The sequence below is a fragment of the Cololabis saira genome, chromosome 13 (assembly GCF_033807715.1).
Source record: "Cololabis saira isolate AMF1-May2022 chromosome 13, fColSai1.1, whole genome shotgun sequence".
Lineage (NCBI taxonomy): Eukaryota > Metazoa > Chordata > Actinopteri > Beloniformes > Belonidae > Cololabis > Cololabis saira.
In genome coordinates, this window is record NC_084599.1 from 39,703,650 (window position 1) to 39,847,828 (window position 144,179).

The following is a 144,179-nucleotide window of genomic DNA, read 5'->3' on the forward strand; positions in this document are numbered from 1 at the left end:
AGCAGCAGAGTCCTGACTGACGCTGAGCTTCACACACAGAGGAACACGATCAGCGCTATTTTATTATAAGTCTGATATATGTTGTGATATGTGATGACATTATTAAGAGTATGAATCTGGCTTCATTTCACCACCTCACAGCCTGCGTCGCCAGTTCCCCGTGTCTTAAGTAAATTCTTACGGGAGGGTCGGGTTGCCGTAGAGATACACAGATCTTTCGGTTAGTTTTTTCTTTTTAGATCCCAGCATTTGCGTAGAAGGTGGCTTGCACATCTTTCAGGCCCTTTTTTATGTGCAAGCAAGCTTTATAGAAGAGGCCCCAGATCTTTAGCTCGATGGTAGGGAGTGAACAGTTTCGTCCAGTAACAAAACAACATGAATCGTCCAGAACGGAGGATAAACAGCATAAAAGCCCAGAGGACAAGTAGCCACATTAAAAAGCTGTTGTAAGTGACTAATGAAATGTAATTTAACTTGAGTGATAGTGTGGACAGGGTCCTTGCAGACAAACTGAGCTCATTTTACCTTAGTGAGTGGTCAGAAAGTGTCATCTTCCGGAAACCCAGATCATCAGCTTATTCATTATCAATTTGTACACAGAACTTATGTACATTATGCTCTCAGAATAAACCAAGAACCTTCATGCATCTGGTCTGGGAACCTTATGCCAATCTGACTAAACTACTTGTTCATTGTCTTTCTCCCCACTGTCTGTTATCACAAGGTGCTGAGTGATCGAAGGGTAATCAGGTCATCAGTGAAAGACCAAAGTGTCCCAAACGAAGATGAACAAATCTGTTGTAGGATTTAGTCTTGAGCCTTTGAGAAAGAATCACTCAACATTCAGTGAAACAAAACCATCAGAGGAAAGATTTGGTGGAAGTGTGAACACTGTGATGGCACGACAATGAAAACCACCAAAAAACATCCAAATATCTTTATGTTATGCAGAAAAATAACTGATATGACAGTTGAATACTTGTGGTTTCAATTCCAGAGGATCTGGATGACTGTTGCTCCCAGCACCGATGATCATCGGTCAGTGTCAATGAGTCGTCTGAAAGGGTTCAACAAACTTTCCTAATCACTTCCTGCATTAAGAGTTTACCGAAATGTGTATTTCATAATTTCCACATGATAGGTTAAGTTTTTCCTTGCTTCCGAGCCCGGGTGTGATCCTGAAGGGACGAGGATGGAAACCCAGAGGAGCCCGGAGTCCCTAGGAAGAACAATCCTCCCTTCTCACCAGGGACCGGCAGCCGATTCCCACAGTCGCAGTTTTATGTTGTTGCTGACGCAACCCCTTCGCCTCCCTCCCGTCTGCCTGTTCTCACCCACTCACGAATCCTCTCCTTCTTTATTCTTTATTTCATTCATTAAAAGAAAAACAAAACAGTTCAAGATAATTACAATAAATCTCTTTCCTTGAATGAAAGGGAACAGAAAGAAGACTAAGCTGATTTTATCTGTCCCTTTTTCCTAAGAAATCAATAATACATAATAATAATAATAATAATAATAATAATAATAATAATAATAATAATAATAATAATAATAATAATAATAATAATAATAATGATAATAATAATAATAATAATAATAATAATAATAATAATAATAATAATAATAATAATAATAATAATAATTATGCAATAAAAAAACACTTTCCAATAAACGTAATAAAAAAAAACTACAATAAATTTATAAAATGAACACAAAATAGCTGTCATGGCTGGCTTTTACTGGCTTTTATTATTCTTTTAAATGTAATGTTTGATTTGCATTCTTTGGCTTCTGTATCCAGATTGTCCCATAAACTGATACCTTTTAGAAACACAACGTTCCATTCATTTTGTCCTGAATTCTTTTTTTTTTTTTAAAGATCTCTGTTTTTTTTCTGTATATTGATTAGCCAAAATTTTCTTATGAGTTTTCCACATAATCTCTCAACCTCGCCTCTCCCCGCATGACATTCTGCTGCAGAATCTGAACTCTTCACTTCACTCCTCTTTCACAATCAGATGGCGGCAGCATGACTCAGGGGAAAGAAAGTGTCTTAACCTTTGAGAAAGACTCATGAAAACCAACAAGCGGCTCTGCAGCTAAATATAACACGCCATCGTCCATATGTGTCCAGAAGCAGGGCTGGGGATCGATTCAAATGTCAAGAATCGATTCGATTCCGATTCTTAAGATTCAGAATCGATTATCAAGATTTGATTCGATTCTGATATTGATTTGGGTTAGTGTTATTAAAACCGTTTTTTGAGCTGTTGCATGAATGATATGACTGTAGTTCTGCAACATTTTAATACCAGTATTATATTGAGATTCAACAGCAAGTATTGCAGCTAATGATGCTGTAAGGACCAATCAGCTCCCAGAATGCTGATAGAACTGCTTTCAGAAACATCATGGGGCAGAATTACCAAACAGAATATCAAATCAGGGCCGCCGCAAGGGACGTGCGAACCGTGCGACCGCACGGGGCCTCGCGCCCCAAGGGGCCTCGCGCTATGGGCCGTTTTTTTTTTTTTTTTTCTTAGTTTTTTCCCTTATAAATATCAACAGTCACGTTCCATTACAGACCTAAACGTGTACTAGTCTGTGCATATCAATAAATATATGTGCAATGATGCGCGTGTCTGTTGTTCAATACAACTGATCAGACCAAGCGCAGACACAAGCTGCTCTGATCCAGACGGTGGAGTTGGAACAAACTGTCTGAAGAAAATGGAAGGCTTGTTTGATAAATTTGTTACAAAAATCACCGATCCGACCGGGTCTCAAGCAGCCGTGGGGCCCCGCGTCGAGGCAAGAGATGATGATGAGGCAGGGGAAGGTATCCAGTATTTTGCTAATTGGAGAGTTAAAATTGCGCATATAGACACCCGATCTGACCCGAAAAAACCCAAAAATTTCGCCCCCCCCAACCATTTCGCACAGGGCCTCACAAATCTCCCAGGCGGCTCTGTATCAAATATCTCACTTTGCATGTAGTGGGACATAATATATTTGTTTCATCTTTAGTAATGTAAAAGCAATTCCCAATTACGTAACAATTCTGTATTTCAAGGGACGGGTGGCAACCCTAAGTGACGTCAGCGACAGAAAGCTTCTTGGAGGTCCGGGCAACACGGAGGCACATGTCTGGCCTGTGGCCCCCCGGGGGCGACACAGGGAAGAATCTGCACACGGGGTCGTCCACTCCAGATCTGCCTCGGCTTCTGAGACCACAGAGATGGTCCGGCTACTTCCTCTGGGCTCCTCGGGGGACCTGCAGCACCTATTTTAATCTCCAGGCCGCCGAGTTCGATGCACGTGTTGGCGGCTGGCGTTCAGGCTGGAAGTCTCTTGTAAAACAAGGAGCACATGTCTGGTCTGGGACCAGAATACACCCGTGAACCTCGCGGCCCCGTATGAACCTTCCAGGGTCCTCGGATCATCTGGATCCGGTTTGTTATCAGTTCCCAGAGTCAGAACCAGACGTGAAGAAGCTGCGGTCACCTTCTATGCTCGGCACGTCTGGAACTAACTCCCAGAATGCATCAGATCAGCAGAAACACTCAGTTATTTAAGTCCAGTTTGAACTGATGCCATCTGGGAAACGATACAGACTCATGAAAACAAAACAGACTCACACAGCTTTTACCAACAGCAATAACCTGTTAACAAAAACAGGAGCTAATGTGCAATAACAAAAATGATTGTATGTTGATAAAAGTTATTGTAACGTAATTGTAACGTCCGTCCGTCCGTCCGTCCGTCCGTCCATCCATCCATCCATCCATCCATCCATCCATCCATCCATCCATCTATCTATCTATCTATCTATCCATCTATCCAGGCTGAAGACTCACCTGTTCTCAGGCGCATCTGATTAAAAAGTTGTGGAAAAACCTGTCAAACGCTCTTTAATACGTTCTTTCCAACTAGGTGAATAACTGGACTGAAACTGAGCGTCTAAGTTACCAAGAATCAGACTTAAGAAATTATCCAGATTTCAGTAGATTTAATTAAAGAGTTGCATGTAAACGAGTCAGAACCTACATGAGGCGTCTCAATGCAGAATGACGTGAAACAGAGGAAGCAGAATGATTTTAAGGCACAAAGAATGATTCATTCTTATGATTCGAGTAAACAAAAACATTTTTAAGGTTGTGTTAATCTTTTTGGGGAAGAACTACCAGTCTGTACACACAAACTTTGCTGCTCTCAGCAGTTTTGGTTTAATCAAGTGGCCAAGGCTGAATTTTCCATCACATAAATCTCCAAATCACCCTCCCAGATCTTTGTTTTGGTTTGTTTTACATTCAATACCTGATTTATTATTTGTATTTACAGATATGCTGTAAGGCCAGACGAAAACAAGAAAACAGGGAAACGTACTAGAATTAAATGTTCATCGACAGCTCTTTTCTGCCCTCAAGTGGCCGGCAGGAGAACTGCACTGTGGAAGTCAGCGCTTTTATTATTGATCACATGATCTTTATTTCCATCTTACTTGCATATTTTTTCTCAGGATAACTACTTTAAGGTAAAATGGTCAGAGTTAAAAAATTTGATGGAAGAAATGTCATAAATTTGTAAATCAGCCTTTCCCAAAACAATTTATTAAAAGGGATAACTGTTTTAAAAAAATAACAACAAACAAAAAACAACTAAATAAATGGCAAATATCACTTTTTTAACCTTTAATCATCTTGTAACAAAATAAACATTTTTAAATTTGAAAGACGGATAATGTACCGTATTTGTTATTTCATGTATGTTATATGCTACTTATGATAATGTCAGTGTGTAAATACAGAGGAAAGAAAAGTACATGACGATTTTGAAATTTGAACATTTTATGATTTATCATAAAATATGGCTTCACCTACGTGACAATGACAAACACAACATCCATAAAAATGTGTCACCCCGTGTTTTGTCACAAATGGTTGCAATTTTTCATATTTTAATAAAAACACACCAATTAAATATTCACAGTGCTGGACAGAAAAGTAAATGAACCCACGGACAGATTCATCCTTCGTCCTCAAAGTCAATACTTCCTCTTTGGAGACGTTTCTTACTTTTTGTTGTGACCCAATTAGCCACGGTGGTGAATGGAATGACAGATGAAACCTTCTTGACACGCACCTTAGGTTTGTTTGTTGTTGCTCTCTCTCGCTCTCTCTCTCGCTCTCTCTCTCTCTCTCTCTCTCTCTCTCTCTCTCTCTCTCTCTCTCTCTCTCTCTCTCTCTCTCTCTCTCTCTCTCGTGGTTTATTTACAGTTTTTTCTGAGTACATTTTTTGCAACATTGGCTATTTTTGCTAAACTGTACACACAAATGAGCAAACCTTTCACCAAATTATCAAAACTTTATAGTTCTCTTGCAAAATCAAACACAGTTTGATTAACTCTACACACCTTAGTAAAAATTGTGTTTTCATATCAGACAGTAAACACATGCCATCATTTACTAAGCACATAATGTGCCAACTACACACTGATGGTATGAATACAAAACACATCTGGCTTTTTTCTTTTTCTGTGCACAAGGTAGACTAGGTCAGTTTGAGGTCATACTTTTGTCATAGTTCTGTAAACACACAGGGATCCAAACTTCAAGTATTGGTGTTTATTCACACTCGTCAAAACAAAGACACAGCACAGAACACAAAATAATACATTCACAAAAAAAAGACAATCAGCCTACATCATGCCGTCTCTCTGGGTCCGGCCACAAAATCTCATCCACATCGCAAGTCCAAGGCACTGGGGAAAATACCTCCTTGCATGCCGTATCCAGGCCTGACATGATGCCTGCTCAATATCTCCACATGCCTCCTCCATTGCTTGTAAAAGGGCTGCGTGTTGATGGGGAAGGCGGTCGTGGACTTTCCAGCGCCAGGCAGAAAAGAACTCTTCAATCGGATTTACAGTAAGAATGGAGAGTATGGGGGAGGTTGAGTGCCATGAAGAGTGGGTGATCAGTAAACCAGTTCCGGACCAAAGCAGCCCTATGGAAACTAACATTGTCCCATATGATGACATATCAGGTCTGCTCTGGCCCTTCTTCTTCCCCCTCCTCGTCCTCCTCTTGCTGCTCCTTGTCCTCTTCCTCTAACTTCCTCTAAACCTCTCGCTTCTTCACCTCCACGTCCTCTTCCTCGGCCTCCTCTGATTCTTACTCTTCTTGCTCCTTCCATTGTACTCCACACAGACAGCTTACCTGTGGCTTATTCATAGTGCTTACGCTGATTGCAAAGTGAACTAATTCTCTAAAATTGTTTTCACATGTGAAAGTGTGCCAGACAGTTGGCAAAATAGTGTAAATAATAGCCATACATGTGTATAATTTTGCTAGGAGTGTTTTGGAAATTTGGCAATTGAGTGTAAGCAGCGAATTGTGCCTACAGTTTTGAAAAGTGTGTGTTACAAAATTACAAACTGAGTGCAAAGCAGTATTTGTGCTTTTAGTTTGGCTAACTCAGTGAGTGGTTTTGCTATGTGTGTTAATAGTTTTAGAAATTGTGCTACAAGAACATAATTAGCACCTAAGCTTTCAGAAAAAACTGTAACATTTACAGTTTTTCACAATTGTTTAAACACATTTTCTGATAGACTACCTCACTTTCTCAAAACTCTAAACAAAAATTACAAAACTCACACACAAAATGCAAAATCCTACACTTCTCTTGCAAAAGCACACTCTACCCTCAAAACAGTGTTAACTCTTCACTAAATGGTATTTCCTTCTCAAATGCCAAACACATAAATCATTTGAGTAGACATTTCTAAGCACCCACTGAACACTGATGTGCAGAATGGAAGACACTATAGTATGAATGGAAAACACTATATTTCTCAGTAGAATCATGCAGTTCAGTGTTTCACCTTCAGCTGTTGGATGTAATATATCACCATATAGTATTCTTATGTATAGGCTACTCAAATAGAAAACAACACACAATTCTTTACAGTAACAACAAATAATATTTTTACAGTACAGTATTTGGACTCAAAATGTGCAGTCCACTGGACATCACAGCAAGCTGTGGATGAAAACTTGACAGAAAATAGAAACAGAACAAAAGTATTAGGCTGCATCCTGCCTTTCATCCCTGGCTGGCCACAGGACCTCGTCCACGTCGCAGGTGATGTTCTCCCTGGCCAATCAGTGGGGTAAGAATCTCCTACAACGCCGCATGAAGCCTTGGCAGGCCTCAGCAGAGACATCGCCACATGTGTCCTCCATGGCCTGCAGCAGTGGGATCCGTGTCTGAGGATTTCTCTCGTATACCTTCCATCTCCAGGCAGAGAAAAACTCCTCAATTGGGTTGAGGAAGGGAGAGTATGGAGGGAGATATAGGACATCAACTTCTGGATGGACCCTGAACCACTCACGGACCAGAGCAGCCCGGTGGAAACTGACATTGTCCCAGATAACAACGAACCTGAACACCTCTGTGTCCTCCATCTGGTCTGGCTGGACAATGATATTGTAGAGCTGGTCCAGGAATGCTAGAAGAAGTGCAGGGTTGTAGGGGCCAAGGGTGGCATGGTGATGGAGGACGCCGTGGTGATTGATGGCAGCAGACATTGTTATGTTCCCTCCACGTTGGCCAGGGACCTCTGTGATGGCACGCTGGCCGATGATATTCCTCCCTCGGCCCCTTCTTTTTACAAGGTTGAACCCTGCTTCATCAATGAATATGAATTCAATAGCAAATTGCTGATTGCATATTGCACAACAGCCTTTGGAGTTTAGAAATGTGATTGACTGTGTGTTCTGTGTGAACAGCAAGAGAGGGAATTCAGGAAGAGTGTGCAGGATATTGGGAATTGTGTGTAGTGTTGTGAGAAATGTGTGGTATGGAATGGGAATTTGAGTCTAGAGCAGTAAATGTGCTTGGAGTTCAGCAGGATTGGTTCAGCCACCTGAAATATGAGTTTCAAGTTGTGCACATTGTGTCTGATGTTCCAATAAATGTGTTTAAACAATTGCGAAAAACTGTAATAAAGTGCGGTTTAACATGCGTGCGTGCGGTAAGGCTGCGTTCAGACTGCAGGCAAATCTGATTCATATCTGATTCCTTCTCATATCCGATTTTCAGGGCTGACTGTCCACACTGTTTTTAGCAAGTGTCCATATCGGATCTGGCTCTGTTCAGACTGCGCCACATCATTGACCCGACGTCCTAGCAAAATGAGAAACAGAGAAAAGTGTTCAGAACAAAACCACCAGCAAACTAACAAACCAACCAACAAAGCTCAGAGTTAACAAAACGAACCCGCAATGAACAACAAATGAAACTTAAACTACAAATAATAGTTTTTGACGTGACATCAGAGATTGTACATGCTCTCTGTGAAAGGATGAGTAGCTCCACAACTGGAAATGGGCGGGTGGTTTGGAGCGTCTGGGACAGTCATATCCGATCTGAGTGTTTGGAGCTGTTCAGACTGAGACGCATCTGCCCAAATGAGATAAAGATCGGATATGAAACTACCTCCCGGAGGTGGTTTCGATCTGGTTTGCAAAAATCGGATCTCATGCGGTTTGGGACTGTTCAGACTTCAAAAGAGTCATCCAGTTTCAATCTGGATGGGCTAAAAATCGGATATTTGCCTGCAGTCTGAACGCGGCCTAAGAAACGTTATTCCCCCAATTCCAAACTCCACCCTAAACCCTCAAGACTTTCAGTGACGTCAGTGTCACGTGATCAAGTGTGCGAGGGTGTGAGGGCTCCAAATGGTATAAATAGGAATGGGACAGCACTTAGCAGAAACCGGAAGCAGGGCAGATCAAAATGTTACGTACCGGTATTATAAATTTGGGAATGATCATCCGGATGTTTGAAAACAAAGTGGTAGCCTATATAAAGGAGCATAAAATTCAACAAAGAACACAATTTAAACATGCACACAGTACAATCTGTATTTCCTTGTTAACATTGTCTTTCTTTCAATCTACCCATACCAGCACATCCAGTATGCCAGGATCAATCGCCCAGTAATTTCTTTTTTGTAAGAGCGTGTAAACTGGTGGTATCCTGAGTTAAATATTACAGCTGTGTTATGACCAACTAATATTACTTTCCATTTTGAGCATGATGTCATCTCATTTTTGTAAGAGAGCGTATAAATTGATGGTAACCTGAGCATAATTCATAACAACAAAATTCCAGGTGCTTCATCGCAAGTGCTGGTCCTTATATAAAGTGCAATATAAGTAAAGAAAGAAAAAAGTATTTAACTGGAGTTTTGAAATTTCTTTTTGTGACGCACAAGACCAGACTGTTGGTTGGGGTGTAAAGGTCGTAGAGTAAAAAAGCCCATAGAGAGTTCTTGACTTGTTCTGTCTTTGAAGTTTGTTTTGAGACTTTTTTTTTTTTTTTTTAATAAAAATACTTTGTCCTGGATCGCTAGTGAACCGATCTTCACCTTTAAGGAATAATCGTATGTTTTGACTGAACCTCTGACGTCCTGCGTGAGTTAAGTTGATTAAATATAACAGATAGATGAATCCGGTCAAAACTCCCCCCGAAGCTGCAGATCTGATCCAGAGCTAACGAGAATTAGCTTGAAGTCACGGCAGTAAAAAAAGGTTTTGACCAGCTGTTTTACTTCAGGATGTTCACTTGTTTTCCTTCGGCACTTTGAGTGTTTGAAAGGTGTGACAAGATATTATAATTCGTTTGTGTTATTAATCAGTCAATCAATCAGACTTTACAACAACACAAAGGCCAAATTATCAGTTAAATCACGTCACGTGACTTGGATGAAGACCTGATTACATTTTATGTTAAAATGTTTTTTTCTATTATTTGATATAGTCTCTTAACAATTTGCTATTATTCTTTAATGTTTAGATATAAACTTTTACGCTGCTTTTTTTAATCTAAGGCCCAGAAGACGAAGCAGTTTTCCTTCCTGGATCCGTATCTGTTCATCTTCCGGTCTCCAGAAGGGTACGTGCCTTATTTCAAAAAGATATTGTTGCTACCCCTAATATTACTGTTGGAATCGTTTCACAGATCATATTGATTGGAAAAAAACTTGGATGCTTCCTAACAAGTTTTTAATCACAAATAAGGTTAAGGAGGTCTCTTACAAAATCATACATAAATACTATCCTGCTAGCCATTACATGCAGAAATTTAAAAAGGACATTAATACGAACTGTTCCTTCTGTAATTTACATCCAGAAACAGTTGTTCATTTATTCTGGCTTTGCTCTCATTCGAAAAAACTATGGGCAGATATTAGCAAATTTATTATTGACTCTTTCACTATAGATTTTAATTTACATTGGGAAAATGTTGTTTTTGGTTTACATTGTTTCTCTAAGAAAGAAGGAAAATGTTACTTTTTGACGAATCTGTTTTTATTTCTTGCTAAATTTCATATTCATAAGAGTACATTTTCAAAGAAAACCCCTTGCTTTTATGTTTTCCAGAAAGAAATGGAACTTTACTTAAAATGAATCACTAAATCAACAAATGAAAAGGCTATTAAAACCGTAGACTTGTGTAATATGTATAATCTTCTTGAATAACGAACATCACCCCTGGCACATGTTCTGTATTTTATTTGTATACTGTTCCTGTATACTATTCTGTGTTAATTCTTTTAAATAAAGTTTAAAAAAAAAAAAAAAAAAAAAAATATATATATATATCTTCCGGTCTCCAGGATGCAGGACCGGGTAATTACCAGCCCGACCACTAGATGTCGCTGTGACCTCATTATTAAAGAAACACTGGCGGCGCGAGTCATTTTTAACATTCAAACACATTTTAAATGTTATATAAGATAACTCACAGCTACTAAAATCCTGTCTACTACAAAACCTCAACTTTAGACATATATTATATACAAAAAGCCGTGCAGACGAAAAAATAAAAGGTTGGCCAATAAAGCTTGGTTTTATGTGTGTCAGTTCTGCAGAAATTGGACCAATTGAGGTTTAGATTGAGACACAGTGAATGTTTTTATGTAACAAAAATAAAATATAAGTATTTCTTCCATTGCACTCTTAACAGAGAGAACTTCAAGCCATTACATTTTCATATTAAACAGGTCAAAAAATATTTTTTCACATGAGGTTTGTGGCCAATTTAAGGTCCAGTGAGGCTGTAGATCAAATGCTTTGAGCAAAACGTTTTTCAATTCCACTGAATTCAGGCAGAGATATCAGGGAGAGAGGATAATTACAGGTATTTGACGTCTCTGCAGACTAAGAAGCAGCAGTAACAGTGAACTATGCAGTGTGAATGCTGCTGATGAATGAGTGATTATCAGCCGGTCTCTCAGCTGTGCTGGTGCTTCACACCACCATCAGGTCTGGAGCTGCAGGCAGCATGACGGTGGAGGAAAAGGTTCCACTGTTCTGTCCATCCATGCTACCCGTCCAGAACTGCTACTTTGTGGTTCTGCACAGTCCATTTTCATAGTTTGATTGCCACGCCCATAATTTCTTGCATCCCTTCAGTCCACGCCACTGTTTACGATGAGTAATATACTCAAACTCCCTAAGAAGATATATATTTATATATATACAAGCCAGCAGATATGATTTTAGATATTTTGCAGCGCAGTATCAGGCCAGCAGAGATCATTTTAGATGCTTCCCGTGCCCTGATTTCTCCTTTTCTCTCTAAAAATCTGTTTTGCGGCGCAGTATCATCAGTGTTAGCTTAACTCTGTTAATAAGCTGATAAATTGGGGGGTGTAAGTTCCTGACATTCATCCTGCAGTGGCAGTGAGGTGATTAGTATCTTACCTGAATGCATTAAGTGACGGGAGCATTATTTGATAGGATGTTACTGGACTATCAAATGATGCTACCCCTGAAATATTGATTTAAAATTGATAATATGGGATGTTGAGTATTTGATCCTTCAAAATACACTACCCATGACATGAATTACATTACACTTTGTGAACATTATATGATAAAGAGAAGAAAAAAAACAAGTATATGGCTTTATTTGATATTCATTCAGTCATTCTCCTTTATTTAACCAGTTAGGTCATTAAGAACATTCTTATTTACAATAACAGCCTGGCAAGAGACAAGGACCACTTGGGGGAAAGGAAGTGGTTTAGGGAATAAAACACAGTAAAATTGTAGCTCTACAAAGGTAGAAAAACCATTAGGTAGCATTTTTTGATAGGGTAGCAAAAATCGATAGATAGACGCTATCGGTTTATGCAGCATTTGTGTATGTAGCATTTTTTAACAGCAGAAATCAACAGAACACCAGCTCTCCTTCATCTTCAGGAGGAGGTAAGATGTGAGGAAGGGGTGTGAGGATGGAGGAGCTGGGAGAAAAACCGTTGCATCTTTTACATCCACCTTAAACACGATTCAGTACAACGTGATACGTGTCAGATTTTTTGATGATGGCACGTGCAAATCAAAGCCTTTTTTAATGTCTTTGAATCATTTTGTTGTTAAACTTCGCTATAGAAATAAACCTGTCTTGCCTTACATCTTCTTTTATAATCCTAGTTATGTCTACTCTGACCATTTTACATTGATAATATTTTCCTCACGTCTTTACTCTCACTCTGTCACCCTCCCAGATCCTTGTTTTGGTTTGTTTTACATTCAATATGTGATTTATTATTTTTATTTACAGATATGCTGTAAAGCCAGTCGAAAACAAGAAAACAGGGAAACGCACTAGGACTACAGTCCTACTGTCTACTGTCTCAGAAAATTAGAATATTGTAACAAAAAAGTCATACATTCTGGATTCATTAAAAATCAACTGAAATATTGCAAGCCTTTTATTATTTTAATATTGCTGATCATGGCTTACAGCTTAAGAAAACTCAAATATCCTATCTCAAAAAATTTGAATATTCTGGGAATCTTAATCTTAAACTGTAAGCCATAATCAGCAATCTTAAAATAATAAAAGGCTTGCAATATTTCAGTTGATTTGTTATGAATCCAGAATGTATGACATTTTTGTTTTTTTAATTGCATTACAGAAAATAAAGAACTTTATCACAATATTCTAATTTTCTGAGACAGTCCTGTAAATGTTCATCGACAGCCCTATTCTGCCCTCAAGTGGCCGGCAGGAGAACTGCACTGTGGAAGTGCACTTTTATTATTCATCACATTTTGTAGAACTGATTTATTTCCATGTTACTTGCATATTTTTTGTCAGGGTAACTACTGTAAGGTAAGATGGTCGGAGTTAGGTTCCACCTCTCCTACATCTTCAGGAGGAGGTACGATGTGAGGAAGGAGTGTGAGGATGGAGGAGCTGGAGGAAAAACCGTTGCATCTTTTACATCCTGCTTAAACACGATTCATGCAACGTGTCGGATTTTCAGATGATGGCACGTGCAAATCAAAGCCTGGTTCCCCCTCCGGAGCTCTGGCCTCTCTCTCGCCTCCCCTTCGCCTCTCCGTCGCCTCGCAGCCTCCTCCACGTGCAGGAAAACTGGCTTTGAAAACAAGACTCTGCTAAATAACACCTGTCTCCTCTTGTTTCACAACAACACTTATCCGGCGCGAGATTGCACTCCTGACTCACAACACAGCGCCCAGTTTTAGCATCTGATAACGCTGCATATTCAGACGCTGGTGTCCAAGTAGATTTATATAACTGCTCCTCTATAATTCATCAGACGGGGGTAATATCGGCCATCCTTCCCCCGCGAGGTTTCTAACGCAGTTACACAGCGTTTGTCTGTTTCTGTTATTATAAATACGTGTTAGCTGAGCCGTCACATGCCCGGCATGCAGCCGTACCTGGACGGACACGCAGCCGTTGCTGTGTGCACATCCAGATAGAAATGTCAGAGCGTTGCCATGGAGAAGGAGGCGGCAGCGCGAAGCCGGGCACATGGATCGGGCCTGTGCACCAGCTGCCGTCCTCCTATTAATGGCTCCACTCCACACTGATGACATCTGAATACACAAACGTGACATTCAGCCACTCTGAGCTCCGCCCACCATGGGGAGAAGCTCCCAACGACTCGTTACAGCGATGCATTTACATGTTAATCAGATCATAAACATTATTACCTAACGACAGGCCTGGGACGGCGCTGTGCTCTCGGCCAGTAGCTCGCTCCCTCGTCGTCTTTTATCACCTCGGGTTGATGGCTTGTGCAAACAGTGTCTGAAGCAACAATAAAGCTTTACAACTGTCCCTATTACGTTAATCCTGTCACATCTTCCTGTTTGCTCGAGGGCTCCTTGGCTCCTCGGCGCTGGGGGGGTTGTCACCTCGGGAGCTCGTTACGACGCCGTTCTGCACGACTCCATCTACATAATGGCTCATAAACGGCCGGAAGTGTGTCACTTCCCAGGATAAGGGATTACACAAGTTTGCACGGCAAGGTGCAAACCTCATGTTTACGTTGGATGGTTATTCTGTGTCACTGGGGTAAAGGAAACATTTCTATTGATCTGTGTGTGGCAACTCAATGTTGATATTTTGCAGCTTAGAAACAAGTTGAAGTTTTTATTCAAGGAGGACAACGGCTTTTTGTTTCCACGTTTTATTTTTCAAATAACTTATTAGATTGTCTTTTATGTGTTTGTGTGTAAAAAAGGAAACAATATATAAACATGAAAGTAATTAAATTATACATTTTTTTATCAATGTTAGATAAAAATACAACTCTTACACAGGTAAATAAATACAAATAAATACAAACTCGTCTTTGACAGAGGAACATTGCACATTACAACTTAAAAACGGCAGAAAACGTTTGCCCGGCGGCAAATGAAAGTGCTTTTCCCCACTTCTCCTTTCCTCGTTTTTTAAGTGTCACTGGTGTTGAACTTCCTCTGGACTTTGACCTCCCGACTCCACCAGCCCCTCCACGTTCCTCTTCTCCTTCCATCTCCAGTCCTCCGCCCTGCTGGGAGGACCGGTCCGACGGCGATCCGGCCCGACGGCGATCCGCCCCGACGGCGATCCGCCCCGACGGCGATCCGCCCCGGACCTCGCGGCGTAGGCACCAGCTTCCCAATGCAGCACCATCAGCCACGCTTTTTCTTGCATTCCGACATCCCCGAGTCAAACGAGTCCCGTTCACGCGTTCTTGTCCTGCTGGGCCGGCTTGCTGGGCCTCCTGCCCGACTTGGCCTGGCACACCAGGTCTCGGTACGCGGCCGAGCGGAGGAAGCGAGGGTAGCAGTCTTTGGCCATCAGCAGGTAGACCTTGTGCTGCGCCGGGTCGAAGCACGAGGGGGTGGGGACCTCCATGTTGGCCCTGGTGATATCCCGGGTCTCATGATCGATGTTTATCTGCAGAAAACAACCACAGGGCACCGGTGAGTATGAGGAAAGGCCGTTGCTATGATGAGATGACGAGGCTGCTGGCGATGCCTCCTTACCTCCCGGGGGGCTTCAGCACCGATGAATTCATCGTAGATTTTCCGGGCTTTGGCGGGTAGTTTGGCAGAACTCTTGCATCTCTTGTAATCCTCACAAGCAAAGTAGAAAGCAATGTTCTCCTCGCTGAACTCGGACACAAGGAAGGCGTTGAAGGCGCACAGGCCATCTGCACGGGGGAGAAACCAATCAGCATTAGTAAGTACTGGGCTCACGGAGGCTGCGGACGCATGTGGGTCTAAAAAACACCTGGAAGTTTCCTTACATTTGCTGGACAGCAGTCTTTCGAAGGACTCTTTCCACCGGAGGCATTCCTCCACGGTCGGCCTGAAAACAGAAGAGGCAGTTAGAGCCGATTCACATGCAGGAGACGAAGGGGGTACAACCACAGCGGCTCGCTTGATCTGATACTCACTTGTTTTTCCCGATGCTGCAGCAGGATAGAGTCCAGTTGGGTTTTTGCAAAATGCTTCCCAGCCTTGCTTTCAGCTCCTTGGCCCTGAGGGGAAAAAGGATGAGACAAAAAGCTTAGATGGTGCACATATTTCCCAAAAGTCTAGTAGATAATAAAACCCCATGTGGTTTCAATTCAGTATTTACTATAAATGACACTATTTTGAAGCGTTCTACATGGATCCAAAGCTGGACGTACCTTTCCAAGCAGCATGAGGGCAGTGATGCGAGTCCCTTACACATAGTGTGTCCGGGGTTGGTTTGCTGCTGGAGTATCCGTTCAGGTGGCAGCTCAGTCTGGAGTGAGAGCGTCTGTGCCTGAGCAGAGCCGGAGCAGGGGTTTTATTTCCCTGCTGCCGCCTCCCCCCTCCGACGTGTCATCAGCACCGCCGGCCAATCACAGAGAGGCTGTGGGAGGATGCAGAAGGACGAGGCTGGGAAATTACTGTCAGCAGATGAAAGCATCTGATAGCAGATGCAAAGCTTTTTCAGCCGATTCCTGGAAAAACTCTCCACCGTGAGTCTTTCAGTGTTTGTTCCCACAAGAAAAAAGTCTCTTGTGTGTAAACATGCTTCTGCAAATCTTCTTTTATATAATACTTAGCTCTAAAAAGGGTTTAATCCCCCCCAGTGCTGTTACACCACTATCAAATCAGCTGTTTTTTTTAAAAATAATTCATACAATAACTGAATCTTTAGTGGCAGGTTTGTCTCCGGATGTCCATTCGGTTGAAATTTCTTCTGCTGGAAAACTCTATGCTCACAAATACAAGTCCGACAAATGGCTGACAGCATCTCCCACATCTGCAGTCGGATGCAGACCTCCCTAAACTGCAGCTAGAACAGAAACACGGGTCCTGAGAGGATGTTGTTACAGTTGGGAGCGCCGTCTATTGATGGGAAAAGAAAGAAAAATCAATAAAATCAAACCACTTAGGGCTTCAACAACATCCAGACTGTTCCAGTTAGATAAACACCTGCAGCAACCGAAACGTGCACGAATCAAAAATGACTGAGAGGGAGTTGTTTTTTTTGTTTTTTTTCTGTGCTGCTGAATAGACATGAACCGTAGCGTTTTATAGGTTATAAACCGAGTCGTGCTGGAAGTTCAGACTACATGTATAAACATGGACGAGGAGGAAACCGGAGAACCACAGACATTCAGCTGCTCATCAGGTCACTTAATTACACATGAGGAGCAAGTAGCGCTGGCCTGGCGTCACGTGGCTCGTCCTACGGCTTACAGTCCTTTACTCCAGGGGTGTCAAACTCATTTTGCTTGGCGGGGCCGGATTTGACCAATTTTTTTTCTCGCGGGCCGCACGCTCAAAATAACAAAAACAGTGCGATTTTTTTTTTTTTCTAATTCTTTTTTTTTTACTATTGTTATCTAATCCAATATCGGTTTAGTTAATTTTAAAGGAAATATGCACTTTGTTTACACTCTTATTATGTAAAATATATTTCTTCAGGATCTTTTCTTGAAATTTCTCTTTTTTTTTCAAATTATGTAAGATACTTTTAATATCATTTTACAAAGATAAACAGAAACAAGTATGTTTTTTTTTATCTTTCGCTTTTTTATAGGAAATTTAATTAAAAGCAAAATCTTTCTTATTACATCCGAGAGTGTTTCTTTGTGATTTAGAGATTTTTCCAGTAGAATTAAGTGTATTTATTTTAAAAAATTGGCGCAGATATTTACGCCAGTGTGCCGAAAAAGTCAGCACTTCTTTTTTAACTGTTTTACTTTGTCATTATCCTCGTATTCAAAACTGAAATTCTCAGAATAAATATCTTTTTTAGCAGTGATATTTTTCGGCAAATGCATTCTAGAAAACTAAAACAATGTCGAAAACTGCTCTCTTTGTGGAATAACAAGGGATTTGTAGAAGAAATATATTATGGGATATGCTGCGATTCATGGCAATTATTTCTGCCTTCCTTTTTAGTAAATTTACATTTCTGGTTTTTGCATTGGAAACTTCTCGCGGGCCGCATGAAAATCTCTCTCGGGCACATTTGACACCCCTGCTTTACTCTGAAACGCAAGCACATGCTCTTTCTGGGCTCTGATAAAGGTATTCACCCCCAGGAGTGATGGGAAGGACGAGGGATTCTCCCCGTTTCATGGTGTTATTGACAGCAGGCAGCATTTATCTGCAGCTGCTGCACTGAGTGCAGGGAGGGAGACCGTGTTCCAGATGGTGGCCTGCAAGTCGCTTATCTTGGATTTGCTTGTCATATAATTCAGATCAAAGGGACATGAGTGAATCTAAGGCCACACATGACTGAATAATGCTAGTGGGGCGGCACTCAAACAAGTTTACAGTGGCCCTTACCGGGCAGCGCCGTTCCTTCCCATAACTGACGAAGGTGGTGGCCCAAATCTCACCTAACCCTGACCCTACCCCTGATCCCAACTCTAAATCTAACCCTAACCCTAACCCTCACCTACCCCTGATCCTACCCCTGATCCTAACCATGATCTGAACCCTAACCCCACCCTAACCCTAACCCTAACTAACTCTCACCTGACTCTCACCTAACCCAGATCCTAACCCTAAATCTAACCCTAACCCCACCCTAACCCTAACTCTCACACAGAGCCGCCTGGGAGATTTGCGAGACCCTGTGCGAAATGGCTAGGGGGGGCCCTAATTTTTGGGGTTTTTTGGGTCGGGTCGGGTGTCTATATGCGCAATTTTAACTCTCCAATTAGCAAAATACTGGATACCTTCCCCTGCCTCATCATCATCTCTTGCCTCGACGCGGGGCCCCACGGCTGCTTGAGACCCGGTCAGATCAGTGATTTTTGTAACAAATTTATCAAACGAGCCTTTCAGAGAGGCATTAAACTCTTCCATTTTCTTTAGTTTTTTTCTTTTTTCATCCCCAAATGGAAATTTCCTGAATCTGTCTTGTTCTCTCGACATTGTGTGACAGTTTGTTCCAACTCCACCGTCTGGATCAGAGCAGCTTGTGTCTGCGCTTGGTCTGATCAGTTGTATTGAACAACAGACAAGCGCATCATTGCACATATATTTATTGATATGCACAGACTAGTACACATTTAGGTCTGTAATGGAATGTGACTGTTGATATTTATAAGGGAAAAAATGAAAAAAAAAATGAAAAAAAAAAAAATATATTTTTTTTTTCAAAAACGGCCCATAGCGCGAGGCCTCGTGCGGTCGCACGGTTCTCACACCCCTTGCGGCGGCCCTGCTCTCACATAACCCTGATCCTAACCCTAAATCTAACCCTAACCCTAACTCTCACCTAACCCTGATCCTAACCCTGATCCTAACCCTAAATTGACTTTAAGTCAATACTAGTTCCTGTTTTCACGTGGAGAAATAAACCCATGACATTGGTGATCCCACAAACGGAGCCGTCCAGTGATCAGAACGAGTCACGGTTAGATGATGTTATTTAATTTAGAATTAATTATTCAGAATTAAATAATTCAGAATTAAACTATTTTCCTTTGAGTTTACATGGAAATAGTAATTCCGAATTGAGGTTTACATGGAAAACACGTTTGATCGGCTTCATCCAATTCCTCTTAAGGTCTGTGGGTTGGGAAGGTTCTGATTGGATTGGGGGGTAGACGTCTTTACGTAAAGACGTCTACCGGAAGTTACGTCTACCGGAAGAAAAACAAACTTAGCCGCTAAAACTTTGAAAAACTCACAATTTTTATGTTTCCTGTTTCCATCTGTTCTTTTAATTATCTCCAGGTCCTCCAAGCTATTTATTAAATAAATGGTCTCTGCTCTTGACCACCGTTTGCTGCATGCTGCATCTTGAAACTTTGTTTTCAAAAACCAGCCCAGCGCGGAATATAAGCGTCATGGAGACAGACGGGCGAGGGAACGAGCAGAAAGAAAGACCGGAATTAATTTAAAGAGGAATGAGTGTTTACATGATTGCAGAATTATTCTATTCGGATTTAAAATCAGAATAAACCAGCCACTTACTTCGGAATTAAGTTTAATTCGGAATGGACATTTTCATTCGGAATTTACGACAGAGTATTAGGGCCAAACTAAGACAAAAAAAAAGGAAATTACAAGAATAAAGTCACAATAATATGAGAATAAAGTCGTAAAATTACGAGAATAAAGTGAATAAATTGCGAGAATAAATTTGTAATATTACGAGAATAAAGTCGTAATATTACGAGAATAAAGTCGTGATATTACGAGAATAAAGTCGTAATATTTTGAGAATAAAGATGCTCAATATTCCTAATTTTAACACAGGGAGAAGATGCTCTTCCTGTTAGAGTTGTCATAAATTATATTCTCATAATATTACGACTTTATTCTCGTAATATTACAACTTTATTCTTGTAATATTATGACTTTATTCTATTACGACTTTATTCTCGCAATATTATGACTTTATTTTCGTAATCTTACGACTTTATTCTCATTATATTATGACTTTATTCTCGTAATTTCGAAAAAAAAATGTATCTTAGTTTGGCCCTAATACTCGCCGTAGGAATTAGGTGTTTCCATGGTAAGTTTTAATCATTTTAAACCGGATTTAAATTTAATTCTCAATTAAAGAGGAATTAAACTCACTCATTGATAATGTTGTTTCTGAGTGTATCCTGCATTAACTTCTGCAGATCTGAACCTGACACACATAAATCAGGCCTTGGAGGGACAAAAAAATCTAATAAAGACATTTCAGAGCTGATTCTCGCATCAGAACCCTTGAAGGCTTCCAATCACCGTCTCTCCTCCGTTACACTGGGGACATTGTGATGCTGCTTATGTAAAGTTGTGACCACGGGCTTTTCAAGGAGCTGATGAGTAAAGGAGCCGTTGGACCCACGTGAAAAGAGAAATGGACTAGGATTTCTGCCGGCCCCTCGTTTGTTTCCAGACGTAGCTGTTATTTATTAAGGTATGGTTAGAGAAAAAAACCTGCCATGTGGAGCATTTGCCCTCCACCGGTGGAAAATGTGTGTTCGCTGGCGTCATCAAACACTTTCTTTTGTAGAAATGTTTTTTTTTTATTTGGAATATCACAGTGTTTTCTTGGAGTTCATTCTGCCACAGGGCTCCAAATTATTCACGCTTTAGTTTTAGCTCACTTCTCCTCAACTGCTGTGGATCCTCCTCTTTCCGGCTCGAGCAAACGTAACAACACACTAGCACCACTGGGCCGTCAATTCATCTAATTCTTGAGGACAAAATACAGAATCATCTGGTCTCTTCCTGGTAAATTCAAAATTGGTATATACCTGGTATTTTTTAATCTTTTAATTTAAATTCTGAACATTTTTTGGGGACTATTTCAAGAAACATGGAGGTAGAAATAAAAAAATATATACATTCTTGGAAATATATCATATTTTTAACATGTTATAATGCGTTTTTCTTGAGTTTATACAATCCCCCCGCCTCCGATTTCCAACAAAATGAATGACTGTTTTAATCATGGATGTATTATAAAACTGGATGGGACGTCAAAAATGGCCGCCCATTCATTTCAATGCATTCTGCTCAGCCAGCGCATAAGCCGAAAAAATCTCTGACTTCCGGGTTTACTTCCGCATACACGGGCCCATAGAGCATGCGCAGTTGAGTCACCTCCCATGATGCTCTGGGGCCTCCCATCATGCCCCGGGGCAATGACGCGAATATTAATATAATATGTATTAATATAATATATTAATTAATGTATATTATTACATGTATAGTATTACATATATTATTAATGTATTAATATAATATAATTACATAATATATATTAATATAAAACATCCGTGGAATGCACGGACACGGCTGTGACGTCAGCCGTGACGTCACGCCCAGAAAGAGACTTTTCTTTGACTTTTCTGGCCGTTATAAAACATTTTTGACGGATATAAAGTCCATGACTTAAAAATATAGAATACAAAGATTAGTAATTGCCGGTGATTACAGCTGGAGGTGTCCTGTGAACAGTTTTAGAGGCTTCTCTTTTACTATTGCGGTCTATGGGAAAAAAGCTTTCTGGGCCCCATGGGATTTTTTGTTGCAGTACCGCGGCTGGCCACTGGGAGAAATCGGCGTGCCTTCTGAGTGCCAGACCCGGGGGCTGGTTTTAATGCACGTTGTATAAACTCCAGCTTTTCCTGACCAGACTGAACTGGTTTTCCTGCCGGCTGTATTTATGTGTTTCTGTAGTAAAACAACTGTGCAACATTAACTTTAGACAACCGGATTATGTAATTGTAGAGTTGAAAGAGGAGATCCAGATCGGATGTTGAACCCAAATCTATGTGACACTGATAGCTGATCATTCAACTGGAACCAAAAGAAAAAAGATTGATCTACTGTCGCTTTTGTTCGACTCTAATATACAATAATGCACTTTACATGTAATATAATCTCCCCTGGATCTCCTCATACCAGTTAATTTCATATTTATTGATTGCTGATAGTTCTTCTAATGCTTGTTATGTTCTTGCCTCTCATATAAGGCTTTTACTTTCTTTATGAGTCAACGCCTGATTTATTAACTCTGATACAAAATGCTGAAAATGTCATCTCAGTGCTTATTTAAATATATTTCTTTTAAAAACCTTGATTTTGCAAGATGTTCGTATAGTTTGGATCATAGAGACCAGCTAAGCTGCAACAAGCTGCACCGTGACATCATTCTCCACATTATTATTATTAATAATAATATTAATAATATTAATAATACAAATAAAATAAATATTATTATTATTATTATTATTATTATTATTATTATTATTATTATTATTATTATTAATAATAATAATAATAATAATGCTTGAGAAGGAAACATTAAAGTTGTCATTCACCACATTAGTATTATTATAAATAATATTAATACAAATAAAATAATAATAATAATAATTATTATTATTATTTATAATAATAATAATAATAATAATAATAATAATAATAATAATAATAATAATAATAATAATAATAATATAATTTTCTGAAAGAAAAATTCATTTAATAAATCATATTTTCATGGCCAACAGCGCTGATACAGTTTTTTAAAATGTTTACCGGTCAGATATGTTTATTATAACTACGTCAGATCCAAGTACTGGAAATTTCCACTGAATTGAAGACGGTCAATGAAGCAGGGCCCTGTCGTGCAGTCTTGCTGATGGTTGCTAGGCAGCTCCATCTCTCTTCTGCCCAGAGATCCTTTTCAAAAACCATCAACCCATTTCCTGCAATGTTGCATCAATAGAAATACAATTAAATAGTCACTCTCTTCTACAAGCTATTAAAGTTCCCTACATCCACTGGGCTGATGCGAACGGGCCGCCTTGCAAGGAATCTAATCATAAGGGAAAATACTTTGTACATTTCTTAAAACCGGAAATATATTTAATATGTTTATTCTTGTGTGCACGTGGGTAATGTTTTTGTTAAGAGGTATCCACGGTGTCTTCACATGTTATTTGGTTGCAGTTGGGCTGCTTGTATCTGCTTGTATTTTCTTCCCTTGAGTTAATCAGCTAAGTGTCTTGGGAACCATAAGGTGTTTTGTAATTTAGTTTTAATCACGTGGTTCTGGTGCAACTATGACACCGTAGGGAAGGAAAACATGTCTAAGAGGATTTCACCATAGATTTTAACAGTAAAGGTAAAACAAGAGGTAAAGAACCATGTATTTCATCATGTATTCAAGTTTAGTTTATGTCTTTTTAATTATTGTGGACTGTTTCTTTTTATCATTCTTTATTCTTCTATTTTATTACTTGTATTTTGCACCATGGGTCAGAGAGGACTGTTATTTAATTGTGCTGTATGTTGAACATAAAGCACATCTGACAATAAAGCTTTGAAACTTGAAACTTGTGTTCTCAAAGCAAGAAAAAACTTTTTTTTTTAAGAAAAAACTTTGATTTAGGTAAATAGCTGGACATTGTGCATGATGTGCACATTAAATGTAATAACCAGGACAGTGCAATAACTTTGTGCAATATTACGCAACACTTTTTCTATCCTTATTATTCTTTTTATGGCACTTTCTATTTTATTTTTATTTATTTATTTTATTTTTATTTTTCTATTTTTGTTTTGATCTTTTATTTTGATCTTTATTTTTAATTTTCTTATCTTTTTATCTTTATAAGGGTGTTTGGCTTTTGGGGGGGTTGATTTGTTAATGACAGTGTTGTGTTTGTGAGATGGAGATGTCAGTTTCCTCCCAAAGAGATAATGTCGTCTGAATCTGAATGAATCTGAAAGTAACTTTGGTTCTCAGGAATATAGACAGACGATATATCAGATAGGTACAGTAGGGGATTGTGGGAGGAGAGGGGAGGCACTCCAGTGAATGAAACAATAATGTCATGCTGTAAAGGGAATTTAAATAAAACATAGGTTGTCACAAACCCATTTAATGCTCATAAGAAAATAAGGCCATATGATGAATACCCCTTCAGGAAGAAGGAAGGAAGGAAGGAAGGAAGGAAGGAAGGAAGGAAGGAAGGAAGGAAGGAAGGAAGGAAGGAAGGAAGGAAGGAAGGAAGGAAGGAAGGAAGGAAGGAAGGAAGGAAGGAAGGAAGGAAGGAAGAAAGAAAGAAAGAAAGAAAGAAAGAAAGAAAGAAAGAAAGAAAGAAAGAAAGAAAGAAAGAAAAGAAAGAAAGAAAGAAAGAAAGAAGAAAGGAGGGAGGGAGGGAAGGAAGGAAGGAAGGAAGGAAGGAAGGAAGGAAGGAAGGAAGGAAGGAAGGAAGGAAGGAAGGAAGGACGGACGGACGGACGGACGGACGGACGGACGGAAGGAAGGAAGGAAGGAAGGAAGGAAGGAAGGAAGGAAGGAAGGAAGGAAGGAAGGAAGGAAGGAAGGAAGGAAGGAAGGAAGGAAGGAAGGAAAGAAGGAAGGAAGGGAGGGAGGAAAGAAAGAAGGAAGGAAGGGAAAAAAGAAGGAAGGAAGGAAGGAAGGACGGACGGACGGAAGGAAGGAAGGAAGGAAGGAAGGAAGGAAGGAAGGAAGGAAGGAAGGAAGGAAAGAAGGAAGGAAAGAAAGAAGGAAGGAAGGGAAAAAAGAAGGAAGGAAGGAAGGAAGGAAGGATTAAGGAAGGAAAGTAGGAAGAAGGGAGGAAAGAAGGAAGGAAGGGAGAAAAGAAGGAAGGAAAGAAGGGAGGAATTGAGAAAAGAAAGAAGGGAGGAAAGAGGAAAGGAAGAAGGAAGGAGAGAGCAGCAGGAAAGAAGGACAGGAGAATTAGGTCATTTTGACCCAAAGACAGTACAAGGGTTAAGTATGGGCTTGGTGCTTAATGTCACACGGTCATTTCAGAGGTCTACTTATACTTTGTTAAATTTTCTGAGGAATATACTGGTGACACAATCTCTGAAACAACTGTATGACAGATTATACTATCATTTTATCACCATGGTTACAGGTCAAGAACTTCACCAGAAAGGAGGTTCCTACTACCAAGGGTGGGAACAGGTTTGATACAGAGAACTTTGGTTGACTGGAACTCTATACCATATTACTCATGTAGGTAGCCAAGATTGGTTTAAGATTTAGTCGAAACAATATCTTTTAAAATGTAATGAATTCCATCCATTATCTATACCCGCTTTATCCTTTGCAGGGTCACGGGGGTCTGCTGGAGCCTATCCCAGCTCATTTCAGGAGAGAGGCAGGAGTTAACCCTGGACAGGTCACCAGTCCATCGCAGGGCCATATATACAGACAAACAACCAGACACACTCACACTCACACACAGGCAATTTAGAATCACCAATTAACCTAATATGCATGTTTTTGGACCGGAGTACCTGGAGGAAACCCACGCAAGCACGGGGAGAACATGCAAACTCCACACAGAAAGGTCCTGCTGGGCCTGGGAGTCGAACCGGGAACCTTCTTGCTGTGAGGCAACAGTGCTAACCACCAAGCCACCGTGCTGCAATTTAATGAATTATGATTTAACATTTGGAAAGGAATAGAATTAAGTTTGAATAGAATTACAGGTAGTGTAAACCAGAGACGTTCAATAAACGAGACAGCCCACTACGGTTCGGTTTCCTGTATCTGTGTCACGTGACTGCCACGCCCCTTTAGGAGACAGGAAGTAGGTCCTGAGTCTATTGAGTCCTATGGGAAAAGTGAACGTGAGCACAGATTATTACCAATTCCTTCGCCCCATAGTAACCTAAGTAAATATGGGACACATTTTTCAAAAGCCACAAACCTTCTGAACATTCTGACACCAAAATGGCAATTTTCAGACCGACAGATTAGGAGAAAATTAGCTTTGTTTGAGACCTGTCTCTGTCTGAGCAACACACTCTCGCAAGATTTGGCTCTCATCGTTTTCCCATCGGATAAAATGAAGTTTAAAACTAAAAGAAAACTTGCATCTTTACTTAATAATACTGTTATTTTTATTATTTAAGTCTTTTTGGAAGAAAGTTGTACTGTATCTAGTGTTGTATGTTCCAAAACGATGTGGAGAGAGGGGCGACCACGCCCACTTAGGAGACAGGAAGTGAGGTCAGAGGGGCGACCCCGCCCACTTAGGCGACAGGAAGTGAGGTCAGAGGGGCGACCACGCCCACTTAGGAGACAGGAAGTGGATACCATTTCATACCATTGGCAGTAACGGTAATGCGTATAGAGTATCTTTGGTGTAAACCCTATCACAATAAAGGTGAAAAGTGTTCAAGAATTTTAAGATAAGGTCATTTCAGGCAGGTATTGTTTATGAAGGTGTTTTATTTGATTTCATTTCTATGTATTTATGTCTGAGAATGATGGTGATTTAGTTTTATCCTCTGAGTTGTTTGTTACTAAGGGAGTTCTGCCTATTATTGTTTGGTTTGTCATGTATAATGTATGTCTGTTATGTATTAAGTGTTAATTTGTGTGTTGTGTGTATGTCGGACCCCAGGAAGAATAGCTAACGCTGTTGCTAATGCTAATGGAGATCCTAAATAAAACAAACAAACAACATTGTCACTCAAGGACAGAAACATCTTAACAGTGTGGTGAAAATCTGTTCCAAGGTTATTGGACTCAAGCAGAGAGACCTTGGCTCCCTATGGGAACAACAGGTTTTGAGGAAGACTCTTCCAGTTCCAGTATCCAGTATTCTGGAACTTCTGGGCACGTCGTTATGCCCAACCTGTGTGTAAGGGTAATCGCTTTTCCAAGTCTTTTATCCCCTCTGCTGTCTGGCTATTAAATTTAAATTTATCCTTATGAAATTGTTTGGTATGTGCATCTAGGTACTGTGTACCTTCTAGGAATGATATCATCCAGTGTTTGTATAGACTGTTTTTAATTAATTTATTGGTATCAGCACTTTTTTAATGCAACAAATTGCAGGTTTTTTTGCAGACAGCTGCCAACTTTCTCTGTGTGTTTCTATTGAATGTGTTATGTGTGTGTTATGTGTGTGTTATGTATGTACGTTTATGTATGTGTTTGGGCGCGAGATGCTGAATCAATTGCCCTTCAAGGGATAAATAATGTTGTCTTGAATCTTGAATCTTGAAACTTCAATAATTGTACAATGTCCCTTTTGGACGTTTTGGTCCCGATCAAAGGCCATGAAGGAAGAACACTGCCTGCGATCCACGTGGACGCTCCCGTTGTCCCGAGGCCAGACGCACTAATGAGGTTGAGTCAGCCTGACGTGGTGTGAATGGCCTCGGCTGGGAGACAGATCGCTGCCCGGGGATTACCTAACCTGGACAGATTTATGGGGCTGCTGGGGACCATTTAATTGTGCCACTTGCCTCTATGAGGGAACAATGGTTTGCCTGACAAGCCTGGGGGAACCCGGCCCCCATCACTCACCGTGATGTCGCCACTTGTCCATCAGTCCCAATGAGGGGAAAAAGCAAAAGAGAAAAGAGCTGATATTGTTGTTGTTATCTGTCCGTGTGGTCGACTGAAGACCGCATCAGTCAGTAATACCCAGTACTCGAGTTGTAAAAAAAAAATCAGAGGGGATGGTGGATTTTATCATATGGGGACAGATAATTTGTGCTGATTAAAAATAATATAATATATTACAAATAATAGCAGTGACCAAAACAGCTGCAGAAATACTGCAGGAATGACATAGCAGCAGTTAAATGCAGCCTTCTGTAAGCTTTAAATATCCACTGGGCTTACATCAAATACATCAAAACACAACAATAAAAAACACTTTTCTGAACTTATCAATATGACTCTGTCCTTCACAGGATAAGTAACATGGATCACTGCAAAAACTCACAATCTTAACAAGAATATTTGTCTTATTTCTAGTTAAAATGTCTCATTTTAGTAAAAAAATCTCATTACACTTAAAACAAGACTCATCACTGGAAAAAACAACAATTTTCACCTGTTTCAAGTAGATTTTCACTTAAAATAAGTAGAAAATTCTGCCAGTGGAACAAGATTTTTTTGCTTGTAATGAGAAGATAAATCTTGTCCCACTGGCAGATTTTCCTACTTATTTCAAGTGAAAATTTACTTGAAACAGGTGAAAATTGTCAAATAAGTTATTTTCCTCGTGTTATTTTTCTAGTGATGACTCTAAATGTTGAAATAGCAGTAAAACCACATTCATTGATGAAATGACATAAGGGATGGAAAGGGGGGATGGAAGTTTTACAGGGGGGATGATTTGGACCGTTTTTATTTCAGGGGGGGATGCCATCCCCCCTCACCCCCCTCAACTCCAGTACTGGTAATACACACGTGAAACACTGATATATCTGAAAATACTGATAAAAGTGGCAGTGAGAAAACATCAACACCAACCATTTACCATCGTAGTAACCAATCTTACAAATTAGACATGAGAACAAGCTGTGAAAAGGTGGTTTTAGCATTTGATTTCTCAGAAATGCTCACAGTCAATAGTATTCCCGATTAAGATCTGAGCAACAGAGGTTTTTAAGTGCGGTTATTCATCGTCTCATGATGCCCTCAGACCATTTTCAATATCTTGTTATTTGTTTTTCTTTGAATCTTTGATTCTTTTTCACTCATACAGTGTTTTTCTCGTGTAATTGGCTTGAGAAGAAATCGTGATTCAAAGTTCCTAGTGTTCCTGGTGTTTTTTTGTCCGTGCTTTGATGTTTATTAGTTAAATAGGTGCAAACATCGGATGGAACACAGTGTAAGGTCATCAAGATAACTCGGAGAAGGAAACAGAGCCCCCTTTGTTAATGGCACGGCTTGAAATCAAACTTTTGAATCGCAGGCATTGATACTCTATTGGTGAGCAATAAAATGGCATTATCTGTGATTATTAACACAGTCATGTCGTGAGGAGTCTCCAGGTCATTTACTCTCTCAGAATAGTCCAATGATACTTATGTGTAAAGGCAGATTTGCATTTTAATGATTTATTTTATTTAAAAACCCCAAACAAACAAAAAAAACAACTACTAAATGTGTCCATCTTACACAACAGAAATATACCACAAACCATTTATAACATAGAATATAGTAAATTTTGCCTTGAGCCTGAATTCATGGGAGAAAGCTTTCATAAAAGTTTCACAGATTTCTGAGACGTTGTTAGACACATTTACCTGTTTTAACACTTGTGCTGTCTTCAGGTCAAAGAAGGAGGAAGGGAAGAAGGGAGGAAAGAAGGAAGGAAGAAAAGAAGGAAGGAAGGGAGAAAAGAACGAAGGAAAGAAGGGAGGAGAGAAGGAAGGGAAAAAAGAAGGAAGGAAGGAATGAAGGAAGGGAGAAAAGAAGGAAGGAAGTAAAGAAGGGAGGAAAGAAGGAAGGAAGGGAAAAAAGAAGGAAGGGAGGGAGAAAATAACGAAGGACAGAAGGGAGGAGAGAAGGAAGGAAGGAAGGAAGGAATGAAGGAAGGAAGGGAGAAAAGAAGGAAGGAAGGAAGGAAGGAAGGAAGGGAGAAAAGAAGGAAGGAAAGAAGGGAGGAAAGATGGAAGGAAGGAAGGAAGGAAGGAAGGGAAAAAAGAAGGAAGGAAAGAAGGGAGGAAAGGAAAAAAGAAGGAAGGAAGGAAGGAAGGGAGGAAAGAAGGAAGGAAGGGAAAAAAGGAAGGAAGGAAGGAAGGAAGGGAGGAAAGAAGGAAGGAAGGAAGGGAAAAAAGGAAGGAAGGAATGAAGGAAGGGAAAAAAGAATGAAGGAAGGAAAGGAGAAAACAAGGAAAGAATGTATGAGAGGAGAAAAGAAGGAAGGAAGGGAGGAAAGAAGGAAGGAAGGAGAGAGCAGGAGGAAAGAAGGACAGGAGAATTAGGTCATTTTGACCCGAAGACAGTACAAGGGTTAAAAGGTGAAACAGTCCAGTTTTGCTTGTCTGTATTTTATAGCTTAAACTTAATTTTTCTTTATCAGTCATTGTTCATTTGTTCTTGCAGTTTGCATTTTTTATGGGCACTAAATTATGTCAGTGAAGGCTTTAAAAACGAATTAGGCGTTCAGAAAAATGTATGTGTCGTTCTTACCAACAAACTCAAATGACTTTAAACACAATCCGCTGTGAGCTGGGAATGAGCTGCTTCTTATCTGAGGGTATCTATGGGTCACCAGTGGAGGTGGAACTGAGTCGGGGATGGAGCACAGCGTTTTCAATCCCCTGTCACATTTTGATGACTTCACCAGCTTATGCCAATTTATAAAAACTTTGGTGAATATGCTGGCATACGTGAAATAAATGATGGGTAGTGTGCTGCCTCTAAGGCATTCTTTTGTTTCTTATTTATTTGTCTCTTAAATAATTAGTTGGTATTCATTACAGTTGGAAAAGATGTATTAATCTGCTATAAGTTTAACTTGTTTAAAAGAACGATTTATTTTGATATTTGGTCACTGATGACATCACGTCCTGTTAGGCACTTCCTGTTCTTGAGAAAATGGTGGCAGACATGTGGTGCATGCTCTGAATATAATCTGCGTCCATCTGCTAGGAAACATCATAGAGGCAATGCCGTAAGTTCCTATATTTAATGTTTAGGATGTTAAAAAATATAAATAGTAATGCTTTGTTAAAAAATTACATTTGATAAACGGTTAAAAAAGGAAGTTTTATTTACATTTATTTACATGTTAAAAAATATTTTAATTTCTACTTAAAGTGCATAGAGTGACGTAAATTCATGTTTAAATTCATGTACAATGCAATATTTCTTTAAAAAGACGGAATATTTTGTATTGTTTTATTCACAGTTTTCACCACGATGTTAATGAAGAAGTGTGACAGTAAACGCTCAACCTTAGTACGACTGTCTTCATTAGCGATGGTTTAACTTGGTGTTTAGTCGGAGTTTCAACACACTGAACGAGAACACTACAGGTAGCCTTAGCATCAGTTAAGAGCACGATGAAGCATGCTGGAATCGGTCACATTATGGAAAATGTGTTGGGAATTGAGGTTGGAGTGGGACCCAGATGTAGGAGAGCAGGAGGCAGGAGTTCCAAAAAGCAGTGATTTTTTTAATCAAACAAAAAGCGCTGCTTAGCAAAAACCAAGAACATGAATCAAAACTACGAAAAACCTGACGTGGAAAACACCGAGGGAGGAAACAGTACAGACCAGCATGGAGCAAGGGAAAGACAAGACCAGATATATACAAGGGTTAATGAGACACGGGTGCAGACAATCAGGGCCGATGGGAAACAGGAAAGTCAAACTAGAACTGAAACACAAAGACACGGGCTTCAAAATAAAACAGGAAACTACCAAAACCATAACAACATGTGGCTCATTAGTCCAGCAGTCACCGGCCATAAATTAGTAAATTCCTCATACATATTACTTGTAAATTACTCATAAGTCAAAATACATTGAGATAATGTCTAGAGTACCCAAGACTTATTTCTAACCTATGAGTAACACACTTGAACCTATGTGTAACTTATTTCAAACTTATCTTCAATGCATATTGGCATATGTAGAGGTATATGACATGTACTGGACGACCACAGAACCTACCGAACGTGTTTCAGTCTTACAGCTAAAAATAGGAGGAACCCATAATAATAACATAACAATAATCACAAGACTCAGGTCCAGCTGAAAAATGGATCCATCAAGGCTGACATGAGAATAAAACACTAGCTTTCCTCCGACATCAGCTTGACTTCATCAATCTGGCACTAAACCAACGGAAACCGTGGATTGGGGGGGCGTAGACTGTTTGGCATGTAAGACCAGCCTAGGGTGGAACTCTGTAACGAGGACCATGCATCGTTAACCAGCTTCCTGTGTATGCCGCCAGCGATGTTCGATGAGCTGCTAGCCAGAGTGTCTCAAAGGGTAACTAAAGGAATCCGCTTAAGCTTTTCACGAAGCTGGCCATGGCTTTGGGCCAGTCCCAATCCCCCCCTAGTCCTACTTTTCAGCCCTACCCCTAAATTTTGCGCGTTCCCGTGAGGGTAGTGGTGTCCCAATTCCTCTTTGCATGTAGGGCTAGTGGACATAACGAGGGCTAGTGTGTATGAATCTAACCCTTCAGAGCGAGGGATTTCAGATGCTGACTTCGCGACTGAGGGCCAGAAAGATTTCCCAGAATGCTTTACGTCATCATTTGCAGACTTGAATCAAACAAAAAAACATGGCAAAAACATTTCAAATTTTTAGTGAATAAAATCAATATTTTGAGTTAGTTTCTGCATAAAAATGCGTTTTGATTACATTTCTAGCGAGAAATATATATTTTACTTTCATAATATTCACTCAGTGGATGTACATAATCACTCGCTTGCCCGTTGTTGCAAAGATCTCGCCAGAAGAAAGGCTGATTTATGGTTCCGCGTTACACCAACGCAGAGCTTATGGCGTAGGTTACGCGGCGACGCGCGCCGTACACCGTACCCTACGCCATAGGCTCTGCGTCGATTTAACGCGGAACCATAAATCAGCTCCCGAGCCGGCAGGCAGTTCTCATCCCGAAAACGTCGGAGCAAATTTCTTAACAGGCGTTATTTGGATAAACTGAGCCCAGGTTGGGGATCTTAACGGTTACTTTTACGCCTGAAAAAATATTAAAACTTAATAAAGTGGCATATTAACAGCGCTACAGCGGATATTAAAACAGCTTTTAGCTCTCGGCTTCCTGATATGGTGTGACGTATGTGCAAACGTAACTACGCAGTCGCTTACGTACCCGAACATAAACCACGCAGTGACGCAACACGCAAAATTTAGTGGTGGTGCTGAAAGTAGGGGTAGTGGGTGTATTGGGACAGGGCCCTGGGAAGATTACAAGTGCCCTAAAATTTGTGGCTTCTTTTTTAGGGGTAGTGGTAGTGAGGGAGGACTAGTGGTAGAAAGTAGGGGGTGTATTGGGATTGGCCGTTTGCATCACTTTGGATGTGGGAAGAAGGATGCCTCGGTAAAGTTTGGATGGAAGGATGGGCTAAAGATGTTACCCTAGGTTTCCCTGAGCCTCTTCCCAGAGGCAACCAGGATGTCCCCAACTTCGTCATCGTGACGATGCCTTCGTCTAGATTTCCCCCCTCATCTGCAATCATGAGCAGTGGGTATTGATTGAAATCAAAGGAGGCCAAGGCTCCCCCTGAGGGATGGGGTCAAAGGAAAGCCATTGCTTTTTCACACTGAAAGAAGCCAGTTCAGATAGTTTGAGCATTTGGATACCTCTCAGCAGCCTCTCAGGGGAAGTGCTTTGGTCATGCGCCATCACAAGGAGGCCTTTCAGGCACTAACCCAGGACTCAGTGGAGAGATAAAGGGCTGGGGAAAAGCATTTGTGCCCTGACAGATCTCTTCTGTTTTTGCTTTTTTGTCACATTTACATATCTCAGATCATCAAACAAACCTTGACATTAGACAAATATAGTCTGAATATACAGGATATAAAAAATATTCAGTTTTTCAAAAATGTTTTTAATAATAAAAGAACAAAGGTATCCAAACCAACCTGGCCCTGTTTAATAAAGTATTTGAGAGCCATTTGCCACAAATGGAGAGGCTGGCCTACCAAAATTAGGCAAGGCAAGGCAAGTTTATTTGTATAGCACAATTCAATACAAGGTAATTCAAAATGTTTTACATCAACATTAAAAGCGGCAAGACACAATTAAACAGTAAATAACAAATAAAATGAAATAAAATTATAAGAAAAGAGGTAAAATAATAAAAAGCACAAGTTGTTATAAAGTAAAGGCAGTAGAGTACAGCAGGTACATCTCATTCTTACAATGGCAAGAATGAGTTTCTATACGGTCAAAACGTACAAAGACCGGGTCAAATACAGTATAACAAAGGTAATTTGTAACAATCCATACCGTGAATCAGACCAATTTGACAATTCTATGCCACAATGCCTGTTTCCAGGTCTTATTTCACACATTTCTTAATGAATTACTCCAAAAGCGCATTGATGACTCCTTCAGGAGGTCACAAAAGAAGGCAGAACAACATCTAAAGCACTGCAGGCCTCACTGGCCTCAGTTAGGGTCAATGTTCATGATTTAGACTGGGCATAAATGGCATCCATGGCCAAGACCAAAACCACTGCTGGCCAAGAAGAACACAAACGTCCATGTCATATTTGCCAAAAAAACTCGACTTGATAATCCCCAAGATTTTGGAAAAATATTCTGTGAATGGACAGGAAAACCTTACAGCGCGTTTCTGAAGAAGATCATAGCGACTGTCCCACATGGTGGTGGTACTGTGATGGTCTGGCGGTGCTTCGTCGCTTCAGGACCTGGACCACGTGCCGTAAATGGAACCATGAAACCATGAAATCCACCTCTGAAGGGTTAAAAACCTTTAAACTAAATGAGATGGTGAGGCATGACCTCAAACAGGCTGTTCATACTCTCAAAACCTCCAATGTTGCTGAATTAACGCAATTGTGCAAAGAAGATTGGGACAATATTCCTTCACAGCGATGTGAAAGACTCATTGCCAGTTATCGCAAATGCTTGATTGGATTGATCGGCACCAGTTGGGGCTGGTTTAGTTTGGATCAGTGTCTGAAAATAAATAGATGGATGGACGACACTAAAATGAATTCTAGTTACATAAATAAGTCTGTGACTTTAGTGCTTGGTGTGATGAATAAAAATGCCCCAATTAATATCCATCACTATTAAAACAATGATATGTGTCTCAGTTTACCTTTAACTCAGGTTACCCTTTCAGGTGATATTCTTTAATCCTTATCCTCCTGTCTTCGGGTCAAAATGACATAATTCTCCTTCCTTCTTCCCTTCCTCTTTTCTCCCTTCCTTCCTTCCTTCCTTTCTTCCTTCCTTCCTTCCTTCCTTCCTTCCTTCCTTCCTTCCTTCCTTCCTTCCTTCCTTCCTTCCTTCCTTCCTTCCTTCCTTCCTCTTTTCTCCCTTCCTTCCTTCCTTCCTTCCTTCCTTCCTTCCTTCCTTCCTTCCTTCCTTCGTCCTACTCTCCTTCCTTCTTCCCTTCCTCTTTTCTCCCTTCCTTCCTTCCTTCCTTCCTTCCTTCCTTCCTTCCTTCCTTCCTTCCTTCCTTCCTTCCTTCCTTCCTCTTTTCTCCCTTCCTTCCTTCCTTCCTTCCTTCCGTCCTTCCTTCCTTCCTTCCTTCCTTCCTTCCTTCCTTCCTTCCTTCCTTCCTTCCTTCCTTCCTTCCTCTTTTCTCCCTTCCTTCCTTCCTTCCTTCCTTCCTTCCTTCCTTCCTTCCTCTTTTCTCCCTTCCTTCCTTCCTTCCTTCCGTCCTTCCTTCCTTCCTTCCTTCCTTCCTTCCTTCCTTCCTTCCTTCCTTCCTTCCTTCCTCTTTTCTCCCTTCCTTCCTTCCTTCTTTCCTCCTACTCTCATCTTCCTTCTTCCCTTCTTTCTTTTCTCCCTTTCTTCCTTCCTTCCTTCCTTCCTTCCTTCCTTCCTTCCTTCCTTCCTTCCTTCCTTCCTTCCTTCCTTCCTTCCTTCTTTCTTTTCTCCCTTCCTTCCTTCCTTCCTTCCTTCCTTCCTTCCTTCCTTCCTTTCATTCTTCCTTCCTTCCTTCCTTCCTTCCTTCCTTCCTTCCTTCCTTCCTTCCTTCCTTCCTTCCTTCCTTCCTTCCTTCCTTCCTTCCTTCCTTCCTTCCTTCCTTCCTTCCTTCCTTCCTTCCTTCCTTCCTTCCTTCCTTCCTTCCTTCCTTCCTTCCTTCCTTCCTTCTTTCCTCCCTTCTTCTCTTCCTCCTTCCTTGACCTGAAGACAGCACAAGGGTTAAAAGGGTTCAGTAAAAAGATGTTTAATGTTTATTTATAGTCATTAATTTTTAAAATAAATGAATAAATATAAAAGTACACATTGAATACAGACTGCAAGATCTCTTTAATTTCTTTGCTCAAACTTCAAAATGGCACTGCGCAACAAGCAGCTTTTATCTCGTATGTGTCAAATGAGAACACCAAGCCCCCCCTAAACCCCCCGATCCCGATAAACCAGCACTGACATTTACCTGTTTGAATGAATTTCCGACAAAAAGGTCATGTCCTGCTCCCGGCTGGTTTTATCACTTCTGGGACAGAATTACAGCCGGGGCCAGCCCAGGACACTCGCAGCTCCTAGACCGCATATCGTTTGCCGGCTTGTTTAGTTCCCGCTACCTGAAATTGGAGCTCCATTATCTACACAGGATGTCCATCTCAAGCCTCTCAGTCTCGCTTTGACTCGGCCGCCTGTGACAAAGAGCTCATCTTCAACTCAGCATGCTCTTTTCAGGCTTCACCTCCACACAGGTCGTACGGCGGGGATGAGGGGGCAGGATGGAGATAATGGCCTCCTCAGGGGAGGCTGTTATTATGCTGTCTTTCCATCTAATGTTGCCGAGGAGAAAATGACAAAGCAGATGATGTCCCTGATTCCCTCCTTTCACCGCCGTGCTGGAAACAGGGGACCCGGGGACACGAGTTAACAAGCAGTTGATCCTAGATAACCAAATTACTGTTTCAACTGAGGACAACTTATTTGCCACCTTGTTCTTCTGATGTTAAGAGCTAAACAGAAAGACTTCCGATGAGGTTGGTGTTGGAGGCCATTTCAGGCAACTGAAATAAATGAACAGACAACTTAAATAAATGCTGACGTGATTTCTACTGAATCACAGTAAAGTTAGTTTTTTTTTTTTAATTAGATAGTACAGGTTAACTGCTTGGCATCTCTGCCTGCCGCACCTCCTCCGGTGCACTTTGAGGTCAGCTGCAGGGTCTTCAGCTGGTGCCACCCTTCACTGATGTTTCGCCCCCTAGCCAGGACACCTCCCGGTGGGGGGGCAGTGGCTTTGTGGGGACGTCTCCCCACGCCACTCCCTGCAACTGACCTCACTGGGGTGTTGAGCCCCAACTGCTGTCCCTCCTCCGTAACCACATCCAGAAACTTGCTTTCTCTGCCTCCTCTGCCAATTCCTTGATGGCCTTCTTCAGGCTGTGACCGGTCATTCCCACAGCACGAAGGAGCCGGATCGCAGACCCCCCCACAAAGCCCCTGCATCCGACTTCCACCGGGTGAATAGTCGCGGACCAGCCTCCTCCTCTGCACTCCTCCGCCAGATCGCTGTACTTCGACCGCTTGAACTCATGTGCTAATGGTATCGCCTCCTCCCAGGGCACATTCAATTCAATGATTAGGACTTTGTTGGCAGCTGTGGACCACATCACAGCGTCCGGCCTTAGCGTTGTCTGTGTGATCTCAGTTGGAAAGACCAGCCGCTTGTCCAGGTCGATGCGCATTTCCCATCTCTTTCCAGGGGTAAGCAGACGTCCCGATCTTCCGGTCACTGTCTTCTGTCCTACCTCTCCTGGTTTGATGAAGGCAATGTTTTGCCGATGGGGATCGGAGGAGTTGTTTGCCCCGACTCTGTATCTCTCCAACTGCTCTGCCAACTTCCGCAGCACCTGATTGTGCATATATGGGGGTGATCGGTGGCGGGGGCGATGGAATCCGCCGCTCTGAAATCAGAGAAACACAAGAAAACACACAACGGGCTCACAAGCCTTTGGAATCTGCAAGATAGAAAACAAACAAACTGGAACTGGAACAGGCAGAGACACAAACAGCAACCAGTCCAGGTCTCTAAAACTAAATCAGGACTAGGCTACTGAAATGTGGTGTTGTGCGAGCCCGGTGCATCTTTACATGACCAGTGAAGAGAGAGACTTATGATTATTTGCGGGAATTTTGCACATTGTCTCCCAAAGAGTCCAACGGTAAAAATCTAACCTTTCTGTGCAAATTATGTCCACCTGAGAAAACCAGTCTGAGCGTCTGCCTTGTCAACTTCACACTTGAAACGTCATGTGGAGTTAAATCATCCGTCCAGTGTGAGGAAATATCTGCAAGTCCTTGACAATCAAACAAAGTGATCAGGAAAGAGCAAGAAGATCCAACAGCCCCAAACGACCCCAGTCCCACTGCTGCACCTTCAGGGGGAGGATTTACCTGCAACAGGTAGAAACACTGATAACGGACTACATTGTTGGATATTTACAGCCTCTGAGTAAAGTTGAAAAGCCACTAGGACAATACATGATTGTAAACAGTGAACAGTTTTAAGATAAGGGGGCGTTTCATTCCTACTTCTCACCTAAAAATATTGAAATTAACTGAATTTGAACTAGTTCAAAGTGAAAATGGTGAACTATGAATGTGAACTGTTCATTTTTAAACTATGTGAACTGAACTTTGAAGTAGTTCATGAGAAGTAGGAACTTGCACAACACTGCTGAGATTATCTGTCCCCCAAAACTGTGGGGTGTGAGCAGGTGTGTATGTCCAAACGTACATTTTGATTTAGATTAAAATAGCTTTAAATCCGGTTTGGTTTCCGTGCTTGCTTTTACTGTGTGGGTTAGGGGCTAGTTTTTATTCTGGTGATAAGTGCACGGATGCTCCGATAGCATCTTCCAGACCATAGCAGCCGAAACAGTCTATGACCAGGGTGGAGGAGTCTTTAAGCATTCCTCTCCATTTTCCTGAAGCATCTCGTACCAAAGATGCTCCGCTGAGAGAGGGGAGCTTAAAGCCGGTGATGTCCTCAGCTGTCCTCTCTGGGGAGATTTCCTGTTAGCATTGTATGTTCCGCTAACATTAGAAGGTTGGAGGGAGCATTTTTATTCACAAGATGGTGCAACTTTTTTCGTTTTTTTCATTGTGTAACTTTATACAACCGAACAATCTGGTTTGTGTTTGTAAGAAATCATGGCTTGCTTTTAATTAACCCCCCTCACAACATCCAGCACGTGTTGGAGTGCATAACTCTGACACAACAGAGAGCGTATTTCATGTCGTAACAGATGACTCAGAGCAAGCTACACATTTCATCCAGAAGTCTTGAGCATTGGCAGAATGTTTCATTCCTTATGCCTCTGCATTAAATAGTTATTGACATCAAGAACTGGGGGAACCCGTAAATCATCAATCAGGATTGCAAGGAGTTTGACAAACTAGGATGGGAACTTTTCACTTTCCTGACAGGTTTATTGGAGAAACTTTGTTTGTGAATGTGTTTTCAATGTTCCTCCGTCTCACTTCAACAGAGATGTATATTTATGAATGTGTTTTCAATGTTCCTCCTTCTTACTTACATAGATGTATATTTATGAGTTTTTATTCATGACGACTGTGAAGCTGAGAAAGGAAAACGTGAAAAATAGTCTCTTGTGCGCAAGCTCAGGCAAAGACAATGACTACGTTTCCATGCAGTCAATAACCCTTTTCTAACCGGAATATTAGCAATAACACGGTTTTGCACGGTCATGTAAACACCAATAACCCCTTTGAATAACCGGAATTTGCTCATATTCTGTTTTTTAAAAACCCGAACATGACCTCTGCGTTCCTCCTTTTCTAACCCGAATATTTGGTCATTGTAGCAAGGCTAGTGCTACGGGGGTCACCCGACAGGACAGAGGACACAGGGTTTAGTGCAGGAACTCTTTATTCTCTTCTTTCACCCAAGACACACGTGCCGTCACCTTCAGCAGCTTCCTCCCAGCAGACCTCTTGCTGGTGTCCAGCTGCTCCTTATGAAGGCAGGCAGGGTGGAGAGGCCGATTGGGCACAGGTGTGCCCAATCAGCTGAGTGGCTGCTCCTCCACCCTGCCACAGTCATGTAAACGCCTAACGGGATTTCCCCATCAAAAGGAACAGGAATTTGTTTTCTGCGCATGTTCTTTTCGCAAGGAACCTTGGTCTTTCGAGTCCAGGAAGTTCTTATAAACACGGAGAAATGCAAGACCAGGAGGAGACTAATCACTTCATAAATGTAATGAAGGATATGAACATTCTGGCATTTGTAGACGGTAGAAAGTACCGGGATAGCGAGAATTACAAAAAGTTGAGCGAAGCTGGATTTGTACGAATGCCAGGCCAGATCAAGCTCCGCTGGAAGACGCTGAAAAAGGCGAACTACAGGACCAAGAAACAAAACGACTTCTACTGGGCTGTTGATTATCCACCGTGCTGCTGTTATTGCTGTTGTTTTGGATTATGGATACAGGAAGAAGAAGCGGAAATGACGGGAATTGCGTCATGACGTTCTCCGCGCGTCGCTGGTTTGATCTAGTTATCCCAAGTGATTAATTACCATGTATACAGGGATAACCCTGTTTGCTCACGCATGGAAACGGAATATTCCCAATGTTTCAGTAACTGGAATATTGACCTTAACCCCAATTTTGACTGCATGTAAACGTAGTCATTGATCTTCCACTGGACTGGCTGTTAAACTTGCTCTGATTTTCTGATCACTTCCACAATAGAGACACATCAGGCCGACAGCAAGAACACCGAGTTGTTTCATAACTCGCTCCATGTTAACCAAACAATTAGTCTTTTGTGCAGTTTTCCAGTAGCCCCGGACATTAAGGTGGATGTGTTCAAAAACCAAATAGAGACAAGTGCTAATGAAGTTTTCCTGTGGCCATTTAGAGCCTACGAGGATCAGCTGTTGGAGAAGACGAGGTAAAATGGGACAAAGGTAGAAGAAAGAAGAAAAACATCCCCATCTCAGGCCAATGCCACAGGAAATGAAAGTAACGTTTCCCGGTACCACATTAGCTTGTTTGTTTGTGTTTCTGAAGGTCTCCCGGAGCGATGACTCAGCGTCAGCTTCAGAGCGGAAATGGAGAGTTGGGAGTCGATGAAGATGAATTACTTGGAAATTCTTGCCATTGAGTGTAGACCCCCCCCTTTTCCCCCAAGAGATGGGACTTTTCTGAGTTTTAAACATTTCATCCCACTTTTTTCTCATCAGTCTCGATTTTGCTTGCCTGTTTTTTTTTATTTTATAAATAATGAATCATGTTCAGCTATATCATTCTTGCATGAATCTTGATCTCCGTAGTGATGGTGGCACGTGTCGTTCTAACGTTTGAACTGCATCGTAACCCCAAGTTCTGGAAGACTGTAGATCACGTGTATAACTTGTTCAGTGTTTCACAGTATTTTAGTACAAATAAACAAATCTTCTCTGGACCCCCCCGCCACCCGACATCAGGAATGTTGACTGTTTTCAGTTTATAAGCCAGATCTCCAAACTTACTTGTTCAGACAGGGATATGAATTATGACATCTGTCTTTTATATTCTGCAGCAAACTCTGTTTTCTGTTGTTTTAATTGTTGTACAGGGACCTTGAGTGCCATGAAAGACGCCTTACAAGTAAAATGTATTATTATTAGTAGGCCTATTATTAGGGCCCGAGCACTTACAGTGCGAAGACCCGATTGTATCTGTAGGAATTTTTCTTTCTTTTTCTTTCTTTTTATTTTTCCGACGAAAGGAGGGCCTTTTTTCCCCCTAAACGTGCCCCAAAAAAATCACCAAATTTAGCACACAAGCCAGGCTTGGCGAAAAATTTGATATTTAATGGTTTGCATTAATGGCCGTGGCAAAATGGCTCAACAGCGCCCCCTAGAAAACTTTGTGCCTCAAGCCCCACAATACGGTTTGATGTACATGCACGGAAATCGCTACACACCTGTATCATGTCGCAACTTAAAGAAAAGTCTCTTGGCGCCATGGTCGAAACCAAACAGGAAGTCGTCCATTTGGATTTAATCGTGTAATTTTGGTGCAATTTATGCCATTACTTCGCCCGAACCGTAGCGTGCACCCAGGTGTGTTATACATCAAAATGTGCGTCTCCATCCTGCAACGACACGCATTACTTTTCTCAGTCAAAAGCATTACCGTGGCGACGCTAGACGCCAAAATGCACGCCCCCCCTTCATCTGATTGGTTGATATCTGATAGTTCCTACATTGAGACTGACTAGAGAATTAAAAAGGGATCTAGACGGGCGATAAGGAACGACCAGATCTACCAGGAGCTCTGTCACTTCATAGCTGCTCACGGCTACAGTACTTTTCAGCAGCGCTGAGACAAACTAAAAACATTAAAAAGCCACTTGAAGTTTCTCTCACTCTCATTTTTTAACTTGATATGGAACACAAGCCACAGACCCAGCAGCACATCTATCATCTCCTCCAGGTTCTACATCTTTAGTGTTGTTGTCTTCAATCAAATACGTCACAGCAGCTTCGCTCCAACCTCCTACTTCTGCTCCAGGTGCTGGATTGTTATGGAAAAGAAACCAGGCCGAGCTGAGTTTTTTCCTGAAATGGTAAAAATGACTGTCCAGTGGAAAGTCCAGTTGTCTAGTCCTCGTTCTTTTGTGAATAAAATATAGATTTATGAGAAGACTTGGCAGATTTTGTAGTTTGAAACTAATCCGCCCAAGTAGAACTACAAAATAACTTCCATCCATCCATTTTCTGTACCTGCTTAATACTAGACAGGGTCACATATTGACATATTGGGATTTGTGACTGGATTAGTGACGGGGCAGTGGAACATGAGTGATGCTGTAATGTCTGTCTCTGTGGGAATGGCACCGTGCTGGAGGAAGCCTCAGGTTCTCGTCTGCTGGTGGTCCTGTGGGAGGAGAGGAACATCCTGCTGCAGGGAGGCAGATGCTGCAGTGTCTGTTAAACAACAACCGCTGGAGTGCCCCCCCCCCCCCCCCTCTGCAGGGCTGCCATCTATTATTACCCACAAAGTGCAAATCAAGGTCAAAATACAATCTGTCCACAGATCCAAAGTGAAAACGTGTAACTTGTTTTTCTCCCAGTTCTTTAACTCTGTACAGCGTTTCTCATCCAGTTTACAGCCTGAGATTGAATGTCCTTCTTTCTCTGCTGAGTTAAAAAGATTTAACCCTTGTACTGTCTATGGGTCAAAATTACCTAATTCTCCTGTTCCTTCTTTCCTCCTGCTCTCTCCTTCCTTCCTTCCTTCCTTCCTTCCTTCCTTCCTTCCTTCCTTCCTTCCTTCCTTCCTTCCTTCCTTCCTTCCTTCCTTCCTTCCTTCCTTCCTTCCTTCCTTCCTTCCTTCCTTCCTCTTTTCTCCCTTGATTCCTTCTTTACTCCCTTCTTTCCTTCCTTCTTTTTTCCTTCTTTTTTCCCTTCTTTCTTCTTTCCTCCTGCTCTCTTCCCTTCCTCTTTTCTCCCTTCCTTCCTTCCTTCCTTCCTTCCTTCCTTCCTTCCTTCCTTCCTTCTTTCCTCCTGCTCTCTCCTTCCTTCTTGCCTTCCTCTTTTCTCCCTTCCTTCCTTCCTTCCTTCCTTCCTTCCTTCCTTCCTTCCTTCCTTCCTTCCTTCCTTCCTTCCTTCCTTCCTTCCTTCCTTCCTTCCTTCCTTCCTTCCTTCCTTCCTTCCTTCCTTCCTTGACCTGAACACAGCACAAGAGTTAAGGGTTTTCTTGCTTGGCTTTAAGGTTTTTCTCCTGCAAGGGGGAGTTTTTAACTGCTATTGTTTATGTATTGCGCAGGGGTGTCATTGTTCTGGGTCTCTTGTATTGTAATAGATGCTATTCAAATGAAAATGAATCGAAAAATGTTATTGAATTATAGAATGTGGACTATAATGTGTGAGGAGCAGTTATGTCGTTATCTTATTTCTCAGTCCTGAATAAAATATAATCAAGGCGTGTTTCAAAGCAACATCATCTCCAGCACTTAACAGAGACACAAACTTGTTGATGGTCCTTTAACATCAGAGCATGCTCTGGAGAATAACTGGTAATAATTAACTGGAGGCCAGATAACTGTTTATTCTGCTGTACTCCAGTCGGAGGACTTGCGAAATGTCCCTGACAACAACAGCACTGATATTCGACTCTCATCAACATCACACATTAACGTTCCTGCTGCGTTGGAGTCACAACAAGCAAGCAGAAATGTCGATATCAGTGAGCAGCAGGTATTGTTGTTCCACACTGGGACAGCTCCTGAAAAATACCTGCTGGAGTTGTTGGCAGGGAGACCATGTTATACACACACAAATACACACTATAAAACAATCTCTCTCTCTCTCTCTCTCTCTCCCTCTCTATCTATCTATATTAGGGCTGGGACTTTATCGTGTTAATTATGATTAATTAATTACAGAAAAATAACGCGACAAAGAAAAATAACGCATTTAATTGCAATTTATTTTTACACTCCAAACAGTGTGGAACGTTTCTCATTGCACGAGTTCGAGTTCCCGGTATAAGTTATATATATATAACTTTATATATATATATATATATATATATATATATATATATATATATATATATATATATATATATATATAGTACAGACCAAAAGTTTGGACACACCTTCTCATTCAAACAAATGGGCAAATGTGTCCAAACTTTTGGTCTGTACTGTGTATATATATATATATACACATATATGTATCCATACACCATGTGTGTGTATATATATGTGAGAAAGTGAGCAACCCCTCCCCTTCTCACCGGACTTTTTTTTTAATGTGTGTGGCAGGGTGGAGGATTGGGCGTGGTCTGCGGGGGAGCAGCACACAGGTGTGCCTGGTTCTGTTGATTGTGGCACACCTGTGTCCAATCAACCTCTCCACCCTGCCTGGGTTTATAAACAGCAGCTGTATACCAGAAAGGGGTCTGCTGAATGGAGATAGCTTGCATAGAGGCTATGCCCCATTGTGCCATTTTTCTGAATACTGTTTTTGCCTTTGCCTGTATGTTTTTGTGCTTTTTGGCACACAATAAAAAGCCTTATTTTTTGGCATTCTACGCTCTGCGAGGTTTTTTTTACACCTCATCACCCAGGTCCAGTTTTGCCTTGTCCCCTTGTACGTGGGGAGGCCGCTCTGGTTCCTCACTATATATATATATATATATATGTATATATATATATATATATATATATATATATATATATATATATATATACACAGATTGGACCACAACACTAAAGCTAAAATTGTCAAGTGAGTCACAACTGTAACAGGGCCTTACAATGAATGAATGAACAAACAAATGAATGCTTTTCCTAGTAGTGATGCGTCATCCAATCACCCTTATGAACAAACCACCTCTGTTCACACAGACTCTGTGATATAAATAAAATGTTATATATAAACAACGCATCTAGTACTTTGGGGAAAATGGAATTCAGATAAATGAACACCTCAATTCATAGTAACAGTACACTATAGAGATTACAGTTGCGCTTTTTCCTTCAAATAGAAATACTGGTGATGACGCAAGCAAGACTTAATATTAAGTGAGAGCAGCAAAATGTGTTTGTCTTTTGTTATGTTTGGAGTTGGACTTGGAGTTGAACCCTCATTTTTAAAACTCCCCCAGAACGTCTCATTCTCCATATATTGTGCTTCATTCTCCCCTCTGAGGGTGGATGAAGTCCAGGGCTGTCGTGGTTAGTACGGTCTTGTTTATGTTCACTTCTGTGAGAGTGCTGAGGTCTTCCAGCCACGTCCCTGATGTTCCCACAGCTAGACGTAAAAACAGAGGGGATCAAGCTTTTTCAGCCACGCTTCCTGTTCTCTGCAATAGATCACTTCTACAAATACGAACTTCAAAAAACTTTTGCCACATTCAGACTCGTCTCTTCTCAGTGGCGTTGGTCTTGGAGATTGGATGAGAAGTTTAGTTATCCAGGAGGGACTTTGGAGAATAGTTGCTGATCCTCCACATTTAGATGAGTCACTTGAGGTGGTTCAGGCTCCTGGTTAGGATGTCTCCTGGTTCCAGGAAGGTTCAACTGGGAGGAACCCTCAGAGTACCGTATTTTCGCGACCATTCGGCGCGCCGTGTGGAAAGGCGCATCCTCGTTTTTTGTGTCATTTTTGGATTTAAAGGAGCTTGAGGCCGGATTGTGGCAGGATTTATGAAAAAAATCTGTATACATTTTAAGTTTTCTAGTAATAATGTCAGATGAAGCGTTCCAAACACAAAAGAATGAGCCCTCTAGTGTATCTCTCCTTTGCCTTGAACAGACTGTTGCTGCAAAATGTGCTGCAATTCGGTCCCGAATTTCCCGCGCTGGGCTGCGGATGTGACGTCACATGACGCTGCATGTGCGTTCTCCCCGTTCTCCCCTGCCGGCTTCACTGTTGGCTGCAGTACCCCCAACGGCCGTCGTGGTGAAGGGTGGCGCTAGAGAGTCTCATTTCTTAAAAGGAGCCTCAAGCTCCTTTAAAACACACATACGGCGCACCGACCGAAAAGGCACTGTCTACACACATGGAGCGCCGCCTTACAACACACACAAATAGAGTGAAAAAAAAAAATTAAAAATAAAGCGGGAACAAAACTTAGTTTGATTGTACTTTATTTGAGTTATTACATTAATCAAACCCATCAAAATCTTCATCCTCCGTTTCTGCATACTTCCCCCTTTAACGCTCTCATGGTGGTCTCAATTACGTCCGCCTTATGGATCTGCGTTAAGTCGACGCAGCCCTACGCCGTAGGCTCTGCGTCGGTGTAACGCGGAACCATAAATCAGCCTTTACAATAACACAATGGGCGCATTGCGTCATTGGGCACGCGGCACATTTAAAAAAAAATTAAAGACGTTTATATGCGCCTAATGGTCGCAAAAATACGGTAGACCCAGGATAAGCTGGAGTTATCAAATTTCTAGACTAGCTTGGGACCACTTTGATATCCTTCCAGAGGAGCAGTATGAGGTGGCTGGGGAAGGTGAGGTGTTGGACCCCTTCCTTAGGCTGCTGCCGCAGAAGCCCAAACCTGTCCAGATTGGTAACTCTGAATTTCAGAGGGACTTTTATGGCGCTTTTCCACTAGTACCTACTCAGTCCGACTTGACTCGCCTTGCCTTGGTTTTGCACTATTCCACTAGGGGTCGAGGCGGTCGAAGCGTGCCGAGTAGATATTTTTCTGTAACTACACTGCCGAGGTTCTAAGCGGCTGAGTCGGGCTGTGATGTCATCACACTACAGGCCACCGATTGCTCGGGGGGTTGGGAGTCAGACGTGGACAGGATGTCAGGATGTGACATCAGCGAAAGAGCGACTCTGACGGCGGCTTCTTGTTCATTGGAACAAGAGAAACTCAGTGCCAGTATGGCACCGAGGGACTGCTTGGACACCACAGACTGGGATATTTTGTGTGAGCCCCACGGGGAGGACATTGACAGCCTAACAACCTGCATCACGGACTTTATTAACTTCTGTGTGGAGAACACTGTTCCAACCAAGAAGGTACGGTGTTTCTCCAACAACAAACCCTGGGTGACCCCGGAGCTGAAGACCCTGCTTAACGAGAAGAAGAGGATCTTCAGGTCCGGGGACAAGAATGAACTGAGGAGGGTTCAGAGGGAGTTGAGGAGAGGAATCAGGAGGGGCAAGGACAACTAGAGGAAGAAGCCGGAGGAGTGCCTCAGTGGGAGCAACGCCAGGGAGGTCTGGAGAAACCTAAAAACCATCTCGGGCCTCTCCGGGGGCAGTGGGGAGGGGGCTGCGTCTGGGGACCAAGTCTGGGCAAATGGAGCTGAATCTTTTCTTCAACAGATTCAACAACAACATGCCGGTAAGGAACGACCAGATCTACCAGGAGCTCTGTCACTTCATAGCTACTCGCGGCTACCAACGGACTTTTCAGCAGCGCAGAGACAAACAAACAAACAAAAAAAACCATAGTTGCTTGAAATTTCTCTCTCTCATTTTTAACTTGGTATCGAACACAAGTCACAGATCCAGCAGCACATCTATCATCTCCTCCAGGTTCTACATCTTTAGTTTTGTTGTCTTCTTCGTTTAGATCACACAATCAAATACGTCACAGCAGCTTCCCCCCACCCCCCTACCTCTACTCCATCTGAATTGTTATGTAAAAGAAACCAGGCCGAGTTGAGATGAGTAGAGCCGAGTAGGTGCTAGTGTAATAGCGCCATTAGAGTCAAGGCTTTTTGCTACAGGTGTGAGTGTGTTTGTTGGTTGTGTTGTTTCCATGTGGCCTGGTCACTGGCAACCTTTGTGTTTGCAGCAAGATGTTGTACATCTTCCATAAGTCTGTCGTGGAGAGATCATTCACATCTGCAGCCAGAGCGGCATCAGAGCCAGTGACTTTTCAAATCAATTTTATTTATATAGCCCAGAACATGATCCCCGAGCAATAGTGGGAGAAAAACCTTAAGCTAAACAGTGGCAAGGAACCTGGACCAGGACCTGGACCATAAGAGAGCAGGAAAACAGAGTTCAGACGGAGAGTGGACTGGAACGAAGAACATCACTGGGTTTGAGGGTGACGGACAGACAGACCACTGGGAGCCTGGAGAGAGCTGATGATCTGAATCAGTTCTTCAATAGATTCAACACTTCGTCAGTAATCACCCCAACACCTTCAGACCCCCACACATCCACAGGAGCCACTCAACCCCTCACTCTCCTGTACAGTACTGATCTTCCTTCAGGACTCCAACATGCACCGCCACTCCTCCCTCTCCACTGAAGACGTCTGTTCCCACCCCCCCATCAAATTATTCTACAGTATTTGCATTTCATAACCACAATGTGTGTAAAATTATGAACAATGTATATGGTCACCATGGGTGACAGTTAACTGTTAACTTCCATTTATAATACATACATACATACATACATACATACATACATACATACATACATACATACATACATACATACATACATACATACATACATACATACATACATACATACATACATACATACATACATACATACATACATACACACACATCAGTGATGGTAAGAACAACAGTACCATAGGGTAATGGACAATAGGTACCAACTTAATGAGGAACAACAAGTACACATCAACATTTCAAGACCAAAGTTGATTTAACATCGTGTTACCACCCACTCTCTTTATACTTTGACCAGACCATATGTTTATATAGCAATTTAAATCTGTGGATATTTTGGCATTGCTTGTATTGCATATCCAGACTGTTCCAAAGTCTCACACCACATACAGCTTGCTGTATTGCTCATCAGCTCCATTTAGGAGTTGAAGACGCCGTCATCTACCTGCTGCAAGGAGCTCATTTGCACCTGGATGGTGGAGGAGCCACTTTGAGAATCACACTCTTTGATTTCTCCAGTGCTTTTAACACCCTTCAGCCGCTGCTGCTGGGTGAGAGGCTGTGGGTGATGGGTGTCAACGACCCAATGATCTCCTGGACTACCGGACACGCAGGCCACAGTCCGTCCGTCTGGTGTCTGGCTGATGTGGTGGTTAGTGATACAGGAGCTCCAAAGGGGAGGGGAGTACAGGGCCCTGGTAGACTGCTTTGTGGATTGGACTGAACTGAACCACCTGAGGTTGAACGTCAGCAAGACCAGAGAGGTGTTGATTGACTTCAGGAGCCAGAAGATGCGTGCAGATGCAGCACCGCTACAGATTAAGGGGGAGGAGGTGGTGGAGGACTATAGGTACCTGGGTGTCGTGATAGACACCAGACTGGACTGGAAAGCTAAAACTGTGTCTGTGCACAGGAAAGGAATGAGCAGACTCCTTCCTGAGGAAGCTCAGATCGTTCAATATAATAAGATGTTGGAGATCTTTCATTGAAATTCATCTTAACCTTCATTCAATTACACACTCTAATTTTACTAATACCTTTAACCCTTGTACTGTCTTTGGGTCAAAACGACCTAATTCTCCTGTCCCTTCTTTCCTCCTGCTCTCTCCTTTCTTCTTCCTTCCTGTTTCCTTCCTTCCTTCCTTCCTTCCTTCCTTCCTTCCTTCCTTCCTTCCTTCCTTCCTTCCTTCCTTCCTTCCTTCCTTCCTTCCTTCCTTCCTTCCTTCCTTCCTTCCATCCTTCCTTCCTTCCTTCTTCCTTCTTTACTCCTTTCCTTCTTTCTTTCTTTCTTTCCTTCCTTCCTTCCTTCCTTCCTTCCTTCCTTCCTTCCTTCCTTCCTTCCTTCCTTCCTTCCTTCCTTCCTTCCTTCTTTTCTCCCCTCGTACATTCGTTCCTTCTTTTCCCCCTTCCTTCCTTCCTTCCTTCCTTCCTTCCTTCCTTCCTTCCTTCCTTCCTTCCTTCCTTCCTTCCTTCCTTCCTTCCTTCTTTTCTCCCCTCGTACATTCGTTCCTTCTTATCTCCTTTCCTTCCTTCCTTCTTTTTTCCCTTCCTTCCTTCTTTTCTTCCTTCCTCCCTTCTTTCCTCCTTCCTTCTTTCCTCCCTTCCTTATTTTCTTTATTCCTTCCTTCCTTCTTTCCTCCCTTCTTCTCTTCCTCCTTCCTTGACCCGAAGACAGCACAAGGGTTAAGAAAGTAGAAGCAGATTTACGTACATGGTCTAACTCCCCACTCTCACTCCAAGCACGTGTCTCTATTATTAAGATAGACATTTTGCCTCACATTAACTTTCTTTCTTCCATGATTCCCCTACCCCCTCCACAAAAGTACTGAGAAAATATCCACTCCAGTATCTCAAAATTCATTTGGAAAGGGAAGCAACCCAGAGTAAAACCAGCCACTCTCCAGCGTGACAAAACTGCAGCAGGTCTATCGTTTCCTAACTTCAAACTTTATGCATTAGCTTTTATTTTAAGACCTCTTTCTGGTTGGTTTGACCCACACATACAGGTGTCTTGGAGGCCCATAGAAGAACATTTAGTCTACCCTTATAGACTTCAGGATGTAGATGTTTAGGATGGACTGCTGGAAAAGCTGGCAGGGTTGAAATATCAAAGATCGTCAAAACTGCATGTCCATCACTGCAAATAAGTTTCTTTACCTTTTTGACATGTTATCACTTATGAACCTGTGGACTGTCTAATAAAACTAATGGATTCTAGTATGTGGTATATTTTGTTCGTCTCCACACAGCCTTTCTTGTTTTTCTCAGAGCATAATCAACTGTTCCTTCGTTATTCCATCATCATGTGCTGCACGGCAGGCACGGGGATTACTATTGATTAAGAGAGCAGAGAAATACAGTGAGAGAGTGGCAGAGATATTGAAAAGAGACAGAGGGAATACAAAACAAAAAAAGGAACACAATTTAATATCGACGGAGATTCAACAAGTTTAGTTTAAATTCATTCATATTAATTCACGTGTGATTGTTGTATTAAATTATCTTTTTTCCACCGTGATGTAAAGTAGTATATGTACCAGTATACTCTTTAATTTCCCCATCGTGTAAAATACTATTTACAACAGTCAGCAGTTCTTCCTCTTGTACAGTTAAATGTACAGTTTTGTAAATGTAATTTAATGTTTTGTTGCATCTGCATGTGTCTGTATTAAATTACAGTTTTGTGTTTATAACGGCCTTGTTTGAATAAATATATGAATAATATTTGGCTATCGTTGTGATTGATTAAGCATCAGGTTCATTTCAGTGATGCTGATATACGGTGTAATCTGATTACTATAATGGTAAATAATGTAATTTCAATCTTTAATATTTAAAATTCAGGTTTCATCTCCAAATTCAGTCCAATTTAAATCAGTAACATTTACTATTCATGACTTTTCTGAGGTGGAGGGGGGTGTTGTGAATAGAATCAATATTTTGAGTTAGTTTCTGCATTAAATGTGTTTTAATTACATTTCTAGCGAGAAATATATATTTTACTTTCATAATATTCACTCAGTGAATGTACATAATCACTCGCTTGCCCGTGGTTGCGAAGTCTTTTCAGATCTCGCCAGAAAAAAGGCTGATTTATGGTTCCGCGTTACACCAACGCAGAGCCTACGGCGTAGGTTACGCGGCGACGCGCACCGTACGGTGTACCCTATGCCGTAGGCTCTGCGTCGATTTAACGCGGAACCATAAATCAGCTCCTGAGCCGGCGGTGCTTCTCATCCCCGAAAACATCGGAGAAAATTTCTTAACAGGCGTTATTTGGATAAACTGAGCCCAGGTTGGGGATCTTAACGGTTACTTTTACGCCTGAAAAAATATTAAAACTTAATAAAGTGGCATATTAACAGCGCTGCAGCTGAAATTAAAACAGCTTTTATCTCTGGGCTTCCTGATATGGTGTGACGTTTGTGCAAACGTAACTACGCAGTCGCTTACGTACCCGAACGTAAACCACACAGTGACGTAGCATGTGGTGTCCCAATCCCAAAATATCATCTACAGACATGGATCTTTTTAAAAATGATAAGCAAGTTTGTCACCTTGAGTGGTGCTGATATCTGGTCTGGCCCATGGACTAGACCAGGGGTCGGCAACCCGCGGCTCTAGAGCCGCATGCAGCTCTTTAGCGCCGCCCTAGTGGCTCCTGGAGCTTTTTCAAAAACGTTTGACCTTTTTTTTCTTCTTTTTTTGACTTTTTTATCGACATTTCGACTTTTTTCTCGAGATTTTACTTCGAAATTTATCTCGACATTTCGACTTTTTTCTCAAAATTTTGACTTTTTTCTTGACCTTTTGGCTTTTTTCTCGACATTTCGACTTTTTTCTCGACATTTCGACTTTTTTCTCAAAATTTTGACTTTTTTCTTGACCTTTTGACTTTTTTCTCGACATTTCGACTTTTTTCTAAAAATTTTGACTTTTTTCTCGAGATTGTACTTCAACATTAATCTCGACATTTCAACTTTTTTCTCAAAATTTTGACTTTTTTCCTGACCTTTTGACTTTTTTCTCGACATTTCGACTTTTTTCTCAAGATTTTACTTCAACATTAATCTCGACATATCGACTTTTTTCTCAAAATTTTGACTTTTTTCTCAAGATTTTACTTCAACATTAATCTCGACATTTCGACTTTTTTCTCAAAATTTTGACTTTTTTCTCGACATTTCGATTTTTTTTTCGACATTTCGACATTTTTGTCAAGATTGTACTTCAACATTAATCTTGACATTTTTACTTTTTTCTCGACCTTTCGACTTTTCTCAACATTTCCACTTTTTTTTTTTCATTATGCACTTCGAGAAAAAAGTGGAAATGTTGAGAAAAAAGTCAAAATGTTGAGATCTTCCCCCAGTTATAACTAATATAGAAACATGCAGCATGTGTTGTCTTCATTCTAAGGCTTATACAAGACTTTTCATTTTTTGCGGCTCCAGACATATTTGTTATTTGTGTTTTTGGTCCAATATGGCTCTTTCAACATTTTGGGTTTCCGACCCCTGGACTATACGGTAGGTTTCTTTCTGATCTGGGTCTGGTCTGAACTGGTCCTGGTCTGGGTTTAGACGGTCATTGTGCTCATTCCGGGCTGATTCCCTGCACCTTTCCTGCGGGATGTGTGTCGGCGGCTTTTTGCGTCTGCTGGCCCAGATTCACGTGTGTTGTGGCTGCTGAGCGCGACGCTGCCCCAGATTCCCAGTTTCCCTCTGCTCTTTGTTCCCGGAGCGGCCACCGCATCGACACGCGTGAACTTAATGGATGTGTAATGGCACAGCGGGGGACTCGAGCGAGCGCTGCTTCTCTCCAGAGCAGAGCCCCTGCCGAGTAAAAATAGCTGTGAACGTTCTGTTTTCAGGCCCCCGTTTTATTTAAGTAAGTGAAAAGCCACCGAGCAGGAAATGACGTGTGACTCATTGCCTTAAAAAACTTCAGGAGATGGATGTGAGGGAATGTAGTTTCTGCTTCGTTGGGGGAACTTCTGCACAGTTTAGGACACTTAGCCTACATTTCTGTGTTGTAACCAGAATAATTGTATTTTCATTTAATTTTTCCAGGAATCTGCTTGAGCAGTATGAGAAAAAGTCACACACACGGGTAAAATAGAGATGCAGAATCATATTTATTCACAAAATATATATATGGGGAAGGTTACATTCATATGCAACACTAACATACCACATATGACAATATGTTATGTTCAGAATACTGTATATTGCACACAAAGAAAGGTGTTTCAATCAGCTACCTTAGGAGTGCAGATACTGAAGAAAACACGACTGTGTTTTTACAGCAATGTAATAAATAATGTGCTGCACAAGTCTGAGTGCCGACTGTCAGTCAGCGTATTTCTGCAGAACATACTCTAAAAATACGTGCACTTTTAAATTCTGAACAGATTCTGTGGAGGTGGGGGTGGAGTGTCTCTTTCCATGCCCTACTTACAGCTTTATTTGGGACAGATATTTCTTATCAAAAGGTCAATAACGTTCTTTCTGCTGGGAAAAAAAAACAAAAGGTGAATTAGTTTTGAAATCCTCCGGCCTCACGATGGAGCCGTGACCATTGATAGGATTTAAGTGGGATCAGATGATGGAGGAATTTTTTTCAAATGTTTCTTTTGGCAAAAAAATAATAAATATTTATATTTAATGAAGTTTTAAAGAGCTTGGTTGAAATAAAATGTAATAATGATGAATGTGTGCAGTGCATAACTCCTACGGATTTAACTATGAAAGCGAATCTCCAATGTTTATTGAAGCCATAATAAAAATAAGAAATAAAAAAATCTTTCCCAATACTTTATTGAATGGAATTAGTGTCACAATTAAAACACAGAGGATTTTGTAACATCGAAACTAACTGCTATTTAATTTGGCACAACTTCAGTGGTCGCTGAGGTTTTGTGTCATCATAAAACACAAAAAAACAACTCAAAGAAGGTAAGAGAGCGCCAGGCTTGACTAATAAGATAAAGATGATTGTTTCAATGCACGTTTTTTTAAATAAATAAAATACAAAACACAAAATATATGTAGTCAAGAAAAAAATATATAATTAAGAGAAAAAGAAGAGACAAATTAACTGTACAGGACTGTCTCAGAAAATTAGAATATTGTGATAAAGTCCTTTATTTTCTTTAATGCAAAAATGTCATACATTCTGGATTCATTACAAATCAACTGAAATATTGCAATCCTTTTATTATTTTAATATTGCTTAATATTTAATATTTAATATTGCTTTTAATATTATTAATCTTAAACTGTAAGCCATAATCAGCAATATTAAAATAATAAAAGGCTTGTAATATTTCAGTTGATTTGTAATGAATCCAGAATGTATGACATTTTTGTTTTTTTTTTAAATTGCATTACAGAAAATAAAAAACTTTATCACAATATTCTAATTTTCTGAGACAGTCCTGTACTGTATGTCCACTCCAGTTACAAGTTGGTGAAAATATTGTGCAGAAACAAACATTCTTCCCATCACAGTTTTGATGCCGTGACTGTTTTGTTTTGTGGTCTGATTTAAAGATCCTCACTGTCTTTTATACTGAGCTCGTTCCCCGATCATCATCTAATCAATCGCATGTGCAAACAGCTCCGTGTGACTCATGGTTTCCTGTTGTTCGCTCAGCCCTGGTCGTCATAGCAACAACGTCTTAGAAAAAAGGAGGTAGAGAGGTGGAAGTTCACCTTCGACGTGTGTGTGAGTTTCAGGGAGGAATATATAATAATATAACAACAAAAGTTATTGCCGCGAAACCCCCAAGGTCATTAATTCAACATTTTACTTTTTGGGTTTGATAAGGTAAATTATAATTATTTGCTTTAAATGTATCACATTCTTCCCAACTTTTGCTTTACTGAATGAAAAAGTTGGTTTACACTGAAAAGTGCGGTCAGCATGCAGAACCCAGATCACAGGTGAATTACTGATAAACCAGAACGTTAAGTGCATAGTGTATCATTCATTTTGGGGCCTTTTTTTTCCTTCACTGCAGTATAAAATGTGTAGCTAGGAACCCAAAACGTTTTTAACGTTTTTTCAAAAAGTTTTTAAAATTCCTAAAATGCCCTAAATACCATGATAAATGTGGTTAAGTCCTGTGATCGTCATTTTCAGAAGCATAACATTTTGCATTCAGATAAGTAAATAGTGCCTATAGTTGACTACAGGTAGCTGCACAAACGCCTCCCCACTGAGACAGAGCCTATTATTGTAATACGTAATACATTACTGTCATTTTAACCCAAACTACAGTATAACTTTTCAAAAGATGTTCATAGATTTGTTGTGTACCTACTTAAAAGACAAAAAAACAACAAGAAAACATGTAAGTGCTATTTTACCCACCACTGGCAGGTGCAACTCAGTAAATATTAAAATGTCAAATTAGTAATAAAAAATAAATCCATGGTGATAGCTGTTTAGTACAGAAGAGTATTATGATGGGGAAGATTTTTTTTATTGTGCACTTTGAGAAAAAAGTCGAAATGTCGAGAAAAAAGTTGAAATGTCGAGATGCATTTTGAAATACAATTTCAAGAATAAAGTCGAAATTTCGTGAAAAAAAAATCAAAATTTTGCCTTTTTTCTCAACATTTCAACTTTGTTCACGAAATTTTGACTCAACATTTCGACTTTTTTTCTCGACATTGACTTTTTTCTTGAAATTGTACTTCAACTTTAATCTCGACATTTTGACTTTTTTCTCAACATTTCAACTTTGTTCATGAAATTTTGACTCAACATTTCGACTTTTTTTTTTAAAATTGTACTTGAACATTAATCTCGACATTTCGACTTTTTTCCTCGACATTTCAACTTTTTTCTTGAAATCGTACTTCAACATTAATCTCGACATTTTGACTTTTTTCTCGACATTTCGACTTTTTTCTTGAAATTGTACTTCAACATTAATCTCGACATTTCAACTTTTTTCTCGACATTTCAACTTTTTTCTCGAAGTGCATAATAAAAAAAAAATATACATTTTTTCTCCTGCCTGGCCCTAATACTCTTCCGTAGTTTAGCCATCGTTACAGAGTCTTATAGCCTCTAAATGTGATGCATGTCCAAACAGTTAGCGTGTAAACCAGAGAAACACATCCTACACAGTGAGACTGCATGCACGGAGCTGGTGTAGACGAAGGAAACAGTCGAGCTGATCACCTCATCCTTGCTGATTCACAGTACTAAGGGATTATGTCGAAGGGTCGGTGACTGGTCTACAGTAGGTCCGGAGTTCTGTCCATTCCTGTCCCCTGCCGTGTCAGACGGACCTGCGCTGGCCTTGTGCGTGAGCCCGGTTCACCATGTCCTGGTACATCTTGGACCTGAGGAATCGTGGGTAGGAGTCTTTCTCCATGAGGCTGTAGATTTTACCCTGGACCTCGTTGAGGCTGGTTGGGGTGGCGTCGGCCAGGATCTGTTTGGTCTTCTCCCTGGTGCGGTAGTCGATGTTAACCTGTCACAGCCAAGAGGGACAAAACAACTTTTTATACAAGTTCATCTGGTAATTAGGGCCCGAGTACACTTACAGTTTTCCGACGAAATGAGGGCCTTTTTGCCCCCCTAAACGTGCCCCAAAAGTCACCAAATTTTTCACGCAAGCCAGACCTGGTAATAAATTTGATATTTAATGGTTTGCATTAATGGGCGTGGTCTAATGGCTCAACAGCGCCCCCTGTCGTGCCTCAAGCCTCACAATACGGTTTGACGTACATGCACGAAAATCAGTACACACCTGTATCATGTCGCAACTTAAAGAAAAGTCTCTTGGCGCCATGGCAGAAACCCAACAGGAAGTCGGCCATTTTAAATTAATCGTGTAATTTTGCCGCAATTTATGCCATTTCTTCGGCCGTTTCTTCGCCCGAACCGTAATGTGCACCCAGGTGTGTTATACATCAAAATGTAATGATGCCATTACTTTTCTCAGTCAAAAGTGTTACCGTGGCGACGCTAGATGCCAAAAAGCATGCCCCCCCCCTTCGTCTGATTGGTCCATATCTGATAGTTCCTACTTTCTGCCATGACTTTTGAATGGTTTGATATAGAGAGTCGTGGGTGGTGTCATCTGCTAAATGTCCAGACCTGAAGAATCTACATGCAAGTCATACAAGCTTCCACTGTAGCCTGAACGTGCACAAGGGTGGAGGGCCCGTTAATCGCTGCTTGCAGCTTTAATTGGTATTTAAAATGGTACATGTCAGGCCTTACAACATACTGTTTACAATGGCGATTACTACGGCTGTGGACATGGACCAAGGCTCTGTTGCAGGACAAGGACGAAGACACTCTGGCACAAGACAAGGGGAACACAGACTATTTAAACACATGGAGGGAAACAGGGGACACAGGTGGAAACACTTAGGGCAATCAGACTGAGACACAACTATGTAACTGTCCCTGCTGGACAGGTTTTTTTTTTAATGTTTTGTATGTATTTTGTTCTATGTAATTGGTTTGTTTTTGTATGGACCACGAGTCTGCAATAAACTTCTACTACTATGAAGGAAGCAGCTTGATGAGCATGAAATCCTAGCAGCGCACAAACCTCTCTCGGTGACTGAACCTCGATGAACTCCTTGTATATCTTGTTGGCTCTTGAAAGCAGCTTGGTTGAACCCTTGATCTTTTTGTACTCCTCGCAGGCCATCCAAAACTCAATATTCTCATCACTGAACTCTGACTTGAGAAATGTCCTGAATGCAGCCAGACCATCTGCAAAGAGGAAACAAATCACACAGTTCATTAAAGGAAAACGAGAATCTAAAGAAAACCCAGCGGAAGCACCTCGGTAGAGTAAGATAGTTTGATTAAGTAGGAGGTGATTCTGTGCTTTTTGCTCTTAAGTGGAAAGGCAGGAAATGGTCTCATGATCAGACAACAAGCAAATCAGAAATGTCTTTTCTCATTTTCTCCATCCGTCCAGATATGTTGTCAATTAGTGTGCTTGCAATTGATGTCAACAGAGAAAGGGCATGTTTTTTCTACGAGCCAGTGTCATGTTGACACCGGGGTGTCACGTTATCCCCACCTCCCTTGTTTTTAGCTGTTTTCCTCACTAATCTGGAGGCTCCAGGGCTCATGCAGAAACATCCAGTCATGTGGACTGAAGAAACACACACACACACACACACACACACACACACACACACACACACACACACACACACACACACACACACACACACACACACACACACACACACACACACACACAGAAAACACCACGAAATAAGTGGCAGATAAAAGCAGTTTTAATTGGTGTTTAGCAACTTTAGCTCATTACTTAACCCTTGTACTGTCTTCGGGTCAAAATGACCCAATTCTCCTGTTCCGTCTTTACTTCCTCCTGCTCTCTCTTTCCTTCTCCCTTCCTCTTTACTCCCTTCGTCTTTCCTTCCTTCCTTCCTTCCTTCCTTCCTTCCTTCCTTCCTTCCTTCCTTCCTTCCTTCCTTCCTTCCTCCTTCTCTCTCCTTCCTTCTTCCCTTCCTCTTTTCTCTCTTCCTTCCTTCCTCCCTTCCTTCCCCCTTTCCTCCTGCTCTCTCCTTCCTTCTTCCCTTCCTCTTTCCTTCCTTCCTTCCTTCCTTCCTTCCTTCCTTCCTTCCTTCCTTCCTTCCTTCCTTCCTTCCTTCCTTCCTTCCTTCCTTCCTTCCTTCCTGCTCTCTCCTTCCTTCCTTCCTTCCTTCCTTCCTTCATTCCTTCCTTCCTTCCTTCCTTCCTTCCTTCCTTCCTTCCTTCCTTCCTTCCTTCCTTCCTTCCTTCCTCCCTCCTTTCCTCCTGCTCTCTCCTTCCCTTCCTCTTTTCTCTCTTCCTTCCTTCTTTCCTTGTTTTCTCCCTTCCTTCCTTCCTTCCTTCCTTCCTTCCTTCCTTCCTTCCTTCCTTCCTTCCTTCCTTCCTCCTGCTCTCTCCTTCCTTCTTCCCTTCCCCTTTCCTTCCTTCCTTCCTTCCTTCCTTCCTTCCTTCCTTCCTTCCTTCCTTCCTTCCTTCCTTCCTTCCTTCCTTCCTTCCTTCCTTCCTTCCTTCCTTCCTTCCTTCCTTCCTTCCTTCCTTCCTTCCTTCCTGAAGACAGCACAAGGGTTAAAGGGGACCTATTATGGAATCTAATGCCTATTTTAAACAGGCCTTGAATGTCTTAAAAACAAGCTTTTGATTGTTTTTGCTAAATAAATTAGAAATTCAGCCTCTGAGCCATGTCTTTATCTTCCCATTCTCTAACCTCATTATCTATGCAGGATTCTGAGTGGGCGGGGCTATGATAATGAGGCTCTGTGCTGATTGGCTGCCTGAATGACGCGATACACCGCTACGGAAAAATGGAGGAAGCTCCGGCCGGCGGAGTTAGTTGTGGGTGTGGTTTCACGGTTCGGAGGCCAATCTATGTAAATCGCATTTTCGTTACGTAAGGACGTTAGCAGAATCTTATTGGCTCGTAGATCCACATCACACTGGACGGCTCATCCGGGCGGCTGTACAGACACTGCAGAATTTGGTTGCTTTCCTCCTTCTCTGAGTTGGCAGACTGAGGGGAGACCACTTTATATATGTTAAAGCAAGAAAAAACCTGGTTTTCATAATAGGTCCCCTTTAACCCTGCTGCTGTCTTTGGGTCAAAATGACCTAATTCTCCTATCCTTCTACCCTTCCTCTTTTCTTCCTTCCTTCTTCCCTTCCTTCCTTCCTCCTGCTCTATCCTTCCTCTTTTATCCCTTCCTTCCTTCCTTCTTCCCTTCCTTCCTTCCTCCTGCTCTCTCCTTCCTCTTTTATCCCTTCCTTCCTTCCTTCCTTCCTTCCTTCCTTCCTTCCTTCCTTCCTTCCTTCCTTCCTTCCTTCCTTCCTTCCTTCCTTCCTTCCTTCCTTCCTTCCTTCCTTCCTTCCTTCCTTCCTTCCTTCCTTCCTTCCTTCCCTCTTCTCTTCCTCCTCCCTTGACCCGAAGACAGCACACGGGTTAATGAATAAAACATGTATAAGAAGGACTAAAAGACCTGATGAAAATGTACCAAACCCATCCCTTTCCCAGCATCCTCCCAGTGCCACCAGACAACAGAAGATGCAGCGAATCCTAATGTTTGGATGGTCAAATATCTTCAGACCATCGTTTCTAATTTTGGCGCCATGCATGCGCTGCATTTTAATAACTTCCTTCCTTCCTTCCTTCCTTCCTTCCTTCCTTCCTTCCTTCCTTCCTTCCTTCCTTCCTTCCTTCCTTCCTTCTTCCCTTCCTCTTTTCTGCCTCCCTTCCCTTCCTTCCTTCCTTCCTTCCTTCCTTCCTTCTTTCCTCCTGCTCTCTCCTTCCTTCTTCCCTTCCTCTTTTCTCCCTTCCTTCCTTCTTTCCTTGTTTTCTCCCTTCCTTCCTTCTTTCCTTGTTTTCTCCCTTCTTTCCTTCCTTGATTCCCTTCCTTCCTTCCTTCCTTCCTTCCTTCCTTCCTTCCTTCCTTCCTTCCTTCCTTCCTTCCTTCCTTCCTTCCTTCCGCTCTCTCCTTCCTTCTTCCCTTCCTCTTTTCTGCCTCCCTTCCCTTCCTTCCTTCCTTCCTTCCTTCCTTCTTTCCTCCTGCTCTCTCCTTCCTTCTTCCCTTCCTCTTTTCTCCCTTCCTTCCTTCTTTCCTTGTTTTCTCCCTTCCTTCCTTCTTTCCTTGTTTTCTCCCTTCTTTCCTTCCTTGATTCCCTTCCTTCCTTCCTTCCTTCCTTCCTTCCTTCCTTCCTTCCTTCCTTCTTCCCTTCCTCTTTTCTCCCTTCCTTCCTTGGTTTCTCCTTTCTTTCCTTCCTTCCTCTCTTCTCCTTTCCTGCCTTCCTTCTTTTTTCCCTTCCTTCCTTCTTCCCTTCCTCTTTTCTCCCTTCCTTCCTTCCTTCCTTCCTTCCTTCCTTCCTTCCTTCCTTCCTTCCTTCCTTCCTTCCTTCCTTCCTTCCTTCCTTCCTTCCTTCCTTCCTTCCTTCCTTCTCTCCCATCCTCCCTTCATTCCTTCCTTTCATTCTTCCTTCCTTCTTTCCTCCCCTCTTCTCTTCCTCCTTCCTTGACCCGAAGACAGCACAAGGGTTAATGAATAAAACATGTATAAGAAAGACTAAAAGACCTGATGAAAATGTACCAAACCCATCCCTTTCCCAGCATCCTCCCAGTGCCACCAGACAACAGAAGATGCAGCGAATCCTAATGTTTGGATGTTCAAATATCTTCAGACCATCGTTTCTAATTTTGCCTCCATGCATGCGCTGCATTTTAATAACGCTAAATGTGAGATTGGAGCGCTTTAGAAAGGAGTGTCGGCCTGAAAGCCGGGGACGGCCAGAGATAAACAGGAGAGGTATTAAAGGCCAGTCAGGCAAAGGTTCAGATGAGGAAAACAAAACATAAAAAAAGACTCCAGCTTACCGCTGCTGTATCAGAACAATTGGCAGCAGCTTGGAGCTATAAAGAGAGCGCGGGACAGCTGGAGGTAAGACAGCGGCGTGGCACTACAGATACAGGAGTTACCATGTGGTCGAGTGGAAGCAGCCGATGGTAAGATTGAAACTGTGACCCAGATGCAATAGGATTAAAAAGCACCAAGAGGCAGAGTGTTTTTCCAATCAGCAGACATGTAAGAGCCAGCAGTGTGTGCAGGTTAGGCTGCCGGAAATCAGATGACACTCAATTGCTGTCAGGTGTAATACACTGCCCGTCCTCTTCAATCAAATTAAGTCTTGTGCGAATGCATTATTCTCCCGAGGGAACGTTCTGTTCTGTGCCGCTATTGTCTCGCCGTTAGACTTATGTAATGAATATCTGTGTGTGTTGATCTATCCCTATTAATCCTCATCCCACAATCCTATCACTTCCAGACGCCCCCTGAGCACAGTGGGGGGGTGGGATCATCACTGTATTTCCTAAAGTGGATCTCTTTTGAACACCGTTTTGATAATGTAACATGATTTTTGATCAGGTTTTTTTTCTGCTTCACCATTTAATTCCATCTCTACAATCACAGCTGTTACCCGTTTTCCACCAAATCGGTTCCAGGGCTGGTTCTGGTTCTGGGCCAGTGCTGAGTTTGGAACCGGGCTTTCTGTTTCCACTGACAAAGAACTGGCTCCGGGCCAGAAGAACCAGTTCCAAGGTGGAACCAACTCTTTGCTGGGCCAAAAGAAAGAGCCGCTTACAAAAGCGGAGGGAGGGGAGTTATTAAGACCAACGGCAACAGCAAGACTGGGAGACGGAGACATTTTCAAATAAGAATTAATCTGGATGCAGCAAAGCATCATGGGTCTGAGGAGGGAGACCTGTCTTTTAGAGATGTGTCCACGGAGGAGCTACGTGGACCAAGTCCTGTTAGAGCAAATACCTGGTTGTTCACCCGGTTCAAATGCTATCAGTCCACTGAACAGGAATGTATCATGTGTAATCAGAGCCTTGAATGGTGTGAGCAGATGGGATACTGTCTACCTGGTAGATTTTCGTCATTATTCTTTGGGTTGATAATGGCTTTCTCTTCGGGTTTAGGTTAAGGTTAGGTTTAGGCCCAATCTCAATACTCCCCCTACTTTTCTTCACTCGCCCTTCTTTTCTCCACTCGCACTTCTTTTCTTCCCTACCCCCTAAAAAAGAAGGGGGAGATTTTAGGGCACTTGAGATCTAGGGCACTTGGCCCAGGTGCCTGTCCCATTTCTCCCCCTACCCCTCGTTTTCATCCCTAACCTGAACAGGAAGCAAAGAGCCAAAAGCTGTTTTAATTTCAGCTGTAGCGCTGTTAATATGACACTTTATTAAGTTTTAATATTTTTTCAGGCATAAAGGTAACCTTAAGATCCCCTACCTGGGCTCAGTTTATCCAAATAACGCCTGTTAAGAGATTTGACCCGATGTTTTCGGAGATGAGAAGAGCCGCCGCCCCCGGGGAGCAGCCTCAGCTCACAGCCCGAGAAGAGACGTGTCCGCCGGGTCAAGCTGCTGTGTCGTCCCGGGAGAGAAACCTGCAGCTCTGTTGAGAATTACGCCGGCTGAAATAAATCATTTAGGAAGATGTTGGTTTAATAGATGAAATCTAACAGTTGTAGCTACGCCCGTTAAGAAATTTGCTCCGAAATTTAGAGATTTCTGTCTGCCGGCTCCGGAGTTTAGGTCCGCGTTAAATAGACGCAGCCTATGGCGTAGCTTACGTAACCTACGGCGTCGCTTACGTAGGTTACGTAACCATATTCCGGCGCGATCTTAGCGAACAACGGACAAAAAAGGGATTATGTACATTCACTGAGTGAATATTATGAAAGTAAAATATTGGTTTGCGCCGAGAAATGTAATCAAAATGCATTTTTATGCAGAAACTAACTCAAAATATTGATTTTTTTCCCCAAAAAATAAGAAATGTCCGCCATTTTTTTTTTTTTGATTCAGTCCGCAAATGACGACGAAAAGCATTCTGGCAAATTTTCATACCCCCTCGCTCGCCAAGTGAGCATCTGCAAACCCTCGATTTGAAGGGGCTATTCTCAGCCCCTAGCCCTCGTTATGCCCCCTCCCCCTAGGTGAAAAGAGGAATTGGGACACCACTACCTTCACGGGAACGCGCAAAAGTTAGGGTTAGGGAAGAAAACGAGGGCGAGGGGGAGTATTGGGACGCAGCCTTAGGGTGAAGGTTAGGGTTAGAATTTGGGGTTCAGGTTAAGGTTAAGTTTGAATGGTGACAAAACATCTAATGTTTAAGTTTTGTTTTCAATAGCAGTAGCTGGGTTAAAATACATAGAGAAAGCCATTATCAACCCAAAGAATAATGACAAAAATCTAGCGGGTAGACAGTAGCCCATCTACTCACACCATTCAAGGCTCTGATCACACATGATAAATTCCTATTCAGTGGACTGATAGCATTTGAAGCCGCTGTTGTTGTTGCTTCAACTTTCTCTCAAACACGTAACTGACGTTTGCAGCAACATAATGACGTTGCTCCCCTTAACACCCGAGCTGTGGAAAAGCAAACTGTTTCTCAGTTGAAGTTGAACGAGTTGTGAACCAGAACCAGCTCTGGAACCGGTTTGGTGGGAAAGGGGTACGTGTGAGATACGATACGCTTGAGGCTGCTGGAGTTACAGGGCCTGGACTGGGGTTGGACCTGGTGAGATAACCTCATCCAGACATGAAGCAGCCACATTAAGTTACTGTCGTATTGAACGGGAAGCAGCGCACGTTTGAAAGATGCTTAACTGACACATTACCTGAGAAAAAAACCCTACATGAAGTGTTTGTTCTGCCCGAGGCTGCGGTGCCATGCAACCGCGGGTCCTGGCAAAGCTCCACTCGTTTCCATTTACTTCAGATGAAGCTTCATTAGCAACATCAGGATGGATGGACACGGCCGTCCAGAGTGAAAGCTAGGGAACGCTAGCAGGAGATAATCCAAGCTAGAATGGGTAACTAATGTCTAACACTTGCTAATTCCCCCCCATTTATGGATCAGCCGGGGTCGAGTGGGGTCGGTCCAGGAAACACGTCATCGCTCAAACCGATTCCTCAGAAAACCTGCTGGTGACGCAACAGAGGGTTGTTTTTTATCTTATTTTATACAGCCTGCAAGCAATCCCTTCCTGTTTTCACTGCTTTATCAAGATGACCAGGAACAGTCTCGTTAGACACTGACAGACGCACGTTAATATGTTTATAACACAACATACGGATGTTTTATCTTTATTTTATATCTTTAAAATTCAGGGCCGCATGAAGGAATAAGAGCAGAGAAAAGGAAACTTTTGAATAACTTGTCTGCAGATCCCTCTTAAGTCTCTCAGACTTTAAGCAAACTATTAACATAAAATAATTCAAATTGTTAGTAAAGAAACATCTCGAATAGATACATATAAAACGTATTTAATTATTATATAAATTAATAAATATATATATATAAATGATGTAGATAGCATTAAATAAATAAATGTACATAGTATATGGGTATGTGTACATATATACAGGACTGTCTCAGAAAATTAGAATATTGTGATAAAGTCCTTTATTTTCTGTAATGCAAAAATGTCATACATTCTGGATTCATTACAAATCAACTGAAACATTGCAAGCCTTTTATTATTTTAATATTGCTGATCATGGCTTACAGTTTAAGAAAACTCAAATATCCTATCTCAAAAAATTGGAATATTCTGGGAATCTTAATCTTAAACTGTAAGCCATAATCAGCAATATTAAAATAATAAAAGGCTTGCAATATTTCAGTTGATTTGTAATGAATCCAGAATGTATGATATTTTTGTTTTTTTATTTGCATTACAGAAAATAAAGAACTTTATCACAATATTCTAATTTTCTGAGACAGTCCTGTGTGTGTATATATATATATATATATATATATATATATATATATATATATATATATATATATATATATATATATATATATATATATAATAAGATAATATTTATAAAAAAGTTATTTGTGCAAACTATGATAACTATACATTGTTTGAATTTCTTGATGTTTCTTGATTGTTTTTATTTATATCTTAATGTTAAACGGAATAACTTTATTTTTTCTTTATTTTCTGTTTTTCCTCTCTTTTTTTAATATGCTACCTCTTTAGGTTTGCTTTTAATTTTTCTTGTAATGTACTGTGTATTATGTGCCAGGAAGAATAGCTGCAGTTTTGCTGCAGCTAATGGGGATCCAAATAAAACCATAGAACTATGCAGACTTGAAAACGTGTTTGTTTTGCTAATTTGTGAAACATAAATAGCTTTCAGTTAAACGTAACTTTAAAAATAACATTCAATTCAAATCTTTTTTCATTGGCAGCAGCACAGTTGTTCTGTGTGGTTTACACACACGAGGAAGTGACTTGCAGACCGGTTTATTATTAGCTCCCGACTGTATCTGTGACCGGGGGGGCAAGTCAACATGTGTCTTTTACAATTTACCAAATGATGTCACACTTGTGAAGGAAAACACTGCAGCCCTGACCCCCCCTCCGCCCCCAACACACACAAACACTGAGTCAAACCGCCCATTACACGGCGTGTAGAAGGCTAAAAAGGCAGGAAAACGTTACATTTTAATCAAACTAAAGTCCGAGTGGATGTGCTCTGAATCCACTCGTCAGCTTATCACGTCTGAGCTCTCAGACGCTCCATCACACCGTACGTTGGCGGTTTGGAAACGAGCACATGACCCATTTGGACGTTGAGTGGATGAGTCTGTCACATCGTGTGTTCGGTCTGAGGGGAAGGTCAGACACGAGTACGTGACGCATTATCTGGGAAGGAGCCTTCGCAAAAACAGGAATCAGACCCTTACATAATACGGGCTTGAAAAAGGGGGACAAAGGACCCGACTGGTGAAAGAGGACAAATAAGAGCCATGGAGAAAGTTTTGGGATATGGGAAGCTAGAAAGCAGAACTGGGTCATAATTGCCAGACCGGTCTTCAGTTCACAGATGCAGTTTCTTCTCCTAAAACCCTGAAGATCTTCCTTTCGGGCCTCGTTTACCTTTATTTTGATCAACTGCTTTCATGTTGGAGATACCTTAGTTTTCATTCGCGCTGCTCAGTTAGTGGAAAACTCAAAACAGGAATAACTGCAGGAAAACTTCCTGTTACTTCCTGTCCAGACTTCACTTTGTTGTCGCCGTCTCTGATGTTTTTACCAACTTCTTGTGTTTAGTAAACCTCTAGCTAGTGTTGGTAAATCTCTAGTTAGTGTAAACTCTAGTGTGTTAGAGTCAGTAGTCATAGTTGCAGCTATAGAACAAGACTATAACAGTTAGTGTCAAATATAGCTTTGTGGTAGATATGCTGCTATAGACCTATGCTGCAGGGGGGCACCGACATGATCCGCTGGGCGGTGCTTCTCACCCTTCTTCTCCTCTCCTCTTCCCTTCCTCTCTTCTCCATTTCCATTTTGATTTATTATAAATATCTCATAGCTATCGATTTTTGTCCATCGTTCCTGTAGTTTCTTGTCCCGGTCCCCCTTTTTTCTCTTTTGTGCATGTTTGCAGGCCGGAGCCTCGGGAGCTGCGTTCTGGCCTGTGTTCCCGGTCCCCCCCCCCCATCCCTGGTCATCCCGTTGCTGCTTCCACCTGCCTACGTGGATGTCTGCTGTGTGCAGCTGACGCCCCCCCCCCCCCATCTGATCATACCGCTGCTGCTTCCACATGCCTGCTGTGTGCTGTTGCCGTCCCTGACCCACCAGTCTGGCCTTCGGCAGGAGGGTCCCCCCTTATGAGCCTGGTCCTGGTCCAGGTTTCTTCCCTCCTAAAGGGGAGTTTTTCTTGCCACTGTTTGGCTTAAGGCTTTTCTCCCACTAGGGGAGTTTTTACCTGCCATTGTTTATATAATAATTGCTCGGGGGTTTATGTTTATGTTTATGTTTATTTAAGCGTTTAAGCGTCTAGAGATAACATCTGTTGTATTAGACGCTATATAAATAAAATTGAATTGAACTTCTTTAACGTAAAACATTTCAATACACACCTCAACCAGCTCCAAAAGATGGAGGGAATTTGGTTGGAAAAATGTAATATGTTTTTTTATTACTCCAAAAATTGAAAAATAAACAACTGGGTGAGCAGCAATATTGCTGGACACAGTTTGGGCAATCGAGTGCCAAGTACTTTCACATTTTCTGGTCGTGTAAGAAAATACAAGCATTTTAGGATCCTGGGAGTCATGGAGAAAGTTTTGGGATATGTGATTCCTAAAGATCCCCGAGTTATTTACTTAGGACTGATACCAGAGGATGGAATAAATAAAGAGGATGTATACATTTTTTTACAAGAAATTGGCTGAAGATGGACTCACTTGGACTGAGCCAATGGTTGGACGTTGTAGAAGAAATACAATCAATGGAACAAATTACCGACAGCCTACGACTTAAAAAAAAAATAATATATATATTGTGGCGGACACAATAACGGACCTCGCACCCATCAGGACTGTATGGAAGGGGGCGTGGTCACAAGCATTTATTTGGTTGCTTAGCAACGTGTGTTAGTTTACAGTTGTCAACTGACAGTTCTTTTGGTCAGTTGGATTCCGCTGTCACGGAATAAAGACGTGTTTTACCAACCTCTGGAGTCGAGCCTCATCCTGCCACATTGGTGACCCCTTGTTTGAACATGTTTGAAGAAACAGAAGACATCTCGTCTTCATCTCATCAGCCTCCGCAGCCCGCAGGTTCCGCTGCGGTTTTGAGGCTGCCTGAGTTTTGGCAGGAGGACCCCGGCTCGTGGTTCCAGCATATCGAGGCGCTTTTCCGGCTACGGGGAATCACTGACGATGATTCCCGGTATCATCTGGTCGTCGTCGCCCTGGGCCAACAGTCCACTCGGCGGGCTCTTCAGCTGCTCCGTGCGCCTCCGCAACGGGACAAGTACGCCGCGCTGAAGCAGCTGCTGCTCCGGAGGTTCAGCCTCTCCGCCTCGGAGAGAGCGGACAGACTCCTCTCCCTGCCGGGCTTGGGTGACGGGTCGGCGGTGGAGCTGATGGACCAGATGTTTCTACTGCTGGGCCAGGACGATGGTGGATTTCTTTTTCCACATCTTTTCCTGCGCCAACTGCCGCCGCCCGTCCGCGCCGCGCTGGCGAACTCCAGCTGCCTTGTAACGGGCGACTACCGCGGCTTGGCTGAGGAAGCGGATCGGGTCCTGATCGCTTCCCGGAGTCTGACCGTTAACCACGTCGCAACAACCGCCCAGCGATCGACGTCGGAGGACGCGGACCCAGCGGTGGTGGCTGCCGTGAAGACCCAGAGACGACGCGGGACAGATCTCTGTTTCTTCCACCGACGGTTCGGCGCCAAGGCGAGACGCTGCGTCCCTCCGTGTCAGTTGGAGCCACCGGGAAACCGGCGCTCAGTGGCAGCGATCGGCGGTCAGGAGCTGCTGTTCATGGCAGACTCTGCATCAGGGAAACGTTTCCTGGTGGATTCAGGCTCCCAGCTGAGCCTCCTCCCGCCAACCGCCACGGACCGGTCGACCGGAGGTAACGGACCGCCGTTAAGCGCCGCCAACGGCTCCTCCATCACCACTTTCGGGACCTGGACAGTGACTGTTTGTTTCAACGGACGCCGGTTTGAGAGTGACTTTGTCATCGCCAGTGTTGCTGTTCCTATCATCGGTGCTGATTTTCTGTGTGCTAACGGTTTGCTGGTGGACGTTGCAAACCGCAGATTGATAGATGCAGTGACTTTTATGACTTTCCCGTGTGAGACTGGGGGATCTGGACCGCTAGCACACGCTAGTTTTTTAGCAGCAGGTAACGTGTTCCAACGTCTGCTGGCAGAATTCCCGCGGCTGATCAAACCTGTCTTTTCCACCGCGACAACCAGGCACGGCGTCGAGCATTACGTCACCACCACGGGGCCCCCGGTTTTTGCGCGTGCTCGTCGGTTAGACACACAGAAATTAGCCATTGCTAAAGAGGAGTTTGCCTCTATGGAGCGTTTAGGCATAGTTAGACGCTCCAAGAGCCCCTGGGCCTCACCGCTCCACATGGTGCCCAAGGCAGACGGTTCGTGGCGCCCGTGTGGGGATTTTCGCCGTCTTAACAACGTCACGGTGCACGACCGCTATCCAGTCCCGCACATTCAGGATTTTTCCGCGCATTTAGCAGGGACAACCATCTTTTCTAAGGTGGATTTAGTACGCGGTTACCACCAGGTTCCCATGAGAGCAGAGGATGTGCCTAAGACCGCTGTAATTACCCCGTTTGGGCTTTTTGAATTTCTGCGCATGCCCTTTGGCCTGAAGGGGGCAGCGCAGACCTTTCAGAGGTTGATGGACTCTGTGTTACGAGACCTCACGTTCGTGTTCATTTACCTCGATGACATTTTGGTGGCCAGTTCCTCAACAGAAGAGCATTTGGCACACCTCAAACTGGTCTTCCAGAGGCTAGATGAACACGGCCTTATTGTCAACCCGGCTAAGTGCCAGTTCGGCCTGCCGGTTATTGATTTTTTAGGGCACCGGATTTCAGCTCAGGGTGCAGTTCCACTGCCGTCTAAGGTTCAAGCGGTGGCAGAGTTTCCCCGCCCGGCCTCGGTTAAGGCGCTGCAGGAGTTTTTGGGTATGATTAATTTTTATAACCGTTTCCTCCCTCGCGCCGCCCACCTCCTGCAGCCGCTTTATGGAGCCTTGCAAAAAAAGAAAGGCTGTGACCCAGTGGACTGGACACCTGACCGCATCAGTGCCTTTGAGGATGCTAAGTCTGCCCTGGCCAATGCAGTACTTTTAGCTCACCCATCACCTTCGGCCCCCATTTCTTTGACAACCGACGCTTCGGACATAGCAGTAGGGGGAGTCGTAGAGCAGCGGGTGGCAGGAGTTTGGCAACCTCTTGCATTTTTCAGCCGCAAACTACATGACAGTGAGCGAAAGTATAGTGTTTTTGACCGTGAGTTGTTGGCGCTGTACCTCGCCACCCGTCATTTTCGTTTTTTTCTAGAAGGCCGTTCATTCACGGCATATGTAGACCATAAGCCGTTGATATTTGCAATGTCTAAAGTGACAGAGCCGTGGTCCGCTCGCCAGCAGCGCCATCTAGCGTCCATCTCAGAGTTTACCACGGACATTCGGCATGTCGCGGGTAAAACAAACCTTGTGGCCGATTGCCTGTCACGCGCGCTGGTGTGCCCTGTAAACCTGGGAGTTGATTTTTCTGCTATGGCTGCTGACCAGGCTGATGACCAGGACATTGCGACTCTTAGGTCTGCTGGTACCGGTCTCAGACTAGAGAACTTGGCGGTGGAGGTCGGAGGTCCAGCTCTTCTCTGCGACATCTCCACTGGTCGGCCCCGTCCGGTGGTCCCAGTTTCCTGGCGCCGGCGGGTTTTCGATTCCGTACACTCCCTCTCACACCCTGGCATCCGGGCGTCAGTGAAACTGGTTGGGGCCAAGTTTGTCTGGCCCGGCCTCCGCAGGGAGGTTAAGGAGTGGGCAGCTGCATGTGTAGCATGCCAGCGGGCTAAAGTTCACCAGCACACAAAGGCGCCCCTGGAACCGTTCCCCATTCCAGCCAGGCGGTTTGACCATGTCCACATCGACCTGGTGGGCCCTCTTCCTCCATCGCAGGGTTACACGCACCTCCTCACCATGGTGGACCGTACCACCAGGTGGCCCGAGGCAGTGCCCCTGTCCTCTACAGGGTCAAAAGATGTGGCGCGTGCTTTCCTGGGTGCCTGGGTCTCACGTTTTGGTGTCCCGTCTGACATCACGTCTGACAGAGGCCCCCAGTTCATTTCAGAACTTTGGTCGTCGTTGGCAGAAGCTTTGGGAGTGCAGGTACACCGTACTACTGCATACCACCCACAAGCTAATGGCCTTTGTGAACGTTTTCACAGGTCCCTCAAAGCAGCACTGCGTGCTGCGCTCTCGGATGGTAACTGGGTGGACCGCTTATCGTGGGTCATGCTCGGTTTGCGCACGGCCCCGAAGGAAGATTTAAATGCGTCGCCCGCAGAGCTCGTGTTCGGTCAGCCACTCCGTGTGCCAGGAGAATTTTTGCCTGAAAGCTCGGCTCCGCAAATTCACCCAGCAAGCGGTCCCTTCGCATCAAATCGTTTTTTGACCCCGGGGCCCATTCACCACTGTTTTCCGCGGACATTCATTCCATCGGAGCTCAAGTCGGCTCAGTTTGTCTTCGTGCGGCATGATGCTCATCGCTCTCCTCTACGGCCTCCATACGACGGCCCCTTTAGAGTCCTCGAGAGAGGCCCTAAGGTTTTTTTGTTAGACCTAGGAGGCCGCAAAGAGCACGTGGCACTAGATAGGCTTAAACCCGCACACACTGTAGCGGATGAAGCTGTGGTCCCGGCCCAGGTCCCCCGTCGTGGACGCCCTCCACTGAGACCTCCTGTCGATGCTGCAAAGGATGGACGTTCTAATTTACCACCGAAGACTGTTATTTTTTCTCCGCAGCATCCTGCTCACACTGATGCTCCTGTGGTGGTACAGGAAGGACTGGTGCTCCTGTGGTGGTACAGGAAGGACTGATGCTCCTGTGGTGGTACAGGAAGGACGGCGCAGCCGTTATGGTCGGCTGATTAAGCCACCAGTGAGGGACTGATGGGCCCTTCCAAGGACAACCTTCTGGGTGTTCTGGGGGGGGCTGTGTGGCGGACACAATAACGGACCTCGCACCCATCAGGACTGTATGGAAGGGGGCGTGGTCACAAGCATTTATTTGGTTGCTTAGCAACGTGTGTTAGTTTACAGTTGTCAACTGACAGTTCTTTTGGTCAGTTGGATTCCGCTGTCACGGAATAAAGACGTGTTTTACCAACCTCTGGAGTCGAGCCTCATCCTGCCACAATATATATATTTTTTTTTTAATAATTATATATATATATATATATATATATATATATATATATATATATATATATATGTATTTTATAATAAAAATGCATATATAAATATATGCCTTAGGTTCTTACCAACATGGTATTAACCATTTATATATATGCAGACGAAAAAAATAAAAAATAAATAAATAAAACAGAGATGTAATTAGCAAGATGGACAAAATGGCATTATTATATAAGACAGTAGTGTCTCCCCCCTGGTTTTCTTGTATACCTGTTCTTGTTGTTGTTTTTCTATTATGTCCGAAAAATAGAAGAATAAAGTTTAAAATAAAAAGAAAGGACTAATAAAACTATAAAAAGGACTTACATTTGTGAGACAGAAGGTGATCAAAAGACTGGGACCATCGGACGACTTCATCCGTTGATAATCTGGTGGAGAGAGCAGAGAGGGAACCGCTTCATTACCACGTTAACCGGCCACAGATTTCATGCATTTTTAACACAAGATGGTCCTGGATGCATTATTGAAGGGCTGTGGTTAACGCTCACAGCGGCTCTTCCCTGGGCTGGGAAGTACAGAAATATCCAGTTGCACTTTAAAAACTCATGACAGAAGGGAGGAAAGGGCGGCTGGCCTTCCCGTAACTCCATGAGATGTGAGAAAGATAGTGGTGCGGCTCGAAATCTGGGATTAAATAATATTATTCACTTCGGCGGTGGATCGTAGTTCAGGAAATGGTGGAGTAGGACCCAGATGCAGGAGACCAGGAGGCAGGAGTTCCCAAAAAACATGGATTTATTGTACTTAAATCAAAGAAAAGCGCTGCTTAGCAGGATTACAAAAACACCAGAACATGAACATTAGAAAAACCAAAAACCAGACCTAAAACACGGAGGAACAAAAAGTACGGACTGCCAGGGAGCAGGGGAAAAACAAGACCAGATATATACAAGTTAACGAGACACAGGTGCAGACAATCAGGGCCATAGACGTAGACGCCCCATCGAGCGCTGAGCCATACGTCAACGTCGGCGCCATATTGGATGTTCAAGACTGCGCTGTAAACTAATACAAGTAAATGGACTTATTTTCATAAAGCGCCTTTCTACAATGAAATTTACGTTTTACGTCTCATTTATTCATTCACACACGCACTAATATACTTGAGAAACAGTTAGGCACCAAATATAATATATTTATTTTCTCAGACGGCAAAAATAAGAACTTTATTGATCCCACATAGGAGTAATTCATGTTATATCAGCTATAGAGAACAAGGTAGTGCCGAAAAACAATATATATCCCCCCTCACAAAAATAAGAAAAATATATTTTCTCATCAACAAACCATATTTTACATAAACATATTTAAAATTTTTGAAATAACAAAATAACATATTTGAACCATTTTTCAGATTTTTTCAGTTCTTTTATTGTCTGAAAATGGTGCAAATATGTTATTTTGTTATTTGAAAAATGTAAAATATGTTTTGTTGATGAGAAAATATGTTTCTCTATTTTTCTTATTTTTGTGAGGAGAGATATATATTGTTTTTCGGCACTACCTTGTTCTCTATAGCTGATACAACATGAATTACTCCTATGTGGGATCAATAAAGTTCTTATTTTTGCCATCTTAGAAAATTAAATATATTATATTTGGTGCCTAACTGTTTCCCAAGTATATTAGTGCGTGTGTGAATGAATAAATGAAATGTAAAAACGTAAATTTCTTTGTAGAAAGGCGCTTTATTAAAATAATTCCATTTACTTGTATTAATTTACAGCGCAGTCTTGCCACATCCAATATGGCGGCGACGTTGACGTATCGCAGCAGCGGTCAAAACCACTCGATGCGGCGTCTACGTATGTCTATGATCAGGACAGATGGGAAACAGGGCAGTCAAGACGTAACTGAAACACAAAGACACGGGTTTAAAAATAAAACAGGAACTGACAAAACCGTGACAGTAGTGGTTCTTTAAACCTTTCCTTCTTCTTCTGGGCTCATTTTTTGAACATGAACTGAAATGTTTTTCCACATTTCGCATCACTTTCATTCGTTCATTTCCAACCGAGCTCATGTTGTCGGAGGTTTCTCCTGGTTAGTAGTCCATCCTCTGCAAACACGCTGAGGATGTGCAGTTGCAGTTTAATCTTATAGGTTCCTCAGGCCGATTTTGATCGATCGCCACCATATGAATTCTGAATTCAGACTTGGTATGAATTGCTTTATAAATGGATTCCAGTGAAGTGGACTGCATTGAACCTTCTGTGGAAAGTGCTTTGACTAGGGCTGGGGATCGATTCAAATGTCAAGAATCAATTCGATTCCGATTCTTAAGATTCAGAATCGATTATCAAGATTTGTTCCGATCCGATTTTATTCCGATATTGATTTGGGTTAGTGTTATTAAAACAGTTTTTTCAGCTGTTGCATGAATTATATGACTGTAGTTATGCAAAATAGTACTACTAGTATTATATTGAGATTCAACAGCAAGTATTGCAGCTAATGATGCTGTAAGGACCAATCAGCTCCCAGAATGCTGATAGAACTGCTTTCAGAAACATCGTGGGGCAGAATTACCAAACAGATCCAGGGAGGAAACAGAGACGCATGAAATCGGTTTTAATTTCTCCCACATTCCGTTTAAATTAAAAAAAAAAAAAAAAAAAATTTGGTTTTTAATTTTTGAGAATTTGGTTTTTAGCATTTTATGCAAATGTAACCCCAATACTGTATGTAAAGTAATGAATTATAGACAATTTATGCAATTATAAGTGAAAAATTTAATGTTTTCATACTTTTAAACATATTTAAAGGCAAAAACATGGCACTAGTTATTCCCGTGTCCAACAAAACATTCCTTTTTTTGGCATAAACAAAAAAATAACCAAAAGTTGTAATGTAATGATGAAAAGAAATCGATCTTTAGACATTCAAATCGATTTTTAGGAATTAATATGAGAATCGATTTAGAATCGGAAAATCGTTTTTTTTTCAACACAGGCCTAGCTTTGAGATCTCTTTTGTTGTGAATTTCCATTATACAAATAAACTAGTATTTCACTACTATACTTTCATATTTTCTGACTTCTATACAAAGTTGTGATAAATTGTCATCTTTGACATGACTGAAGGCAGAAACACCAAGATTAACGTTGTAGTATTCCTATGAACGTAACACTTGACCTTCAGCGTGCTGAACACTTGTTTCTGGAGAGTTTTTTCTAATGTTACCTCTCTGTGATGTCATAGAGGGCAGGATTTCTTTGTAAGGTCACCTTCTGCAGGTAATAAACATCTACAAGAGCATCAACTTCTGCAGCAGTCGCCTTAAAAGTCAGATTTTAGGATGGCAAATCAAGGACTGAGGAAGTTTTCCATCGGTACTTCACATCCATGATGCCTCCAAAGAAATGTGGTTTTAGTTGTGGAGGAAAGTCGGCAGTCACAGAAGATAAAAGGTTTGTTTTTGTACAGAAGCTTGTTGTCTTGCAAAACCTCATTGGAAGACCGTTTGATGACTTAGGCCCAGTATGAAACTGCGTCTGCAGAAAGACTAAAAACTGAAAGTTGATGCAAGAAGCTCGTACGACAAGTAAAACCATGTGTGTTGTTGGCAGCCAGCTCATGTTAGTGCGGACGTGCGGCGCAGCAGTTTAGATGCTGGGTTTCACATGTTTATCCTCCGACTCACAGTCTGAATGAGTTATTAAGATTTCTGGAGTTATGTTGGGTACATATGGAGCCAAATCAAGGCCAAACGTTTTGCTAATTAGGGCCCGAGCACTGACAGTGCGAAGGCCTTATTGTTTCTGTAGGAATTTTTCTCGTTTTTTTCTCGTTTTTTTTTTTTCCTTCTTCCGACGAAATGAGGGCCTTTTTTCCCCCTAAACGTGCCCCAAAAGTCACCAAAGTTTGCACGCAAGCCAGGCCTGGCGAAAAATTAGATTTTTAATGGTTTGCATTAATGGGCGTCGCCTAATGGCTCAACAGCGCCCCCTAGAAAACTTTGTGCCTCAAGCCCCACAATACGGTTTGACGTACATGCACGAAAATCGGTACACACCTGTATCATGTCGCAACTTAAAGAAAAGTCTCTTGGCGCCATGGCCCAAACCAAACAGGAAGTCGGCCATTTTGAATTAATTGTGTAATTTTGGCACAATTTATGCCACTTCTTCGGCCGTTAATGCGGCCCGAACCTTAACGTGCACCCAGGTGTGTTATACATCAAAATATGCGTCTCCATCCTGCGACGACGCACATTACTTTTCTCTTTCAAAAGCATTACCGTGGCGACGATAGACGCCAAAAAGCGCGACCCCCATCATCTGATTTGATTATATTTTCTGCCATAACTTTTGAATGGTTTGACATAAAGAGTCGTGGGTGGTGTCATCGGACTCGGTTTTGAGTAGGGGCAGTTGCTAAATATTCATTGAAAGATTTTTCTGAAAGTTTGTTAATCTGTTGTCTGCTTCCATGGTCTTAATCATTGTGGGTTACAATCTAACTACAACAAAAAGTTCTTCCATCTAGTTTTACAAGTGTAGGCTATTTGTAATGACAGGGAAGAACATAAAATAAGTTTATAGTGGGTGTGTGAATGATCAATAATCAGTATTATTGGCAGTAATAGAGGGCCCTGAAAACATCATTCCAGTGTGTGTAAAGTGTTGTAGGATGGGTTTGCAGACTCACTTCAGACACCGGGCTGTGGTCTCGTGAACCGGAGGCAGAAACTCGGAGAAGTCGTTGTAGGAGTCGGACTTCTTGGACAGGCAGCCGAGTCTGGTCTTCATGGCGTCTGCCGAGGAAACACAGCGTTAGCATCCTCCCGTCACACTGATGCTCATGGAGCAAACTTAACGCAGACACAAAAACACCTCCCAAATATACAGAAAATGGAATGATTCCACCTAGGAAGTCATGTCCCAGTGAAAAGACGTTTTAGATTTTTTTGATTTTACTCTTTATTTCATTCGTTAAAAGAAAAACAAAACAGTTCAATATAATTACAATGAATCTCTTTCCTTGAATGAAAGGGAACAGAAAGAAGACTAAGCTTATTTTATCCGTCCCTTTTTCCTAAGAAATCAAATTTCAATGAATGTAATAATAATAAAACTAAAACAAATTACAAATTGCACAATTAAAAAAAAACACTTTCCAATAAACGTAATTTTAAAGAAAAAACAAACAAACAAAAAAACAAAACCAGAACTACAACAAAGTTATAAAATAACACAAAATAGCTGTTGTCAAACACAGAAATTTCAACAGTTTTAACTGAAGGAATAATGGATTTGAAGGATGACTATATTGTTTTCTACTAATTATTCTGTTGCAGGGTGGAGGAGCAGCTACTCAGCTGATTGGGCACACCTGTGCCCAATCAGCCTCTCCATCCTGCCTGCCTTCATAAAGAGCAGCTGCACACCAGCAAGGGGCTGCTGGGAGGAAGCTGCCGAAGGTGCTGGCACGTGTGTCTTGGGCATGGATGTATTATAGAAACTGGATCGGAGACTAAAAATGGCCGCCCATTCATTTCAATGCATTCTGCTCAGCCAGCGCATAAGCCGAAAAAATCTCTGACTTCCGGGTTTACTTCCGCATACAGCGGCCCATAGAGCATGCGCAGTTGAGTCACCTCCCATGATGCTCTGGGGCCTCCCATCATGCCCCGGGGGAATGCCGCGAATATTAATATAATATGTATTAATATAATACATAAATTAATGTATATTATTACATGTATAGCATTACATATATTATTAATGTATTAATATAATATAATTACATAATATATATTAATATAAACATCCGTGGAATGCACGGACACGGCTGTGACGTCATCCGTGACGTCACGCCCAGAAAGAGACTTTTCTTTGACTTTTCTGGCCGTTATAAAACATTTTTGACGGATATAAAGTCCATGACTTAAAAATATAGAATACAAAGATTAGTAATTGCCGGTGATTACAGCTGGAGGTGTCCTGTGAACAGTTTTAGAGGCTTATCTTTTACTATTGCGGTCTATGGGAAAAAAGCTTTCTGGGCCGCATGGGATTTTCTGTTGCAGTACCGCGGCTGGACACTGGAAAAAATCGGCGCGCCTTCTGACTGCCAGACCCGGGGGCTGGTCTTGGGTGAAAGAAGAGTAATTAAAGGAGTTCCTGCACTAAACCCTGTGTCCTCTGTCCTGTCGGGTGACCCCCGTAGCACTAGCCTTGCTACATATTCTTATGGCCTTTTTTTGTAAAATGAGTATATTTTTGCAAGCATTTCCCCAAACTTCAATGCAGTAGGTCAGATATGGCACAATCATAGTGTTATATAAAATATACAATGCTGTTTATCTCGTCACAAAGCACCTCGTCGCATCGTCTGTGTGTTCGTTGCATTTTCAAGGATTACAGGGGATCAGCATAGTCTTAAATTAGTAAAACTGTCAGAACATTTGATAGTTATCGTATCTGGAAGACAACCCTCTGTCATTTCCCCGAGGATCAAGGAACACAAATACCATCGTAGACGACTCCCACAACAACAGGCGCTGTGGAGATTAGGAGCGCACCTCACAATCTGTTTAAATGCAATGGTCTTATATATTCTTACTGGTTAAAATAAAACAGCTTGCAATAAACACAAACATTTACAAAAATCCAGAGCCTTCTATGTAAAAAAGGGAAAAAAGTATTGCATTGTGATGTTTAAGCAAAAATCATAAGATTACAGACACCAATAATAATAATAAAATGCAGCCTTTGATAATAGTTTAGCCTACAGAAATACCTAACTTTTATTGTCTATTCATAACCAAAACATGGATCAGCTGATGTCAGGGAAATGGATCATTATGAATCGTTCAGATTTTGATGTAATTATTAACACGTTTGTCACTTTTCAATGAACTGCAAAGAGTCCTACATTTACTTTGACTCCATTAACTGTTCTTGTTAATCTAGAATTATAGACGTACCAAGAGCAGATTCTAATTTTCTTTGCGGGTTAGTCTAGCTACCACGTGTTGGATCGCATGTGGGCGGGTTTAACACGACGACGGCCGAGTGGCGACACAATCTGGATGGCTGCAGCTGATAGCTGCATCGGCAGTAAAAGATTTGGACTTTATCTTTGAATATTGAGCTAAAGATAGGACTCAAATCACTCCTTTGGTAGGGTTATGGTTTGCTCTTCAGCCGACCAACGGCATGCAAAGGCAGTTCGATAAGCGACCGCTGGATGGGAGACCTTATGGATCGTTTCTAGATGTGGGTCTGGTCTATCAGGCATTGTTTTTGTATTAAATACGGTATCTAAAGATTTAATGCACTGACAGAAAACCATCTTTCACCACAGTTTTTGTGCTGACACGTTTACACATAGCCGGGTATTTACAAAAACGGATATTTCCCCTTCTACGTTTTGAAAAATACCATAATTTACACGAACCCGCATAAATAGCTGTTAAGGTGCTATGAGCAGCCAAACCTACAGGGGGCAGTGTAAGGCCCAATCCCAATTCTCCTTCACTCGCCCTTCTTTTCTCCACTCGCACTTCTTTTCTTCCCTAAGCCCTAAAAAAGAAGGGGGAGATTTTAGGGCACTTGAGATCTAGGGCACTTGGCCCAGGTGCCTGTCCCAATTCTCCCCCTACCCCTCGTTTTCATCCCTAACCTGATCAGGAAGCAGAGAGCCAAAAGCTGTTTTAATTTCAGCTGTAGCGCTGTTAATATGGACCTTTATTAAGTTTTAATATTTTTTCAGGTATAATGGTAACCTTAAGATCCCCAACCGGGGCTCAGTTTATCCAAATAACGCCTGTTAAGAAATTTGACCCGATGTTTTCGGAGATGAGAAGAGCCGCCGGCCCCGGGGAGCAGCCTCAGCTCACAGCCCGAGAAGAGACGTTTCCGCCGGGTCAGGCTGCTCCGTCAGCCCCGGGAGAGACATTCTCTCCCGGGACGCAGCTCTGTTGAGAATCACGCCGGCTGAAATAAATCATTTAGGAATATGTTGGTTTAATAGATGAAATCTAACAGTTGTAGCTACGCCTGTTAAGAAATTTGCTCCGAAATTTAGAGATTTCTGTCTGCCGGGTCCGGAGCTTATGGGTCCGCGTTAAATCGACGCAGAGCCTACGGCGTAGGTTGCGTAACCTCCGCCGTAGGCTCTGCGTTGGTGTAACGCGGAACCATAAATCCCTTTATTCTGGCGTGATCTTCCGCAACTTTATCTGAAAGTGTGTAAATTACCCAGATAACAGCTGGATTACTTTGTGGTTTCTGAAGACTATTATATCAGAAACATCCAAAACAAATCTGACGAGTCACAGGATTATTTCTCTCTATTTCTCTGAGACCAGTCTGCCTGTTTGCCTTCGGTCGGCGAGTCAAATCGACGCAGAGCCTCTTTTTTTCATACCCCCTCGCTCGCCAAGTCAGCATCTGAAATCCCTCGATTTGAAGGGGCTATTCTCAGCCCCTAGCCCTCGTTATGCCCCCTCCCCCTAGGTGAAAAGAGGAATTGGGACACCACTACCTTCACGGGAACGCGCAAAAGTTAGGGTTAGGGAAGAAAAGGAGGGCGAGGGGGAGTATTGGGACGCACCCCAAGTTTGCATTTCTAGCCCATTTGGTTCAAAAGTTATCACCAAGCTATGTTTTGATAAGTGGCCAATATTAAGGCGGCCATATTGGATTTCCAGCAAAAAATTGGCCAGGTAGTCCATATAGGTTGTGTTCCTACTGGGTCATAGATACTATTTCTGGTGGACTACCTTTTATAGCAGGGCAAATGCAGCACACTAGGAAAACAGGGGACTTGCCCCCCGGGTACAAGGTGGGGCGGATGCTGGGCTTTTAACCAAGAACTCTGAGGTCATTTCTGAGAATATTATTGTTCTCAGTCTCTCTCTTTATTATTCTTCCTTGGGGAGCAAAAGCAATATGTGTGAAAATGAGTGTAAGTACACCCCTGAGAATTAAGAGAGTAAGCAAGTGCTTCTGAACAAGTCGTGATCTGATCAGCAAAGAGCTTTTAAGTTTGCTCGTCTGGAGGATTCAGGTGTGAATTAATATAATATAAAGGAATAAGCATCATTAAAGAATGTGAAAGACTGTTGGTGAGCATACAACAGTTGGCAATCTTCCCAGGGGAGAATGTTCCAGCAAGCTCACTCCGATGTTCATGACAGGACTATGAGGGGAAAAAAACCAACAAAAGACATCGTGAACAAACTTCTGGACAGGTGAGACCAAAGAGCAGGTGTTTTCCCATGATGCAAAGCACCGTATATCAGCAGAAACACCTCATGTCCCCTCACCTGAGGTGTTTGGCCATGTCCACAGCAGTCAAGGACCATGAACTCCTGTGTAAACTATCAAATCGTCACATGTGAGGCAGTCTGTCCCAAACGGAAGAGTATTAGGGCAGGAGAAAAAATATGTGACAGGGGAAGATTTTCTTTTTATTGTGCACTTCGAGAAAAAAGTCAAAATGTTGAGAAAAAAGTTGAAATGTCGAGATTAATGTTGAAATACAATTTCATTAATGAAGTTGAACTTTCTTTATTCACGAAAGTTTGACTTTTTTTGCAAAATTTTTTGACTTTTTCTCAAAATTGTACTTCAACATTAATCTCGACATTTCAACTTTTTTCTCAAAATTTCAACTTTTTTCTTGAAATTGTAATTTAACATTAATCTTGACATTTCAACTTTTTTCTCGACATTTCCACTTCTTTCTCGAAATGCATGAAAACAAAATCTTCCTCCTCTAAAATACTATTTTTATTTTTCTCCTGCCTGGCCCTAATACTCTTCCGTAGTCCCACGATGATGATTATCCCAAATAAATCAGCAAACTACAGCAACATGACGAGTTCAGACATTAACCAGGCTGCGGTGGAAAGTTAAGAAAGTTGTAAATGAACAAATGCATCGTTTTACATAAAGGATGCACTAAAACTCCTCCACAAGAATCCAAGAGGCTGATGAACGCCGTCCAGGAAACAACTACTTCCATCATGAGATCTTGATCTGCGATACAGAGTCTATTCTATTTTATTTTGTACTATTTTATATTATACTTATTCTACTTTTTTTACATAAAATTTTGAAGAAAACACCACTCCGGGCTGCTTTAATTTCGTTGTATGTCTCGTACAATGACAATTAAAAGTCTGAAGTCTTGATATTTCCTTTGTCCTTTGGTAATAGCTTTTGATCATTAAATGATATCATGAGTTTGTATTTAAATCATTTTAAAACATGTTCAGAATGTTCATTTTCCATAAGTACAGGACTGTCTCAGAAAATTAGAATATTGTGATAAAGTCCTTTATTTTCTGTAATGCAAAAATGTCATACATTCTGGATTCATTACAAATCAACTGAAATATTGCAAGCCTTTTATTATTTTAATATTGCTGATCATGGCTTACAGCTTAAGAAAACTCAAATATCCTATCTCAAAAAATTTGAATATTCTGGGAATCTTAATCTTAAACTGTAAGCCATTAAAGTCGAAATTTTGTGAATAGTTGAAATTTTGTGAATAAAGTCGACATTTTCGAGAATAAAGTTGAAATACATTTTGACTTTTTTCTCGAAATTGTACTTCAACATTAATCTCGACATTTTGACTTTTTTCTCCACATTTCTACTTTTTTCTCGACATTTGACTTTTTTCTTGACATTGTACTTCAACATTAATCTCAAAATTTCGACTTTTTTCTCAAAGTGCATAATGAAAAAAAATCTTCCTCCGCTAAAATATTATTTTTATTTTTCTCCTGCCTTGCCCTGATACTCTTCCGTACTCATGGCTTACAGCTTAAGAAAACTCAAATATCCTATGTCAAAAAATGTGAATATTCTGGGAATCTTAATCTTAAACTGTAAACCATAATCAGTAATATTAAAATAATAAAAGGCTTGAAATATTTCAGTTGATTTGTAATGAATCCAGAATGTATGATATTTTTGTTTTTTTAATTGCATTACAGAAAATAAAGAACTTTATCACAATATTCTAATTTTGTAAGAAAGTCCTGTATGTCTCTGTATTCACTCCTTTATTCATCTAATTCTGTTGTTTGAGTCACATAAAAGATAAACACTTCTCCTCTCTTCTCTTTCTTGGATGTAAGATGTAAGAGAGGTTTGTTTTGACGCTTGAGCCTTGAATTGGGAACATTGCTTCAAATATACGGTTCATTAAGCAGCTGAAAGCCATTTACTGGCATTAATGGGCTTCATCCAGCGCATGAATTCCAAGGCTTTATGAAATGTCACTTCATGTTCTCCATTTACCCGTGATGGGATGTTGTGATGTTCCTACCTGCATCTGTATTTCAGGTGTTGCCTATTAATGAGAATCATTCGTCAGGCTGCTCTGCTTCGAGAGCCGAGGGTAAGTTAATGTGGTGGATAACAGCTCCACGGAGCAGAACGTGCTGCTAGAAAGCAGAAAACATCCTGGAAGTCACATCCAGTACTGGGTTTCTACCACACCCAGGAAATAAAAACCTGTAGATGACGCAGCCTCCTCCCCCAGAAACAAGCACCGTACGTATTAGACAGAAACAAAGGGGCACTTTTTTATTTCTTTGATTAGAGGTGAATCTACTTTTCATGGATTCTTGGAGAGGGGAGGGGAGTTGTCAAGTTGCAGAATCCTTTACTGACGTTTGATTGTTGTTTGTGTCTAAATTGCTGAGCAGTTTTTCAGATTCAGAAAAAAACCCGTCATCAATTTAGATACTCAGCTAAGGCCATGCAGGACAAAAAATATTTGAGAGAGGATTAATTTTTTTTTATTGTGCACTTTGAGAAAAAAGTCGAAATGTCGAGATTAATGTTGAAATACAATTTCATGAATGAAGTCGAACTTTCTTTATTCACGAAATTTTGACTTTTTTTGCAAATTCTTTTGACTTTTTTCTCAAAATTGTACTTCAACATTAATCTCGACATTTCAACTTTTTTCTCAAAATGTCAACTTTTTTCTTGAAATTGTAATTTAACATTAATCTCGACAATTTGATTTTTTTCTCGACATTTCCACATTTTTCTCGAAATGCATAATGAAAACAAAATCTTCCTCCTCTAAAATACTATTTTTATTTTTCTCCTGCCTGGCCCTAATACTCTTCTGTAGTTCCACGATGATGATTACTCCAAATAAATCAGTAAACTACAGCAACACGACGAGTTCAGACATTAACCAGGCTGCGGTGGAAAGTTAAGAAAGTTGTAAATGAACAAATGCGAAAGTCGAAATTTCGTGAATAAAGTTGAAATTGTGTGAATAAAGTCGACATTTCCGAGAATAAAGTTGAAATACATTTCGACTTTTTTCTCGAAATTGTACTTCAACATTAATCTCGACTTTTCAACTTTTTTTCTCAACATTTTGACTTTTTTCTCGAAATAGTACTTCAACATTAATCTCGAAATTTTGACTTTTTTCTCGACATTTGACTTTTTTCTCGACATACGATTTTTTTCTCGAAATTGTACTTCAACATTAATCTTAACATTTTGACTTTTTTTTCAACATTCTGACTTTTTTCTCGACATTTCGACTTTTTTCTCAAAGTGCATAATGAAAAAAAATCTTCCTCCTCTAAAATATTATTTTTATTTTTATCCTGTCTGGCCCTAATACTGTTCCGTACTCAGCAGCTTATAATGTCATGCAAACTTTTGGTTGGCAGCTTCCACCAATTTTTTTTTTCTTTTCCAAGATAAAACCTAAAAAAAATAAGCTAATATGCCATTGAGGCTTGTAGTTATTTTTCCTCATAATCTCATTCTCTTTTTTAAACTTTCTCTTGTCTGCTTTTATTGATTGTTGATTTTCTTAGCAGTAATCTAATCTGGTGTTTTCTTCATCCCGGTTTCAGGAAACTACGTTTGCTGGCCTGTAGCTTCGGTCCAATGTGCAAAAACAGAAAATTGTGATTATAGTTAAGATATATGCTTTGGTTATTTATTTAAGCACCTTTGGGGGTTTACATTCTAGTCACCTCATCACAACGTTTACGTCATGCGGCATAAATCCATTTCAAACTTGTTTCCAGGGTGACAAATGCTGCACATTGTAATGACTAATTTAATCATAATATTTTATTTATTCAAACATTAGCATATTATGTTGAGCTTTAACATATTTGCATGTGAGACAAGGTTGAATATTTAGTTTGCTGAATAAAAAGAAAAAAAAAAAAAACTAAAACCGATGCTGATTCATGGCGTCAGGCGAGAAACCTCCCGAGCCATTTTGCATAAATGTAATTTACGTTTAAGATGCTTAATACCTTTTTGTAAGATTCCTTTGGCTTAATATTTGTTCTAACCAATGACTAGTGACAAAGCAGAATATTGCATTTCTATTGGCTGCTTTATGTAGAATAAATATAAGGTAACTCAGTGAAAGTTTAGAAGTCACTGGAGCAACACAGACTGTACATGTACATGCATCAATAACCCTTTTCTAACCGGAATATTAGCAATAACCCGGTTGCACACGGCCATGTAAACACCAATAACCCCTTTGAATAACCGGAATTTGATCATGTTCCGGTTTTTAAAAACCCGAATATGACCCGCATGTTCTTTTCACAAGGAATCCTGGTCTTTTGAGTCCAGGAAGTTCTTATAAACACGGAGAAACCAAGACCAGGAGGAGACTAATCACTTCATAAATGTAATGAAGGATATGAACATTTCTGCATTTGTAGACGGTAGAAAGTACCGGATAGAAGATTTACAAGAAGGTGAGAGAAAAGTTGTGCAAAGGAAAGAAGAAAGGAAGGAAGGAAGGAAGGAAAGAAGGGAGGAAGGATGGAAGGAAGAAAGGAAGGAAGGAAAGAAGGAAGGAAGGGAGAAAAGAAGGAATGGAGGGAGGAAATAAGGGAGGAAGGGAGGAAATAAGGAAGGAAGGGAGAAAAGAAGGAAATAAGGAAGGGAGAAAAGAAGGAATGAAGGAAGGGAGAAAAGAAGGAAGGAAGGAAGGGAGAAAATAAGGAAGGAAGGAAGGAAGGGAGAAAAGAAGGAAGGAAGGAAGGAAGGGAGAAAAGAAGGAAGGAAGGAAGGAAGGGAGAAAATAAGGAAGGAAGGAAGGGAGAAAAGAAGGAAGGAAGGAAAGAAATGAAGAAAGAAGGAAGGAAGGGAGAAAGGAAGGAAGGAAAGAAGTGAGGAAAGAAGGAAGGAAGGGAGAAAGGAAGGAAGGAAGGAAGGGAGAAAATAAGGAAGGAAGGAAGGAAGGAAGGGAGAAAAGAAGGGAGGAAGGGAGGAAGGAAGGAAGGAAGGAAGGAAGGAAGGAAGGAAGGAAGGAAAGAAGTGAGGAAAGAAGGAAGGAAGGAAGGAAGGAAGGAAGGAAGGAAAGAAGGAAAGAAGGGAAAAAAGAAGGAAGGAAGGAAAGAAGTGAGGAAAGAAGGAAGGAAGGGAGAAAGGAAGGAATGGAGAAAAGAAGGGAGGAAGGAAGGAAGGAAGGAAGGAAGGAAGGAAGGAAGGAAGGAAGGAAGGAAGGAAGGAAGGAAGGAAGGAAGGAAGGAAGGAAGGAAGGAAGGAAGGAAGGAAGGAAGGAAGGAAGGAAGGAAGGAAGGAAGGAAGGAAGAAAAGAGGAAGGGAGAAGGAAGGGGAGAGCAGCAGGAAAGAAGGAACAGAGAATTAGGTCGTTTTGACCCAAAGACAGTACAACGGTTAAAGTCAAGACATCTGATCCCAAATACTCAGCAGCAATAAAACATCCAACCAGCCCAGGTATATTATAATAGTCATATCTGGTAACCAGGATGTGCCGTCCTGAGCAGACGACTTCATCAGTAAGATGGATGGAAACCGAGGCGGACGCATCCAAGCCTTTTACACTGAACTGTGTCGAATTGTCATTAAAAAAACATCTTTGCTTCCTGTCCCTGTCTCTTCTTCTTCCTCGTCTCTCCTCCGTTTCCAGCTCTGGAGACCTACATTCTGGGTCTGCAGTTTGTCGCAGACACGTGCTGCTGAGCTATTTATAAACAATCCCTGACAAATCCGTGTAGTCAGGAGGAAGTGGTGCATGTTCTGTTCAGCCATGCAGCGAGGCCGACTCCTGGAGGGGAGAGGCTAAAAACAGCAGCAGCACTCTCACGTCTCTTATACACACAAGTCGGCCTCATGCCTCTAGAGATGGAGGCAACACCCCCACGACCTCCAGGATCTGAAATCCCTGCAAGGCTGGCTAAATTAAGAAGCTAAAATCCAGACCATGCAAGTTGTGATACTGTGTGCGTGTGCATTAATGTCTTTGATGTTATCTAACTTGGTGCAATGCAGATTTTTCAGATCCCTCTCCATGCCCTCATTTCTGAATGCTGACAAGAGAGATCCCCTGCAGCTCCACACAGTCCGTATCATCAGAAAGTATCCGGCGTAACTTCTGTATCAATCAATAACGGAGGGATCTGCAAATTTGCAACAATTTTCTCAAAAAGCATTGCAAAAGAATTGTTTTTAAAACATTAAAGATACATAAACCCACTTTGCTTGCTGGCCTAACAACCGCAAAAAAGATAATTGCAGTAAGATGGAAACCACCACACACGCTTCACTTCTCCCACTTGACTTTTCTTGATATCATCTATCTGGAAATATCTACAGCCTGAACCCATAATGCAAAACAACAAAACATTTTATTTTGGTATATGGCAGCAGATCAAATGACAGCCAAACTTGAAAGATGTATATTAAATTGATATAGACTACCTTGTTGCAGCTATCCTTGTCCAGTTTTTGATATTATTAGGGCAGTGCAAAGGCCCTATTGTATCTGTAGGAAGTTTTCTGGTTTTTATCCTCGTTTTTGTTTTTCTCGTTCTCGTTTTTCTTCTCTCAAAATGAGGGCCTTTTTGACCCCCTAAACGTGCCCCAAAAAGTCACCAAATTTTGCACGCAAGCCAGGCCTGGGGAAAAATTTGATATTTAATGGTTTGCATTAAAGGGGCGTGGCAAAATGGCTCAACAGCACCCACAATACGGTTTGACGTACATGCACGAAAATCGGTACACACCTGTATCATGTCGCATGTATCAAGGGCATGTACATGCCCTTGTTGTTCCTCCTTTTTTGCCACTAAGATGTTTTACGTGTAAATGTTAAGTGTTTGTTGATGTGTCATGTTACTGTTGTTTTTGAATTATGAGACAAAAGACAAATCTCCACTTGTGGACAAATACATTAACTAACTAACTAACTAATACGGCCCGAACCGTAACGTGCACCCAGGTGTGTTATACATCAAAATGTGTGTCTCGATCCTGCGACTACACGCATTACTTTTCTCAGTCAAAAAAGTTACCGTGGCGATGCTAGACGCCAAAAAGCGCGCCCCCCCTTCATCTGATTGGTTCATATTTGATAGTTCGTACTTTCTGCCATAACTTTTGAATGGTTTGATATAAAGAGTCGTGGGTGGGTGGTCCTTGAACATAATTGGTGCAAATTAGCCCCTCCCCTTCACGAAAATCGGTACACACCTGTATCATGGCGCAACTTAAAGAAAAGTCTCTTGGCGCCATGGCCTAAACCCAACAGGAAGTCGGCCATTTTGAAGTAATCTTGCAATTTTGGCGCAATTTATGCAATTTCTTCGGCAGTTTCTTCGGCCGAACCATAACGTGCACCCAGGTGTGTTATACATCAAAATGTGGGTCCTCATCCTGCGACGATGGGCATTACTTTTCTCAGTCAAAAGTGTTACCGTGGCGACGCTAGACGCCAAAAAGCACGCCCCCCCTTCATCTGATTGGTCAATATGTGATAGTCCCTATTTTCTGGCTTAACTTTTGAATGGTTTGATACAGAGAGTCGTGGGTGGTTTCATCCGCTAAATGTCCAGGCCTGAAGAATCTACATGCAAGTCATACAAGCTTCCACTGCAGCCTGAACGTGCACAAAGGTGCGAGGGCCCGTTCATCGCTGCTTACAGCTTTGTTTTCATCAAATGCTTAGGTCCGAGGGGTGGGTTTGGAAGGGAGTGAAAATATGTTCATAATGTTTGTTTGACATCATTGTGGATGCCACCGTTTATAATTAAAAAAAAAAAGAAATATAAATAAAAACATTTAATCACAAAAAAAAAGATACATAAACCCGATGCCTGGATCTGCTGAGGAAGACCCAGCATGCATCGATGCACAGGTGCATGTTTTCTGCTGGCATAAAAACAGCAGAGCGTGCGTCACTGTCAGTCTTAGCATCTTAAGTGCAGACAGCATTGCTGCCCTGGTTCCTCTTCGATGTCAGCAAAAATAGCAATGAGAAAAAAAACCTTATTGTTGCCCGATTATAAGAGACTACATTTTTATTTAGAGTCATAGAATAGAACTAGAAAATTTCAGGAAATTTTGATATGGGCATGCCCTACCGCCCATTCGTCCCCTCTCGCTGCTTTGGTTTGGGGCTGTAGTGTTTGTGTTCGGGGTGGTTCTATGTCAGTTTGAGGTGTTTATGGTTGTATTGCATTCATTCCTGTGCTCCCTGCAGGGGGTAGTGGTTTAAGGTTGTTAATAAACCACACAACCTCTGCTTCAGGGTTGTGTGGTTTTTAATAATGGGACTTATTAATAATGGCCAAGAAGTAGTTAAGGGTGGTTAATAAACCGTTAAAAGTTGTTGATAAACCTTTGGGGATGGGGCCATTTGGCAGGCATTTGGACTTAAAATTGATGTAAATCACAGCTTCATGAAATTTGAATATGTTGTAGTCCACAGTGAGTTTTGAAACATTTGAATCATGTCCCTACGGTAACCTGTTGGCTAGTGTCCAAAGTCAAATGGACATTTTTTTTTTTTTTATTGAAAGTTTAATATCTCAAAAACTGTAATAATTGGCAATAATGAGGTTGAAAGATGTTTTGGTCCGAAGCGAACCGAGTCCGAGTGAACCGAGGGAACATTTGAATGATGTCTCTACGATAAAGTTCGGCCGACCAATAAGCGTCCGAATTTTCACCTTTTTTTCCGCTTCTTGACATCTAGCGTTGCCACGGTAACGCTTTTGACTGAGAAAAGTATTGCTACTTCAAGGCACGATGGATCCACATGTGTTGATATATGCCATGCATGGGTGCACGTTCCGGTTCAGGCTACGTTAACGGATAGGTTTTTTTTTCACCATGGTAAAAAACCCCATCCGAATGAATGGGGCCATTTGGCCTGGATTTTGACATAACATTTCCTTAAATAACAGCTTCATGAAATTTTAATCTGTTGAAATGAAATTTCCCAGAATGCTTTTTGTCGTCATTTGCGGACTGAATCAAAAAAACAAAAACATGGCGGACAGTTCTTATTTTTTAGTGAATAAAATCAATATTTTGAGTTAGTTTCTGCATAAAAATTAGTTTTGATTACATTTCTAGCGAGAAATATATATTTTACTTTCATAATATTCACTCAGTGAATGTACATAATCACTCGCTTGCCTGTTGTTGTGAAGTCTTTTTCAAACCTCGCCAGAATAAAGGCTGATTTATGGTTCCGCGTTACACCAACGCAGAGCCTACGTTCCGCTTGGGTACGCCATACGCCGTACCCTACATCGTACCCTACGCCGTAGGCTCTGCGTCGATTTAACGCGGAACCATAAATCAGCTCCCAAGCCGGCAGGCAGAAATCCCAAAATTTTCGAAGCAAATTTCTTAACAGGCGTAGCTACAACTGTTAGATTTCATCTATTAAACCAACATTTATCTTCCTAAATGATTTATTTCAGCCAGCGATACTTCTCCACAGAGCTGCAGCTTTCTCCCTGGGACGACGGCGCAGGTTGACCTGGCGATCACGTCTGTACTCCGGCTGCTGCTGCTCCCTGGACCGGCGGCTCTTATCATCGGCGAAAACATAAGATCAAATTTCTTAACAGGCGTTATTTGGATAAACTGAGCCCAGATTGGGGATCTTAACGGTTACTTTTACGCCTGAAAAAATATTAAAACTTAATAAAGTGGCATATTAACAGCGCTATTTTTTAAATATGACCAGGGGCCACATAAAAGCTCCTGGCGGGCCGCAAGTGGCCCGTGGGCCGCCAGTTGAATATCCCTGCCCTACGCACAGCGCGTGTTCTGACTAAGCGCTCCACAAGCACCGCTACTGATTAATGTACTCTGGGAACCCGGGACGGAGCCGCCAGCCTCCCAGCCGGAGGACACTGCTTCACCCACCAAGAGACAGCCCAGTCCTCCTCACATCCAGTCATTAATTAAAGACTCATTGAGCCTGTTAATTAACTCATCGCCTCGGCACCAGTCACTCCTCCCTCCAAATCATATGAGAGAAAGACGTAATTAGCTCCTTTTATCTCTGTGTGTGATTTTGCCTGTGACAGTTCATTCCTTCGTTTGGTCCATTTGTTCCCCAGAAAAAGGGACGTCAGAAATGATTTAATAATATGATTTAATGTACAACTATTTCCTAAAAGTTGTGTGAAATAAGACCTGGAAACAGGCCTTGTAGCATAGAATTGTCAAATTGGTTTAATTCACCATACGAATTGGTACAGATTACTTTTGTAATACTGTATTTGACCCGGTCTTTGAACGTTTTGACCGTATAGAAACGTAATTCTTGCTACCCTTACTTTTTAACAACTTGTGCTTTTTATTATTTTACCTCTTTTCTTATCATTAGGGCCCGAGCACTTACAGTGCGAAGGCCAATAGGTATCTGTAGGAAATGTTTTTGTTTTTCTCGTTTTTCTTCCGAAGAAATTAGGGCCTTTTTTCCCCCTAAACGTGCCCCAAAATTCAACAAATTTTGCATGCAAGCCAGGCCTGGCGATAAAATGATATTTAATGGTTTGCATTAATGGGCGTGGCCTAATGGCTCAACAGCGCCCCCTAGAAAACTTTGTGCCTCAAGCCCCACAATACGGTTTGACGTACATGAACGAAAACCGGTACACACCTGTATCATGTCGCAACTTAAAGAAAAGTCTTTTGGAGCCATGGCTGAAACTGAACAGGAAGTCAGCCATTTTGAATTAATCGTGTAATTTTGGCGCAATTTATGCCTTTTCTTTGGCCGTTTCTTCGCCCGAACCGTAACGTGCACCCAGGTGTGTTATACAGCAAAGTGTGCGTCTCCATCCTGCGACAATGGACATTACTATTCTCAGTCAAAAAAATTACCATGGCGATGATAGACGCCAAAAAGTGCGCCCACCCTTCATCTGATTGGTCCATATTTGATAGTTCCTATTTTCTGCCATAACTTTTGAATGGTTTGACATACAGAGTCGTGGGTGGTGTCATCTGACTTAGTTTTGAGTCCTTGACTTTTATTGGTGAAAATTGCACGCGTGAGGGCATGGTCATCGCTGCTTGCAGCTTTAATTTTATTTGTTATTTACTGTTTAATTGTGTCTTGCCGCTTTTAATGTTGATGTAAAGCATTTTGAATTACCTTGTGTTGAATTGTGCTATACAAATAAACTTGCCTTGCCTTGCCTAAAAGGAAATGAAATCTAAAGATTTTCTACACAACAATTTCTATTTGAGACTGTTGTTGCCAAAGTGCACAGATTGAAAAAAAGGACCACATCAACAGTTTTATGAGTGCAGTGGACATAGAAATATTGTCATTATAATAATATAATAATATTAAGCAGCAGCTCCATAAAAGTGCACAAATGGCTATGTAAAAAGAAAATGCCCCCTGCAGGTTTCGAGCACTTCCGGTTGTAGTGACCGGTTATGAAGCGTTTTTCTGTTGAAGATGGTTTTATTGTTTTATATCGTTTTGTGCTTTGCATCGTTTCTCTATTTGCAGCGCGTTTGATGATGCTGCATTTGTCTTTGTTTTTTGCAGCAGGTTTTTTCATTTGCACCACGTTCCTCTTTTTGTACCTCGTTTTTAGTTTGTGAATTTGAATCGTTTCTGTACTTGAAGCCGTTTTCCTTAACTGAGACGCATTAGGCCGTTGCAGTGCGTTTGGCCCTTGTCGGCCACCGTAATTACAAATAATAAGTCCACTGTTGTGAAAAAAAATAAATTCTACTGTAAAATGTCAGCTACCAGTCCAGTGACTCAAAATGGCTGATGTTTTTAGTTTAGTTACTTCCTGGCAGTCTCTCTGTTGATGGATTTCTGTTGTTTTCAGGCTGAGTACGATGGGGTGACTCAGATGAAGTGTTTTCAAGGGTGACTCCAACTTTAGCAAGTCAGCACATGCTCCTCCCCTCCTTGCTGCCAACAGACCGGAGAGCTGAGTCACAAGATCAAGAATGTGGCCTTGGACGTGTGTGCTTGTTTAACGCTTGTTCGCGTTATGCCAGCGGAAGCCTGACCGCCCACAACAGCATGTTTCACGCCATCTGATCTGGTGCCACACTTGGCAACGAGAAGAGGAACCTAAAATAAAACCCGGTTACGGCGTTGGAACAGGGCGACCCCGCCGCAGATTCTGTCCCCGAGCGGCTGCCAGTCGCCGCCGAGATCCAAGAACACTTTCAGTCGTAAACACGCCAGATCTTCTCACTTCTGTCTGTTTTGTAAAAACACGAATGTAAACCGAGATAAGGCCTCGTGTTTTATTGGTTACTCACAAGTACGTGCACAAGTGAACATATAGACCTAACAACATACAGTATCTTTAGAAAACACTTTCTTTCAAAATCAAACATTTCTTTTAATATTAAAGCTAATTTTACATCTTATCTCATGCAGATTGTGTTTTTACTACAATTTTTTTAATCACGATTAATCGCATGTTGTCCATAGTTAACTCGCGATTAATTGCATGTTAATCGCACATTTATTCACACATTTTTTTCTGTTCTAAATTACCTTAAGGTATTTTTTAATGTTTTTAATACTGTTAACAACATGAGAAAGGGCAAATATACTAGCTGTATGCCAATGTTTATTCAATTTTCCACAAGCTCCAAAAGCTTTTGACCTGAATTCCTTCATAAATACAAACACAATGTAGTCCCAACTTTACACTTGTAAAGACTAACTTAAGATTCCTTGTTTTTTTTAAGCAGCTCAAAGTAAAACAATGAACCATATGCATCACAAAGATTGTACAAGAAGTGCATTGGTCAGTTACATTTTCCATGTAATTATGTCTAACCTCATATGGAGGAAAATAAAAGGCTCGAAAAATATCCCCTTCTCCTAAGTGGGATCAAAACAGGGGGTTACAAAAAGTAAATCACAAACAAATAAAGTGCACATGTAACAGCAGGGAGTGTAACTGCTTTTGACGAGGGGGGGTTTTACGCAACATAATTAGTATCAAACACCAAAAGAATAGTGTTTTTTATGATTCGCAAACATAATTAGGTTGAAGTTGTATAGATAGTGATGGGAGTATGTGGTTTAAAAAAAAAACATGTGTCTTTAGTGTATCCCTGAAGTAATTTCAGGGACTTTATTCAAAGTTAGAAGACAAAAATAGAATAAAAGCAAGCTCATGGTGGTCCGCCGGCTTTATTTTATCACATAATCTTAATCTCTTTTGTTAAGCTTCTCTTCCAGCAGCCACCGCTGTCCCACGGTGGTTTTACAACATTCAACAGCCTAGTTGCTTTAGCCCAGGGCTCGGCAACCCGCGGCTCTAGAGCCGCATGCGGCTCTTTAGCGCCGCCCTAGTGGCTCCTGGAGCTTTTTCAAAAATGTTTGACCTTTTTTTTCTTCCTTTTTTTCCTCTTTTTTTCCTTTTTTTCTCTTTTTTCTCTTTTGTTTCTTCTTTTTTCTTTTTTCTTCTATTTTCTCTTTTGTTTCTTCTTTTTCTTTTTTCTTCTTTTTTCCTTTTTTTCTCTTTTTTGTTCCTTTTTCGACATCCTTTCGACATCCTTTTTCTCAACATTTCAACTTTTTTCTCAACATTTTGACTTTTTTCTCAACATTTCGACTTTTTTCCTCGACATTTTGCCGTTCACCCTTTGCCTTCATTCTAAGGCTTGTACAAGACTTTTCATTTTTTGCGGCTCCAGACATATTTGTGTTTTGTGTTTTTGGTCCAATATGGCTCTTTCAACATTTTGTATTGCCGACCCCTGCTTTAGCCTAATGTCCAGGACGACATGGCGATGTACAGTAGCTGCATGTTTCTGTTATGTCGTCTATTCTTCTGAGCTTTAACGCCTTTGGATGTGATAATTCACTGGGTCAAATGTCTGTTACCGTCCCAGAGTGACGACAAAATTAAGACCAAAGTATTTTATGACCTGAAGAAAAAATGAAAGGGTTGAAAAAGGGATCACCGTGAGATGAGAGCGATCTGCAAAGTTAATTGAAAGGACATTTCACCCCTTTTCTGGCCCGTGTATCTTATCATTAAGAGTTTTATTTATTTTCCGTTGACTTTTATTGAAATGGACACCGATACTTTTTAGTTTCATAGCTCAGGGATCGCTCACATCCCTTCACAGCACAAGCTTTCCATGAAAAAAGAACAACTTAAACATAAAAATGACCTAAATAGAGTCTTTTCTGACATCAGATCATGTTTCCCCCTGGTGAGTATTTTCCTGGTCACCAGATCGATGGTTTTTGCCGTTGACGGTAAACAGAGTTGCTACATGGTGAAACATTTACATGTAAAACTGTTTTGACATTGGTGGGGAATGCTTTATCATCCATCACCGTCTTCTGTTTCTGTGGCTGGCTGTGATCTTAGTCCTCGTGGACAGAATCTGTCTCAGGTCCCAATGAAGATACATTAGATTTATTGAAGAGGTTCCCAAACTTCCTGTTTTTATTGAAATGTATTAACGAAGTTTCAAAATAGATCAAAAACTGACACCAGCGCACTCCTCTAAACACAGTCCACACACAAAGGGCGGTGTGTGTTCATGGATACATCTGCTTCTCTTGATTCTCTCTAGATTTATTGAGGGTTTATAGTATTGTTATTTTCATAATTATTCACTTTATATTAAAAACATTCACATTTGGAGAAAAGTCGCGCAGCGACCGACCTGTAGATTTTGTTTAGACAAAGTTATTCACGTAAAACCTTTAACCGTCCGGGAGACCGATTCAGTGATTGTAGTTTAAATAACAACAAACCACATTTACAATGTCATATTGTCCAAGTGTTCAAGTTTTTATTTATTAGCAACACTATTATTTGCTGTCAGGTGTACGGAAGAGTATTAGGGCCAGGCAGGAGAAAAATAAAAATAATATTTTAAAAGAGGAAGATTTTTTTTCATTATGCACTTCGAGAAAAAAGTCAAAATGTCGAGAAAAAAGTCGAAATGTTGAGATTAATGTTGAAGTACAATTTCGAGAAAAAAGTCAAAATGTTGAGAAAAAAAGTCAAAATGTCGAGAAAAAAGTCAAAATGTTGAGAAAAAAGTTGAAATGTCGAGAAAAAAGTCGAAATGTCGAGAAAAAATTTGAAATGTCGAGATTAATGTTGAAGTACAATTTCGAGAAAAAAGTCGAAATGTTGAGAAAAAAGTCAAAATGTCGAGAAAAAAAGTCAAAATGTCGAGAAAAAAGTCAAAATGTTGAGAAAAAAGTTGAAATGTCAAGAAAAAAGTCAAAATTTCATGAATAAAGTTGAAATGTTGAGAAAAAAGGCGAAATTTCGACTTTATTCACAAAATTTCGACTTTTTTCTCGAAATTGTATTTCAACATTATCCTTGACATTTCGACTTTTTTCTCGACATTTTGACTTTTTTCTCGTAGTGCACGATAAAAAAAAATCTTCCCCTCTCAAATATTTTTTCTCCTGCATGGAAAAGGTGTAATATTCATCATTGATGTCAATATATATATTTAAAAAAATGCATCTCTGTTCAAAATTATTTAAAACAAAGAAGCCCCATCAAAAACCCTGTCCATTATGTTAGCAATGTCCAAACGTTAATTCATTAATTCATTAATTCATTAATTCATTAATTCATTAATTCCTTCATTCATTCATTCGTCCATTCATTTATTCATACAGACTGTGCCCCTCCTGCTTTGGGAACCACTGGATTAGTAAAAAATAAAATAAAATAAAACGAGTTTCTTTTGCAGCATGAACCCGCCGTATATACTGTATACAGACGGTTGTAGAAAAGAAAAGCAAAAGGAACAAATAAAACGACAGCAATGTGGACCAAACCGAACCTCCACTCTTCTTTTAGTTGATAACCTGTGTGATGATGAGACAGTATGTGATTACCATGAATTTATTCTGGATGGGTTTAGCTGTTTTTCTCAATTTGACAGTTCAGTTGATATTTTTAGGAACTTGTTTTTCCACTTCCTTTTCATGATTGCTCTACGCCACTAATAACTCACCAGTTATGCCATCATTTGGACAAAAAAGTCATTCTAAAAATGAACAAAAGTAATGACTTTGGAAACAGATAATTGAAAACCTCTTCTTCTCCAGAGCTCTGCCGGAGCTTAGAAAGTGGCCGATGGCGAACCCGCCGTCCACTGCTCAGTCCTGAGGGTTTCTGCGAGGAAACCTGAGCTCATTACACACGTCAGGAGTCAACGTGGGGATAAAACCCTGCAGGGGCTTTTCACCACACAACCCTCAGACTATTTTACTCAGAAAAAGTCATAATAATATCGCTCTCCTGCTATGCAGACCGGCGCCTATGTATTTATTGTAAAGCAGCACAATCCCCATCCGGTTCACAAGACCAGCTGCTTGTGAGTTAATCCCCAAAACAACACAAATGGACTGTGGCAAGGCTTTTTAAGAGCTCGTACGTTACATGTCACCGGAGCCTTGTGAGTCACCTGAAATTACATCGTACTCTCTTTCATCACTAACTGGCACATTTTCCTGAGATCATCATGAAATCTATGGTAAAAAATACCAAAGATGTGGTACAACAGCTCATACAGCCAGGTTTGACATCCTCTATAGGTGTGTGTGTGTGTGCGTGTGAGTGTGCGTGTGCGTGTGTGTGTGTGTGTGTGTGTGTGTGTGCGTGTGTGATGGTGCCCTGATGGAGGACCAAGTGAAAGAGGATAGGACACTTGGGGCCAATCCCAATACACCCCCTACTTTCTACCACTACCCCTAAAATTCAAGCCACACATTTTAGGGCACTTGTAATCTTCCCAGGGCCCAGTCCCAATACTCCCACTACCCCTACTTTTCAGCACCACCCCTAAATTTTGCTTGCTACGTCACTGCGTGGTTTACGTTCGGGTACGTAAGCGACTGCGTAGTTACGTTTGCACAAACGTCACACCATATCAGGAAGCCCAGAGCTAAAAGTTGTTTTAATTTCAGCTGTAGCACTGTTAATATGCCACTTTATTAAGTTTTAATATTTTTTCAGGCGTAAAAGTAACCGTTAAGATCCCCAACCTGGGCTTAGTTTATCCAAATAACGCCTGTTAAGAAATTTGCTGCGAAGATTTCGGCGATGAGAAGAGCCGCTGGTCCGGGGCGCAGCAGCCGGAGTTCAGACGTGATTGCTGGGTCGACCTGCGCTATTGTCCCGGGGAGAAACCTGCAGCTCTGTGGAGAATTACCGCTGGCTGAAATAAATCATTTAGGAAGATAAATGTTGGTTTAATAGATGAAATCTAACAGTTGTAGCTACGCCTGTTAAGAAATTTGCTCCGAAAATGTCGGAATGAGAACAGCCTGCCGGCTCGGGAGCTGATTTATGGTTCCGCGTTAAATCGATGCAGAGCCTACGGCGTAGGGTACGGCGTACGGCGCGCGTCGCCACGTAACCTACGCCGTAGGCTCTGCGTTGGTGTAACGCGGAACCATAAATCAGCCTTTATTTTGGGGAGGTTTGAAAAAGACTTTGCAATAACGAGCAAACGAGTGATTATGTACATTCACTGAGTGAATATTATGAAAGTAAAATATATATTTCTTGCTAGAAATGTAATCAAAATGCATTTTTATGCAGAAACTAACTCAAAATATTGATTTTATTCACTAAAAAATAAGAAATGTCCGGCATGTTTTTTTTTTTTGATTCAGTCCGCAAATGACGACGAAAAGCATTCTGGGAAATTTTTCTGGTCCTCGGTCATCTAGTGTGCATCTGAAAACCCTTGCTGTGATGGGCTAGATTCATACTCTCTACCCCTAGATATGTGCACTACCCCTATATGCAAAGAGGAATTGGGACACCACTACCCTCACGGGAACGCGCAAAATTTAGGGGTTGGGCTGAAAAGTAGGAGTAGTGGGGGGATTGGGACTGGGCCTTGGACTTTCCGCCCTGCAACATCTACGACGGGAGTGTGGTTGGCAGTGCCCGACGCCCGCTGATCGTGGGTAATCTGAATCCAGGAAATGTGGTGAGACATGTCGGCCATCAAGGTCTCCTATTGTAGTGGACGAGGCCCAACTTATTTATAAACCGCTAGTAAAGTTGCTCCGACAACAACGTGAGCTATTCCAGAAGGAATCTGAGAGCGATTATGTGTAAACATTTCTCTCGCGCCATCAAACGCTCTCGTTGGCTCGTGTCCATTGCTCTGGATACGTCCCCTTGTTCGGTGGAAGGAAGGACGTATTTGTGCATCAATACCTTCAACAGTTTAGGAGGGTAAGTAGATAGATAGATAGATAGATGAAAGCATATATCTTTCATCTATCTATATATCTATCTATCCATCCATATTATTATACAATGGATAGGTAGATCGATTCTTCCATCCATCCATCCATCCATCCATCCATCCATCCATCCATCCATCCATCCATCCATCCATCCATCCATCCATCCATCCATCCATCCATCTATCATCTTATTTCATCTGAAGGAACCTAAAAAATGGTCGATTTTGGCTTTGTGACCTTTTCTTTTCTCCTTTCTTGTTTCCAAATGAAGACGAGTTTTCTATTTGTTACTGCATTAGTTAATTCATGGTGGATTAACGTGATCAGTTTTTCCTAGAGTTGGTCTAAATACAGCTCTTTTTGACGAAGCATGACACATTGACACATTGATGTCTTATGACAGTCAATAAAGGGGTGGCTGCAGCTGGTGGATCTTAATCCATCCATATTTATTTTACAACCAAACGGCTACTCAGTCGGTTCCAAATATCCAAATCACATCTAAGTCACATTAGTCCCGACCCAATGTGCTCTGAGCGGCCGACTATTAAAAGCACATGTACGTTCACCGTGATGAAGGGCAAATCACTTACTTGAATTAGCTGCTGGAGAACATTTTGCTCCGTGATAAAATTAGACCCTGCCATTTACTGTCAGCCCAATCAGAAGGTGATGCAACACGACTGGACAGAGTGGGCTTTATTAGACGAGCTCTCGGGGTAGAAAGACGGTGGCCATTCTTTCATTTCAATTTTGAACTTTGACATTTTCAGCATTAAACAGAATAGCTTTTTTTTCTATTGCTCTGTCTGCCAGACACATTTGAATTGAAAGGAAGGGTTAAATTGAGAAATCCTGGAGGTAACTAATAGACTGATCCTTTCTGTGAACCATCCATTTTCATAAATATACAATGTGTGTGTGTGCTATTTGCAACTTGGAGTGCTGGGAGCGACCAACTGCGATTGCCGCTCGCTGCTAATCCCGCCTTAGTTATTTATGTAATCAGTTTGTTCCAGGGATTTGTTCTGAATTGCAGAGAGTGGCTCCACTTCCAGGGCTGTTTCTGCTGAAAGCCTCGCTCTTCAGCGGGATTTACCGGGCCCAGTTTACGGTGACCTTTTAGATGGAGCGAGTGCTATCGTTCCTCATTTACTGGCCGTGCCGCTGATCTGAATGCTACGGAAGAGTATTAGGGCCATGCAGGAGAAAAAATATTTGAGAGGGGAAGATTTCTTTTTATTGTGCATTTCGAGAAAAAAGTCGATATGTTGAGATTAAAGCAGCACAACGTAACTTTCAGCTTTTCTGAGTTTGGCGTCATCTTTTGGACAAAAGCGGTAGTGCTTTACCAGAAAGAACACTACGTTTCCCATGAGCACCAGCGCGTACTGCCGGAAAACTCCTGTCCCGTCGCTGCATTTGTTTTGAGAGAAGACGGGACGCTTTTCTGTTTCACCAAGTGAACAGACGGAACGCAAAAAAAAAGATGTTAAACTGCTGGAAAGGAACTGGAATTTAACTGGAAAATAATGATTATTAACGGTCTGGATCCATATGAAATCCCTACTAAAGAATGGGGCTCCTCGTCGGAGCTGCACTCTTTAGAAGGATTTACTGCCGCAGTTCTGCAGAACCACCGTCTTCAGCTACCTTGTTTAGGAGTGTTTGGCAGCTGCTTTGGTAAATGTTTGACTCGCCATGTGTTTCAATAAATTAGTATAATAGTACAACATACAGTACATGTTTTGTATTACTCTTACTTTTCTTTTCTGCTATATTATGTTGAAGAGGCTCCGAGGCGTGAGCAATATTTTTTTTTCCTCGTGAGATTATTTTTTTCCTCTGCAGCTACAAATCAAATAGTTAATATTTTTTCCTCAACAAAATTAATCGCACCGCAGAGAGCTGGCCAGCAACTGCGTTTAGCTGGAGAAGTGGAGAATAAAACCAGTTTAAATGATCCGACCCCGGTCTGTGTGAGTGTTTGTTTGTTTGTGGTTTAATAAACACGTGTTTTGATCCGACCCGGTCTGTGTGAGTGTCTGTTTACTGAGGAACGTTATGTTTGGTCGTTACAGCCGCGATCCAACCGAGCCGACGACTCTTTCACTCTTTTACTTTGTTATCAGATACTTGGCCTGCGTGATTCTGCCTCCGAGCAGGAAAGCGGTGAAAAGTTAAACCATTAACGATCTTTTCCCCACGTCTGTTGTGTGGAGCTGCTGCAGCTACAACACAGCAACGGGTTACCAGCTCCTGCTGAGCTCTGAGCTCCACGCCCCGCCCATTTTCGTCTCGACTACAAATCGGGAAGGAGGGGGAAGTGACGTATGCCGTAAAGCAGTCAAAGCCGTAAAAATGTGTAGTTTTTTAGTGTGGAAGGGTTCCTACCATGCTCCTCAAAGTTACATAGTGCCAGTGAAGGAGATACAGACCCCTCAGACCATGACAGAGGTTCATTAAACCTGTTGGAAGTTGATGTACCATCACAATGACTCTGGAAATATGATATTAAGGTGGAAAAGTTACATAGTGCCGCTTTAAGTTGAAATACAATTTCACGAATAAAGTCGAAATTTCGTGAATGAAGTCTAAATTTCTTCTTTTTTCTCAACATTTCAACTTTAATAAACACAATTTTCACTTTTTTCTCAACATTTCGACTTTTTTCTCGAAATTGTACTTCACCCTTGTGCTGTCTTTGGGTCAAAATGACCCAATTCTTCTATCCTTCTTTCCTCCTGCCATGCTCTCTCCTTCCTTTCCTCTTTTCCTCCTTTTTACCCTCCTTTACTCCTTTTTCTTCCTACCTCCCTTCCGTCATTCGTTCCTTTATTACCTTCTTTGCTTTTCCTTCCTTCTTTCCTTATTTTATCCATTCCTTCCTTCTTCCCTCCCTTCTTTACTCCCTTTCGTACTTCCTTCCTTTTTTCTCCTTTCTTCCTTACTTCCTCCTTTCCTTCATTCCTTCTTTTCTCCCTTCACCCTCCCTTGACCCAAAGACAGCAGAAAGGTTCAACATTATTCTCGATATTTCAACTTTTTTCTCAACATTTCAACTTTTTTCTCGAAATTGTACTTCAACATTATTCTCGACATTTCGATTTTTTTCTCGATATTTCCACTTTTTTCTCGAAGTGCATAATGAAAAAAAAATCTTCCGCCTCTAAAATATTATTTTTATTTTTCTCCTGCCTGGCCCTAATACTCTTCTGTACAATGGGAACCAAAATCACTGATTTCTGACTTCCTTGTGTCCAGGTCCCTATTGTTGCATTTAACTATAGTTTTCCCCCTCCTACACATCTATAGCCATTTATATAAACTTAAGACAAAGTTCTCTCTACGATATTATTTTGGGTGTGAACAGTTCTCATGTAATTCACTTTTGTCGAACACAGAGCCGAAGGATAATGTCACTGATTATGTGCAGGGATCCAGAATTGCATTATCTTGATTATAATGTGGTTGCATGGAGGCAACATTTGGGGAATCAATTACTTTTACATTATTATACAACCATGGTGCATTAGCAAATACATTTTACATTTTAATACTGCCAGGATTATGATCTCTTTCCATTTTTACACTTCTGTTAATTGGGAGGTAAATAAGGATACCTGGATCTGGATTCTGCTTAATGCACATTAAATGCACCCTAGAAAATACTGAACATCCGTAGAACACTATTGGTTGGGGCTTTCTTCAGTTAAATATTCACATGTTTTTATCAGTATTTTTTTGCATTTGGGGAGGAGAACTAAACTTTTATTTACCCGTATGTAAGGTAAACGTAACAGCTATGACCAGAAGCATCTCAGTTTAGAATAAAGATTGAAAGTAATCTTGAAATCACCAACCAGGTCCCATTTAAAAACCACCTCCAAGCTAAAGCGCGACTAACGCTGACTGTTACGTTTTTACAAAAAAGGTATCACCACAAAACCTGAACATCCGTCCATCCAGCAATCCATCCTCTACATATGTTTCCAAGGCGGGGTCACATGGGTCGGTTGGAGTCTACCCCACATCTCTTGGGGTGAAAAGGTGGGGGTTCACCCTGGACAGCTTGCCAGGCCACGTATAGACGCAACCAGTACTGGAGTTGAGGGGGGATGAGGGTGGATGGCATCCCCCCTGAAATAAATACGGTCCAAATCATCCCCCCTGTAAAACTGCCACCCCCCCTTTCCATCCCTTATGTCATTTAATCAATGAATGTGGTTTTACTGTGATGAAGCATTGTGACAGCTTGGCCCCCCTGCAGGGGCAGGTTGCCCCAGTCCTACCTCCTGCAGGGCTTTGAACTGGACTCAACACCTTTTAAGTAGCTTCGACTTCCTATCACACCTTGGAAGTTGCCTCAAACAGACTTGGAACACTAGAGCACCCCATGTGGTGATTTACGTCTGTGGCCTATTGTCTCAAACAAGTTCCTGCGTCTTGCATCCCTGCTGAGACAGGCACCGGGGGAGTGGATTCGACTTCCAGCCGCTACAGAGACAAAACCATATATGGATTCCTGATCCCTCAGGGGTGGTCCCAAAGCTTAAGGGTCACACCTCCAACTGGCTCTCACTGGGCTGGTTTATTCCTCTCATTGTTGATTGAACTTTTGTATAAAAACCCTGTAGCCAAATCAATCTGGGTCGGCATATCAACCAGACTTTGGTCTGTGTAGATCTGCCCACCGCCGGCTTGCTGAATAAAACTCACTAAACCACAAAGCGGACTTCTGAACTGGTTTGATAAATTCCTCAACAACTGCTATTTCAACATTTAGAGTCAACACCAGAAAAATAACACCAGAAAAATAACTTATTTGACAATTTTCACCTGTTTCAAGTACATTTTTACTTGAAATAAGTAGGAAAATCTGCCAGTTGGACAAGATTTATCTTCTTATTACAAGCAAAAAAATATTGTTCCACTGGCAGATTTGTCTGCTAATTTTAAGTGAAAATCTACTTGAAACAGGTGAAAATTGTTGTTTTTTCCAGTGATGAGTCTTGTTTTAAGTGTAATGACATTTTTTTTACTAAAATGAGACATTTTAACTAGAAATAAGACAAATATTCCTGTTAAGATTTTGAGTTTTTGCAGTGATCCATTTTACTTATCCTGTGAAGGACAGAGGCATATTGATAAGTTCAGAAAAGTGTTTTTTATTGTTGTGTTTTGATGTATTTGATGTAAGCCCAGTGGATATTTAAAGCTTACAGAAGGCTGCATTTAACTGCTGCTATGTCATTCCTGCAGTATTTCTGCAGGTGTTTTGGTCAGTGCTATTATTTGTAATATATTATATTATTTGTAATCAGCACAAATTATCTGTCCCCATATGATAAAATCCACAATCCCCCCTGATTTTTTTTACAACTCGAGTACTGGACGCAACCACAGGCACTGCTTTACAAACACCAGGAAACTGGACCACATTACACCGGTCATGAATTCGCTACACTGGCTTCCAGAGTTTCAAATCTTCCTGCTGGTCTACAAAGACCTGAATGGTCTTGGACCAAAACACCTGCTTGATATGTTAGTTCCTATGAAGCTCCCAGACCCCTGAGGTTCATCTGGATCTGGTTTGTTGTGTGTCCCAAGAACCAGAACCAAGCAAGGTGAGGCAGCGTTCAGTTATTCTGCTCCTCACCGGTGGAACAAACTTCCTGTAGATCTGAGGTCTGCTCCAACTGTAGATCCTTTAAATCAGGCCAAAAAACATTACTGTTTAATTAAATAATTACCTGCTGGACTCTACTGCCCTTACTGCCTAACAACTTGTGCTTTTTATTATTTTACCTCTTTTCCTATCATTTTATTTCCTTTTATTTGTAATTTACTGTTTAATTGTGTCTTGCCGCTTTTAATGTTGATGTAAAGCACTTTGAATTACCTTGTGTTGAATTGTGCTCTACAAATAAACTTGCCTTGCCTTGCTTTGCCTAGGCAGCTCATAATCACTGATGTTTTTGGACTGTGCAAGAAAGCCGGAGAGAGAGAGAGAGCCAAAGAAAAACAGGCAAGAGGAAAAACTGCTGGACAGAAAGACCCCCACCAGGGGTGAATCCAGAAACCCCAAGCCCAAGCCCCAAACCATGCTGGTTTCAAAATGTCTTATGAGTTTGTTTTAAAGTGGAAATGAAGCAGTCAGTCAAGTATACATTATTTGCTAAATGGATATCCACTCTATTCACCAATTATGTAATAAACATGAAAAACGTAATACAATAAAAAATAAAAAGAACTCCCGTTATAGCTTTCATAGCACGGACGCCGCCATCTTGGCCGTGACGTCACGGGGTTGGTTGGTACTTGCTCTGAGTATAACTGGTGCTCTACAGACCGCCCTGTACACACTGACATCAGTCATCAGTCCGCCGCAAGGAAAGAGCAGTGAGACGCACCAAAGAGGCAGGGAAGAGACAGGTAATAGCCCCTAACGCAAAGGCAGTATTCACAAACATCAGTCACAGAAACCTAGCTGTTTGACATCATCATCACTGAAATAAAGTTTCACATCTCCCGCATTGAACACATCTTTCATTCCAAACAACAGCACTCATAACACCTGTCGCTGACAGCACAGACACTCCCCCTAGATCTCCATATCATCTCTGCAGCAGTCAGCAGAAGAGTTTAGCTATACAATATAGCAGCCAAAAAGACAGTCAGAAATTAAAAATGAACCACCTCTATTATAAACATCCGGGCTACAAAGCAATTCAGCCAAAACCTACGTTTTTCCACACCATACTGCTTCGTAAACAAGGGAATTACGCCAAAATAAAAAAAACTAAGTCTTGTGTCCCCTTTTGCCTATTAAAAAGGCTACCTCTGGTTGCTAACTTCACTTATTTGTGATGAATCATTATTGCACACGATGATGAAAATGTCCGCTTTTTCCAATAAAGATTATTTACTTACAGATCGTGTTTTCCAATACAACGAAATGCATCCAACTGCCTCTGGGTTTTACGTCCATTTTCCACTCAAACAACAATAAAAAAAACGTGGCTTTTATACTCCACAGCACGGTCAAAAAAGTTCACCTCTGCTCTGCAGCAACACCTGCGTCCATCAACATGGTGTGCAATCATCACCGTGATCAAATTAATTTACTTTTCCAGTACTCCAGTACTCAGTACTTGTCCAGGGCCCGCACGCGCAGGACCTGGGGACGTGCGGGCTTGGACTTTTTTTTTTTTTTTTTGTGTTTACATCAATGTTATGGGCTGGTTATAAAGATATATCTAGTTTAAATAACATTTTTAATTTATAGATGATCTCGGATGATGGCGGTGTAGTGCGCATGTGTAACCCATATTTGCGTAGAGGAAGAGTTGGCGAGTGAGGAGAGGAAAGGAGTTAAGGCTGATTTATGGTTCCGCGTTACACCAACGCAGATTACACCGTAGGGTACGCGGCGACGCACACCGTACGGCGCGCGTCGCCGCGTACCCTACGGCGTCGATTTAACGCGGAACCATAAATCAGGCTTGAGAGTTGAACTGTTGTCAGGAATTAATTAATGACTTTGCCCAGCGGAAGGCCCGGAAAGTCAAACTGTAATTGTAAGTAATGACCCATTATTATTAATATTTGTTATAGTGATAGTCTATCACTAATTTGTTTGTGTTTATGCGAGTTTATGATGTTTTTATTCGTGGTGTTCCGCCGTGCCACCAAATTTCAATCTGCGCGCTGTGTGGGTTTATTCTCAGCTGTTGGCACTGCCGGTGTTCTGTCGCACACCGGCGCACTGTGTGCGTTATGCTGTTGGTTATAATGTGCTATATATGGGATTTTTTTTTAAACATATCTATCTGCGCTGTGCTTGTGTTAAGGGTTAAAGCTGTCAGTAGTGCCCGTTGTCATTTGAATGGTGATGCATCTGCTGTGAGATTGCGTCAATCACAGCGTGTCTGTTTTACATTGTGATGGGCAGGCTCGGTTTAATGATCTTGCATCGGGGCTCGGTGATGAGTTGTTTCGCCACTGGCCATAGGGTTGCTGACCTCCACAGTCCTCTCAATCTCGTCCTCATCCATGATCTTTCGCAAAAACCACTTGCTGTCCTGTCTTGTCAATAGAGCGTTCAAAGCACCAACCAACCCCGTGACGTAAGCACCGACGTCACTTCAAGATGGCGGCTCGCTAGCCAGAGAACTAGATAGAAACTACGAAAATAAATGTGTTATTTCTATGGGTTTCACAATTTATAAAAATCAGATTTTAGACAAAGTCGTTTTTTTAATATATTTGACCACTACCAGTGCCAAAACATGCACGTTTCATTTCCACTTTAATTGTTCTGAAGTTTGCTCACATAGTCTGGCTGATCATGGGATGTGTTTGTTTGAGGCATCTGTTGAGACTTCCTTCATGTCGAAGGTCTCCCATGTTTTAACAGATGGATACAAAGTAGTTTATGCTCCATGTGAGCATCTGCCAAACCAAAATCACTTATCGTTAGAGCCCAACAAGTTTAACAAGTCACTTGTTAACTGTGAGATGCTCTTCTGCATACCTCGGTTGTAACGAATGGATATTATGGTCATGCCAAGTAGTGGCATGACCACATTGCAATTGTCCAAAACGGCCCAAAGGGCAATGTTGCTAGCATTTTGCTAGAAAGCTAAAGTCGTAAAAAGCAGCAGCAGCGGCTGTACAGCATGACCCCGTTCTGATATGGAAGAAAAAAATCCCCCAAAAATAAAACACGCCCGAGAAAACCGGCCCGATTGGCACTAAAGGACCGTACAACCTCATTAAGCCAACTTTTTGGTTTTTGCGATTTTTAATTTTCAATAAAAAAAAAAATTCGGACGCTTGTTGCTACACAACAGGTTATCATACAGACATCGTACAAATGTTCCCCGACTCGGCACGCTGTGGACTTCAACATATTTAAATCTCATGAAGCTGTTATTTAAGGAAATTTTATGTCAAAATCCAGGCCAAATGGCCCCATTCATTCAGATGGGGCTTTTTACCATGGTGAAAAAAAACCCTATTTGTTAATGTAGCCTGAACCGGAACGTGCACCCATGCATGGCATACATCAACACATGTGGATCCATCGTGCCTTTTCTCAGTCAAAAGCGTTACCGTGGCAACGCTAGATGCCAAGAAGCGGAAAAGAAGGTGAAAATTCGGATGCTTATTGGTCGGCCGAACTTTATCGTAGAGACATCATTCAAATGTTCCCAGACTTGGTTGGCTTCTAACCAAAAGGTCTTTCAACCTCATTATTACAGTTTTTTAGATATTAAACTTTCAATTGAAAAGAAAATGTCCATTTGACTTTGGATGCTTGGTTATTGTTGGGACATGACTCAAATGTTTCAAAACGTGCCTCGCTGCGGACTACATCATATTCAAATTTGATGAAGCTGTGATTTACATACATTTTAAGTAAAAATGCCTGCCAAATGGTTTGTTAACAACCCTAAACTTCTTCTTGGCCATTATTAATCACCCTAAACCACACAACCCCGAAGCGTGATGTGTAGTTTATTAACAACCCTAAACAACACCCCCTGCGAGGAGCACAGGAATGAATGCAATACAACCATAAACAACTCAAACTGACATAGAACCACCCCGAACACAACCACTACAGCCCCAAACCAAAGCAGCAAGAGGGGTCGAATGGGCAGTAGGGCATGCCCATATCAAAATTTCCTGAATGTTTTAGTTTGAGTTACTGTTGCCTTTTTATCAGCTCCAACCAGTCTGGTGGTTCTTATTTTGCAAACCATAAAAAACCTTAAAAACACAAAAAGAGAAGCAAACTTGGGTCTATTTTGTGTTTAATCAACGCCACGCCACCATATACACTCACCAGCCACTTTATTAGGTACACCAGTCCAACTGCTTGTTAACACAGATTTCGAATCAGTCAATCACACGGCAGCAACTCAATGCACGTAGGCATGTAGACATGGTCAAGATGATTGGTAGAAAGTTGATTTAAGAGACTTTGAACGTGGCATGGTTGTTGGTTCCGGACGGGCTGGCCTGAGTATTTCAGGAACTGCTGATCTACTGGGATTTTCACGCACAACCATCTCTAGGGTTTACAGAGAACGGTCCGAAAAAGAGAAGATATCCAGTGAGCGGCAGTTCTATGGACCTCTTGTTGATTCCAGAGGTCAGAGGAGAATGGCCAGACTGGTTGGAGCTGATAGAAAGGCAACAGTAACTCAAATAACCACCCGTTACAACCGAGGTCTGCAGAAGAGCATCTCTGAACGCACAACACGTGGAACCTAGAGGCGGATGGGATACAGCGGCAGAAGACCACACCGGGTCACTCCTGTCAGCTAAGAAGAGGTAACTGAGGCTACAATTCACACAGGCTCACCAGAACTGGACAACAGAAGAATGAAAAACGTTGGTCTGATGAGTCTCTGCTGCGACATTCGGATGGTGGGGTCAGAATTTGGCATCAACAACATGAAAGCATGGATCCATCCTGCCTTGTATCAACGGTTCAGGCGCGTGGTGGTGGTGTAGTGGTGTGGGGGATATTTTCCTGGCACACTTTGGGCCCATTAGTACCAATTGAGCATTGTGTCAGCACCACAGCCTATCTGAGTATTGTTGCCATCCCTTTATGACCACCACATATTCTGATGCTACTTCCAGCAGGATAACATGTCATAAAAATGATCTCAGACTGGTTTCTTGAACATGAGTCCACTACTCAAATGGCCTCCACAGTCCCCAGATCTCAGTCCAAATAGAGCACCTTTGGGATGTTGTGGAACGGGAGCTTCATTGATGTGCAGCAGACAAATCTGCAGCAACTGCGTGATGCCATCATGTCAATATGGACCGAACTCTCTGAGGAATGTTTCCAGAACCTTGTTGAATCTATACCACGAAGGATTAAGGTGGTTCTGAAGGCTAAAGGGGGTCCAACCCGGTACTAGCAAGATGTAGTTCCTCAGTTAAATTGACAATAATGTCCCCACTTCAGGTAAACTGTCTCCAACAAAACAAATAAACTATTTTTATATTTTTTTTGCGTATAGATTCATCACATGAACGCTTTCTTTTTTTTTGCAGGTATTCTTACTAATTTGAGTTTACTTGAAGACTGTGATGAACAAAGGAGTTGGGGAAGGGGTTGTTAATGCTGGTGTATCATATTCAAACTGAGAACAATGCATTTGTTCTGGAAGTACCATCATCATCTCAGCTTTTCTTGTCAACAAAACGACAGAAACTGTTGGGTGCTCAGCACGCCCTAGACACAGTTAGCAGAATTATGCAGTAAGATGATTGTTCACAGTCTGATATCTATTCTTGAAGTTGTTATGCTGCAATCAAGTGCAAGTTAGGGGTTTTACCGGCTTCTGACAGCCATGCTTCGCTCGTAGGAAGGTAACGCTTGTTTGGCTGGCATCACCACGACTGAGGAGAAACAGCACATGAGGTGAGTAAATATCTGCTCGTTGCTGTTAATTATCAGCAATAAATCCATAATGTACATTTGGTCCATACTTTCTAATCCCTTTACAGCTTCTATCCAGTTACTGAGCGCTATGAACGCATGTGTTGTCATGGCAACCGAAAGAGTCTCCATGAAAAAGTTCCCAAGCGTGTGTCCTGCAGGACTTGTTCAACGCTGAGGTCAGTTAAAAACGTCCCTCGAAGTCCTGTGTCTTGTTAGCTGCTATATAGAGCTATACTTTATTATAAGTATCTCAACACTGTTTTCCATTGTTCATGTAGTTTGTTGGGCTGGTCTGCCCCCCTCTCTTTTCTCTTCTGTACACATCTGCAGGCCAGAGCTTCAGGAGCTGCATGCTGACCTGCAGCCCCCCGATCATCCCACTGCTTGTTCCACCTGTCTGTATGGATGTCTGTTCAATACCTGGTGACATCCTGGCCTGCCCCCCTCTCTGACCACCTCAGTGTCTGCTGTCTACATCTGCTTATATAGTCCTCCCTGTAGTGCACCAGTTAGCCACTGTGTCTGTTTTCTCTTTTCCTGCTCTACCCAGCTGGTCTCCAGCAGGATGGTCCCCCCTTATGATCCAGGTCCAGGTTTCTTCCCTCCCACTAGGGGAGTTTTTACCTGCCATTGTTTATGTTTATGTAATAATTGCTTCGGGGTCAACTAGAGACAAATTGTGTTGTAAAAGACGCTATATAAATAAAATTGATTTGAAAAGTCACTGGCTCTGATGCCGCTCCGCCAACAGATGGCTGCAGATGTGATTGATCTCCCCACGACAGACTTATGGAAGATATACAACATCTTGCTGCAAACACAAAGGTTGCCATTGACAGGGGCACATGGAAACAACACAACCAACAAACACACTCACACCTGTAGCAAGCCGTTGACTTTAAAAGTCCGTCTGAAATTCAGAGTCACCAATCCGGGCGCGTTTGGGCTTCTGTGGCAGCAGCCTAAGGAAGGGGTCCAACACCTCACCTTCCCCAGCCACCTCGTCCTGCTCCTCTGGAAGGATATCAAAGTGATCCCAAGCTAGTCTAGAAATGTGATAACTCCAGCTTATCATAGGTCTATCCTGAGGGCTCCTCCCAGTTGAACCTTCCTGGAACCAGGGGACATCCTAACCAGGAGCCTGAACCACCTCAAATGAATCATCTAAATGTGGAGGTGTCACGGAGTGGTAAGATGAGGACCCAGATGCAGGAGAGCGAGAGGCAGGAGATCAACAAAAAGGGTTTATTTTACAAAAAACAAAAACCAAAAGTGCTGCTTGGCAGGATCAAAAGTAACACAAAACAGGGATCCAAAAAACTTGAGCAAGGGAAAGACAAGACCAGATATACACAAGGGGGTAGACAAGCAGGGCAAAACAGAAACACAAACTGGGGGAAATGTCAACCACTGACAGGAGGATCAGCAACTATTCTCCAAAGTCCCTCCTGGATAACTAAATTTCCAAGACCAACGCCACTGAGAAGAGACGAGTCTGAATGTCGGAAAAAGTTTTTGAAGTTTATATTTGTAGAAGTGATCTATTGCAGAAAACAGGAAGCGTGACTGAAAAAGCTGTTGTAATAGACGCTATATAAATAAAATTGAATTGAATTGAATTAGCTTAAATGTAGATACTGACAGTGAGATCTTTGTGTGGCTGCGATGACACATTAGGGGTGGGGATAAGATAAGAGAAAAGTCAGGTCTATGTGCGGCGACCCGGTGGTTTTTTTCACACATCATGCGTGGGCTAACGTGTCTGCTGGGACTGTTGTTCGGGCATTTGCAAAAGCCGGTATATCCGAGGGCACGCACGGCGCGGAAAGTGACTCTGACAGCGAGGAAATTGGGACTGGCACAGCTGAATTAGCGGACCTCTTTAATGCAGAAACAGAGGATGAAGACTTTGAAGGGTTTGATTAATGTAAAAAACTGAAATAAAATACAATCAAACTAAGTTTTGCTCCCGCTCTATTTATAAATAAGCACACTTGTGTGCTTGTGTGTGTGTTTTGCGGCGTGTGTGTGTGTTTTTTGCGGCGCGCGTGTGTGCGCGCTCCGTGTCTGTAGACGGCGCCTTTTGGGACGGTGCGCCGTATGTGTGTTTTAAATCCAAAAATTACACACAAAACTGAGGGTGCGGCTTTCCACACGGTGCGCCGAATGGCCGTGAAAATACGGTATTTCAGATGCGTGCTACATCAAACTTTGTTGCTCTTTTAAAGTGATCCGCATATAAACGCATTACCTCAGGGGTACGCCGTGAACAAGGATGCAGTAGCAAGGAGCTGTACGATCTCCTTTTAAAGTTTTCCTGCAGTGGTATCAGACGAATTCATAAACGAATGAGAGTGAGAAGAAACATGAGGAAAAGGAGAGTAACAGTTTTAACACTCACACTTTAACACTGTTGAATGGCTTCAACATCTGTACAGACGTGTGGATGAGGAACCGTGACATCACTGAAGCACATTTCATTGAGCCAATGCAGAATTGTGACGATTTCGCCTTCGGGTATTGATAAAGTATTTTTAACTGAATTTGAATCAATTATATAACAGTGACATCAAAGACGGATGAGACGCGACCCGACAGTTGAGATAACATCCGATACCTGATTTAGCACCGCAGGTCTGATGTGGAAAAGTAAATAAACATTCAGATTTTGTGTCATTTGAGTGGTTCAGACGGATAAAAGAAAATCAGATTCGGGCAAAAACACATAAAAATAAAAAAAATGTACTTGTGCCGCCTTTGCCTTCAGGGGCTATCGGAGCCTAATTTGGGCGTTACGTAGACTCTCTTTGCTGTGACCTCTGCTGTAGCTTTAGGAGTTATAGTCGTCCTCGATGACGAGTGACATGGTGCCGTAAGCATCATGTAGCTCTTCCAAGAAATAAACAACCGAGTCAGAGTCCAAAGTGACTTTGGCTGTTTTGGGCCGACATGGGGGCCATGAGACTGAAACAGGTCGACGGCTCTTCCTCAAATAATAATAAGGCCTTTTGTGACGGATAATGATGATGGATGCCAGGAGCTTGGCTAGTTTCTCTTTCTGCAACCTCCATCTTGCACCATATTTACTATAAAAACCCGCAGATATCAGCGGCAACCTGTCACAAGACAAACCTCTGATACCTGAAGTCATGTCTGAGAGGGTTTTTCTAGGAAGTTTTAACCAACAACTTCATGGAACAACAGTCGGGTCAAACCTGTAGGACGACTGCTGATCATTTACAGGAGCCGGTAACTTGTCCAGTTGGGTCTTTTTGGTACATCATGTGAATTAAGATGCGAAAAGGTGTCCAGGTCACAATTTTGCAGAATCGCCAGAAAAAAATAGTTCGTATTTGGTATTCTCAGTTCCAGTTTGCACAATTACACTGGCGATGGAAATGCACCTGATGTCAGCGAAGGGTAAGGACAGGAAGTAGGTAGGTAGTAGTAGGCGGAATAAAGACTGGCGTGTCGAGGGAAGGGTTTGAAGGCACCTCACCCTGAGGTGGCACAAAGCCTTACTCCATATTTAATTTCCTTATAGTGACATTTATGGATGGAAAACCCTCCAGAGCCAACAGCACCGAGGGAGGGAAGGTGGGAGGGTGTGAACAGATACTCAGTGGTGCTCCCAGGAAATGCTAGTGAAAGCATGCGTGAATAAACACACAAATAATCACTTTGACATGCAGTGTAAAGCCCTAAAATTAGAGGAATCACAGGTAATTAGCGAACACGCCCCAGCTAAGCCTTTTTGGTACGTTACTGTATAGTTTGGAACAGAAATAGTTTATTTTATACATGGGACATCGAAATAATTCAATCAACTAAGCCCTTTTTCTCCTGATTTTACACAGCATGCATTCAAATCTGTCAATAATAATAATAAATCAGCCCTTTGAATCATTATAAAATTAAAGTAGAGCTCAGTGTCCACAGCAGAATTACATAACATCCAGTAAAGAAATATGGACCCTTTACCTTGAGTGTGATGTGTGAGAGATCAGGAGGACTCCCGTCTTGTTTACGCTCTGCCTGAACGTGAACGCAGCCTCCGTCTATCAATGCTGTGTATTTGGATAAAATTGCACAGCTAAAGGACTGATATCTTGTGTTTCTGAAGCCAGTGAGTGGGAGCTACACGCGGCACTCTCATTGGTGTGAATTTGTTGGGGGGGGGGGGCAGTGGAGATGGATGGAAGCAGAGGTGGGGGTGGAATGGGAGGGATGCGGGAGGGGTGGGGGGCTTTGTTTGCACGGGGAAATCTCCAAGGACAACCCTGAGAGCATCTGTGAGGAGGAGAAGTGCTGCTCAGTGATGCTGCAGCTGAAGAGGTGGAGGACGGATGAGTCTCAGGGAAGAGACGCTGCACACGTCCAGCTCCGGGTCGCCGTGCCGACGCCAGATGTCTTAATCAATACAGGACTTTGACACGCTCATCTAATGACACATTTCTCTTCAATTAACCCTTGTACTGTCTTTGGGTCAAAATGACGTAATTCTTCTGTTCCTTCTTTCCTCCTGCTCTCTCCTTCCTTCTCCCTTCCTCTGTCCTTCCTTCCTTCCTTCCTTCCTTCCTTCCTTCCTTCCTTCCTTCCTTCCTTCCTTCCTTCCTTCCTTCCTTCCTTCCTTCCTTCCTTCCTTCCTTCCTTCCTTCCTTCCTTCCTTCCTTCCTTCCTTCCTTCCTTCCTTCTTCCCTTCCTCTTTTCTCATCAATAACTTGACAGATTTGACAGAATAAAACAAAGGTTACATTTATAATATGCACCTAGAACTCAAACTGATATATATTGTACAGTAATAAATAAAGAAATGAGAGGATTTAAAAAAGAAGTGCAAAGATATTGTTTAAATGGTGTATGTATATGTGTGTGTATGTATGTATATATGTATAGGTATGTGTATGATTATATATATATATATATATATATATATATATATATATATATATATATATATATAAATACATACATACTGTTATTTTATTTATACTCGGGCATATACTCTAATTATTATATAATACAATTTTTTTTTTGTATTACACTGACGATTTACACATTTACTTTGGGTTATTTGTGTTGTGGAAATTGAAAGGACCAATAAACTAAACCAAACTAAATTAAGGTTTATAGGGTCTTGTGATGGTGCTTTAAAAGAGAAATGCCTGTATTCTTTTAACGACTGACACATTTCCTGGACAAATCAGATTTAAATGTGTTCCTTCTACTTCTGCAGGCTGACTGTGGCGACGCCACGCTGCCGAGGGTTTGGGCTCCTCCATGTTGCAGGATCTGCCCCAGCTATTTGGGCCGTACGGCAACATCTCAGGAGGATTGTCGGACGTGTTCAGATTTCTAGAAAAACCTTTCCTTTCAATCATCGCAGTTTGCAGATGCCGTGTTACGCAACGCTTCTTTGCACAGAGGCGCAGTGCATGCATGCAAAATCAGAGCAGGATGGAACATGATTTGGTCGTCAACAGCAACCACATTATCTCACATCTTTCATCTGACTTAATGTTCAAAGCGTTATTGCATATGCAGAAAGAGAACAATCAGATTTCCATCTGTATTGTTTGTCTATGGGAGACTGCATATACGGCAAACCTCAGAACGCCGAGTACAGGAGAAAAAGAAGCATTTATCTGCAGAGGAGGATGTGATCTACAGTACAAGGATCTGCGGGAGGGAAGGAGGCGGTCTGGCAGAACACAGATCATCTCTGCCAATGAACTGATAACCAAATGTTACATGAAATCAGACAATCCTGCAGAAGCACTGCCCACACGCTGGTTCACAGTCGAGTTCACATCGTCTTCCTCCACACTTTCAGACATCCACACACACTTGCAGAGTTAAAAAGAAAACGGTCCGGTTAAAGGGACCAGCATTAAGCAGCTTTAGCTGTTTACAATTACCGAGGAAAGTGTGTCGAAGGTAACAATAAAATCATGTTTAGCCGTGAACGCTGGAAATTTTACGTTACATATGTTCTTGGATGTTGGCATATATGAGGATTGTTGAAACTCAAACAGCTTTTTGAGCCGACTGCAAAGATTACAGTCCAGCAGAGCTTGAAGTATGAACTGTTAATAAAGTCCAACATTTCCTAAAGAGAAACCCATCCATCCATCCATGCTCCATCGCTTATCCGTTCCCGGGTCGCGGAGGCAGCAGTCTCAGCAGAGATGCTCAGACTTCCTTCACCCCAGACACTTCCTCCAGCTCTTCCGAAGGGAGTCTGAAACGTTCCCAGGCCAGCAGAGAAACATAGTCTCTCCGGCGTGTTCTGGGTCTTCCCCGGGGTCTCCTCCCGATGGGACATGCCGGCCGCTTGTATCCGCGATCTTGTCCTTTCGGTCACTACCCAAAGTTCATGACCATAGGTGAGGGTAGGGGCGTAGATTGACCGGTAAATCGAGAGCTTCGCCTTTCGGCTCAGCTCCCTCTTTACCACGACGGTCCGGTACATCGACCACATAACTGCGGACGCTGCACCGATCCGTCTGTCAATCTCACGCTCCATTGTTCCCTCACTCGTGAACAAGATCCCGAGATACTTGAACTCCTCCACCTGAGGCAGGACTTCTCCACCCACCCGGAGAAGGCACGCCACCCTTTCCCGATGGAGAACCATGGCCTCGGTCTTGGAGGTGCTGATTCTCATCCCTGCCGCGTCGCACTCGGCCTCAAACCGCCCCAGCACATGCTGGAGGTCCCGGTCTGATGAAGCCAACAGGACAACATCATCTGCAAAAAGCAGAGATGAAATCCTGAGGTTCCCAAACCGGATCCCCTCCGGCCCCTGGCTGCGCCTAGAAATCCTGTCCATAAAAATGATGAACAGGACCGGTGACAAAGGGCAGCCCTGCCGGAGTCCAACATGCACCGGGAACAAGTCTGACTTACTGCCGGCAATGCGAACCAGACTCCTGCTCTGATCATATAGAGACCGGACAGCCCTTAATAGAGGGCCCCGGACTCCATACTCACTGAGTGCCCCCCACAGAATGGCACGAGGGACACGGTCAAATGCCTTCTCCAGATCCACAAAACACATGTAGACTGTTTGGGCAAATTCCCATGAACCCTCGAGCACCCTGCGGAGGGTGTAGAGCTGGTCCAGTGTTCCACGACCGGGACGAAAACCGCATTGTTCCTCCTGAATCCGAGGTTCAACTATCGGCCGTAATCTCCTCTCCACTACCCTGGCGTAGACTTTCCCAGGAGGCTGAGAAGTGTGATCCCCCTGTAGTTGGAACACACTCTCCGGTCCCCCTTTTTAAACAGAGGGACCACCACCCCGGTTTGCCACTCCAGCGGCACTGTCCCCTTCCTCCATGCAATGTTGCAGAGGCGTGTCAACCAATACAGCCCACCGTCCGACAATGTCCCCAGTCGAGGTCAACAGCTCCCCACCTGCACCGTAAACGGTGCCGGCAGAGTACTGCTTCCCCTTTCTGAGGCGCCGAATGGAAAAATATGAAAATTCTCCAAAAGAGAAACCATTTATATAAAACCCCGATTCATTAAAGCTTCAATTTCTGATTTGAAAATCTTATATCCGACATTTATTCACAATAGAACATAGAAAACATATCGAAGTTTGAGAAAAAGATGAGTTCATTTTGATTGTGATGACGGCAACACGTCTCAAGAAAGTTTGGAGACGGGCGACAAAAGGCTGGACGACCAGGATGTGCTTAAGAGACACAGGGAGCAGCACTTTGGGACTAATTAGGTTAATTGGCAATCGTTCAGAAACGTGAAGGGCAACTCAGAGCAGCCGTGAGGCAGGAGCGAGGAAACATGGAGGTTCAACAACCTGTGAAAAACTAATATCGATTAAGTCATGATGGAAAAACAGCTGCGGGTCACTCGCTTTTTCTGGAGGGACTCATTTTTTAATTATTCAGTGTCAAAAGTAAAAAAGAAAGTTCCAACCGAACCAAGCGGTCGACGGCTGCCGACCCGAACTGAGCGGCCAAAACTGAGGTTGGGAACGATGGGATCATAATTGTTTGAGATGAAGAGGAGAAAAAGATTTATGTTGAAAGAAAGGAAACAAAGTCATCTCAGCTCTTTATTTCTCAAATGTTCTAATCAGTTCATAGACTCATTCATATGGAGGATTTTTTGTGCCAAAATTAAATAAATAAATACATCATTAATTAATTAAAATGGGAATGAAATATATCAGTAATGAATTAAATGGGTCATTAATTAATTAAAATTAGAATGAAATATGTCATTAATTAATTAAAATACAATTCTTTTTAAGTAAAAATATATATTTATTATTTCAGCATTTAATTAATTAATGACATTTTATTAATGATTTCGTGTTGCGTGTGAATCATGAAATGTAAAACTGCATTTAATTAATTAATGACACATTTAATTAATGATTTTGTGTTGCTGAATCAGTTTTACATTTCATGATTCAGCAACACGAAATCATTAATTAAATGTCTCATTAATTAATCAATTAATTAAATGCTGAAATAATATATATTTTTACTTAAAATGAATTGTATTTTAATTAATTAATGACATATTTCATTCTAATTGTAATTAATTAATGACACATTTAATTAATTAATGATATATTTCATTCCCATTTTAATTAATTAATGATGTATTTATTTATTTAATTTTGGCACAAAAAAATCCTCCATACATTCATAGACTCCAAAAATATTTTTTAAGAATTGTTACTAACTCTCCACATAATTATTTTGAGTTTAATTCTTATTATTATTCATACTCCACTAGAGGAGAAGGAAAGATTTGCATATCCTCTTCTGTAGAACCGCACAGTTGCTACATTTTCATTTATGTATCAAGGGCTACGTTCACACTGCAGTTCCCAAGTGACCCAAATCCGATTTTTTGCTCATTTGTGACTCAGATCCGATTTGTTTATGACAGTGTGAACAGTCCAAGTCACATGGAATCTGATCTTTTCAAATCAGATTCAGGTCGCTTCCATATGTGGTTCTAAATCGGATACAGGTCTGATGTTTTGCAATGCGACCTCAGTGTGAACAGGCAGGTCGGAATTAATGCGACTTTGACGTCACACGCAGAGCCCCGAGCGGCGGGGGAGACACGGGAGACGGCGGGGGTCCCTCCGGGCCGCCTCCGCCTCTCCTCCTCCCCTCCTCCGCCTCTCCTCCTCCCCTCCCCGCGCTCACCTCTTTTTCACCTACGACCTCAGATCAGACGAGACAACCCGCTGAATTTAAGGATATTACTAAATAAAGAAGCTAAGGATTCAAATCAGCGAAGCGGTCGTGGTCGCATAACCTGCCCGTTTTACAACGAGCTGGACCGTGTGTTAGGTGATAAACCCAGCTGAACGCCGGAGAGCAGAGCTGACACTCCGGGGAGCGGAGCTAGAGCCCTGCTATAGCGGGACTGTTTTCTTCATCCCGCCCCCGCCCGCTCCCGCTGCATTTCTGACCATTACCCGCACCCGCAACGTGTGTGTTCCACTCCCGCCCGCGCCCGCAGTGTTTACATCCACTCCCGCAAAACTCTGAGAATTCATGCCCGCATAATGATAGAGATGCAAGAGAAACGTCCTTGACAAATCTATCTGATTTAATGTTAACATGATAATTGTGGAGCTTGATGGATAATTTGCAGTTCACAGGCACCTGTTGGATGTAAATCCATCATTGTCATCATCACACGCCTCTGCGCATGCGGGTCAGTTTTGGGCCGCGATGCGTTCACACTCGAGGCGGATATAGGACACATTTTAAAAGATAATGTGAACAGCCACACAAAAAAATCGGATATGGGAAAAAATCGGAATTGAGCATTAAGGACTGCAGTGTGAACGTAGCCAAGGTGTTGTGCTGTGGAACAGTTTAAAACATCTAAGTGAAACATGCTCAACAGTATCTGCATTCAAAAGAAATCTGAAAAAAGTTGATAGATTTTTAATATATCTATATATTTCTAAGCTATTTAATTGCATTCTGAAGTATCGTATAACTGAGTTATCAGTTATACTGTAGAGGCCTATGATTTGTGCTTATATGGTTTTGTGAATTATTGTTTTTTTTATTTTTTCTTGTTTTAAGGAGGTGGGAGTCGCTTATAAGCCCTTCGGGTTTTTATGACCTCTCCTGCACATCTTTTCTTAACTTTATTTTCCTCTGTGTAATGTTCCTTATTACGAGTGCAAACAATAAAACAAACAAACAGTTTGTGTAATGTTCACATATCATGAATCCTGGGCTGTTTTTGGATCCATCCTCATTGCTCCTGCCACTTTTCCATCATTTTTTCCTTGTTTAAAAATACTTATTTTTTCTGTCCATTTTAATTTAATTTCCATTATATTATGAGGACTGCTGCATCTCTGTTGGGAGTTGTGCCGGCGGGAGCGCTGGTTATGTATGAAAGGGCTTAATCATGGAATGAGGTGCAGCTGGTGTTCCGACCTGCAACCTGAAACCATCACCCAGCTTGTTCTCTGGCTCCTTCAACATTCAGACAGGTCTGTGTCATCACGCTGGATCCAGGGTCGGCTGGAAGAGTTAGGGCCAGTCCCAATACTCCCCTTAACCCTACTTTTCATCCCTACGCGTTCCCGTGAGGGTAGTGGTGTCCCAATTCCTCTTTGCATGTAGGGGCATAACAAGGGTTAGTGTGTATGAATCTAGCCCTTCACAGTGAGGGATTTCAGATACTGACTCACCGACCGAGGGCCAGTAAAATTTCCCAGAATGCTTTACGTCATCATTTGCAGACTGAATCAAACAAAAAAACATGGCGGACATTTCTAATTTTTAGTGAATAAAATCAATATTTAGAGTTAGTTTCTGCATAAAAATGCATTTTGATTACATTTCTAGCGAGAAATATATATTTTACTTTCATAATATTCACTCAGTGAATGTACATAATCACTCGCTTGCTCGTTTTTCAGATCTCGCCAGAATAAAGGCTGATTTATGGTTATGCGTTACACCAACGCAGAACCTACGGCGTAGGTTACGTGTGCCGTAGGGTGCGCGTCGCCGCGTAACCTACGCCGTAGGCTCTGTGTCAATTTAACGCGGTACCATAAATCGCCAGCGGCTCTTCTCATCCCAAAAACATCGGGTCAAATTTCTTAACAGGCGTTATTTGGATAAACTGAGCCCAGGTTGGGGATCTTAACGGTTACTTTTACGCCTGAAAAAATATTAAAACTTAATAAAGTGGCATATTAACAGCGCTACAGCTGAAATTAAAACAGCTTTTATCTCTGGGCTTCCTGATATGGTGTGACGTATGTGCAAACGTAACTACACAGTCGCTTACGTACCCGAACGTAAACCACGCAGTGACGTAGCAAGTGGTGTCCCAATCCCTAGGGAAGATTACAAGGGCCCTACGCCTGTGGCTTAATTTTTAGGGCTAGTGGTAGAAAGTAGGGGGGGGATTGGGATTGGCCCTTAATCTGAGAGATTTCAAAGTTCAAGTTTGCGGGACTCTAAAAGATAAAGAAATGTGCCTAAAACAACTCTGCTGGAAACGGTTTTGGAGCTTTGAGACGTTTAAAAATGCACCAGACCGGCTGTTTCCAGATGACCTGACATTTTGTTAAAATGGCAGCTCAGAAAAATGATTTAAAACTTTGAACCAGGCCACCAGACTTCCTGTGTAGATGATCATGTTTTGGAGAAAACACCACAAACCAACCTTGGAAAGTTACAAACAAACATCGGTTGTTAGGAGAGTTGTGTTCCTGGTAATGTTTTATATTCATATTTTTGAATGTGTGAACCTATATATCTGCATTTATGAAAGATATGTGATGGGGACAATACAATGCCTTTAATAACTCAGGTAAACGAGTAAACAGAGAGCTTAAGCAACTTTGCTTTTCTGTGAATGTTTGTGTTTTATATTAAATTGTTCTTTTATTTTAATCAATAAATTAAATAAAGAAAAAATTAAATGTGCCCCCTTCTAGTGGACGGACTTCTGACTGAATATATTGTGATTTTAATGTGAAATGAAGATCAACAAGGAAAAAAAAACCAACCACATCTCCACCTGTGCATCGCTAAACTACATAATGTCAGGGTTTGACACTTCCCCCCAGTTTGTAACTTTCAGTTTCTGTCTTGCCCCGCCTGTGTCCCATCTGCCCTGATTGTGTCTGCACCTGTGTCTCGTCATGTCTCGTTATCCCTTCAGTATATCTTGTCTTGTCATTCCTTGGTTCCCTGTCGGTCCGTACTGTTTCCACCTCCATGTCTCCTCGTAGTTTTTTGATCCCTGTTAGTTTTGTGTTTTTTCATCCTGCTCTGCAGCGCCTTGTTTTCCCCTTTTTGTGGAATAAATCCTTTTGTTTTGAGAACTCCTGCCTCCAGCCTCCCTCTGTCTCCTGCACTTGGGTCCTTAAAAAACCAAACCATGACAGAACGGACCGACCATATGGACCCAGCGGGAGACTACCTTACCCTTATGGAGTTTCTGCGCCAGGAGGAGTATTGGGACCCCTTTTGGGGAACACGCCTGGCTCTGGGTGGGCCCAGGAGCCTGCAGGCCCAGGGGAAGCGACGGCGTCAGCGCCAGCCCCAGCCCCAGCCTGTTCCGGTGGGGGCCCTGGACGCACCTCTTCCTGTTCCCGAGGTGGTCCTGGACGTATCCCAGGCTGTTTCCCCCTTCTGGGGAACACGCCTGGCTCGAGGCGGGCCCGGGGGTTCTCAGCCCCAGGGGAAGCGACGGCGTCAGCGCCAGCCCCAGCCTGTTCCTGCCCCAGCGGTGGTCCTGGACGCATCGCCCCCTGTTCCTGCTCCAGCGGTGGTCCCGGACGCCTCAGCTCCGGTGATGGTTTCGGACACCCCTCAGCCAGCTCTGAGGATCCGTGCCCCCCCTCAGCCGGCTCCGAGGACCCGTGTTCCCCCCCAGCCCGCCCTGGATGTGGACTGTGGGGACATCTGGGATCTGTCCCTTGAGGGGGGGCCAGCGCCCCGGACCCGGGTACCCCCGCAGCCGGCACCTCGGACCCGGGTCCCCACTCGGGCAGCTCCTCTGCCCCCCGACGCCGGCTCCCCGCATCCTGTCTGCTCCTGTTCCGGCTCCCCGCATCCTGTCTGCCCCTGTTCCGGCTCCCCGCCTCCTGTCAGCCCCGACTCCAGATCCTGAGGCGGTCCCGCAGCCCTCTGTTCCTGAGGCGGTCCCACAGCCCTCTGTTCCTGAGGCGGTCCCGCAGCCCTCTGTTCCTGAGGCGGTCCCGCAGCCCCGTCAGGTTCCAGAGCCCCGTCGGGTTCCCGAGTCCCGTCAGGTTCCCGAGCCCCGTCAGGTTCCCGAGCCCCGTCAGGTTCCCGAGCCCCGTCAGGTTCCCGAGCCCCGTCAGGTTCCCGAGTCCCGTCAGGTTCCCGAGTCCCGTCCAGTTCCCGAGTCCCGTCCAGTCTCAGAGCCCCGCCAGGAATCCCCGTCACGCTCCCCGCCAAGACCCAGGCCTAGGCCTCGGGGACGCCCCCCCGAGCTCTCTCGCTGGTCTGCTCGGTCCCGAGGGCGGCTCCCGGAGCTTTGGCCGTGTGTGGCCTGGGCCCTCCTCCAGGCCCCCTCCGCCCACCCTGGGTTAGGACTCTGGGGACTTCTGGGATCTGTCCCTTGAGGGGGGGGTACTGTCAGGGTTTGACACTTCCCCCCAGTTTTTGACTTTCAGTTTCTGTCTTGCCCCGCCTGTGTCCCATCTGCCCTGATTGTGTCTGCACCTGTGTCTCGTCATGTCTCGTCATCCCTTCAGTATATCTTGTCTGGTCATTCCTTGGTTCCCTGTCGGTCCGTACTGTTTCCACCTCCATGTCTCCTCGTAGTTTTTTGATCCCTGTTAGTTTTGTGTTTTTTCATCCTGCTCTGCCGCGCCTTGTTTTCCCCTTTTTGTGGAATAAATCCTTTTGTTTTGAGAACTCCTGCCTCCAGCCTCCCTCTGTCTCCTGCACTTGGGTCCTAGAAAAACCGTACCATGACACATAAATCACTAATCTATCGCTGACAAGATCACGTCATTGATCCGTCACCATCAAACAAACCTTTAAAATCCTCTGTTCTGTCAAAAAAAAGCAGAAAAACTCGTTGGAGTCGGGATCAGGAAGCGTTTTCCTGAATGTGACGTCAAGGCGAGCGTGGGCCGCCGGCGGAAACCTGTCCAGACTGGATAAAAACATCGGAACCAGTCACGTGACGTGGGGGAAACGCTTTAGAGCAGCGTTTCAAACTGTCTGCACTTCACAGGTGTGACTCAGATTTAAAATGTCACATCTCTGCTTTTCATATTTCACGTAAGATTGTGTGATTTAGCTTTAGTTTGTCCACTTTTCCCTTCTTGGTTTATGCTGTTCTCCACCGACGCCGACCACACCCTGCAAACCTCCCCCCGATCGCCTCGATTGTTCTGCAGCTTTATCAGATTCTCCAGTGGTGCGAGGTGTGCCGAGCGTGATAGCATCTTCATAAGAATGTTTGAACTTTATCCAGCATGTTGAATATTTACGATTAGAACCTTGATGACAAACACTCAGACACACAGCGTCTCCACCGAAGGCGTGACGTCTTCACCGAGCCGCGACCCGACGCCTAGCGAGAATTACCTCCGTCATCTCTGAGTCAGCTGCTTTAACGGCAATGAAATCTCAGTCCTCAATCTCAAATCGTTTGCACATACGTCACACCATATCAGGAAGCCGAGAGCTAAAAGCTCTTTTAATTTCAGCTGTAGCGCTGTTAATATGCCACTTTATTAAGTTTTAATATTTTTTCAGGCGTAAAAGTAACCGTTAAGATCCCCAACCTGGGCTCAGTTTATCCAAATAACGCCTGTTAAGACATTTGCTCCGATGTTTTCGGGATGAGAAGAACCGCCGGCTCGGGAGCTGATTTATGGTTCCACGTTAAATCGATGCAGAGCCTACGGCGTAGGGCGCTCGTCGCCGCGTAACCTACGCCGTAGCCTCTGCGTTGGTGTAACACAGAACCATAAATCAGCCTTTATTCTGGCGAGGTTTGAAAAAAACTTCGCAACAACGGGCAAGCGAGTGATTATGTACATTCACTGAGTGAATATTATGAAAGTAAAATATATATTTCTTGCTAGAAATGTAATCAAAACGAATTTTTATGCAGAAACTAACTTAAAATATAGATTTTATTCACAAAAAAATAAGAAATGTCCGCCATGTTTTTTTTTTGATTCAGTCTGCAAATGACGACGAAAAGCATTCTCGGAAATTTTTCTAGCCCTCGATCAGCTAGTCAGCATCTGAAAACCCTCGCTCTGAAGGGTTAGATTGATACACACTAGCCCTCGTTTTCCCCACTCCCCCTAGATGAAAAGAGAATTGGGACACCACTACCCTCACGGGAACGCACAAAATTTAGGGGTAGGGATGAAAAGTAGGGGAAGTGGGTGTATTGGGACTGGGCTTTTGATTAGGTAATTTTTCCAACGAGACCAGTATACTACTCTCCTTTCTCTAACAAATATGCAAGACTCCATCATTTAATCTGCCCCCCCGCAGTCCCCCAGGTCACAGAACCTGTCCCGGACCTTTCCGTTGACAGACCATGAAATAAACTCGAGATTGAGGCGCATTTAAAGATTATTTGATATGCTGTAACGAAACCGTGCAGCAATCATCCGCGGACAGGAAGTTGTTGGTTTGATCCCTGGCTTCACTGGTCCAGATTGGTGTGTGCAGCTTTATAGGCTAAATGCACTTTGAGTAGTCCGATACCCTGATAAGTGTTGTAGTCCATGTGCAATTCTGGCAGTTTATCTGCTGGAAAGATAAGGATGATGCCTGAAACCGAATGTCAGATCAGGCTTATCCATGAAATCAATACACATTTCAGTCATGATTACACTGTATTATTCATGTATTTTGTCTCCAAGTGTCAGTTGAATATTTTGGCTGCTTGTGGTCTATTTTTGGTATCCTGATTTCGCTACATCTGACTGTTCCCAGGGCTTTTTTTGGGACTTTCACTGCAAAACAAATGAAAATCCCATCTGTAAAGAGCACTCTGTCAGAACATAACATGGAACTACTTTACCTTTTCCTGTGTCAGGGAATCACAGCTCTGCATGTCCGATTGAAAGTGACATCAGGGCACGCAGTCTGGCTTTCTAGTTATATCTATTTGGAAGAAGTAGGCCAGAAAAACAACACATCCGTTCCAGTTCAGCTGACTCAAATCAGCCTTTGAGTTGGCTGGTTGTGTAAAAACAAATGCTCCTATTCTGCCCTCTAGTGGTATTTTAATGAATTGCATTTATACTTTTCAAATCAAAACATGTATTTCCTGTTAAATAAGTTGAACGGTATTGATGACCAGTACTGGAGTTGAGGGGGGATGAGGGGGGGGGTGGCATCCCCTCCTGAAATAAAAACGGTCCAAATCATCCCCCCTGTAAAACTGCCATCCCCCCTTTCCATCCCTTATGTCATTTCATCAATGAATGTGGTTTTACTGCTATTTCAACATTTAGAGTCATCACCAGAAAAATAAGACCAGAAAAATAACTTATTTGACCATTTTCACCTGTTTCAAGTAAATTTTCACTGAAATTTAAAGATTTATCTTCTCATTACAAGCAAAAAAATCTTGTTCCACTGGCAGATTTTTCTACTTATTTTAAGTGAAAATCTACTTGAAACAGGTGGAAATTGTTGTTTTTTCCAGTGATGAGTCTTGTTTTAAGTGTAATGAGATTTTTTTTTACTAAAATGAGACATTTTAACTAGAAATAAGACAAATATTCTTGTTAAAATTTTGAATTTTGCAGTGATCCATTTTACTTATCCTGTGAAGGACAGAGTCATATTGATAAGTTCAGAAAAGTGTTTTTTATTGTTGTGTTTTGATGTATTTGATGTAAGCCCAGTGGATATTTAAAGCTTACAGAAGGCTGCATTTAACTGCTGCTATGTCATTCCTGCAGTATTTCTGCAGGTGTTTTGGTCAGTGCTATTATTTGTAATATATTATATTATTTGTAATCAGCACAAATGATCTGTCCACATATGATCAAATCCACCATCCCCCCTGATTTCTTTTACAACTGGAGTACTGCTGATGACAGACTGCAGACAGCACTACCTGCAGCCTAAAGCGGTGTTTGATCATCTAAATAGCTGCAAGTGTTTCTGGTAATTGCTGCGTGGGTGATGGTGTTGACTGGAAACCCTCACATTGTCTCGTGACTCATGACATGTGTTGGTTCCCTGAGGGCCGGCTTTCACGTGCAGCTCAGGGCACATCCACACTTCAGACAGCTGGAACGGGCAGCAAGGACGTGCAGGAGGAGAAAACGTGACAGGATATCCAGGACCTGGACTGGGGGGGATTGATTTCAGGAGTATTGTTGTTAGACTCTCCTGGATTGTTACAAACTCAATTTTGTTTCCTAACTTGTTGTTTACCGTGTAGCTTTAAAAATAAAGCTTCATTTTCATTAAAAAATTCTATTTAGTTTTAACTTTTTCAGTAGAAAACGATATAGAGATCCAACAAATCCATTATTCCTTCAGTTAAAATTGTTGAAATTTCATGAATTAGTAGACTATAGTATTCTGCAAATTATGTTTAAAGCTCATAAAAAAAACTACCAATCAACTTTCAGAAAAGATTTGAAAAAAAGAAAAAGCAAGTATAACTTAAAAGGAACAGAGATTTAAAAGAAAAAAACAAGATTCAGGACTAAATTGATGGAACGTTGTGTTTCTGTGAAAGGAATCAGTTTATGGAACAATCTGAATAAAAAAAACAAAGAATCCAAATCAAACATTACATTCAAAAGAACAATTAAAGCCTGTATGTTAAGTAAATATAATGAAATATGTTAGTTAAGTTTGATTGACATACCCATACACGGCGGTAATTTTATTTTATTTTAGTTTTTTATTTACTTAGTTGTTTTTTTTTTATTTTTAATTCATGTTATTTGTGAATTTATTTCTTGGAAAAAGGGGCAGATTAGATAAGATTCTTCTTCTTTCTGCTCCATTTTCATTCATAATTTATGAACATTTGTATTTGTATTTGTATTGAATTGTTTGTTTTATTTTTTTGAATGAAATACAGAATAAAATGAAATGAAAAATGAAACTTTTTACAATATAACTGCAAGTAGATGTTGAAGAATAGGCAGCAATTTCAGTATCTCATAAACTGCAGAAGAAGGCAGCGAGGCACAGTCCTGGAGACATTCTTAGGTGATTAATACTGATTAATGTTTCATTGGTTTATTAGTAAATCCTCCGGGGAACTTTTTAGGAACAACAAACATTATTGTACCCTTAATTTAACATCTTAATTTTGTTTTAACAAGCCTAATTTGATACTGATGGCAGAAATTTACCAAAAACAGCCAATAATGGACCTGATGGACGTGGAAACTCAAAATTCAGTCATAAAAAAAACAAAGAAAACATCAGGGAAGATGAAACGTGAGACTAGAAATCAAACATGTGGCTTTTATGCACTTTTTACTCTTTAAGATGTGGTAATCCGACATCATCGAGGTTTCTCAGGGATTGAGAAGTTAACCCTTGTGCTGTCTTCAGGTCAAGGGAGGAGGAAGAGAAGAAGGGAGGAAAGACGGAAGGAAGGGAGAAAAGAAGGAAGGAAAGAAGGAAGGAAGGAAGGAAGGAAGGAAGGAAGGAAGGAAGGAAGGAAGGAAGGAAGGAAGGAAGGGAGAAAACAAGGAAGGGAGAAAAGAAGGAAGGAAGGAAGGAAATAAGGAAGGAAGGAAGGAAGGAAGGAAGGAAGGAAGGAAGGAAGGAAGGAAGGAAGGAAGGAAGGAAATAAGGAAGGAAATAAGGAAGGAAATAAGGAAGGAAATAAGGAAGGAAATAAGGAAGGAAAGAAGGAAGGAAGGAAGGAAGGAAGGAAGGAAGGAAGGGAGAAAACAAGGAAGGGAGAAAAGAAGGAAGGAAGGAAGGAAGGAACGAAGGAAGGAAGGAAGGAAATAAGGAAGGAAGGAAGGAAGGAAGGAAGGAAGGAAGGAAGGAAGGAAGGAAGGAAGGAAATAAGGAAGGAAAGAAGGAAGGAAATAAGGAAGGAAAGAAGGAAGGAAGGAAGGAAGGAAGGAAGGAAGGAAGGAAGGAAGGAAATAAGGAAGGAAGGAAGGAAGGAAGGAAGGAAGGAAGGAAGGAAGGAAGGAAGGAAGGAAGGAAATAAGGAAGGAAATAAGGAAGGAAATAAGGAAGGAAATAAGGAAGGAAATAAGGAAGGAAAGAAGGAAGGAAGGAAGGAAGGAAGGAAGGAAGGGAGAAAACAAGGAAGGGAGAAAAGAAGGAAGGAAGGAAGGAAGGAACGAAGGAAGGAAGGAAGGAAATAAGGAAGGAAGGAAGGAAGGAAGGAAGGAAGGAAGGAAGGAAGGAAGGAAGGAAGGAAGGAAGGAAATAAGGAAGGAAAGAAGGAAGGAAATAAGGAAGGAAAGAAGGAAGGAAGGAAGGAAGGAAGGAAGGAAGGAAATAAGGAAGGAAGGAAGGAAGGAAGGAAGGAAGGAAGGAAGGAAGGAAGGAAGGAAGGAAGGAAGGAAGGAAAGAAGGAACGGAGAAAACAAGGAAGGGAGAAAAGAAGGAAGGAAGGAAGGAAGGAACGAAGGAAGGAAATAAGGAAGGAAAGAAGGAAGGAAGGAAGGAAGGAAGGAAGGAAATAAGGAAGGAAGGAAGGAAGGAAGGAAGGAAGGAAGGAAGGGAGAAAAGAAGGAAGGAAGGAAGGAAGGAAGGAAGGAAGGCAAGGAAGGAAGGAAGGAAGGAAGGAAGGCAAGGAAGGAAGGCAAGGAAGGAAGGAAGGAAGGAAGGAAGGAAGGAAGGAAGGAAGGAAGGAAGGAAGGAAGGAAGGAAGGAAGGAAGGGAGAAAAGAAGGAAGGAAGGGAGAAAGGAAGGAAGGATGGAAGGAAAGAAGGAACGGAGAAAACAAGGAAGGGAGAAAACAAGGAAGGAAGGAAGGAAGGAAGGAACGAAGGAAGGAAGGAAGGAAATAAGGAAGGAAAGAAGGAAGGAAGGAAGGAAGGAAGGAAGGAAATAAGGAAGGAAGGAAGGAAATAAGGAAGGAAAGAAGGAAGGAAATAAGGAAGGAAAGAAGGAAGGAAGGAAGGAAGGAAGGAAGGAAGGAAGGAAGGAAGGAAATAAGGAAGGAAGGAAGGAAGGGAGAAAAGAAGGAAGGAAGGAAGGAAGGAAGGAAGGAAGGAAGGCAAGGAAGGAAGGAAGGAAGGAAGGAAGGAAGGAAGGAAGGAAGGAAGGAAGGACGGAAGGAAATAAGGAAGGAAAGAAGGAAGGAAGGAAGGAAGGAAGGAAGGAAGGAAGGAAGGAAGGAAGGAAGGAAGGAAATAAGGAAGGAAGGAAGGAAATAAGGAAGGAAAGAAGGAAGGAAATAAGGAAGGAAAGAAGGAAGGAAGGAAGGAAGGAAGGAAGGAAGGAAGGAAGGAAGGAAGGAAGGAAGGAAGGAAGGAAGGAAGGAAGGAAATAAGGAAGGAAGGAAGGAAGGAAGGAAGGAAGGGAGAAAAGAAGGAAGGAAGGAAGGAAGGAAGGAAGGAAGGAAGGAAGGCAAGGAAGGAAGGAAGGAAGGAAGGAAGAAAGGAAGGCAGGCAAGGAAGGAAGGAAGGAAGGAAGGAAGGAAGGAAGGAAGGAAGGAAGGAAGGAAGGAAGGAAGGAAGGAAGGAAGGAAGGAAGGAAGGAAGGACGGAAGGACAGGAGAATTAGGTCATTTTGACTTTTTAATTGTAGTTTTGACTAAAGGAATCTAAACATGGTTCTAGATCATCACGAGCTGCAGACTAACCGTGGATTCACACCAAAAGCGTCACGGGTGTCATAGTCGTCCGGCTGCTATTCACTGACTATGAAAGCTCTCTGCAGAGGCTGTGGAGGCGTCGGGAGCAGCAATTTGAAGTTGAGAGAATCTCAACTTTATGCAAATGAGCAGCTGCGACGCCGAGGCAGCGTCCAATCACAGACCAGGATTCCCAAAGCAAGAAGCCTCAAAGCACATTGCACTTTTGTGTAGAAACTTACACTCATTCACATGCACACATGAGCATAGCTGTACATACAAACCTATTTTATCAGGAAGTAATATATTTTATCTATCAAACTGACATTTTTGCCAATTTGACTGCTGTTTTTACCTGAACTAAATGTTTCCACCTGAACTAAATGTTTTTACCTGAACTAAATGTTTTCACCTGAACTAAATGTTTTACCTGAACTTGGCTCATGGAAAACACGTAACTGATGGGTGAGGACCTGTGTGGTCTGAACAATTTTATTTGCTACATCGATCCAACGCGAAAATGCTGCTGTTCACTGGGACCAACGGAGCATCAAACTCACTTTTATCTATGCAGAAATAACGGCCAAATATAAAAAAGGCTTCCCAAAGTGTGATCCACGGTGAAAGATGAAACCGATGTATAAACACTTGTTTCCCTCCAGTTCTGCAGCGCAGTAAACTGTCCCCTAACACTTTCACTGCAAGACCAAGAATGATTATACAATCACTGAGATACTTTAGAAAGATCCTTTAATCATATATATGCAGAGCTGGTAGAGGAGCCAAAAATTGTACTCAAGTAAAAGTACTGTTACTTCAGAATAATATGGCTCAAGTAGAAGTAAAAAGTAGTCATCCAAATAATTACTTGAGTAAAAGTAAAAAAGTACTTGGTGAAAAAACTACTCAAGTACTGAGTAACTGTTGAGTAATGTCTGATTTATTTTTTTAACACAACCATTCAAACAGACAAAAGTACAAAATAATCATCTTCAGGCAAATTCAATCAATAAAATAATAAAATTAATTGAAATTAATACAAAATAATAAATAGCTCAAATTAAAATAAGCTTAAAGTAAATTCAAGTACTTTAATAAATAATAAAATGAATAAAATAATAACAGAATAAAAAAATGAATTAAGCACAAGTAGCACAAAATTTCAAGCCTTTGTACTTTTCTTTTTTAACCAGGCAGAACTAGAACAAACATGAACTCATAGAAACTCTGTGTGTGTTTGAGTCTGTGTAAATGTGACAAAACATGCAAAAACAAACATTTTTCCCAAAGAATCACCCAGTGATTCATGAGATTGACGCGTACGCGGATAAAAGGGTGCTCAGGCTGCAGCCCTTTTATTATTGCTGGCTCGGACATCACCGATGAGCAAGTATAAAGGTGCAATAAAGTCCCAATTGCCGGAGATGAAGCACAGACTCCCAGAAGCTGAGACTCTGGAACCTGCCAGAGACTCACAGCTTCAGCTCCCCAACAGAAGAAGTAAAGGCCAGGAGAATGAACACGCTGTTCTCCACTGAACCATTCATGGTGTACTGTACACTCATAACACATAACACCACTTACCACTACAATCAGTAGTCGAGTTGTAAAAGAAAAAATCAGGGGGGATGGTGGATTTTATCATATGGGGACAGATAATTTGTGCTGATTACAAATAATATAATATATTACAAACTAGACCAAAATTCCCGGGAAATTTTGAAGTGCCACGGACTACTGCCGGATGATCGCGGGATGCACCCATGAAGGTCAAGGACTCGATACTTAGTCATTTGACACCACCCATGACTCTCTATGTCAAACCATTCAAAAGATATTGGACTATAACGTATCGGCCAATCAGAAGAAGGGGCGTGGCTAATTTGCACCAATGAGGGTCAGGGACTCGATACTTGGTCATTTGACACCACCCATGTCTCTGTATGTCAAACCATTCAAAAGATATTGGACTATAACGTATCGGCCAATCAGAAGAAGGGGCGTGGCTAATTTGCACCAATGAGGGTCAGGGACTCCATACTTAGTCATTTGACACCACCCATGTCTCTGTATGTCAAACCATTCAAAAGATATTGGACTTTAACGTATCAGCCAATCAGAAGAAGGGGCGGGGCTAATTTGCACCAATGAGGGTCAGGGACTCGATACTTAGTCATTTGACACCACCCATGTCTCTGTATGTCAAACCATTCAAAAGATATTGGACTATAACGTATCGGCCAATCAGAAGAAGGGGCGTGGCTAATTTGCACCAATGAGGGTCAGGGACTCGATACTTAGTCATTTGACACCACCCATGTCTCTGTATGTCAAACCATTCAAAAGATATTGGACTATAACGTATCAGCCAATCAGAAGAAGGGGCGGGGCTAATTTGCACCAATGAGGGTCAGGGACTCGATACTTAGTCATTTGATACCACCCGTGAGTCTCTATGTCAAACCATTCAAAAGATATTGGACTATAACGTATCAGCCAATCAGAAGAAGGGGCGGGGCTAATATGTATATATAATATACAAATGTAAATATTTATATGTATAATAATAATAATATACATATATATCCCATGAACCTGTCCCCAGCAGGACTGGGGATCATGTAAGGTCAAAAGGTCAGGGTTCAGATTCCTCCATTATCCAAGGTAAAGTATTATGAAGTCTGCATTGAGTGGGTCATGTGACTAGTTCTGGGTCACATGACCCGGAAGTATGGTACTGTATATTGTATTGGAATGACTCAGCTAGTTTTAGGGATTTGACAAGCCTCAAATAACTTCACCTTGTAAACAAACTGTAGCTCCTAGCAGAAAAACAAAGACATCGTGAGAGAGACAGAACCCGGAAGATTCTGACAATCTTAATTTTATTCAGATATTCCTTAAAATGTGTTAGTAACGGCAATTCGAAAACAAAAATGAGATTTTTTTGAAGAAATTTTTATTTAACATTGCAGTGAATGGAGAGAGAGACAGGAATTGGCATGGCTCTTAGTCTCCCCGTTTAAATTTTGTGCACACCACGCCTGTCAAAGTCACATTTTAAGAATACCAAAATGTATGTCTACATTCTGACCAAAAATTATCTGTCCAGCTTTTACGGTTCGGCCGTGAGGTCGAGTTACAAATAAAAATTATGGTCATTTTTTCAGGGTTCTGCTCACTCTGATCAATTAAAACCTCCACTCTAGATTTGAAAAAGGGGGTTTTTTAGTCCTCGCTTGAAGGCTTATATCTTGAAAAGTGTACATTTTAGGAAAAAACAGTCCGGGGTTTAGAGAGAGAAGAGAAGTTTTCCTCCTTTTTGAAGTTTGAATGACGTTTCTACGTGCAAGTATGAGAAAGATAGGTGACTCAGAAAAAAGGTGATTTTTTTTTTTTTTTAACCTTCACCTGACATTTTACACCCACAGTGTGAAATGCTGCCCCATACAAATACATGGGAAAATCTTCCCCATTAGTTTGGAAATTTGGAAATGTTTTTGCACTTCGTGCAAAAACTATTCGTGCCATCGTTCTGAAAATCCAGAGGACTGTAGTTAAATTCAGGGCCTACAACTTTCTAAATCGGTTCAGAATTTTTCGAGTAACGGTATGCGAGTGGTGAGGCCCCAAAGTTGACGCAATGCGTTCCGGATGGGGCAAAAAGCGCACGTTTGTGCACGTTGCGCAAAAACGTGCACGCCAATCGCTTATAAAAGTCATACCAATTGATTCCCGATTAAGTCGCACGTTTCTACGTTTTTACTTTTTGAGTTTTCTCAAAGCTGTGCGACTAGTTACGCGCCGAAGTTTATACGGAAGAATATGGAATAAATAAATAATAAATAATAAGCCTGAGCAATAGTATTAGTGCCTCGTGCTGCGCACGAGGCACTCCTCCTCCATTGAGCTTGCGCATCTCAATGGAGGAGGCGTGCCACGTGGCGCAGCCGTGGCACTAATAATAGCAGTGACCAAAACACCTGCAGAAATACTGCAGGAATGACATAGCAGCAGTTAAATGCAGCCTTCTGTAAGCTTTAAATATCCACTGGGCTTACATCAAATACATCAAAACACAACAATAAAAAACACTTTTCTGAACTTATCAATATGACTCTGTCCTTCACAGGATAAGTAACATGGATCACTGCAAAAACTCACAATCTTAACAAGAATATTTGTCTTATTTCTAGTTACAATGTCTCATTTTAGTAAAAAAATCTCATTACACTTAAAACAAGACTCATCACTGGAAAAAACAACAATTTTCACCTGTTTCAAGTAGATTTTCACTTAAAATAAGTAGAAAAATCTGCTAGTGGAACAAGATTTTATTGCTTGTAATGAGAAGATAAAGCAGATTTTCCTACTTATTTCAAGTGAAAATTTACTTGAAACAGGTAAAAATAGTCAGTGTTATTTTTCTGGTGATGACTCTAAATGTTGAAATAGCAGTAAAACCACATTCATTGATGAAATGACATAAGGGATGGAAAGGGAGGATGGCAGTTTTACAGGGGGATGATTTGGACCGTTTTTATTTCAGGGGGGGATGCCGTCATCCCCCCTCATCCCCCCTCAACTCCAGTACTGTCTACAATGACACCATGACAACGACACCAGGTGTGGACATGATACTCACCTACCGGCTGAAACAAACCACACCCGCGAAAGTCAAGCTGCACCAATGACTCCGTAGATCAGATTAGATCTTTATTGTCATTGTTATATAACAATGACATTAAAAGTGCCATAAGTCAGCGCTAAAAATAAATAGATAAATACTACATACTATATAAAACATTTACACACACCATAAAATAAAACAAACAACTGATTAAAGCCAATAAATACTTAAAAATAGCCTACACATGCACACAATCCTTCGTATCAGTTTATAGTTTGTTTTTGAGTAGATTAGGTTTTATTACAGCTTGGGTGGTTCTATCTACCGTCTACCTGACAGCATCAGTGCAAACAGAGAGTGTAGGGTGAGAAGTGTAGACGGGACCCCCCCAGCGTGGTCACCCCAACCTTCACGGACCTTTAGAAAGGGCTAATCCCATCCCACGTCCGGCTGCAGCTGCTGTCGGGTGTCGTACCTGTCAAGGTAAGAAAGTGCCACGAATGGGCACCACCCAGAAGGCAAGTGGAGGTAAAACCAAAGCCTCTGTGTCTATGAAGCATCTGCAGAGGAATCAAAAGTATTCACATTCATTACTCAGGTAGAAGTATAGATACTAGAGTTTAAAAATACTCCTGTAGAAGTTGAAGTATCAACTCAAGTATCAACCCCTGTAAAACTGCCATCCCCCCTTTCCATCCCTTATGTCATTTCATCAATGAATGTGGTTTTACTGCTATTTCAACATTTAGAGTCATCACCAGAAAAATAACACCAGAAAAATAACTTATTTGACAATTTTCACCTGTTTCAAGTAAATTTTCACTTGAAATAAGTAGGAAAATCTGCCAGTGGGACAAGATTTATCTTCTCATTACAAGCAAAAAAATCTTGTTCCACTGGCAGATTTTTCTACTTATTTTAAGTGAAAATCTACTTGAAACAGGTGAAAATTGTTGTTTTTTCCAGTGATGAGTCTTCTTTTAAGTGTAATGAGATTTTTTTACTAAAATGAGACATTTTAACTAAAAATAAGACAAATATTCTTGTTAAGATTGTGAGTTTTTGCAGTGATCCATGTTACTTATCCTGTGAAGGACAGAGTCATATTGATAAGTTCAGAAAAGTGTTTTTTATTGTTGTGTTTTGATGTATTCGATGTAAGCCCAGTGGATATTTAAAGCTTACAGAAGGCTGCATTTAACTGCTGCTATGTCATTCCTGCAGTATTTCTGCAGGTGTTTTGGTCAGTGCTATTGTTTGTAATATATTATATTATTTGTAATCAGCACAAATTATCTGTCCCCATATGATAAAATCCACCACCCCCCCTGATTTTTTTTTTTACAACTCGAGTACTGGTTATAAGTATTGTAATGGTGCAAAAAGTCAAACTTCAGAGGCATGTTATCATTTATCCTAACCTTTATTGGAATGTACATCCAAGTTTAGTTGCAGGAATCTGAGGGAACGGATGTAAGAACAAAACTGGACAAGAACATCTGAAACAACCACAACCAAATTCACTCTATCCGGATGGAGCAATTTAACTGGATAGTTTTTATTAAAGGAGCATGAGGCAGGATTTATGAAAAAAATTTGTATACGTTTTAAGTTTTCTAGTAATAATGTCAGATGAAGCGTTCCAAACCAAAAAGAATGATTCCTCTAGTGTATCTCTCCATTGCCTTGAACAGGCTGTTGCTGCAAAATGTGCTGCAATTCCGGGCCGGAATTTCCCGCGCTGTCCTGTGGATGTGACGTCACATGACGCTGCATGCGCGTTCTCCCCGTTCTCCCGTGCCGGCTTCACTGTTGGCTGCAGTACCCCCAACAATCGTCGTGGTGAAGGGTGGCGCTAGAGAGTCTCATTTCTTAAAAGGAGCCTCATGCTCCTTTAAAGGCCGAAATGAAATAGAGTAACAAGGCTGTTTTTAAAATGTAAGGAGTAAAAAGTACAGATAATTGCGTGAAAATGTAAGGAGTAAAAGTAAAAAGTCGTCTGAAAAATAATTACTCCAGTGAAGTATAGATAACCAAAATGTCTACTTAAGTAAGGTAACGAAGTATTTGTACTTCGTTACTTGACACCTCTGAGCATCTGAGTAGTACCTGACCTGAAGTTCTTATTTCCAGCGGCAGCAGGAAGGGTGATTAACTTTCATACGGCATTTGAGCAAAATCATGTTTAATGAATCGCCTTACTTCTGAATAAATTCTGTATTTTTGTCAGTATGAGGGTGTACATAAGATATATCAATCACAAGGGGTCTCCAGGCTTTTTTTTAATTAATGTCCCACTAATTTAATAATTTGTGACGTGACAGCGTACATGAACACTTACACGTTGTGTTAAATTACATTTTAACTGGCTGTTGGCGCTGGGGGGAAGGAAATACATCTTTGAATAACAGTCAGCCTTAAAATAAATGGTTATAATAAAACATAATTTTAATGAAATCGGGGGGATAATGGGGCTCAGTGGTTGGCATTGTTGCCTCAGCAAGAAGGTTCCTGGTTCGACTCCTGGGCCCGGCAGGAGTCGTTCTGTCTGGAGGTTGCATGTTGTTGTACTTCTTTGGGTTTCTGCAGGTAGTTTGGCCTCCTAACATACATGTGTATGTTGTAAACTGGTTGATAATCACCGGCAGGTCCCTGACTGTTGTATAATATGGGTCACGCCACTGTTGCTGTGCATGAATTAAAATGCTACACACTTATTTGAGAGTGCTGAAAACTTGATTTTCTATTTTATTATTTTTGGATTGACAACCATCATATAGGAAATTTTAGTTGAGCATGCTAATTCTCTTGTTTGATCCTTTTTTATGTCGGAATCGAACTAGTCGGCCCGAAAAATATATTATTACATAAGCAATGCTGTGGTAGTTTACCAAATGATTATTTTAATGGAAGGTTAAGTGTTCAAAAGGTGTTGTTTTAAAAAGTAGTATTTTCTTTATCTTTGTTGTCAAAAATACAACAAAAAAAAAACCAGTGTTAACTTTTATGTCATTACCAAAACATGTTGTCATTACCAGAATACATTGTCATTACCGTCACAATACACTTTTTGACAGAAAATGTTGCTTTTTTTTTAACTTGGGTTTTACCTCAATCATTGTGGTAATGTTTAAATGTCTAAATTTGCATTTTCTGAAAAAAAATATGCATTGCAATTCAAATATTCTCATTAGCATGCAATATTTCATTCTTGAAACAAGGCAATATATTAAAAATTTAGAGAGAATATGGTGTTAAAATGTATTTTAAATGTACTTACAAATATTTAGAACATGATTCTTAAAGAGCATGTTTTGTACTTACTGGAATGATTGTGAAAACTTTGCTTGTCAAATCATTTTGTATTAAAATCTGTGTTTTGTTTTTGTGACAGTAATGACATTTTGCTGACAACTTTGAAAAAAGCATCATAGTCATCATGAAGTACAATCAAAGCTATGCTAAGATCTTTGTTCCAGACCAATTGATAAACCTTTTGAAATAGAAAAAACAGAGATTAAAGAACTTTCAAAATTCCAAAAGTCAAAAGTGCCCCGAATTGAAGAATCACCCATGTATGTGTTTTGATTGACAGTTGTGTGCAGGACAGTGTGGGCGTGTCTGGTTGTTTGTCTTTTAGGCCCTGTGATGGACCGCTAACCTGGCCAGGCCCTACCCCACCTTCGCCTGGAGTGAGCGGGGACCTGCTCCAGCAGACCCCTGTGACCCTGCACAGGATTAAGCAGTTTTAGAAAACACATAAGAATGATATTAATACCAGTCTCTGCTTTCAGCATGAATAGTTCTGCTCGACGTGGACCCCAAGTCAGTAATTCATTTCAGCCACAAGGTGGCACAGTCCCACACCAATGAATCAAAGGCACCCCTTCACTGCACTCGGGACAGGAAATGAGAAGACCTTTATATTTGTGGGTGGATGTGAAACTGGGGTTTCAAACAATGGATCTTTTGGTTCATTGATCGATTTTAGGTCAATTTCTTTCATCCTTTTCATCTTCTGACATTTTCTCTGGTTTTGTTCCACCATTTTATTCTCCTCTTCTAACATTGATTGTGCACCTTTGCTACATATTCATCACCTTTCCCATTAACTGCAGCAGCATCGCCCAAAGTTTCCCCTAATTGCTGAAAGTTGAGTAAAGATAAACTGCAGTGACAATCAACGAGGCGTGTAAACACAGATCACCCCCAGGAGGCACATTTCCCCTCATTCGGAGCTCTTTACCTACTGAAATATTAACAAAGCCTGTGTATATCCTTTGATTCCCAGTTTGTGTCTGCTCCATCAGTGCTAATAGCCTCACAATCACTACCTGGGCCAGCAGCTAGCATGCAGTTAATCAATCCCCTTGGCTCTGATCTGCAGACTGGGGTCAAACGGAGACTGAATAATTAGAGCCTTTTCCAGAGCTCGTGTCAACTGGAGGCTTAGCGGGGTCAACAGGAACTAGCTGTTCGGCTTCACAGAGAGTTAACAATGCAGTAGCAGGGTTCAATCTGCAGGATTACACGCCAGACAAATATGCATGCATCTCCGTTTAATTGGACATTATTCGGACACAGTAAGCCTGGTTATTTCTGAGACCACAGGAGAGCTTGGGATCTTGTGAGTGGTCACTGAAAACACGATAATATGGCGTACCCCAGAATAGATGTATTGTTTTTTCCTTATTGGGGATAATAATTACAGTTAATGAAAAAAAAAACATCTTTTATAATTTGATTGTTCTTCAGTGTGTATGTGGTGAGAGATGAATAAATAGTCAGATTCAGACAATATAATTAATTCTAGCAGGGTGAACCTCCTCCTCGCTCTTTCAGCGACTGCCCCTCCATAAACTGGGGTTCCCTGCATATTTGAGATGTTTTCCTGCTCCAGCATACCTGATTCAGATAACTGGGTCAATAACCTCGGACCACGATGGTAAGCCCGTCGGTTCCCATCGACTGGGTTGGACGTTTCGATCTTATGAGGGGATGGAGTCTTATGCAAGTCGCTGACCCTCCTGTCACTACTGTGGGTTCCTGGTTGTAGGTCACATGGGCGTGAAAGGTGGTAAAACCAACTGGGTGTGAGATTCAAGGCTGCGTTGTACCAAACCCCAATGCAGCTCACTTCCCGTTTGGGTGGTTATGTCCCCAGCGTGAACCGGTTGTTGTCTCAGGCTGGTCTTGGGCTTGAAGTGCACAGGGATGTTATGTTTGGAGAAAGTCCTTCTGAGTTTCTAAGACACTCCTGCCACACAGGAAATGACAATGTGTTTGCACCTCCTTCTCCTTTCCTCTCTGTTTATGGCCCTGAATCACTAACCCCTTATCCCTAACTCCCTAGCCCTAACCCTCTCACCCAAACCCCCTAAGCCTAACCCCCTAACCCAAACTTCCTAACCCCTTAACCATAATCCTAACCCCCCAACCCTAACTCCCTAACCCCAACTCCCTAACCCTAACCCCCTAACCCTAACTCCCTAACCCCAACCCTAACCCCCTACACCCCTAACACTAACCCCTTAACCCTAACCCCAACTCCTTAACCCCCCTAACCCCAACTCCCTAACCCTAACTCCCTAACTCCAAACCCTAACCCTAACTCCCTAACCCTAACTCCCTACACCCCTAACCCTAACCCCTTAACCCTAACCCCAACTCCTTAACCCCAAACCCTAACCCTAACTCCCTAACCCTAACCCCCTAACCCTAACTCCCTCACCCTAACCCCTTAACCCTAACCCTAACTCCCTACACCCCTAACCCCAACCCCTTAACCATAACCCCAACTCCTTAACCCCCTAACCCTAACCCCAACCCTAACCTCCTAACCCCCTAACCCCAACTCCCTAACCCTAACTCCCTAACCCCAAACCCTAACCCTAACTCCCTCACCCTAACCCCTTAACACTAACCCTTACTCCCTACACCCCTAACCCTAACCCCAACTCCTTAACCCCCTAACCCCTTAACACTAACTCCCTAACCCTAACCCCTAACACTAACCCATTAACCCTAACCTCCTAACCCCTTAACACTAACTCCCTAACCCTAACCCCTAACACTAACCCCTTAACCCTAACCTCCTACCCCTAACCCCCTAACACTAACTCCCTAACCCTAACCCTAACACTAACTCCTGAACCCTAAGCCCTTAACCCTAACCTCTCAACCCTAACCCCCTAACCCTAACCCTAACCTCCTAACCATAACCCCCTAACACAAACTCTAACCCTAACCCCATAACCCCAACCCTAGGGCTTTGGTTCGTTTCTTTCTTTTATATTCTCCCAGATGTCTTGGGTGACTTGATGAGGGCTGATTTTGATACCCACAGGTGAAAAATGCCATCTTGATGCACTTTTGCTGCTTTTTCTATTAGTATTATCATCATCATAAATCCAGAAGAGGACACAGCAGAGAGCAAATATGCAACATCAACAAATGGTAGCCTTGTACATGTTTAAGGCGTGTTCAGACCCCACGGGTCCAAAGGATTATGGGAACCTCTCAAAGGAAAACATACCTTCAAAGCTCTTTTCCCTGGTTTCTACTGCGCCACAGACAGGAACAGCAAAGTGAAGTAACGGTCAGCTTGCAGAGTTGCACTATAAATCCTCTGCCACCATAAAAATCGATAAACCATGGGCATAATCGTCAGTGCTTAAAGTTTTTACAGGCTGACATTAAGAAATGTTCAAATTTTTCAAGTGGCATAATTCAATTTACAGTTG

At 41.9% G+C, this 144,179-nt stretch overlaps 2 protein-coding genes across 3 annotated transcripts; both read right to left on the minus strand.

Annotated features, from left to right (window-relative positions):
* Nucleotides 1-14,522: 14,522 nt before the first annotated feature.
* Nucleotides 14,523-16,275, minus strand: rgs16 (regulator of G protein signaling 16). The gene is made up of 5 exons (XM_061737298.1): nucleotides 16,019-16,275; nucleotides 15,782-15,865; nucleotides 15,632-15,693; nucleotides 15,369-15,535; nucleotides 14,523-15,279 (listed from the first exon to the last, which is right to left on the minus strand). The coding sequence occupies exons 1-5, from the start codon at nucleotides 16,060-16,062 to the stop codon at nucleotides 15,064-15,066; spliced, it is 573 nt and encodes a 190-aa protein (XP_061593282.1). The 5' UTR covers nucleotides 16,063-16,275; the 3' UTR covers nucleotides 14,523-15,063.
* Nucleotides 16,276-55,005: 38,730 nt separating this feature from the next.
* On the minus strand, nucleotides 55,006-116,150 carry LOC133458705 (regulator of G-protein signaling 8-like). 2 transcript variants are annotated; one of them, XM_061738879.1, is made up of 5 exons: nucleotides 115,989-116,150; nucleotides 77,675-77,780; nucleotides 73,331-73,392; nucleotides 58,235-58,401; nucleotides 55,006-57,142 (listed from the first exon to the last, which is right to left on the minus strand). In XM_061738879.1, exons 2-5 carry the CDS (start codon nucleotides 77,773-77,775, stop codon nucleotides 56,948-56,950), a joined length of 525 nt encoding a protein of 174 aa, XP_061594863.1. In that variant the 5' UTR covers nucleotides 77,776-77,780; nucleotides 115,989-116,150; the 3' UTR covers nucleotides 55,006-56,947. The 2 variants fall into 2 exon arrangements, with proteins under 2 accessions (XP_061594863.1, XP_061594864.1); XM_061738880.1 differs by lacking the exon at nucleotides 115,989-116,150 and adding an exon at nucleotides 112,887-112,963.
* Nucleotides 116,151-144,179: the final 28,029 nt, after the last annotated feature.

What these genes read in the sequence shown, in the direction of transcription:
- rgs16 (XM_061737298.1), bottom strand. Translation starts at nt 16,062, where the DNA reads ATGTGTAAGGGACTCGCATCACTGCCCTCATGCTGCTTGGAAAG. An exon ending in AAGACTGCTGTCCAGCAAAT is followed by an intron (nt 15,536 to 15,631) that starts GTAAGGAAACTT and finishes TCCCCCGTGCAG; the next exon opens with ATGGCCTGTGCGCCTTCAAC. An exon ending in GTGCTGAAGCCCCCCGGGAG is followed by an intron (nt 15,280 to 15,368) that starts GTAAGGAGGCAT and finishes TGTTTTCTGCAG; the next exon opens with ATAAACATCGATCATGAGAC.
- LOC133458705 (XM_061738879.1), bottom strand. Translation starts at nt 77,775, where the DNA reads ATGAAGACCAGACTCGGCTGCCTGTCCAAGAAGTCCGACTCCTACAAC. An exon ending in ACCACAGCCCGGTGTCTGAA is followed by an intron (nt 73,393 to 77,674) that starts GTGAGTCTGCAA and finishes TCTCTCCACCAG; the next exon opens with ATTATCAACGGATGAAGTCG. An exon ending in AGGTTCAGTCACCGAGAGAG is followed by an intron (nt 57,143 to 58,234) that starts GTTTGTGCGCTG and finishes TGGCTGTGACAG; the next exon opens with GTTAACATCGACTACCGCAC.